Source organism: Rhinatrema bivittatum, chromosome 12 (genome assembly GCF_901001135.1).
Source record: "Rhinatrema bivittatum chromosome 12, aRhiBiv1.1, whole genome shotgun sequence".
Lineage (NCBI taxonomy): Eukaryota > Metazoa > Chordata > Amphibia > Gymnophiona > Rhinatrematidae > Rhinatrema > Rhinatrema bivittatum.
In genome coordinates this window covers 17,814,483-17,958,661 of record NC_042626.1, presented here as the reverse complement: position 1 = coordinate 17,958,661, position 144,179 = coordinate 17,814,483, and the positions used below count along the sequence as shown (strand labels likewise).

Below are 144,179 nucleotides of genomic sequence, written 5' to 3'. Positions count from 1 at the left end.
CTATAGCTCTCATAACTAAGCTTCTTCCCATAAATTCCTGTAGAGATCTGACACACTGTAACACTATAGCTCTCATAACTAAGCTTCTTCCCATAAATTCCTGTAGAGATCTGACACACTGTAACACTATAGCTCTCATAACTAAGCTTCTTCCCATAAATTCCTGTAGAGATCTGACACACTGTAACACTATAGCTCTCATAACTAAGCTTCTTCCCATAAATTCCTGTAGAGATCTGACACACTGTAACACTATAGCTCTCATAACTAAGCTTCTTCCCATAAATTCCTGTAGAGATCTGACACACTGTAACACTATAGCTCTCATAACTAAGCTTCTTCCCATAAATTCCTGTAGAGATCTGACACACTGTAACACTATAGCTCTCATAACTAAGCTTCTTCCCATAAATTCCTGTAGAGATCTGACACACTGTAACACTATAGCTCTCATAACTAAGCTTCTTCCCATAAATTCCTGTAGAGATCTGACACACTGTAACACTATAGCTCTCATAACTAAGCTTCTTCCCATAAATTCCTGTAGAGATCTGACACACTGTAACACTATAGCTCTCATAACTAAGCTTCTTCCCATAAATTCCTGTAGAGATCTGACACACTGTAACACTATAGCTCTCATAACTAAGCTTCTTCCCATAAATTCCTGTAGAGATCTGACACACTGTAACACTATAGCTCTCATAACTAAGCTTCTTCCCATAAATTCCTGTAGAGATCTGACACACTGTAACACTATAGCTCTCATAACTAAGCTTCTTCCCATAAATTCCTGTAGAGATCTGACACACTGTAACACTATAGCTCTCATAACTAAGCTTCTTCCCATAAATTCCTGTAGAGATCTGACACACTGTAACACTATAGCTCTCATAACTAAGCTTCTTCCCATAAATTCCTGTAGAGATCTGACACACTGTAACACTATAGCTCTCATAACTAAGCTTCTTCCCATAAATTCCTGTAGAGATCTGACACACTGTAACACTATAGCTCTCATAACTAAGCTTCTTCCCATAAATTCCTGTAGAGATCTGACACACTGTAACACTATAGCTCTCATAACTAAGCTTCTTCCCATAAATTCCTGTAGAGATCTGACACACTGTAACACTATAGCTCTCATAACTAAGCTTCTTCCCATAAATTCCTGTAGAGATCTGACACACTGTAACACTATAGCTCTCATAACTAAGCTTCTTCCCATAAATTCCTGTAGAGATCTGACACACTGTAACACTATAGCTCTCATAACTAAGCTTCTTCCCATAAATTCCTGTAGAGATCTGACACACTGTAACACTATAGCTCTCATAACTAAGCTTCTTCCCATAAATTCCTGTAGAGATCTGACACACTGTAACACTATAGCTCTCATAACTAAGCTTCTTCCCATAAATTCCTGTAGAGATCTGACACACTGTAACACTATAGCTCTCATAACTAAGCTTCTTCCCATAAATTCCTGTAGAGATCTGACACACTGTAACACTATAGCTCTCATAACTAAGCTTCTTCCCATAAATTCCTGTAGAGATCTGACACACTGTAACACTATAGCTCTCATAACTAAGCTTCTTCCCATAAATTCCTGTAGAGATCTGACACACTGTAACACTATAGCTCTCATAACTAAGCTTCTTCCCATAAATTCCTGTAGAGATCTGACACACTGTAACACTATAGCTCTCATAACTAAGCTTCTTCCCATAAATTCCTGTAGAGATCTGACACACTGTAACACTATAGCTCTCATAACTAAGCTTCTTCCCATAAATTCCTGTAGAGATCTGACACACTGTAACACTATAGCTCTCATAACTAAGCTTCTTCCCATAAATTCCTGTAGAGATCTGACACACTGTAACACTATAGCTCTCATAACTAAGCTTCTTCCCATAAATTCCTGTAGAGATCTGACACACTGTAACACTATAGCTCTCATAACTAAGCTTCTTCCCATAAATTCCTGTAGAGATCTGACACACTGTAACACTATAGCTCTCATAACTAAGCTTCTTCCCATAAATTCCTGTAGAGATCTGACACACTGTAACACTATAGCTCTCATAACTAAGCTTCTTCCCATTAAATTCCTGTAGAGATCTGACACACTGTAACACTATAGCTCTCATAACTAAGCTTCTTCCCATAAATTCCTGTAGAGATCTGACACACTGTAACACTATAGCTCTCATAACTAAGCTTCTTCCCATAAATTCCTGTAGAGATCTGACACACTGTAACACTATAGCTCTCATAACTAAGCTTCTTCCCATAAATTCCTGTAGAGATCTGACACACTGTAACACTATAGCTCTCATAACTAAGCTTCTTCCCATAAATTCCTGTAGAGATCTGACACACTGTAACACTATAGCTCTCATAACTAAGCTTCTTCCCATAAATTCCTGTAGAGATCTGACACACTGTAACACTATAGCTCTCATAACTAAGCTTCTTCCCATAAATTCCTGTAGAGATCTGACACACTGTAACACTATAGCTCTCATAACTAAGCTTCTTCCCATAAATTCCTGTAGAGATCTGACACACTGTAACACTATAGCTCTCATAACTAAGCTTCTTCCCATAAATTCCTGTAGAGATCTGACACACTGTAACACTATAGCTCTCATAACTAAGCTTCTTCCCATAAATTCCTGTAGAGATCTGACACACTGTAACACTATAGCTCTCATAACTAAGCTTCTTCCCATAAATTCCTGTAGAGATCTGACACACTGTAACACTATAGCTCTCATAACTAAGCTTCTTCCCATAAATTCCTGTAGAGATCTGACACACTGTAACACTATAGCTCTCATAACTAAGCTTCTTCCCATAAATTCCTGTAGAGATCTGACACACTGTAACACTATAGCTCTCATAACTAAGCTTCTTCCCATAAATTCCTGTAGAGATCTGACACACTGTAACACTATAGCTCTCATAACTAAGCTTCTTCCCATAAATTCCTGTAGAGATCTGACACACTGTAACACTATAGCTCTCATAACTAAGCTTCTTCCCATAAATTCCTGTAGAGATCTGACACACTGTAACACTATAGCTCTCATAACTAAGCTTCTTCCCATAAATTCCTGTAGAGATCTGACACACTGTAACACTATAGCTCTCATAACTAAGCTTCTTCCCATAAATTCCTGTAGAGATCTGACACACTGTAACACTATAGCTCTCATAACTAAGCTTCTTCCCATAAATTCCTGTAGAGATCTGACACACTGTAACGATATAGCTCTCATAACTAAGCTTCTTCCCATAAATTCCTGTAGAGATCTGACACACTGTAACACTATAGCTCTCATAACTAAGCTTCTTCCCATAAATTCCTGTAGAGATCTGACACACTGTAACACTATAGCTCTCATAACTAAGCTTCTTCGCATAGGATACTGAGGGCCGGTGGAACCACTAGGCAAACTAGGCCTGGGCCGGGCCTAGTGCGCTGACCACTGGGGGGCGTGAGCCTAATGGGGGTGGTGGCGTGACCGGGTGGGGGAGGTACACTTCTCTTTGCTGCTGCGGTGCTGCCACAGTGGTCACTCATGGGGGGGGGTGGCCCTAATGGGGGGTGGCGGCACGACCGGGGTGGCGGCATGATGAGGGGGGAGGGGGAGGCGGGCACAAGGCAGAAGGTGCCTAGGGTGCCTAATCCCCTTGCACCAGCCCTGAGGATACCATAGAGATCTGATACAATGTAACAATAGAGCCCTGACAGCTAAGGATACTATGGAGTCTATAGTATCTACTGGGATAATATAGATTCTATAGTTGTTGTGGTTCAAGAAACAGTGCCAGCAGCTGAGGAGAAAAATGCTTTTTAATTAAATGCTACAAATAATAAAAGAATAGAGTGCCACACAAGACACTGTACAGAGCTCTCCCTCCGATGACTTTACTGATAATAAGGCATTATAAAGGGTTTATACCTTCTCACACTTCATAAACTATTTAAGACTCATTTATTCCAGCGGGCCTACAAATGGCTATCAATATAGTACTGAGCTCATTGTAATGGATTCAATGGTTCAATTCATGTGCCTTTGCATAATATATATGTGAACATAAGCACATAAGAACATGCCATACTGGGTCAGACCAAGGGTCCATCAAGCCCAGTATCCAGTTTCCAACAGTGGCCAATCCAAGTCACAAGAACCTGGCAAGTACCCAAACAGATCACAAACTACTATTGCTTATTAATTACCATCATAGCAGTTTATGGATTTATCCTCTAGGAACTTATCCAATCCTTTTTTAAACCCAGTTACACTAACTGCTCTAACCACATCCTATGGCAATGAATTCCAGAGCTTACCTATGCGCTGAGTGAAAAAGAATTTTCTTCAATTTGTTTTAAATGAGCTACTTGCTAACTTCATGGACTGCTCCCTGGTCCTTCTGTTATCTGAGAGAGTAAATAACCAATTTACATTAACTTGTTAAAGTCCTTTCGTGATTTTGTAGACCTCTATCATATCCCCCCTCAGTCGTCTCTTCTCCAAACTGAACAGCCCTAACTTCTTTAGCCTTTCCTCATAGGGCAGCCGTTCCATTCCCCTTATAATTTTGGTTGCCCTTCTCTGCACTTTCTCCAATGCAGCGATATCCTTTTTGAGATGTGGCGATCAGAACTGCACACAGTATTCAAGGTGCGGTCTCACCATGGAGCGATACAGAGGCATTATGACATCCTCCATTTTATTTTCCATTTCCTTCTTAATAATTCCTAACATTCTGTTTGTTTTTTTGACTGCCGCAGCACACTGAACCGACGATTTCAATGTGTTATCCACTATGATGCCTAGATCTCTTTTTCCTGGGTGGTAACTCCTAAGATAGAACCTAACATTGTATAACTACAGCAAGGGTTATTTTTCCCTATGTGCATCACCTTGCACTTGTCCACATTAAATTTCATCTGCCATTTGGATGCCCAATCTTCCAGCCTCACAAAGTCCTCCTGCAATTTATCTCAATCTGCTTAAGATTTAACCACTCTGAATAATTTTGTATCGTCCGCAGATTTGATCACCTCACTCATTGTACCCCTTTCCAGATCATTTATATATATATATATATATATATAAACACCGGTCCCAGTACAGAACCCTGAGGCACTCCACTGTTTACCTTTTTCCACTGTGAAAACTGACCATTTAATCCTACTCTCTGTTTCCCCATCTTTTAACCAACTTGCAATCCACAAAAGGACATCACCTCCAATCCATGACTTTTTAGTTTTCTTAGAAGCCTCTCAAGTGGGACTTTGTCAAACGCCTTCTGAAAATCCAAATACATTGTCCACATGTTTATTCATCCCTTCAAAAAAATGTAGATTTGTGAGTCAAAACTTCCCTTGGGTAAATTTGTGCTGGCTTTGTCCCATCAAACCACATCTATCTAAATGTTTAGTGATTTTATTCTTTATAACAGTTTCCATAATTTTTCCCAGCACTGAAGTCAGGCTCACTGGTCTATAGTTTCCTGGATCACCCCTGGATCCCTTTTTAAATATTGGGGTTACATTGGCCATCTTCCAATCTTCAGGTACATCAGATGATTTCAATGATAGGTTACAAATTTTTACTAATAGATCTGAAATTCCATTTTTTTTAGTTCTTTCAGAACCCTGGGGGATATACCATCCAGTCCAGGTGATTTACTACTCTTCAGTTTGTCAATCAGGCCTAACACATCTTCCAGGTTCACTGTGGTTTGGTTCAGTTGATCTGAATCATCACCCAAGAAAACCTTCTTTGGAGCGGGTATCTCTCCAATATTCTCTTCATAAACATTGAAGCAAAGAAATCATTTAATCTTTCCATGATGGCCTTATCTTCTCTAAGTGCCCCTTTAGCCCCTTGATCATCCAATGGTCCAACCGATTCCCTTGCAGGCTATCTGCTTCAGACATTTAAAAAAAAATTTTATTGTGAGTTTTTGCCTCTATGGCCAAATTCTTTTCAAATTCTCTCTTAGCCTGTCTTATCAATGTCTTACATTTAACTTGCCAATGCTTATACTTTATCCTATTTTCTTCTGTTGGATCCTTCTTCCAATTTTCGAATGAAGATCTTTTGGCTAAAATAGCTTCTTTCACCTCACCTTTTAACCATGCCGGTAATTGTTTTGCCTTCCTTCCACCTTTCTTAATGTGTGGAATACATGTGGTCTGTGCTTCTAGAATGGTATTTTTTAACAATGTCCACACCTGTTGCACCCTTTTTACCTTTGTAACTGCTCCTTTCAGTTTTTTTCTAACAGTTTTTCTCATTTTATCAAAGTTTCCCTTTTGAAAGTTTAGTGTTAGAGCTGCAGATTTACTTATTGTCCCCCTTCCAGTCATTAATTCAAATTTGAACATATTATGTTCACTGTGCCAAGCAGCCCCACCACCGTTACCTTTCTCACCAAATCCTGTGCTCCACTGAGAATTAGATCTAAAATTGCTCCCTCTCTCGTCAGTTCCTGAACCAATTACTCCATAAAACTGTCTTTTATTCCATCCAGCAACTTTATCTCTCTAGCATGACCTGATGTTTCACTTACCTAGTTAATATTGGGGTGCTGGCTAATTTAGGTTGTTTGGTCTCTGAATAGTGGGCATAATAGATTTTGATAAATAGTTTGATATTATATAGCAGGATGATTAAAGGCTTTTAATTATGGTAGGTGAAGGACATATGGTTATGTCAATGTGCTTCAATTTTTTGTGCATTTTATGCTCTGTTTTTAGATTTTTGTGTCATGTTTTTTAATTTATCATTGTGATTTTATGTTTATGTATTTAAGTTCATGTTTTATTATATGTTGTTTCCGTTGTTATTTTTGCTTCATTTTATGTATTTGTTTTAACTATTATGGATGTATTTTTGTTACCCATGTAGTATTGTGGATAGGCAGGCTATAAAAGGTCCATATTAAGAAGCATTTAGCCAGATAACTCAGAAACTATCCAATTAAATGAATATTTGGGCAGTTAACCAGCTACATTCTAGTCTGATAATTTATTTTGTGGCTAAAATTTGGCCAGATAAGTTAGAAGCATTTTGGGGGTAGAACTGGGAGGAGCAGAGTTAGCTCCTCTCAGTTATCTCACAAACTTGTCCTAAAGTTAGCCAGACTTAAGTTTAGGATAGCCAGATACATTTGGTGGTGCTCCCACGCAGCTGCGGGTACAAGCTAAGGCCTAGATTTTTCAGCTGTGACCCAAAAAGGAATGGGGGGGCGATAGTGTGCAGCCAGCATCATGGCAGTGCGTTTTTGCCCACCACGGTTGTGACAGCACCGCACATTGTTGCCCCCATACTGCCACTGCAAAAGGTGGTGTGCTACCAGGCCCGAAATTTGGTTAACCCCGCCCAAATCCCACCCAAACTCCTCCCCTTTCCCTTGTTTAAATTTTACCGCCGCGATGCTGTCGTTATCGCGTGCGTTGGGGCATTATCGCACTTGATAAGGCCCTAATGCACTTGATAACGGCTCATCGTGTTTTGAAAAATGATCCTGTAAGTTAGCCAAATAGTTCTATCCGGCTAACTAGCCAAGCCACAGAGCGGCTGAATATGAACCCCATTATAAATAAATAAGCAATGCCGAGGAGAAGGAAAAGGCTGATGGGGGAGCACAGGAACAATGTTTATTTGTATTTATTTAGATTTATATTTTGTTTTTCGGCACTTCAAAGCAGATTATATTCGGGTGCTGCGGGTATTTCCCTGTCCTCAGGGGGCTTATAATCTACGTTTGTATCTGAGGCAACGTGGATTTCTCTGCTCGCTATGCGCCCTTCTGGAATATTGTGCACCAAAGGCCCAGCTCCCTTTATTGCACGGGTTTGCTGTTGGAATAAAGAAACAAGTTACAGATATTTATTATCTTTAGTAAAAAGCACTTGCTCATTTTTTCAGCCACCAGTGAACATGGCTTATTACTAAAAGATGGGAGAACATGCCGGTACTGGCTCCCATCGGAATATATTTTCAGCACACTGGGGCCCAGAAGCTAAGGGCTGGGCCCAGTCAGTGCCAGGTACCCTGAACCCCTGCCTCAGTGACTTCACTTAGCTTTGTCATAGGGGCCCTTTCTGGTGCGGGCATCCTGGGCAATTGCTCTGTTTGCCCCCTGCCCAGTCTGAAGTCAGCCCTGAATATATATGTAGCAGGACTTCTTCTCACCATTATTAGTTCCTGTTCTCCACGTGTAACTAACTGTGGTTCGTGCTAGTTTAGGTTACTTGTTGGTAATTAGTCAGAATTACATAGCTCCATTTCTGCAGAGCAGGAATTACAATAAATTAATAAAGGCAACCTTTCAGCAGACTTTGGAAAGCGTGCGTGGCTGTTGGGAAGCGCATTGCTCCTGCGGTCCCAGCTTCATTCATTCAGTGGGAGGGAGTGCAGGAAGCAGGTCAGAGCATTGGCTGGATGGGAAGGGCTTGCAGGAGGTGCTGTAGGCAATGGGGCAGCAGCATTGGCTGTAGGGGCAGCTCACAGCTCCTGTCCTTTCCTCCTCTCCCAGGAGGGAATGGTGCAGCAGCACTGGCCAGAGAGGGGAGGTGATTCTAGCAATCTCAGCCTTCCCCAATAGGGAATGGTGCAGGGGTCCTGGCCGTGGAGGAGCTCATGGCTCCTGCGGTCCCTGCAGGAGACCCTGTAGGGAATGGTGCAGGACTGTTGCCTGTGAGGGGAGGTCACAGTTCCTAAAGTCTCAGCCACCCCCAGCAGGAGATGCTGTAGGAATAAGGAGCCTGTAGCTCCTGCAGTCCCAGTGTCTCCCAGCAGGAGATGCTGCAGTGAATAGGGCGAGGCCACTGCTGTGAGGGGGAGTTCATAGTCCTTGCAGTCTCTTCCAGCAGGAGGCGCTGTAGGAAATGATGCAGAAAGTGCTGGCTTGGCAAGGGAGCTCTCAGCTCCGTCCCAGCCTCTTCCAGCAGAAAACGCTGCAAAGGCTCGTTCATGCGCCGGACGTGCAGGTGTGCTGCGATTGTGAAAAGCTAAGATATGGAGGCGAACCAAGCAGATGGAAAATAAACAGTCCTTTCTGTGTGGCTCAGGAAGAGGTTGCCAGCATTTTCTGTTTATTTACCTCCAAGTTTTTCTTTCAGATTACTTTTCTTGTCTTGCTGACGCATGAGAGAGAGAGAGAGAGGAAGGGTGAGACAGAGCATGGTACAAGAGAACTGCCACCCTGCCCTTCTCTTTCCAGATTCACTGCAAATCCATAAATCTTCCTCATAAGCGCTTTGCATAAACTAACAGTCAACCATTTTTCTGCAACCACAGTGGAAAACAATCTATTTGCATGCAAGTTAAAAAAAAATAACAGTCCTTAACCACAGTGAAAGAGTGCAAATGATTTTGTGCTTGTTGTAAAATCAGGCAGGGCTTTATCTGGTCAGGTCGCATAGTTCTGCAAGGGGAAGGGAAATCTCCAGGTTCCTTCTCATCTGCAGGGAAAGCATTGCAGGACCTGAGCGAATCCAATCGGAGCCGCGGAGGAGCAGGTGAGTCTGCCTCACTATTGGAAGCATAGTGAGATTGTAAGAGTTTCTCCCTTGATGCTACAATCCAAAACCATGGCAGGTGAGGTCATCTCCATATTAGTGACTCAGCTCCCACCCCCTGCTCTTCTGTAAACATTTTTCAGGTGCACCAGCTCAGCTTCATTCCCCACGAAGGTCAAACTGGCCACCCTGATTGACAGATTCAGTCTTTAACCAGCATACAAAGCTGAGGCAGCATGTCCAGCACAAACAGTTTGAGTCAGCTCCAGAATTACAAAAACCCAACTCCAGCCTCTGTCTTACTGTCCCAGAGCTATCTCTGAGACCCTCAACCCCAGCCCCTTACTGCAGATCCTTTAGCCATCTCAGAGACCCCCAGCTCCAGCCCCTGTCCTGCTGATCCCAGATCTATCTCTGAGAACCACAGAGACCCACAATCCTCGCTCCTGTACTATGGATCCCTTATCTATCTCAAAGATTGCCAAACCTAAACCCTGTCCTGCTGCTTCCTGAGCTATCAGAGACCCCCAACCCCAGGCTCTATACTATTGTTCCCAGCACTATCTATGAGACTCCCAATTCTAGCCTCTGTCTTGCTGGTCCATGAGCTATCTCAGTATCCCAAACCCAGCCCCCTGAGCTAACTCTAAAATCCCCAGTCCTGCTGCTACCTGAGCTGTCTCAGACTTCTCGCCCAAACCTGGCATTTATACTGCCGGTTCCAGAGCTATTTCTGAAACCCCCAATCCCAAGTAATGGCCTGCTGGTGTCTGGCCTTTCAAAAAGTGCAAAGCAGACCCAAATGAGGAAAACAGGGAAGCGCATAAGCACTGGCAAGTTAGATGTAAAACAGTAATAAGGCAGGCCAAGAAAAAATTCAAAAAGAGGCTTGCCGCAGAGGTAAAAACGTAATAATAAAACCTTTTCAAGTACATTAGCAGGATATCAGTTGGACCTCTGGAGGACAAGGAGTAAAAGAGGTGCTCAGTAAGGACAAAGAAATAGCAGAAAAACAAAAATTAATTCTTTGCCTTAGTCTTTACTTAGGAGGATGTTCGGGACGTACCTACACCAAAAACATTCTTTGATGGCGATGATTCTGAGCAACAAAGCAAATCACTCTGAAACTGAAAGATGTAATAGATCAAGCTGACAAACTAAAGAGTAACAAATAACCAGGACCGGATGGTAATCGCCCTGCCCCTCAAACATGAAATTGCAAACCTGTTATTAGTAATCTGCAATATATCGCTTAAAATAGCCACAGTACCTGAAGACTGGAGGTGGCCAGAGTAACATTGATATTTAAAAAGGGCTCCAGGGGTGATTTGAGAAACTACAGACCAGTGAGCCTGATGACAGTGCTGGGCAAAATGATAGATGCTATTCTTGAAAACAAAATGACTAACCTTATAGAGAAACATAGTATATAATAAGGAAGACTCAACATTGTTTTAGTAGAGGAAAGTCTTGCCTTACTACCCTATTAGAATGTTTTGAAGGTGTAAATAAACATGTAGATAAAAGGCGAGTCAGTTGATACAGGGTATTTGGATTTTTCAGAAGGCATTTGAGAAAGTTCCCCATGAGAGGCTCCACTGAAAATTAAAAAGTCATGGGATAGGAGGCAGTGCCCTATGGTGGATTATTAAGTAGTTAAAAGACTGGAAAAATAAAATAGGACCAAATGGCCAGTTTTCCAAAAGGAGTTTCTCGGTCAGTAGGACAGTACCGAAGGACTCTACTGGGACTGGTGCTGTTTAACATATTCATTAATGACCTGGAAAAGAGAGAAATGAGTGAGGTGATCAATTTTGCAGATGACACAAAATTATTCAGTTGTTAAGACAATAGTGGATTATGAGGAGTTGAGAAGGACCTTGCAAGACTAGGAAGACTGAGCATCTAAATGGCAGATGAAATTGAATGTGGACAAGCGCAAAATTATGCACATAGGGAAAAATAATCCCAACTACAGGTACACAATGTTGAGTTCCATATTAGAAATCACCAGCCAGAAATTCCCAGCACAGTGTGCAGCAGCAGTCAAAAAAGCAAATAGAATGTTAAGAATTATTTGGAGAGGAATGGACAATAAAATGGAGAATATTATAATGCCTCTGTATTGATCCATGGTGTGACCACACCTTGAGTACTGCATGCAGTTCTGATTTTCCCATCTCATAAAAGACATAGTGAGACTAGGGCTGGATTTATTAGGCAAGGGGGGGGGGGAGGGGGAAGGAGGAGAGGGGGAGGAGCATTGATACCAATCTTCCATCTCAGCAAAGTCAGGGGATGTGAAGGACAAGGGGGCAAGGGATCCATTTTTCCCCTATTTCCTCTCCTCTCTGGTCCTCCCCCTTACCTCTGAAGCGCTGCAGCCCTCCACCCCAGCTTCGGCAGTAGCAGCAAGACTTTAAAACGGAAATGCGGCCTTCCGTCGCGCTCTTGAGGCTCTGCGATGCCCACACGGGCTTTCTGTTACCACAGACACCATCGAAGGGGCGGGGCACCGCAGAACCTGGAGAGCGAAGGCCGGGACCGCAGTTCAGTTTTAAAGCGTTGCAGCTGCTGCCGGAGCTGGAGTGGAGGGCGTGGTTGGAGGCCTACGTCGTCTATGCCTAAATCCGGGCCTGAGCAGAACCGGAAAAAGTACAGAGGAAGGAAACAAAAATGATAAAGGGGATGGAGAAGCTCCATTATGAAGAAAGGCTAAAAAGGTTAGGGCTCTTTAGCCTGGAGAAGAGGTGGCTGAAAGAGGATATGATAGAAGTTTATAAAAACATGAGTGAATGGGGAAATAATACTAAAACAAGGCAACGCTCCATGAAACCAACAACCAGCAAATTTAAAAGAAATTGTAGAAAGCAATTTTTCACTTTGTGCACAATCAAGCTGTGGAATCTGTTGCCAGAGGACGTGGTCAAAGCAACGAGCATAGTGAGGTTTAAAAAATGTTTTACACAAATTCCTGGGGGGGAAGGTCCAAAAAACAATTATTAGCCAGGTAGGCTTAGGAAAGCCATCATCATTAGGGGTGAGCAGCAAGAAAGTAATCGACTTTTTGGGATTTGCTGTGTATTTGTGACCCAAAATGGCCACTTTCGGAGACAGGATGCTGGGCTTAATAGACCTGGTCTGCCTCAGCGGGGCACTTCTTATGTTCTAATGTCTGTATGGTACAAGCATGTCATCCGTGAGGGAATAAAGCTGGGCATGAGTAGGATAAGAGAGATGTAGGCACCGCATATGGGCTAATGTAGGGATTAGGATAGACCAAAATATTTTTATTTTAAGTGGGAGCCACAATCCTTGGAGCAGAAGCAGCACTGGCCCTTTAAAAGTGTTTTCTGCATGGCAAACTTTAGTCAGGGTTTAAAAAGGTTGACCAATAAGTTGGAGGAGGGAGAGGGGAGGATGTTATTAGTAGAGTACAAAAAAAAAAAAGAGGGTTTGTTCTAGCTAGTTTCCTATTTTCTGCAAAAGTATAAAACATTAAACTTGTCAAAATTGCTTCTGTAGAGAGTTGGATATAACATCTTCCAGTAGGAGTAAATGCACTGAAGACTGATGGCAACCAGAAGTGAATAAAAGGTGCGTTAGATACTTGGCTGCATGAGTGTTTGTGAGCAGAGTAGAGGTCCTCCTCCCTCCTGCACATTATTTCTCAGGCGGAGGTTGAGATTCAGCATCACTTAGCCACTGTTGAGCAGGTCTAAAGTCAGCCGGCTAAACTTCTCCGGCTACATTCAGTGGTGCGGCTGCAAGGCCCCCTGCCTGGGCTGGTGTGCAAGTACTCAGCCTCCTAAGCAACATGCGAGCTGCATTGCAGAGCGGATCACGGGAAGTCTTCTCAGGCATTGCCGCTCCTCGCTTCTTATTCTGTTGCAATGAAGCTCCCAGGATTGTTTATTCTCCTCGGTGCTAAGAATGCATCTTCTCTGCGTCTAGGCCAAACCAAAGGCAGCTCAGGGGGAAAGAGCTCCCAAGGAGAAAGAGTTGCCAAGGGGAAGCAGTTTTTAAGAGGGAGATTTTTAGCGCACATGTACGTGTATGCACGCAACTCCCACGTTTATTCCAGAAAAATATATACACACCCCTGGAGCAACGGCATGGTACCCTGGGTCCTAAATAATTTGGTGCTCAGGGCAGTTACATGTGTAGCCTATTCCTAAATCCAGGCCTCGCCACAGCCAAGACATTATTCTCATCTGAAATAGACCTACGTGGTCTTGATAGCTCAATATTTTTGGATAATACTTACATTGATTGAATAAAAGCCATCACAGTCTGCGAGAAACCAGTTTGCTCCATGAACCATACACCTGCTAGATCATTGCATTACATATTCCAATCAATAAACTGAAAATTAAAAGCTTTTTTTACCTTTATTGTCTGGGCAGGGTTGTTTTCTAATTACGCTGATCTCGGTCTCTTTTTCTGTGTTTTCCTTTCGTCGGTGAGATTTGTATTTCTAGATCACCTTTCCAATTTTTCAGCTCCAGGTAGTTTTACAACATTTTTCAGGTACAATAAGTCTCTTCCCCAAAGAACTTAAAATCTAAGTGGATAAACAGGTCTTCTCTTAACACCTTTTCCAGGTTCTCCTTTCCATTTTTTTCTCTCTCTTCTGTCTTCATCACTTGGTATTGTAATTAATGGAGCACACGTCTGGTTGGCTGAGTTATAACTATGTTTAAATATAAAGTAAATAAACTGATACTGATCTTTTCCTTTGATCTGATTTTCCTTCATGTATTTATATTCTGCCTCTGAATCTCTCACTTTCATCACCATCACTGCACATTCTCTATCCTCTCACACTTGGCTCTCCTCCTTCCTCCTCTTTCTTCTTTCCTGTCCTGAACTTTGCCTCCACACCTCTCCCCTTTATTGCTCTGGTCAGCCCTCCATCTCAGCCTAATTGGATTACTCCCCCTATCAGTTTCCTATCTGGCCCTCTTCTCGTTTCACTGGCCATTACCCATCAACCCCACCCTGACTCTCTCACCCACTCTTAACCCTTTCCTTTCTCTTAGCTCCTCTTACATTTTCCCACCCCTTCTAGCCTGACTCCCTTACCGGGTCTCTGCCTCAAGAATTCTCCTTCTTCACGCCCCCCCCCCCCCCCCCCTTAGCTTGTACCTCCTCTCCTATAATTGACTTATTCTCTGACTTGTGCTCTCCCCCACTCTCTCCTCAGCCAAGTCCCAATCTTGGGATGCCAGAGACCTGCTCCAACCCCTCTCCCCCCCCCCCCCTTCTATCTCCCCCACTTCACAAGAGGACAGAAGGTAAGGCTGGAGCGGGATACAGCAGAGCGGAAAACAAGGGCTCTGCTCCCTTCTCTAGCCCCTCCCCTTCTATTCTCTGCAGGCTGCCTGGAGGCAGGGGGAGGGATTTATCCTGCCCCAGCTGACCCACCGAAGCAGGAGTCTCCCTCCCATGGTGAGGTGCAAGCTTCCCTCATGCAGAGGCCCCACAGAACAGGTACCGAGCCAGGAGCACTCTCTCTGCAGTTCCCACACTATACCCTGCCACATTCCCCTGCAAGCAAGGCAGGGCACCAGGGTGAATGGATGCAGAGCACAAATCTTCCCCGGCCGAGGCACACACAGGAACACTTTGTCCCGATTCAAATCTTTTCATCCACATCAAAAATCCAGAAAAGTGAGAAGAAAAAAACAAAAGGAAAGCCTGGGTAAATGTGGCTACCCTTTAAAAGTGTCATTTAACGAGTCCAGGGAAGTTATTAGACTGCTAATTCTCTTCAGCTCCGAACACCTTGGCTCCCCGTAATCTTAATTGCTCAACCTGCTATGTTTGCTAACACCACAGGACCGTTTCCGCCTACTCTCTGGGACCCAAAACAGATGCAATTAGCAGCCCTGCAATCATATCTCGGTGTAGCATAAACTCAAACATCCTGGCTGATGGGGCATGGGGAAAGAGGCCAGCCCAGAACCTCAAGGAGGCCTCAGGCTTCTGCCAGTGCAGTGCAGTGCAATGCACTGGCCATGTGCACGAGCTCCTCAGGAGGTGCGGAGAGACCCAGGCTGGGCAACTTGGCTGGCAGCCTTGTGCAGTGGCTTGCCAGTACATTACAGAGCGCTGTCACCGGGTGAGGGCTTCCTGAGAGAGATGCCCCGTCTCACGGCAGGCGGGCAGCACAGTGCCTAGGCAGTGTGATGCGGCAGGCTGTCAGCATACTGGCAGCATGGTGCAGTGGGTTGGCAAAACAGTGCGGTCCTTGCACGGCATGGAGAACAGTGCAGGTCTGTGCAGTGGGCTGGCGTTATAGTGCAGAAGGATGGCAGCATGGTGCAGGGTACTGTAGTGTGTGGGCAGTGTGTCTCAGCAGCCTGGCAGCGCACTGGAAGCATGGCAGTATATTGCTGGATATTTAGAGTGGTTACAGCAGAGCTGACAATCTGAAAACTCTGGGCCCATTCCCCTAGCCAAAGCTGTTTTTGGGGCAGAGCTGTTACTTTTTTCCTTCTGCCTCCCTCCTCAATCTTACCTTCCGCCATGTTTGTGATACGGCCCTCGTGTCCATGCCTTTTATCTTGAGAAGAGCTCTGTAGTGTACACCACATACCCAATCTACATTACTGTTATAAGAGCTCAGCAGCCTTGGAAGGAGCAGAGACTCTTTGAGCTCAGCTGCACATACTTTGGCTGACTCCGGCACTGGTACAATTTCTTTATGAGGCAAACAGTTTTGAAAAGGCCATCTTGCTAACGGAGCACGGGGAGGGGGCATGACACACACACCCCCTTCCCAGATGTGATCACAGTAAGGAGTTTATAAGGCCGCATGTGGCATTTCAGGATATCCAAATTTTAGAAGAGGGACAACGAAGGACCATTAATCTAATAAATGGGACAAAGGGGCTTACATACACTAAAGATTGTCCAAACTGGGATTGCTTACATTAGGAAAGAAATTTAAGAGGAGTTCTGATTACAGTGTACGACTTGGAGATCTTGGTGCTGGGGTAACAATGGGCATCAGAGTGACTGAGAACTTTCCGGCAGGGGAAGAGGAGGAGTAGGACCACCTGGAAGGCCAGAATTTGCCTCCGCACCCAAGAGCCAACATGGCGATATGGCGCTACTCTAGCAGACCTGAGGTGGTGCCAAGAAGCAGACCGTGCAACACATTCTAGTGTGTGCCCAATGCTTGGGGATGGCCCCTACATGGCGCAGGATCTTGCTGAGGCTATGCTGCCAGGAAGGAGGTCTGACTTTGGATGACACGAGACAACAAAGAAGAAGACTATACAAATATATCAAAGATCCCTACAGGCATCTCTCAGGGGATTGCATCAAATGCTGCAATCAGAGCCAAGAAAATGTGCAGCTACAGGAGTAGCCCCACTTGTACTGGGTGCTGCTGATCTGATTCAAAAGGACTTCCAAGTGCATCTAGATGCGTCGCCTGTGCATATCACACCTTAGGAATGCCAGAAAGAAGCTTTCTTTGGCACAATGCAAGTATTAAGAAAGGCATTAGCAGCGAATTTGAGAAACTGAGATCAGACTCAACATGCTGGAGACATTATCCCAGGACCTTTGTCCCACGGAAGCAGCAAGCAAACAAGGGGGTATTCTGTGTGTTTAAGGAGAAAGCGATTTCACTCTCTTCAGGAGGAAGGGATTCGCATTGAATGGGGAAATTAAGGAACTATCAACCACCGTTCATTTGATTAGAAAACGATAACAGTGCAAACCATTTATGGTTTGAATGATACACAACAGCACACCTACAAAGACTGGGAACTTCATCAGAGGGAATCTGTTCAATAATTTTTACACTCTGATGGAGTGTGGTCATAATAAACAGGAATGCCATTATTTATTTATTCATTTCCTCTCTAAAGGGAACCACTACACCACAAGATAGGATAACATTACAAACCCCTACAAGCAAGAATGAGAGAGCCAAACTGTGCCTGCTCACTCATGGGGTGAAAAGATCCTTCCGATGGAAGTCCCATGGAGCGAAACACAGTCTTGCAGGGATGTTGGTGGTTTAATTTGACTAAGGAATATGTCATTAAAGCCATAATGTGTTTGCACTATTATTTTCATATAATCAAATGAATGGTGGTTGATAGGTATTGATGTATTACTTTCATGAAATGATGTAAGTGTGCTTGAGGGTTATTTGATGTGTTATTTTGACTCTTTGGTATATGTTTTTTATTTTTTTTTTGGTATATGCATATTTTTATCTACTGTGGGGTTGGTGTGGCATAAATAGATCAGTTGTTTTTAATTGTAGATATTGTTTGGTCTAATGTATTGTATTTGAGATTTTGTATGAGTTGATTATGCTAGAATAAACTGTTTTATGGGGGTCAATGAAATAATTTTGTAACTGTTAGTTGGTTAGGTGTGTTTTAGTGCAAGGTCCGCATTCTTACTGCTGTTTATGGTACCTACATAAAATCCTCTATTTCGTTTTTGCTGTTAGCCATATGAATATTCATTATATATATATTTGCATGCATTTTGGCTACCAGTTTGGTTCATCTGCATATTTTCCTTATGTTGAAAACCAGACCTATTTTTGCCATTCCCCAGGCCAGGTGGATCATTTGACATCAGAAATGAGAGCGTAAGGCCAGGTTTTTCAAAGTTTTGCATCAAGAAATGATCAGAATTATGTGAAACAGATGGAAGTGGGATCTCGCCTTTCGCTTGAGCCGGCTGCTCACCCTACCAGAGCTCCACCAGCTCACTGTGGTCCTTGTCCCATACAGAGAAGGGGATGGGGGAACGTCTAGATTATAGGTCGAGGGGCAGGAGCAAGGAGAGATGTTGGGCATGGTGACCCTGCTGACAGAAGGATGGGCAGGGGCATCGGGGACAGACTGCGTGATAGTCTCTGATAAGAGACGAGCAGGAGCTAGGAGGGAAGTTGTGTTTGATGACTCCCTGATGACAGCCAGTAGAAGATAAGTAACGGAGAGACTGTGCATGATGGCTTCCTGATGAGAGCCAGATGAGGAGTATAGCAAGAGGTCAGGCAGTAAGTACCCTGTTCAGCGGCATCATGAACCAGCCATCTCTACTTTCCCCCTAAACTGTATGTTCTCACTCTCTGTTGCCACAGTGATCTGGCATGTTTCTCCATAAAGTATTCTTAGTGCGCCTTAATCTAGGCTGCCTGTCTGGGTCTGAGAGCAGCAAGGCTGCGGTTGACGTGCTACCCATGTGACGCCCTAGGCATTAGTCACCGCATGTAGCAGCACCATCTGTGATCCCCCGCCTCTCCCACAGAGAGGATTACTACCTGTGTGTAACAGTGCCCAGGTCAGGCGTGGGCCCGGGCCTGCTCCCTCCTTCGGTACGCAGTACATGGCAAAGAGAGCTGCTTGCTAGGGGCGGAGACTAGAACAGTTTAAAATGCTATTAAGTCTGTAAGGAGCATTGGAAGTGATTCAGCCTTATATCAAGAAAAGGATTAACAGGATAAAATAACTTTCATAAGTCCTGTAAGTCCCCTCCTTTCTCCATGCTCATCATTGTCCAGCCTCTTCCCTCTTACTGTCTTTTGTCCTCCCAGGCTTCTCCAGACTTATTGGGTCCCTGGACCAACTCTCTACACCCCTCGCCCTCCCCCACCACACACACACACTCACCAGTGCACAAGCCAAGCCTCTTTTGGAAACCAGAGCAAGTGGCACAGAACAGAGTTTACAGACCCAGGGGAGATCTGAAGGGGCGCAAAGGGGGGGGGGTAGTGCCTGGAGAGGTTTCTCCTGACAAGACGTACCTGCAGGAAGGTGTAGACCAACCCATGCAGCTTCTCCACAGAGTGAAAGCTGTGACAACAGTGTGGTCCCTGGCTACAGGCTTCTTTCAGAGAGTCAATTCTCCTCATTTCTCACCTCCTTCTTAGAAGCCCTGCTGCCCTGCAACCCCCATACATCAAGTTTGTCAGTACTAATCATAATATCAGACAAACAGAGGGGCCGATGCAATGCACTGCGCTCAGCCAAGCGCACTGTTTAACCCGCTGACGGACGCGGGTTTAATAGGTGCTAATCCACCCCCTAATGTAATAGGGGGATCAGCGCCTATTTAATGTGCGTCTGATGCGGAGCGAATGAGCGCTCATCACATGCAAATGCAGGTGAACGAGCTTATTACTCATTCACTCCAAATGCAAAAAAATAAATGTGCGTCTCAGACGCACGTTTATCACTCAGCTATTAACGCCTGCCTGGAGCAGGCGTTAATAGCTGAGCGCACTGAAAAAAGTACAGAAAAGCAGAAAAAAACCTGCTTTTCTGTACTTTTTTTAAAAGTAAAAAAAAAAAAAATCTCTGCCGGCCGCTTTGAAGACCAACGCCGATATGCTCAGCGTCGGTGTTCATAACCGGCAGACCGCCGGTAACCGCGACCCCCTAATTTGTGCAACCCCCCTAATTTGCTTATTGCATGGCGCCCCCCTTGCGGGCACCATGCGTGCGTTAAGAAAGCGGGTGCTGAAAAGTCATCATCTGCTTTCCACGAATAATATTGTATCAGCCCCAGAGGGATTTCTCTGCGAGAGCCCATTTCCCAATGACCCTGGATATTTCAGCTGCTTTCATATGGGCTTCATTTCTCCCAGTCCTGCTATTGTGAGGTATTCTGGCACAGTATCCTTGCAGCAACACTCTGGATTTTACACCCATTAGTATGCTATGCCCATGGTAATGCTCTGGATATGGCACACAATATTGCCTGGTATTCCCATGGAAATGCGCTAGATTTGGCACAGCATAGTGCTGCATTCTCATGGTAATGTGCTGGATTTGGCACAGCATAGTGCTGCATTCCCATGGAAAGGCATTGGATTTGGCACAGCATAGTGCTGCATCCTCATGGTAATGTGCTGGATTTGGCACAGCATAGTGCTGCATTCCCATGGAAAGGCATTGGATTTGGCACAGCATAGTGCTGCATCCTCATGGTAATGCTGGATTTGGCACAGCATAGTGCTACATTCCCATGGAAAGGCATTGGATTTGGCACAGCATAGTGCTGCATCCTCATGGTAATGTGCTGGATTTGGCACAGCATAGTGCTGCATTCCCATGGAAATGTGCTGGATTTGGCACAGCATAGTGCTGCATCCTCATGGTAATGTGCTGGATTTGGCACAGCATAGTGCTGCATTCCCATGGAAATGTGCTGGATTTGGCACAGCATAGTGCTGCATCCTCATGGTAATGTGCTGGATTTGGCACAGTATAGTGCTGCGTTCCCATGGAAAGGCATTGGATTTGGCACAACATAGTGCTGCATCCTCATGATAATGTGCTGGATTTGGCACAGTATAGTGCTGCATTCCCATGGAAAGGCATTGGATTTGGCACAGCACAGTGCTGCATCCTCATGGTAATGCGCTGGATTTGACTTAGTAAGTATAAATCAGTAACATGTCCCACCTGCCCCTTACAGTCTCTGATAGAAGCAAGGACACACGCACAAGTGAGGTAGGAGACTCTCCCTTTTATTGCCTTCCTCTTGGCTTTACTGCCATTTATATGTTTGCAATGTTCTACCATTCTTGCTGCTGTTTTTCTATCTCCCAGATGTTGCTATAAACCTATTTGTGAAAGTTTATAGATCCAAAGAATAATGCAGAATGGAAGCCTCCTGGCAGCTGGGCACTGGTCACCTTCCGCAGAAGGTGCCTCTCAGCTATTTGATCATCCAAATTGCTTTTACCTCAGCTGCTGCTTGAATGGGGACGGCACACGGAATAGCTCTCTTCTTCCTCGCAGGCTCTGCATTTTGCCACTTTCAGGCCTGCCTGTTCTCTGTTACCTACTCCAGGGCTGCTAAAACTAGTCTTGAGGCCCCCCCCACGAACCCAGCCAGTCGGTTTTTTTTTAGGATATCCCTAATTAATATGCATGATAAATATTTGCATACATAGGTAGTGCATGCAAATAAATTTCATGCATATTCATTAGAGATATGGACCAGTTTGAGCACCCCTTCTATTCAGTGGGGAGGAGAGAGGTTTACTGATCAGGTCCCCATTATCCGAGGCATCCCAGGTGTTGCAGTTAGCTAAAAACAAGGTGTCATTGTCCCTTCACTGCGTGTACAGTCTGCTGCACCAACCACTTCTTTGCTTCTTTCCTCAGCAAGAGACAGAAGCTGAAATAACTGAGTTTGTGTTTGTGAATGAAAGAATGAATAAATAAATAAAGTACATTGTAAATATTTATTTATTTTGACATTTTATATACCGTCGTTCCATGTAAAGATCACAACGGTTTACAATAACAACATTCACAGGTATAAATCAGCAGAGAATGATGGATTACATAGGAAGTATTCATAAACAGACCTTAACATCTGTCTATTGAATTCTCAAATATATATTAATTAAAGGTTTCAGGCAAAGGTAAGTCAGAAAGGTGCATGAAGCTGACAAGATAAAACTATCTCTGGCATTTTTCCCCCTTATTGACACTGCAAGAAACGAAAAGGGATACTGCCTTGCGGGATATGTTTTGCAATTTTTTTTTCTCATTCTATTTTTGCCTGGAACATAAATCTGGTCCCCCTAGCACTCTGGGCATTTGCATCTTCTCAGAGGATATTGGTGTATCCTCTCCAAAACACCACCTGCAGCTGGCACTTTTGTGCCTAGGCTTACCTTTAAGTATTGGTCTAAAGCCCCATGTCACTTTCATGCCCAAGGCATTTTGCTGGCATACATTTTTTCTGTGAATTTATTTTACCCTAAGAAAAGAGATGACCAAAGAACAAATCAATTAAAAGGAAAAAAAGATAGTAGAGACGGAACATGTACAATGTTTGTGTGATTAAATCCCTTTAGTACTATTATAATCATAGTCCCATCCAACTAACTATTATACAGGCCAATACAGAAAAACCCGCGGGAGAGCGGGCGAGTGCCCGCTCTCCTGGGCGCGCAATTCAGAAAAACAAAAAATACAAATGAGGGCCCGCGGTAAAAGGAGGCACTAGGGACACTAGTGCGTCCCTAGCGCCTACTTTTTGACAGAAGCGGCGGCTGTCAGCGGGTTTGACAGCCGACGCTCAATTTTACCGGAGTCGGTTCTCGAACCCGCTGACAGCCACAGGTTCGGAAAACGGACACCGGCTAAATTGAGCGTCCGTCTTCCAACCCACGGGCCGTGGGCAGATTTTAATTTATTTTTTTTTAATTTTTGATTTTTTTTAAAATTTTTGGGGCCTCCAACTTAATATCGCTATGATAGTAAGTCGGAGGGTGTACATAAAAGCAATTTTTTCTGCTTTTCTGTACACTTCCCCAGTGCCGGCCGAGAGAGTAAAATGTGCGGCTTGGCTGCACATTTTACTTTCTGAATTGCGTGGGAATAACTAATAGGCCTATCAACATGCATTTGCATGTTGCAGGCGCTATTAGTTTTGGGGGGTTGGCCGTGCATTTTCAACGCGCTTTTACCCCTTACTGATTAAGGGGTAAAAATAGCGCATCGAAAACGCGCGGCCAAAGACGAGACAACAGTGCGCTCCACCGGAGCGCACTTTACTGTATCAGCCCCATAAAGAGGAAAGTTGAGCTCTGCCGCCTTCCCTGTACCCTCCAGCTCCACCTCCTCTCTCTGTATGGGAACTGAGCTCCGCCCCTCTATCCTGTACTCTTCAGCTCCATCCCTCTCTCTGTATTGTATCAAGCCACGTTCTACTACCACATATGGAAATTGAACTCCACCCATCTCTCTCCCTGTATTCTCAAGCTCCGCCCTTCTCTCTCTGTATTGTCCAATCCACTTTCACTATCACATATGGAAACTGAGATCCGCCCACTCTTTACTACTACACATCTCAATTACACATTCCAACACTTCACAGTATTTCCCCATCCTTGTTCTAGTAAAAAAAAAAAAAGTGAAATTTAAAGTGGAACAAGTGCACAGTATAAGTGGACAATTTTCAAAGGCTCCCAGCATTTGGGAGTTGTCCCCTAAATTGACACTTTTGCTAATCTACTGGAACTGAGAACCTAAATTTAGCAGCTAGAAAGTGTGCAGCTACAGGAGCAGAGTTAGGGCAGGAAAACAAAGTGAGGAGCTTAGCACCAGGCACTTAATTTAGGAGCCTCAATCTAGACAAATCAACAGTGGGGCTACATTTACATTAATTTTCAGCCAAAACTTTAGACTTCTGAAAATAGATACTTAATTTGGGTGCCTAAATCAAGGTGCTCAGCTTGTTTTGAAAATCAGCCTCTTAATGGTTTTCCTTAAAACTTGAGAAAAGTGCACTAAAGTTTACTTCCCTTAATTCTTGTGTAGGAGAAAATGCTGTTAAATACCCAGAAGCTTTCACCAAACATTCACCAAATGACGCAGTCCGTGTTTTTGTTGTCCTCGTCTGCATCAGGGTAACGTGACTAAAGAGCTGACGGAAAAGCTTTGAATTGAGAAACCACCTCCGTTTGAGGACTTAGGAATGGACTCAAGCTGGGAAAAGTCCTCCGTGATGGAAGCTGGCATTTTTTTTTCCCACCCCTCCTGGCATATATCACCCTGCTGCACATTTTCGTATAATCTCCACAACAAGCATATTGTTCCTTGAGTCCCTCTGCAAGTTTCCATTTCGGTGTCAACCTGCCTTGTGTTTAATGTTATTTTCCTGTACTAATCCCTACTTTAATTTCTCCCTTTAATTATTTCCTGCGGCACTGGTGGGGCACACCTCTGTTTAAACAGTGTGGGCAGTGCCCCATACACTGGGTTATCTCCGTAGGCATCGGGTACAGGTCAGAGACACATGGAAATGTCAGACAGCGGAAAAAAACGTTTTCTTTTACACAGGATCTTAGAACTAATCTAAGCCAAGGGACGTGAAAAAGGAGGTAAACCAGTTTTTGAGTGTTTCCGCTGCACATCTTTGGCACATCGGCACCTATATTGTTGCAACGTGCCTCTGATCCTCAGGCCTTAACTCCTCTGCCCTCAAAGTTCATCTCAGTGCCATTGTGGCACGTCACTCACATAGCGGAAGGGACTACAATCCCTCTCCACTCAAAATTCATGAAAGGGCTGTGGTCAGTAATCCTCCAGTACCATGGGACCTCAGTGTAGCCCTAGCTCCGTTCCTGAAACCTCCTTTTGAACCTCTGGAGCCGGTGGACTTGACGTTTCTCACCTGGAACTACAGGCTCTGGTTTCATATTCGCCATCCCTTCATCTCTTTAATAGGGTGTTTCTTCAAACTCACCCCGAGTTCCTTCCAAGTTCCTGGTATCTGCGCTTCACATTTATCAAGTCAATGGGCTATCCTCATTCTTTGCAAGACCACATGTGCCCAAGGGAAAATGAGCTCTTCACGTCTTGGACAGTAGGAGAGCCCTGGTGCATTACCTAAAGAGGACTCAGCCTCGCCATCAGGTTTCTCCACCGTTCATGTCCATGGGAAGGGCCGTTGCCCAACAAACTCTGGTCGAATTGGCTAGCGGACGGTATAATGCACTGTTAAGTGCAATCCAGAGTCCACGAAAGCGCATTAAGTGAGAGCCATGGCGACTTCAGTGGCTCATCTCCGGGCCACTTTTATTGAAGACATTTTCAAAGCTGCTACTGGGTCATCTGTTCACACCTTCACATCCCAGTACTGCCTGGGCAGCATGTGCCGAGGCGATGGCAACTTTGCGCAAGCAGTTCTGCGCAGCCTGTACACCCAGCACCCCACTGTCCACCTGCTGGGGCCAGGTTGACTTAAGGGTTTGTTCTGCAGTGCAACCCTCAGCTTGGGACTTTCCAAGTTTTGTGGCTAAATTCATGCCTGCCTTTTGACTGAGAAAGCAAGTTTGCTTACCTGTAAACAGGGGGTTCTCTGTAGACAGCACAATGAATTAGCCATGTTGAATACCCATCTGCTTCCCTAGATAGTCGACTCCCTCACTAGTGTTTAAGCTCTGCAAGAGACTGAAGGGCTCATAAGTTAGTGAGCACACCCAGGAACTCCCGTGTGTGCTCAGTAAAGCCTCAACTGAGCTTTGAGAGTTGGCTCTGAGTCAGCGCCAATGCATTATGGTTTTTAAAAAGTCTGGCGGTTATTTCTGTCCTAGAAGTCCATGGAAATGAAAGGTACAATCTGCTACAGTGGGGCCCTATTATCAGTAAATTGCTCAGAAACCATGGAGCAGGCACAGACTTCCAACCTAGAAACATAATTTCTACTCAGCTTTTCTCGCCAACCTGATATAACAAATATTCTGTCAGAATTTCTTTTTGGTTTCACTAAGAATTTGGGGCACAGAGGGGATGACCTGGAGTGGGGGTGAATGGGCAACATGACAGCAGAGTTGGCCTGGTCAATGACAGCAAGGTCACTATGTCATGCCAAAGTGCCATCGCCAGACGTCAACTGCAAGATGCTTTAGTACCAAACCTTGTTCTGATTTCCTTTCCTGGCTGGAAGAGGTCTCAAGAGAGATGACGGATTACACCTGATACAGGTGATACCCCCACCCCCGACACCAGCGCAGATTGGGGGGTAAAGAGCCTGGCTCCATGGGGCGATCTCATGATCAACACAGAAATCATGTGATCGGCGTGGAAGTTTCACGACGGAAAGAGAAACCTTGCAACTAACAGGAAAAAAAAAATCACGCGCTTAATGTGGAAACCACCTGATAAAAAACACAGAAAACTTGTGACCCACATGAGAACCATCCGGTCACACAGGAAAAAAAACCTGTTTGAGTGGGGCAGCTGGGGGGAGGGTTCAGGGAGACTAGCGTCACTTGGTTCTGGCAGATATCTCTCATTCTGGATGTCTCAATTCCTTGTAAGACTCCAGGCCAGGGATGTCTGACTCCGGTCCTCGAGGGCCCTGAACGGGTCTGCCTTTCATGATATCCACACTTATTATTCATGAGGTACATCTGCAAACATTTGGTCTGAAACAAAAAAACAAAACAAGCTGATTTGCATACTTTTGGTTATTCCGAAAACAATACCTGTTTGTGGCCCTCGGGGGACCAGACTTGGCCAGCCCCCACGCCAGACACTTGAAGCTTGAACAACTGAGAGATGCAGCCCTGAAATGAAAGGTCAAGGCCGACCAGCGCTTGGTTTCTTCCTGCTTGCTCACAGTCGGTTAGGCAGGGTTTGAGTGGCTCTGCCATCGGGTGATTGCCTCTGTCCTGCCCCTGGATTTTTATAGCTCTGGCTTCAAAACCATTTTCCGAGTTTGCCAGCATTAAAAGCTATGTACTGTCAGCTGATGAAGCCAGGCAAGTCAAAGGTCAAAACAGCAAAATGGAGCCGCCCGGGATGCTGGAAGTACACACAGGAAAAGGGAGAAGCCATTTTGAGATGGGACAGACAAGCAAAGCAGCCAGGGCGAGTAGGACTTTCTCCATGCAACTTCTCAAGGATGCAGCATTTCCATCTTAAAGAAAGCAGCTTTGCTTTGATCTGGCCCGAGTTTTTACCTGGCACGAGAACTTCTCAAATGCTGCACGGATCACAGGGAGGAAGAGGGGGGGGGGGGGGGGGGGGGGAGAGATAGTTGATTTTGAACAATCTGAATCCTGAACATTTCCATGTCGCAGAATCAGGTCCCTTTGTTCTCCGCAGTTGCCATGCGAAAAGCCTGAGGATTACTCCATGCAAATGACTGTGTATCATCATAGAGTTGCCCAAGGCAGCAGAGCAGGGCAGGGCTGACTCCCTCCATGTTATCAGCAATTAGAAGTGCAGCAATCTGGACTCTCCTGCAGCACCTCAGGGACCAGAGCACTCTGGGATGGGAGTAAGAAAACCAGGACTGGTTGCACGAGATTAGGTCTGTAATGCAAGGCTTCAAGGAAAGATTCTGTGGCTCAGCAGGGGGCTGGTGCCATTTTTTCCTAGGATGGCACTGAGCCTAGAGCCTAGGGAGTGTTCCAGGTCCCACTAGGCCACCAGGGTTTTCAATGTATAACTTGATGTGGAGTGGGGGGGCAGGAAAATGGGGGTGTCATGGGGAGAGCTAGGATGGGGAGGTTTCTGAGGCGGGGGGGGGGTGGGGGGCGGGGGCGGGTGTAGGAATTTTGTCAAAGGAACAAAAATAATACATTTAGGTGCCCATACACAAATGTCTGAAGTCTAAAATATAAGATCAGAGAGTTAGACTGCATGGCATTAAATGACCAAACAGAAATAATAGTCATTTCAGAGACCTAGTGGAAAGAGGAATACCAATAGATGCAAAATATATCAAAATGACAGAACAGATCGAACTGGTGTTGGGGTAGTCCCTATGTTAAGGAAGCATGGACACAAGAGGGATAAAGTTCTTCCGGAAACAGCCTACATTCTGGAATCTCTATGGATAGAAATTCCATGCTTGACAGGGAAGAGTATAGCAGTGGAGGTGTATTTCTGTCCACCTGACTCGGATATTGAAACAGACAGTGAAACACTAGTAAAACTGGAAACACAGTAATAAAGAGAGATTTCAGTGATCCCAGTATTGAGTGGGTGAATGTCTTCTCAGGGCATGCTAGGGAGCTAAAATGTCCAAGTGCCATAAATGACTGCTCCTTGGACCAATGAGAAGGAGCTACTTTAGATCCAGCTCTCAGTGGAACACAGGGCCTGGCAATAGTGATCCTAACACAATCACTACTGATGTAATGGCTGAAGAGATTATTGATTAATGAACTGTAAAAGGGAGCAATGAGTGAGGTGCTAACATTAGTAAAAGTAGTTAAAACACAAGAACACTGTGAGGAATTACAGGGAAACCTAGTGATAATGGAGAACTGGGTGTCTAAATGGCAGATGAAATTGAATGTGGACAATTGCAAAGTGATGCACATGGTAGGAAAAATAATCCCAACTATATGTACACAGTGCTGGGTACCATTTCAGGGGTTACAATGCAGGAAAAGGATCTTAGAATCATTGTGGACAATACATTGAAATCCTCAGATCAGTGTTCAGCAGTGCCCAGAAAAGAAAAGAGAATGTTAGGAATTATTTGGAAACAGAGAATATTATAATGCCTCTGTATAAATCTATGGTGCAACCACACTTTGTGAATGGTGTGCCCTTGTGGACACCCTATCTCCAAACAAAAGAAATATGGCAGAACAAGAAGGTGCCGACAAAGGCAGCAAAAAAGATAACAGGGATGGATCAGCAACCTTATGAAGAAAGGCATGGAGAAGAGACGACTAAGAGGAGACATGATAGAGGTTTTTCAAAATTATGGGTGATGTAGAACAAGTTAATAGGGAACAGTTATTTGCTAAGGAAATGCATTCGTTTCCTCCGATTCGTTGGGTACGCATGAATCTCGCCGACTTCCTAGTGGGGAAACGGAGAGTATGCGTGTATCTCATTATTAAAACTGCACACATAGCCTTTGTTTTCCTGCATGTACTAAGAAGTCAGCGAGGTACATGTGTGCCTGCCGAATCGGAGGAAGCGAATGCACATCTCTATTATTTAACCTTTTCAGGTAGTCTTAGAACTAGAGTAGACTCTCCATGAATATAATGGGCATGAGGGCGTGGTTGGTTCAGGTTGAATTTTGTGGCATTTACCCATGTTGAGTGAGATGGAAGTGGAAGGGGGTTAGTAGTCGGACTTCCTGAGATAATCTGTGCAACCAGCTCTGACTTTTTAAACCTGGAGCCAGCCCAGTGGCTTTGTGGCAGTGCTGTGCCTCTGTGAAGGAGACCTGGGTGTTGATTGCTGGCTCAGGTCTTCCATTCCCCAGGCCAGCCAGGGCTGAGCATATTCAAAGCCCCCAGGGGGGAAGGGGTGGAGGGAGTGTCCCTGCTGAGTGGCTAAGAATGCATTTGTACCAGGCTCTGGAAGGAAGCGCAGTCCTCCTAGCCAAAGGATGGCCACCGTCATGGCTGGGCTAGATGCAAATAGGTTTAAAATAAGGGGAGAAACTCTAGGTAGTGGCTAATATAAGAATCATGAAGGCAACCAGTGGAGGTGGTGGAGGCTGGTACTCGAGACATTCTGGACACCCTTGGAGAGAGATTGTTAAGGATGGCACAGGAGGGTGTGGAGCTGGTGTTGGGTTGAGTGTGGCAATTTCTATGCTCCTCTACCCAAACTGGAAGAATCTCAGGTGGGCAGACTGGATGGGCCAACATGACACCGTAAGTCCAATAAAGTCCAGCTCTAAGAAGGAGGAAGCCACCGGGACGGAAAAAGAGAACTCTCTGCTGACATTTTTGTTATCATGGCTCAGGGAGCAGTGACCCCAGTGAAGGAAAGCTTAACAGTAACTCCCAGAAGCTTGCTAGACACGGATTAGTTAAGTTCATTTAAATGTCAAAAACCGGGTTTACAGGGCATATGCTCAGAGGTGGTGTACGACTCTACTGCTAGCACAGAGGATAACCCTAAAATACAGAAAAGAATTCTATTAGAGCAGCTTAGAGACATGTGTAAGCTGATTTTTATTCTAAAAATGCATTGGGAGAATGGTAAGAAAGCTGAAGAAAGTTCAGAGGGTTTGCACAGATGCTTTGAATGTCAAGCGCCTGTTGAGACTTTGGACATTACATGAGCATCAGCACTGGGTATGAGCTGTGGGGGAGTTAATATTGAATTTGTGAATAGCAGAATGGGGGAGGGGGGAGGTGGTAGAGCTCAGGTGTAGGATGCTGCTGTTTTCCAGATACTGGTAATTGCCCTGTTTGAATATTCATGGGGCATCTTGTACCGATTATGTCATTCTTTATACTTTACGGTTAAAAGAAATTTGTACACGTTCCTCAATCAAAAAAATTATCGATTCATAAAAACCTATTTACTGACCTTTATTTTTACTTATATACTAACACAGAGACACATCGTGTCAGGGCTTCCCATATCTGTTCTGGTGACCTCATAACCAGTCAGTTTTTCAGCTTATCTGCCATGAATATGCATGAGATAAATTAGCATGTCTTAGAGCCTCCGTATATATCTCATGCATATGCATTGCGGCTATCCTGAAAACCCGACCGGCTGTGGGGTCACCCAGGGCAGATTTGGGAAGCTGACGTCATTATAAAATGGATATGCGAAAATTCACACCTAAGCCCCCTTTCTCTCTTATGATGTCTGAGCACATGGGGAAATCCTTGCCATGCATTTTGGAAACTAGTCAACCCGAGGTGAAACCCTGCACCTTGCAGTTATTAGAGGCTGGGCGATGTGTGGTGCCGGGAGAAGGCTGGATGTTTCAGGCTGCATTCAGAGAATTCAAGAAGCACCGGGCGGCTTTTCGCACCGGACATGGGGCACCAGCTTATGAGGATGGCGCTGCCAGGAAATTTCAATCCCCTCTTTCTTTTCAAGCTCCCCCGTCAACTTGAGATGGAAACCCAGGCTGAGTTTCACATCTCCAGGTGTCAGGGCGGAAACCCTTTGAAGAGGGAATTGGGGGAGAAAAGGGGCCAGAGGCCGAGATCCTTGTTCTGTAAAGGCTGCTCACCATGGCTGGGGAGAGAGCGGTGGGGCAAGCAGCGGGAAGGAGCTGTCTCCAGCCTCGTCACTGAAACAGGAACCTGTGACTATCCATTCCACCTGGGCTCCCATTTGTCCCCCAATCACTCTCTCTCTCTCTCCACTTGCTGTCTTTCCTGATCACTTGTTTATTAAGAGAGCGATTTTTTAACTTTATTCCGTGCTTGCAAGTGAACTTTCAAAGGGAAACTCCCTTTCCTTTGAAAATTCAGCCTCCTCCCAGAGTTTCCCATTGAAATTTTGGTCTCCTCTAGGAGTTTCCCTTTGAAAATTCGGGGTCTGACAATGTTGCAGGTATTTCAGTAACTGAAATCTTTTCACCAGTTTTACAGATGTGGAGAGCTATTTTCAGCCCCTGATGGTACTTGGTTGATTTCTTAGTTAAAATTGTTTGAAAATTGCCCTCTGTAGACTTTTTTTTTTTTTCTGTTTCTTCCAACTTTCACCTGAAATTTTTAATTCTTGCCATTTTCTTCTGGTCTTTGTTTGTGATCTGGGAGTTTCTTCCTGCTCCTTTGGGCTTCCTGATCAATCGGAGCCAAACCCCAGTGGGGCCAAGGCGCAGAACTGCCTCCCTGCCTCCATGTCCTCGTGAGACATCAGTCCAGTCCTGACTTTAGAACTCTCATTCCAACGCCTTCTGCAGAAGAATCAGGACTGGATCTCGAATAACCAGGACCGGGCTCCCTGGTTTTTTTTTTATTAACTCCGTGTCTTATGGGATGTAAATACAGTCCCAGTTTTCTGTTTGCCCTTTCTCCTCTTTCCACTGCCTTCTCCCTCTCCACTCATTACATTTTCCCGCTCCCTTTCTCCTCCTTACTCTGTGCTCTCTCCAGGGCAGACACTGGACAAAAGAGTACCCCGGGCAAGGTTGCGTTCGGCCCCTCCTTCTTCAAGCTTGCATGCTTGCAACGTCACAGACTGACTCAAAAGGGCAACGTGGCACCCCCTTGGCTTGGTGCCCTGGGCAGTTGCCCTGCTTGCACACCCCTTGCTACAGCTCTGGCTCTCTCCTTCTATCCTTGTTACTCTGCACTCTCTCTCCCTCCCCCTCATTACTCTGAACTCTCAGAGTGTACTCATCTCCTACGGTTTTCAGCTGACTTCACTGTTGATTTATTCTCTATTTTAATGACAAAATTAACATTTTCCCACCAATAGAAATGACTTGAAGTCATTCAGTAGGTCTTTCTCAGGCAGTCCTGGCCTCCAGCCATAGCAGAGCAGGTGCACAAACTATACCCTCCCTGAACCTTGCCAAGCACCCAGCACAGAGCTTAATAGTGAGATTCCAAACCAGGGATGCCAATCCCAGTATTAAGCCAACTTCTTCTCTGTGTCCAGGGAAAGGTAATTTGTGTTGAGTTTAGCAACCCCCAATTTTATTTAAAAGTTGTCTCCTGTGCTCCAGGACACAACCACAACCCAGCAGAGAGTGTAATATATAGAAAAAGAGAATACGAGAGCAGACTAACGGGCCGATACAGTAAAAACCGCAGGAGAGCCGGCGGTCCGAGGTGAGTGCCCGCTCTCTCGACGTGCGCCCAAGCCACTCTCATGGACGCGCGATCGAGTATTTAAATGAGGGCCCGCTGTAAAAGGAGGCGCTAGGGACACTAGCGTGTCCCTAGCCCCTCATTTTTGACAGAAGCGTGGCTGTTAGCGGGTTTGACAGCCGACGCTCAATTTTACCGGCGTCAGTTCTCGAACCCGCTAACAGCCACAGGTTCAGAAATCGGATGCCAGCTAAATTGAGCATCCGTCTTCCAGGCCGCGGGCAGATTTTTAATTTTAAATTTTTTAAAATTTTGGGGCCTCCCTGTGCCGGCCGAAATTAACTTCTGCATTTAGGCAGGCATTAATTTCTGAAAGAAAAATGTGCGGCTTGGCTGCACATTTTACTTTCTGTATCGCGTGGGAATAACTAATAGGCCCATCAACGTGTATTTGCATGTTGCGGGTGCTGTTAGTTTCGGGGGGGTTGGCCATGCGTTTTCGACTCGCTATTACCCCTTACTGTATAAGGGGTAAAAATAGCACTTCGAAAACGCGCGGCCAAACCGGGGCTAAAGGTGCACTCGGCCGAGTGCACCATACTGAATCGGCCCGTAAGAACATTAATCTAGTCTGTCAATGCCACAGACCCCTATTGATCTCTGGCTTTCCACTCACACTTTTCACTTGCTTCTGGTTATAGCCTCCTCCTTCCCTTTCCATCAAAATGTGCCAAACAGGAAACAATATAATAAATTTATAAATCAATACAAATATATAGAATTGTAGTCAATTAATAAAACACATAACATATAAAACAAACTCATAAAAATGATCAATTAAAACATTTCACACAACATAAAATAAAACCTTAATACCATAATAAAACACCATTACATTCAATGAGATCATCTGCACTAAAATAAAACAGAATGCCCTTTATAAAACTGGCCAGTTATGGCAAAATAATAAAATAGAAGTACAGAAACATCAACCAGGAAGGATCCTTGACACTTATCCCAATCTTTCTTGAATTCTATGACTGCTTTTGTCTCCACCATCTCGCCTGGGAAGATGTTTCATGCCTCCACCATCTTTTCAGTGAAGAAATATTTCCTGAGTTTCCTACAAAGCTGAAACCTCTGAAAAAGATTTGCTTCTCGTGCCCGACTTATACCTTTGAGGTATTTGAAGTTTCCAGGGCCAGTTATAAGGGCTATTAGGCACCCTAGGCGAACCTTCATTCGTGCACCCTCGTCCTCTCCACTTCCCATTCACTTTCATGTCCATAGGCCACAGCCTGGGATTTTGGTATTTAGACTCAGCAGTCACGAAGCTCGATGTGATAAGGTGCGCAGGGATGCACTCACAGTTTTTGTGCGCAGATTTTACTCCAGGTGCAGCAAGGAGTTTTCCGTGCAGAAAATGAGTGTGCATACCAGGGTAACACTGTGCACACAAATTAGCACGCCACCTCCATTTAAATCCCATGTCAACGAAGGCATTCTCTATTACTCTCCAGTGCAGAGAGGTACGCAGGCTTAACTCATGATTTCATAATGCTTTAAATGTAACCGCTGATCAGAACTGAAGTCCAGTTATTCAGGCTCATGGAAGGAAAGGCCCTGAATGTTTCTCTCACGTCTCATCTCTCTTCCAGGGTGCACATGTTCAGATGCTAAAATCTCATCTCATATGGCTTTTGCTGTAGATCCTGAACCATTCTGGTAGTCTCTCTCTAGAACGGGTCACAATATTCTAGGTGAAGTCTGAAGAGGAATGATTATGTCTTTTGCTGCTAGTTATGCCTCTCCCTATGCACTGAACACTGCCTCCGCACCCTGTGTTGCTACCATAAGAACACCGGTCATGACCCCCCCCCCCACCCTGAGATCGTCTCTTCCAGTTGGTGAGCATCAATTTCTCACTCTCCAGCATGCACTGCTCCCTTGAATGTCTACACCAGCATTTTAATTTTTTTTTTTGCATTAGATCTGTACTGCCAAACACTCAGCCTCGCCCCGAGCTTTGTTAGATCATTTCTACTTCCTCAAGATTGATCCCTCCGTTGCCTATCATAGAGTCTTCTACAAAAAGGCAAAACGTTTCCTTCTAATGCCTCTGCAACGTCACTCACGAACATATTGACCAGATCTGGCCCCGAGAGCAATCCCTGGAGTGCTCCGCTAGTCCCGTTTCTTTCCTCAGAGTGAATTCCATTTACCACCACTCTCTGTGGTCTGCCACTCAACCAGTTGCTAATCCAGTCCACTATTTTATGGCCCCTTCCCGAGCTGCTCAGTTTATTTATGAGCCGCCAGTGCAGACAATATCAAAAGCTTTGCTGAAATCCATATAAACCACATCCAGCGTATGCCCCAGTCTAATTTTCTGGTCACCCAGTGAAAGAAATTGATCAGATCAGTTTGACACTATCTACCTCGGATAAAACCATGCTGCTTTAAAGCCTGCAGATCACTGGCACTAGATATTTTGGTCTCTTTTGCTTCATCATTTTTCCCCACCACGGAGATAAGACTAGCCAGCCTGCGTTTTCTGTTAATACTTTTATGAAGAGAACATAAGAAGTCCCATGCTGGATCAGAGCAGCGCCCAGCATCCTGTCTCTGGTGGTGGCCAGTCTGGGTCACAAGTACCTGGTAGATCCCCAATAGTTTATTTATTTATTTAACAGCTTTTCTATACCGACATTAAAGTACACATCATATCGGTTTACATTTCAACTAGAAAGGAGGAAAGTTACAATAAACAGGGGGGGGGGGGGGGGAATTGGACAACTGGCAGAAGAAGGTTTGAGGCTCTAAAAGTAGAGAGCATCGCACAGAATTGCAACCAAAAAGGCGAGAAGGACAGCGATAACGGAAACAACTTTACAAGAGTTCAAAATTTAAACTTATTTACAGAGTACATGACATGACAAAAAATTTACAGATTACATGTAAATTGTGATAAGGGCCGGCTTTCCCAAGTCTCCCTATCTGTTTATGGGCTTTTCCTCCAGGATATTATTCGCTGTTCTCCAGTCCCACGGGATCACGCCCATCTCCAAAGTGGCCCTGTAGAGAAAAAGAAAGTGGAGCGAGAAGAGCAGCTCTTTATATTAGGAAAAGGATGGAAGTCACTGAAATGACAGGAGAACAGGGAGAAGGCGAATTACTGTGGCTTGCCCAGAAGTAAAAAGCAAAGTATTATGCAGGTCTGTACAATGCTCCTGTGATGATGTCAACAAAGGCGGCAGAACCCTCAGAGACACTGGATGACCGGCGTCAGAGAGATTAAGAGTAGGTTGTACTCCCTGGCGCTGCACAGTGTCAGACAGTGTGATTTCACAAAATCCAAGAGCCACTCTCACTCTTCCGCCCTAAATGTGCGTGCATACTTTTACAATCTGTGTACTTTTAGTCACTTTAAGAAAAGGTGCTCTGGGCTGTACCAGAGGTGTGGTTGAAAACTGCTTGTGTCCATTTAAGTTAATAAAATGTACATATGCTCTACGCCTTCATAAGAAATAAAGTACGCACATTCTTTATGTCTGCATAACAATGCAGTCTTCAAACACAAACTGGACATGTTCTTTGTGTTTGATTGTCAGGTTGGTTTGTGTGAGCTGTGGGAAATATGCATGTAGTTTGTTGTTAGGCAGCTTACTGAAAATGTATCCTTATATTTGTGAACTGCAGTTTGTTTTGTGTTTAAAAATAGGGAGGTTGATTATTCAGATGCCAGATAGCCAGATACCTGGAACGTATCCAGCTATCTAGCGGCCACTGAATATCTGGTTATATTCAGTGGCTGATAGAGAACCAGGTAAGTCACTTACAGGCCGATCCAATAGATCTGCAAGAAAAACGGGCACTCTCCTGGGCATGCGATTGAATATTTAAATGAGGAGTCGCGCTAAAAAGGAGATGCTAGGGACAAATGTGCACCCCTGGTGCCTCCTCGGCAGCAGGCACCCAGGAGAGGTGGCTGTCAGCGGGATAAGAAAATGGACGCTCAATTTTACAAGCATCCCTTTTCCTAAACTGACTGTGGCACACTTCTTTTAAAAAATAAATTTTTTAAACATTCTCATCCTTTTTGTTCCTCCGACTTAATATCGCCACAATATTAAGTCAAAGGAAGTACAGAAAAGCAGCATTTTCTGCTTTTCTGTACATTTTTTGGGCTGCTCAGAAATTAGCGCCTCCTCTCGGCATCCAAAACCCGCGTCCAACCACAGGTTAAACAGGTATTGCATCGGCCTGTTATCTGGCTATCTGGTTAGCTGGCTAAGTTGTGGGCGAGTAGTGGGCAGATCAGGGCACCACTACTTAGCTGGATAACTTATCCAGCTCAATTGCAGGTCCAAATTTAGACATATAAGACTTATCCAACTAAGTAGCTCTTACTACAGAGATATTCAGCAGTATGTTTCTGTTTCTGTTTATTATTTCTTGATTAATCACAATTTATTACAAATGTAAAACAAAGCGATGTACAATTAAAATAAGCATGACTAATAATAATAACTAATAAAATGTAACATAAAACTTATCAAAACAAATAAAATAAATAATAAAATGAAATAATCTAAACAAATGAAATAGAACATACAAGTATAACCAAAATACAAGTCATTTCAATTAAGAAATATAAAAGAAGCATGTAAAAGCTAATTTATCAATTAAATGTGGAAAAGCTTGTACAAACAGATGAGATTTAAATGCTTTTCTAATTTTTAAGAACTGTTTCTCGAGACAAATATTAAGAGGTAGAGAATTCCGAAGATGAAGAGATAAATAAGAGAAGCAGATTGCTCTTGAACTTTTCAGTATAGCTGTACTACTGAATATCCCATCTAAGGCCTATATTTTCTAAAACACTGCGGCGGCGTTAATCGTACGGTGCAGGGGGGGGCGGGCCTGCGAAAGCCGGCTTTCGCACCCAATAGCGCCATCATAAAAGGTGGTGCTATTGGGCGCGAAATGGGCAATAAAAAGGCTCCTTACCTTTTCGCCATCCACGCTGTCTTCGCGGCGTCCGCCCCGACTCCTCCTCTTCCGGGGCAGACTCCGCCCCTTTTTAGCTATTGCACGTCCCTTTTCGCGTGCGCTAGCTTTAAAAAATGACCCCCTAAGTTAGCTGGATAAGTCTATCCAGCTAACTTAGATAACCGGCTAGGTTCTGAATATTGACCCCATATTGCAATGTCATGAGTCCTGCTTGCCCGCGTGTCACTGCAATACATCAGTACTGTGTGTGGAGTCAATTTTTAAATTCCCTACTTGCAAAGTCTGCCAAGTGAATTTTCAACTGGAAATTCCCATATGTAGTTGGACATTCGTTGAAAATTTGGGGGCTGGCCCGCAAATACTTCTGTAACCACAGACTGCTTTATAGCAAAGTTGCCGCTGTGAAATATGTGCAGGGATTTCAGAATGAAATCACCTCCATCCACTCCTCTACCTCCCCCAGGCCTGCCTTGTTTCAGTGTAGGGGGAAGGGGATCTCTAAGGGAGTGATGACGGGATTTACAGAGCTAAATGAATTGGGCGGATGGGCCATATGGTCTTTTTTCTCCTGTCATGTCTCTGCTTAGGACAATCTTCAGCCTTCGATCTTACCCAGGGTACCATCTACTTAATTCCCCAAGTTACATGTCTTTGAAGATTGCCCTCCCTCATGCCTTGTCTTGTGGATTCACAGTCCCAAGGAAAAGTGTTGTATGTTGGAGTAGCTGAGAGGAGGGCAAGGGTAAAATGAATAAATAAAATGTGCTGAATGTGTGTGTGAGAGAGGGAGAGTGTGAAAAGTTGTGACAGAAAGAAAAAGAGACTTAGAACAGGATAAGATACATACTATGATTGTTACAGAGGCTAATGTAGGCACTGTGGTAAGGTATTTAAAAGCCTGGGCTGCCATCTGTGGCAGAAAAAGTAACGCAGGTCCTTTAAAAGCAACTTTTGGAGGGGAAAACGTTAGCCAGTGTTTAAAAATAGGGTGAGGTTACTAAAATGTTCCGTTGCGGTGTAATATGAGAGAGTGCTTGAAGCTCTCTTTCCCATTTTCTGCAAGCGTAAACGAGATTTAAAGATGTCAAACTCACTGCCGTAGGAAGTAAGAAGAGCCGAGCAGCTGGATTCTAAGAGTAGCCGAGTAATTAGAGAAGTGGGCTATGAACCAGCAAAGCTCTGGGTTCAAATCCCACAGCTGCTCCTTGGGATGTTGGATAAGTCAATTCACTCTTCTTAATCCACTGGCACTTTGGTCTAGGGATATGATTCTCGCTTAGAGTGTGAGAGGTCCTGGGTTCAACTCCCAGAGGAGCCCTTGCCTTTGTATGTGTGGAACTCCAGAAGAAGGCTGATACTGGTCAAGCTTTTTTTGCCAAGAGTAACAGATAAGTATGAGAAAAAAAAGTGCAGAACTTGCTGGGCAGACTGGATGGGCCGTTTGGTCTTCTTCTGCTGTCATTTCTATGTTTTTATGCTAGCCGGAAGCAGGAGTAAATAAATATATTTGTATCTGGGAGCTCCGGCAGGCAAATGAAAGTCGAGTGAATAGGTGATTGCAGGCTCGTCTGTGGGCAGGTCTGTGGAGGGCATTAATGGTGTCTCCTCCTCCTGCGTTCCCCAAATATCTTTATCCAGAAATTTATTTTTCTTTGGTTGCTAATTATCTGCTTTATAACATTGCCAATTGGGTGTTTTCTAATATCCCTCTCTGTCCAATGTTCCCTCCAGTTCCTCTGTTCCGAGACCAAATATAATTTGAATGAATCAAGCCTTATACCATTGGCTACATAAACAGGCCGATGCAATACGGCGCGATCGGCCGAGCGCCCTCTTTAACCCGCGGTTGGACGAGGGTTTTGGACGCGCACCCACAACCCGTTATTCTATAAGGAGATTAGCGCGTCCAAAAACGCGCGTCCAACCCCTCCGTAAAACTAATAGTGCTCATCGCATGCAAATTCATGTTGATGAGGCTGTTAGCTATTCTCCCCAGATCCAAAAAACAACCTGCGCCCAACCTGCACGTTTTTATGCTCAGACATTAAAGCCTGCCCAGAGCAGGCGCTAATTTCTGAGCAACCCAAAATAAATGTACAGAAAAGCAGAAAATACTGCTTTTCTGTACTTCCTCCGACTTAATATCGTGGCGATATTAAATCGGAGGAACAAAAAGGGCAGAATTAAAAAAAAAATAATTTTTTTTTAAAGTGTGCAGGCGGTCAGGTTAGGAAAAGGGACCTTCAATTATAACGCGCGTCCGTTTTCCTAGCCCGCTGGCAGCCACCTCTCCCGGGCGCCCGCTGCCGAGGAGGCGCCAGGGGCCCTCGTTTGTCCCTAGCGCCTCCTTTTTAGCGCGACCCCTCATTTAAATATTCGATTGCGCGCCCAGGGGAGGTGGCTGGGCGCGCGTTAGGAGAGCGGGAGCTCCTCGCTGAGCCCCTGTTTTCAGCGCTGCCTCATTGCATGGGCCTGAAAGGATATTTTATTTTATTTATTTATTTAATATATTTCTATACCGGACTTCATGAATGGGATTCACATCAGGCCGGTTTACATGGAACTTGGGGGATTAACAAGTGTAACCAAACAAGAAGGCCGAAACAAGCAAAGTTACATATAACAGGGGGATTGAACTTGGGGGCTAAGATAGCCAGGAAGTAGACAGAGAGGAATTAACTACATATAAATAATATATGACGGGTTCAGAGATTAGTAAATATCCCATTCCTTGGGCTGAGTCTGACGTGATATTTTGATATTTTTTGACGTGATATTTTGGCTGAGTCTGACGTGACGTGATATAAAAGCAGTAAAGCGCTTATTGCTATGATTAAGAGAGAAGCTCTTTATAAATTTGACAGTGTAAAATTTTGAGGGGAATCTGAGCTGTTTTCTCACCGAAATCTTTTTTTTTTTTTGACTGGTTTGAAAGAGCTGGCGGCAGGACTCGGCGTGTGTCTGCTCTCTCATTCCTGTAGCAAAAGAGTAAGAAGTCCTGCTCAGAGTTAGGTTTCCGAGGCAGGGGGAGAATTAGGACTTCAAGCAGGGCTGGTGCAAGAGTATTTGGGGCCCCAAGCAAACATTCGATCATGCACCCCCCCCCCCCCCCCCCCGGAACGCTCCGCGTGTCGCCTCCTTTTATCTGGATAAATGTTGGGCGCACAAAATTATTCACGGGGAGGGTTTTAAAATCGTGCTTTTTGTCCGGCTAACTCCAATAGTTGGCCACACGGAGCCTTTGAATGCTGACCTCTTAGAATCTTTAGCTGGGCGGAGGGCAAACAATGTGCAGTTTGTCTAAGGGCCTGGTGTGGAGGAATAAACAATTGTGGTTTACAAAAATTGATTGCAGAAAACGCAGAATTCCGTAGGCCAAGGGAGCGGCAGGAAGCCGCGGTGGCAAAAGGGTTAACTGAATGTGCTGTATTTGCACAAGCAAAGCAAAACACAGTATGTACAGAGCTGCGGCTTCGGAGCATTTATGACTTAATAAATAAGACTAGGAATGCGCATTTTGCTGCAGGCACCAGAGACGGGAGGGAGGGTGCAGGGGAAGAGCTTTTATAAAATGAGTTGCTATGAAGGCCAGACGGGAAACCATCATCTTTTGCTTTAACTTTCAACAGGAAGGGATTAATGCTGGGTTTTATCGTGGCTCTCTCGCTGTCTGTGCTAACGACTGTTTTTCCTGAACGTTACCAGGCTCCAGACATTACTGGGTGTCCATTCGTTTTTAAATAAAATGAAAAAGTGACAAGACGCTCGCATTTTGTTAAACGCGTTCTCATCTTTTCGATCCTTTAACGCGCCGGGATGGTCCTCTTTGTGTCTCATTACGGAGTAGGCAGCCCTGCTGAGGTTCCTGCCCTCCTGGATTGCTTCCCACAGGATTGTTCCACTCTCCTGACATTTATTTCACGGTTCTCTCACCTTCACTTCCTCAGGATTTATAACTTTTACCATTCCATGATCGCTGTCAGCCAGGCTGGTTGTGTCCACCTTCAGGGTCTCCTCCAGTCCCCCACCCAGCCGCTCTCCTACTGAAACTGAGGCTCCTTGTGACCTTGGGCAAGTCACTTCACCATTGCCTCAGGGTCTGATTTACTAAGGCTTGTCTCCCATGCGGTGCCTACGGGGAAAATGTTCATTATTAAATAAGACCTAAACCCTCTGGGGCAGGGTGGACTTTGAAACTCACCTTGAGCTTGCACTCGATCTAAAATCTAAACCCAAGTGAGCACCGAGTAAGCATTTTCTTCCTAGTTGGATTCTCCATCTTTTCTACAAAAAGTTCCCATACGCATTCTGAGTACTTGTTGCTGTGTATCTTGTCATGAACATGACTTGCATCAGCAAAAAAGAGATGTGTGACCAATAATAAATGATACTGTCCAAAGGGTGATTTGTCTTAAATCATATGGAAGTCTTTAATGGTGAAACATGAGGCTCACCCCAGAGTGGAGTATTCGGTCCCCTGACACGGGATCCGCGTTTCCCAAGTGCTGCGTTGGGGAGGACCTGCATCTATCAAGCAATGTATAAAAGAAACTGAAAATGGTCCTAGCCAGGATAACAGCAAAAGGCAGCTTACCCTCCATCAGTCACAATGAACCCATCAAGATCTCTCAAAAGGTCTGCAACCTTGGATTAGTTTAGACCCCTTACTCTCTCTGAACCCACACATCTCTTCTGTCACCCAGAGTTCCTTCACAAAGTTAACATTTTCTCCATCATCTAAAACCTTTTCTTGACATCACAGATTTCAGGACAGTACGTCCATCATTTATCTTCTTTTCCCTTGAATATTGCAATTCCATATACACAAGTTTGCCACAAAGTAGCATCAGAGCCCTTCGGATTACTCAAACTCTGCTGCCCACTGCTAACTGGCACAAGGACCCACCAACATATAACCCCAATACTACTCAAACTACATTGGCTGCCAATCCAGTGAGGCCTCCAGTGTGTCAGCTTCAATCATTTGCAACTTGTTGCATCATCACACTTTCCCCATGGATAATTGCTACTTCAGAGTTTTTCACACCTTCCTGGGAAATCCCTCTCCCAGACTCCACAAGGGAAAGATCATTTTCCATTGCAGGTCCCACCCTATGCAACTCCCTACCCTTACATTTGTGCAGCATCGAGGACGCAAAGGAATTCAGAACATAAGAACATAAGAAGTTGCCATACTGGGTCAGACCAAGGGTCCATCAAGCCCAGCATCCTGTTTCCAACAGTGGCCAATCCAGGCCATAAGAACCTGGCAAGTAACCTTTTTCTTCAACATTGCCTTGAAAGAATTACCACAAAGGATGTGGAAAATATGCAAAACACACAAAATCTACAGGGAAAATTAATATCGAAGTTCTCTTGCATTTTTACTTAATTGCTTTTGATATATTTGTTGATATATTTTTTGTAGACATTTTCTTACACCCTACCTAGAAATTACTTCAGTGTGGTATGTGTATCAAACAATTTCTCCTTTTGCTGTAGCCTCTTTTCGGTCTGTTTATTTTAATACGTTTACAAAAGCCTTTTGCTATTAATTTTCTCTGTAGATTTGCTCCTCCCGATGAAGCTTCGGTGAAACACGGTCCCGTGTCCAGGGACAGAGGAGAATTAAAATACATTACTGATTTTGTTTTACCTACAATTCTTACCAATTAAATCTTTGACACCATAACTACATGTTTTTGGTCACTATGGGCTGGATTTTCCAACGGCGCAAGCCTCTCTGAATTCAGCGGTAACGGGGGGAGGGCCTGCGAAAGCCGGCAGCGATCGCACCACCGCGGTGTTATCGCTGCCGGCTTTCGCACCCAGTAGCGCCATCGTAAAAGGTGGCGCTATTGGGCGCGCTACTGGCAGCGATAAGGATTCTTACCTTTTCTCAGCCAGCGATGTTTCCGCCATGTCAGCCCCGGTACCGTCCCGACTCCTCCTCTTCCGGTGACGACGACGCTCCGACTCCGCCCCGATTTAGCTATCACACGCGAAAAGTCCTTTTTTGCGTGTGATAGGGTTAGAAAATAACCCCCTATATGAATTATCAGACCCTAAAACTATCTGCAACACACTCATTATTCTTGAAAGAATTGCTGCATGACCATCCTTTTCCACACACCACATCATCATGGCCTCTATCAGTCCAGTTTGTGTATCTCTTTAATTTTTTTTAATGTATATTTGAATGTACCCAACCCAAACTCTGGAGGGAGCAAGCTAGAAATAATTCTAAATAACTTAAAGGTGATACCTATTAATTGGAGTAACTTACTGCCTTTATGACTAGTTTTCAAGAGCTACACTCTCCTTCTCAGATCTGAGTGGAATGAATGGGTTAATGCAAAGAATGATCCTGGTGCCAGCTTTAGTCTCTTAGGAAACAAACCGGTAGCCGATCCAAGATGGCTGATAGCAATAAACAATCTTGCAAGATTTAATAAAGTCCTATTTTACCGATCCTACTCCTTGTGTTTATTGCTATCAGCATTAGTCTCTTTGCATGAACCTGCTAATTTTGCTTTATCCTGATGAATGGATAGTGGGCCCAAATGGATTACGTTAGCTCAGTAAGGTCTGACCTACAACCATTTTGTTGACCTTTGAGTTCTGCATATCGCAGCACTGAAAGTGTAGACAGGAGGCCTTTAAAGTTGTGGAGATACATAAACTAATTATCAGCATGCGATACGCGTTTACATGTATGTGGAAAATATGGAGTGAAAGTATAAGTGTATGAAGTGTGAACAAATGAGCATGTGTGTGAGAGAAAGAAGGAGTAAAAATGTGAATGTAAGAAAAAATAGCTTTAGATTATGATGCAAGGTCGGTGCAGGAGTTTTTGGCACCTTAGGCAATTCCTTGGTCATGCACCCCCCCTAGCCCCGTCTTAGCAGGGGTTCCAGCAGAGCACTCTCTTCTTTGGCAGTATTGGCTCTCTACCTCTTAGCCTCGTGCTGCTGGGATTTTGCTGCCCCCTAAAATTTTGGCATTTTAGGTGACTGCCTAGTTTCCTAATAGAAACGCTGTCTCTGCATGCATATTGTAGGTAAGGGCTTAGCTGTTAGAGAATAGCAGAAATTTAAAAAATGAGCATTGTGACCCATGATGAGAGACGCAACACTGGTCCTTTAAAAGTGACTTTTGCAAGGGAAAATTGAGTTTGTGAATAAAAATAGTTGGAGATTGCTAAGGATTTTTTTTATGAAGAATCATGTGCTAGAGTAAATTCAGAGGGTTTCTCTGTATTTTATCCCAAGCATCAAAATAATTTTAGAATGGCTCCGATAGAAACCAAAGGGAGTCTGGATTTATAGCAGCCTCTGTAAGAATTATTTTTGTGTCTGGTGGCTCCAGGAGGTGCATAAAAGATGGCCATGTATTTGGGTGAGTGGGTGCGTCTCCGGGCAGAGTGATTAAGGAAGCCTCGGTGGTGGTGCCTCTGTTTGGATAGACTGAATACATTTTTTTTCAAACCACAATTAATTTTGGGGCTGGTAATTTTTAGGACGGCCCACATAGGGCTTTGTACTCACACATTTTAGCCTGAATTTTCAAAGTGGGGTTTACATGCACGCAAGTCCACTTTGAAAATTCGCAGACTGTCCTTGCACACGCATGCACATACGTGCTCCCGAGCAGGCGTGTAAACCTCTGAAAATCGAAAGTATGCATGGAAATACTTTCCATGCCCCGAGTCTGCCTCCCAGGACTCTGAGCGGGTAAAAGTACGGATGAAATGGGGTTTCACGTGCAGAGCCCCTTAACGGATGTTAAAAGCGTCACTTACGTGCATAAAACTGATTTTTATGAACAAACGTCATTTTTAAAATCAAGCTCTTGTATTAAATACCTGCTTTTATAAAACAGATATTATTTGGCAAAACAAAAGAAAACAAACAAAAATTATTTCTTTTTTCATTTCGTGTTCCTCAGCGAGCAGCTACCAGTACTGGCTCAAGCCCCCCGCATTCCTTTCCCACCGCAAAAATTAAATAATTCAAGACCCCTTGGATGCCTCTTTCTCCATCGTTGGTCTTTAAAGTCCAAAAGAGGCAGGAATGATCCCCAGCCATTCTTGTCCCAGCCAACCTTCAGCCTGGTGCCTTTTTAATGTTCAGACATGCAACATAAATTCTGAATGACAAAATGGCACCAGCCTCGGGGCTGTCTGCAGGCTCGGCGCAACAGGGTGTGAATACTGTGCATTTGCATGGGGCGGCACACCCAGGGCAGGCAGCAAGCCAGCGGCAGCAGGAGAGGCTACGGGGCCATTGGCAGCCAAAGAAGAAGAGAGGCTGGAAGCTGCTGGCACTCAAGCCACCGGCGGCCGTCGAAGAGGCTTGTCTTCTGTTTGTGTGTGTGTGCACACACACAGCTTCCGCTCTCCCCCACCCCCCCAACTCAGGAAGTGGTGGAGCTCATCCCACCACATCAGGAGACCCATTGGGCCATGGTGGAGGTCATCCCACCATGGCCTGAAGACAACAGGAGGAATGTGTGTGTGTCTGAGAGCCTGTGTGTTTGTGCATGTGTGTGTCTGTTTGAGAGCTTGTGTGTGTGTGTGTGTGTGCGCGCGCCTGTGAGAACCTATATGTGACACTTCTCTCACAGGTACACAAACATACACACAGGCTCTCAGACACACACACATTCCTCCTGTTGTCTTCAAGCCATGGTGGGATGAGCTCCACCATGGCCCAATGGTGGAGCAGGGGTGATATGATACAATGGTGGAGCAGGGGTGATATGATACAGACTTTCAGATACTTGAAAGGTTTTAATGATCCAAAGACAACGACAAACCTTTTCCGTTGCAAAAAAAATCAGCAGAACCAGGGGTCATGATTTAAAACTCCAGGGAGGAAGACTCAGAACCAATGTGGGGAAGTATTTCTTCACGGAGAGGGTGGTGGATGCCTGGAACTCCCTTCCGGAGGAAGCGGTGAAGACCAAAACTGTGAAGGATTTCAAAGGGGCGCGGGATAAACACTGTGGATCCATAAAGTCTAGAGGATGTGAATGAAGAGTGGGTGGCTCGCGGGAATGACGGCTACTGCCTGGAGATAATACCCTTATTCAATAAACATACACATGGTTAATGCGACTCCAACATTGCTCTATGCTTCAACAGCAAGAGGAAATGTGGAAAAAAGGATTTGCATCCACATAAAAGCAGGGGAGTAGCTTGCTTGTTACGTCGGTTACTACCCCAAACCAAAAATGCCTGATACTTCACTTTCAATGCATATCCAGCATAGCTCTATGCTTCAACAGCAGGGGGAATGAAGAAAAGATGTTTTATATTCAGACATCTACCAACAAGGATTGAATTACATAGTCTGGGTAAACAAATAAGCATGGGTGTAGCTTGCTTGTTACGGCGGTTACTACCCCAAATCAAGCCTGATACTTCACTTAAAATACATATCCAGCGCAGCTCACTGCTTCAACGGCAGGGGGAATGAAGAAAAGAGGATGTATATTCAGACAACCAACAAGGACTGACTTGCACAGGCTGGGTAAACAAGCGTGGGAGTAGCTTGCTTATTACGGCGGTTACTACCCCAAACCAATTAACTGGATACTTCACTTAGATGCAGCTCCAGCACTGCTACCCTGTTTCCCCGAAAATAAGACCTCCCCCGAAAGTAAGACCTAGCAAAGTTTTTATTTGGGAGCATGCCCGTCGCACAGAACACCAGAGCATGCAGCTGTGATTTTTTTACCCTGCAGGATTCACAGTTAGTTGTCATCACAAACCAGCATAACCAGACAACTATTCAGAATATGATAAATGTTCATTTTTTTGTTCAACAATATATGTGAATTCTTCTTCATGGAAAAATAAGACATCCCCTGAAAATAAGGCCTAGTGCATCTTTGGTAGCAAAAATTAATATAAGACACTGTCTTATTTTCGGGGAAACACTGTATCTACGATGGCGGGGGTGGAAGGGAAATATAACCAAAAAAAAATTATTTATAGGGACAAGAGTAACAGAAAAGTATGAAAGAAAAAACAAAGTGTGAAAGCTTGCTGGGCAGATAGGATGGACCATTTGGTCTTCTTCTGCCATCATTTCTATGAATATGATTTTACTATTATGATTGTTTTATATTTCTTGATTTTATTTAATGTTTTATGAAGAATGGTAATGTTTCTGTTTTTCCATTGTTGCTCTACATACAGAGGCTGGATTGTTGTGGGTTCCAGTTCAATTCTTCTCAGCACGTTTCTGTTGATGCTTTCTGATCTCTTTATTCTGTATTTGGCGAGGGTCTGTCTGTGGTCTGCATATGTGACCGAGGTGAGGTATTTTGCTGGCATGTAATTTCTGTGAAGGGATCTCTAGCAGCCTGGTTTCCTAATAAGAGTTTTATTGGTGTTCTAGAGCCTGGTGTAATGTGTGCAGTGTCGCCTTTTCATAGATAAGGTTGTTAGGGTTGTTTTAGTATGGGAGGTTTACTATATTGTAATGGTAATTCTGTTTGTTCACGGCTTTCTGACGGCCAAGCCCACACCCAGCACGCATTACAAAAAGTCTAATTCCATAAGAGCTCCGAGTGTCTTTTTTGCAGAGTTTTCTGGTAGGCACCACAGCAGTGCATGTAGATATAATATGCATGTTGTGTTATTTTTGCCTCAGCAGACTGTACTCTTGAATGTTCTTTTTCATGTACAATTTATTATAAATGCATAATTTAATTGTGTGTGTCTGTAAAGGATGTGGGGGTGTGTGGGGTAGCATTTGTGCAAGGCTGTGAGGTTTGCCTAGGGTACCTCATATGCTTCCCTATCCATGAGTCCTGGGGAGGGGGGGGCTGTCAGGTTTTTTACAATATAGATTGCAGAACGGAGCTGGGCCTGGGACAGGCACTGAATGAATCGGGGGGGGGGGGGGGGCAGCACAGAAATTGCAAAAGCTAGCAGCGGCCCTGGCTCTCTGATGCCCTTTTGAAATACCAACCTAAGGGGCAGGAGAAACTGGGGATCGCTTCTATCCCCTGGACTTTAACAATCAACAGGGTAAGAAGCATCGAGGGAAGGGGGTGAGAGTTGGGGTGGATGCAAGAGGCCTTGAATATTTTAGTTTTTTGAGACACTGAGGGTTTTTTTTGGCAGGGGAAGAGGTCTCATTCCAATTTGTTTTTTGTTTTGTTTTCATTCATCCGTATTGTTGTTGAGTTCATGTCAGGTAAATAAAATGAAACAGAATAAACCACAAATGAAATGAAAAAAAAACAAACCAAACACCCAATAGAAGAGGAAAACAAAATGGAAAGACAAAATGTAAGTGAGCATCCCTAAGATATTCCTAATGCGAGAATCACCCATAACTAGGACCGTCCTAGCCCTGCCCTCTCGGGCACACAGGGCCCAGTTATGAGATTGCTCCTTTCCGTCGCGAGGTGGTGCTCTCCTTCCCGGTGACCTTGCAGCTCCAAGGCTGCACATCTTTGCAGGCGTAGCTTCCATTTCTCTAAGAAAAGCGGGACCACAAGGCCACAGATTCAATGAGGCAAAGCCAGAACTGGCTCAGTCTGCCAGGCTTGCATGGGTTCCAAAGGGACAACCCTTGGCCTATCACTGCCTTCTACAGATCTTTAGACCTTTTGCCTGCAGCCTTCCTAACACTTATTTTATCTATTTTACTTTCAACTTCTTGTCCCCCTCCTGAGCTAACAACCTGAACAAAAAATCACATTTTTTTTTAAATCTTATACACAAGATTATTTGAATCTTAGTTCACCTCCAGGTGTGTCACAAAGATAATTAAATCAGACAGGTGCTGAGTGATAGCCAAACAGGTTGCAGATCCACCTCCACGCGCGACCTCATTGGTTCATTCAGCTCTGGGTTTTCAACCTGCAGTGCTGTCAGCCCGTCACGATTCTTAAGGCGCTGTGAAGCCGACGCTGGGTGCACAGCAAGTTAATACCTGGGAAATAAAATTCTTTAATACGGGTTAAATTGGGATAGCATAGACTGGGAGGGTGAATAGAAAGGAAAGAGGGCACTGGGATGTAAACCAGAAAAACAGCTTCAGGAAGCATATTAACATAGAGGCAGTAAAAGAACAAAGATGACTTGGAAAAGATTACGGTATATACACACGTAACTATGGCAGTTCTGTCCCCAACCCCTGGAGAAATCTATATATACTATTAAATATATGAACGTCGATACATGCCGTGCTGTGCCTCAGCCGTTCAGCTCCCCTCCCCTCTGATAGAGCACGCTGCATTTCTACTTATCTGATGATAAACGATTAAGTGCGATGACAGATAACAAACTGGACTGGCTACCTATCTATCTGTCTGTACCGCTCTATATGATTGCTTCTCCTTAAGGCTGCAAATCATTTCTAGCTCTCAGGGAAACGAAAATAAGAAAATTGACCTGGCACATCAGTCTCATGCATATTCAATGAGCGAGGCCTGGAAACCTCAAGGACCCTGAGACCCAGAGACAAATCACTGACCATGTGGTTGAAAAATGAATGTAAAGATTTTGCTTCAGCCCTGCTCAGAGAGCTAACATGAATTACTGAAAAAAAAACAACAACAACAACAACAAACAAACCATAAATACTGCTTGGACTAAAAGGTTATAATGGAAAAGCCATTGCTTGAAAGCAGGCTTCCCCTACCATGGTCCCAGAAGATCATCTAGCCCTGTTTTAAAAGGCGGCGCCGTGACTGATTGGAGCTGATATACATTATAACGCCCAGAGCCAAAGGCTGAGGGTATATGTGTGTGACATGAACCAGTGATAAAGACCAGATAACATCATGGAACCTTAAATTTAAAGCAAGGCCCGCAGACAGGTTTCCAGGAAAGTCACAATGAATGTTCATGAGATAAATTTGCAAATACTGAGTCCCCAATGTATGCAGATTTATCTCATGCATATTCATTATGGATGTCTTGAAAACCCAACTGCCTGTGGGGGGGCACCAGGACAGGTTTGGGAAGCCCTGATTTAAAGGCTAAAGTCCCGGGTTAACGCAGCAGCTGTGGAGAGCCCTGGGGATTGAATCCCAGGCCAGGAGTCTGCTGGCGATTCTACAGAGGCAGTGTTCATCGGCCCGGGGGAGAGGGAGTCTCAGCCATTGCTGAGCAGCGGCACCTGCTGGCCATATTTAGAGTGCGCAGTAGCTGGGTTCCAGGCCAGAAGTGTCGGCAGAGCACCCCCGGGGTTTGCAGAGTTTTTCCACACCGTGTGCTGAATTGGAAAGGGGATATATAAATGGGTGAAAATGTCCTCGGGTGGCTGCAAATAACGGTTCATGGCCCCAGTTCCAATGAAGCTGAAGCTCAAATGGAGCAGGAGGAATTTGTCGGATGGAAATAAATAAATAAAGACGTGTACCAGCCCTAGTGTTGAGTCAGGGGCAAGGACTGTGCTGCCTCATAGCTAGATTCCCACTGAAGCCGGTGGGTAGGAACACCTGCCCCTTATCTGCTGGATAGTTTATCTTTTGCCGGCTGCAGAGACCTCTGGAGCACTGGCTCACCCCCTAACCAAGGAGTTGTGGACCCTTCTAGGAAGGATCAGCAGAGACCACAGCTCAATAGCAAAGCTTCCCTTTCCAAAAGGAGCCTCAGATCTTTTATTGGGAGCTGTGGGAGAGGACGAGGGCCCGGTAGGCTCCTCCTGCCTCGATGAGTTTCCAGCTGGATTGGAACCAGCCTGTACTGGGCGATGGGGCGGCCTAGTGGTTACAGCAAAGGGCTGCAAATCAGGGTTCAAATCCCACGTCTGCTACTGACATGGGGTAAGTCGCGTTATCTGCTGTTGCGCGCCGAGCAGATTTTAAAACGAGCATGCAGACTGGTTAAATACAGCCCTACGTGTACACATCCCTAACAGAAACCTAAGGTCAGCAAACAAAGCACTCCTAACCATTCCATCAGTCAAAACTGCAAGACTAACACAGGTGTGAGAGAGAGCACTATCACTAGCAGGACCCATACTATGGAACTCCATGCCCCTAGATTTAAGACTACAAAGAGACAGCAAAACCTTTAGAAAAGGTTTAAAAACCTGGCTCTTTAAACAAGCTTTTCAGAAAGAGAAGGGAGAATAGAAACCAGGGACAGGCAAAGCACGATCAATATAACATCCACATACACTGCTGTATTCACTAAGTGTGTAGTCTTTAAAGGACAAGTCACAATTTTAAAGTTAATTCTGTAATAAAAACCGAGATAGACTGGATCCAAGATGGCGTCGGAGCAGTAGGTGGTGCGAGAACGAGCTCCCGATATTTTTTTGAATTTCCTGAAGAATGCCGCACACAAAGAGGAAGGGCAGGGTCAGGGTAGAGACCCCGACAGCCCCGGCCCTTGCACCCTCACAACCATTGATCGGGAATTTCTTCTCGCCGACTAATGTGAGTTCCCCGGGAGAAGTGCCCGATGTCGGCGTCAGTGCAGAGCAAAATCTGACGCTGCAGGGCCTTAACATCTCCCTAAGCCCCGGGGCTCCCTTGAAGCCCTTACCTCCTTCATTCGCTCATACTCCGGTTTCGGATCTTGGAGCGCGACCAAAGATGTCGGCGCCTCGCGACCCCATCGGGGGGAATCCGAGAGAAATGGAAGCGGATAAGAAGTTCGGGGAAGGGGAAACCCCCCAGACTTCTACACCGGAGGAGTCTAAGGACCGGGCCGCGGCCTCGAGTGAGAGGCAGGAACGTCGCCTGAAGGAAACAGTGAGTCAAAATATTTCAAGCGATATGCACAGGCCTGTAACACTGGAGAATATTTGGGCTGTCCTATTGGAAGTTAAAGGATCAGTTGAGAACTTAAACACCACAATATTAGAGACACAGAATCGAATTTCCCAAATTGACCCTGTTGTTACTGAGCAGAAAGAAAAATTGCAATGTTTGGAAAATCGGGTAACACAAATAGAAAAAGTTCAAGTTAGCTTGATACACGGAGAAACAGCAAATGCACGAAGAATCGAAGTACTGGAAAATCAAGCTAGATATAATAATTTGAGAGTTCTTAACTTCCCAAGTGTGAAGTTAATATCATCATATGAACTATATAAAAAATATTTGATGGAAGTGTTGATGCTAACCCTTGAGGAGATACCAGCAATTGCAAAGATTTTCCTTGTTGTTCAAGGGAAATCAGAAAGTGAAGTTCAAAACAAAAGTAGTGCACAGCAACAACAGGAATTAAATGATATTACAGCTTTTTTAGAACAAAGCATGACTGAACAAATTGAACATCATGGGACTCTGTGTGTAAAGTTTGTAAATGCTACAGACAGGGACAAGATTTTGAAATTGTCCCTCAGAAATAGGAGTAAGCTATTTCTCGGTCAAAAAATATGGACATATCCCGACATAACGAAGTATACACAATCACGTAGGAAGAAATTTCTTCAACTGAGCCAAGAGGCAAAAAACCTCGGGGCACAGATTATGCTATATTATCCATGTAAATGTGTAATCAAGTATCAAAATGATAGGTTTGTGTTTTTAGAACCGCTTGAATTACGAAAATTTATTGATGCAAAATTACCTATCACTGAAACCTTATCTAGGGATTTAGAAAGCACTATGTAACCTACTGAGTTTTCTTGCTTAATGTTTTCTACCAAATTTGCTCATTTTATTTCTGTCTTGGATCCCCAATTTCCTTATAACGGGGGTTTTGCCTCTTTAATTTGGTTGTATAAGGACAATATGATACGGAATGTATAATGTATAATATTTTCCTCTTATTTTTTTCTTTCTTGCAAGAATTATTGCCGTATTACACGAATTATACAACTATGTTATTACCTGTAATATTTTCACTAATACCTAATCTATGACAAGCGGACATTGCTGTTTAAGTTTGTTTAAAAGCATTAATAAATATAAATTTAAAAAAAAAAACCGAGATAGAGGCATGGACATGATTAATTATATTTAACATTATTGATCACTAACTATGTTACCGAACCTTATGGCACTCTTGTAAATGTGCAAATTACAGTATCATTAATTTTATGTGCCTCAATGTAAACCATTGTGACGGTATCCTCCAAACGACGGTATAGAAAAGATTTAAAATAAATAAAAGCCACCAAGATAAGGCGCCTATCTCCCGGAGCACGCACATCTTGGAAGTTTTCAAAAAGGGGCGGGGCCTGGGCATTTTTGGGGCGTGAGCCTGAGATGCGCGCGTAAATACTTACGTGATCTGATGCTCACCAAGACCCCCTGATCCGTAACTTTACGTCTGCTATGGATGATGTGAAAGTTAAAAAGTAAAGAAAACCAGGTAGATCTGCAGGGTATGAAGGGTTGGTGATACCTGGGGGGGGATGAGGTTTGGAGGGCCTATCTTTTAACTGAGAAAGCTGGGGACAAACTGGTAAAATTGGGACTAGCGTCAATGCACGCTCCTTTTAAAATCCCCCAATTTAAGTGGCAGAAGTGGGATTTCATGCACATGCATGCGCCCACTTAAAATTTGCTGCAGATGTTTGTACGGCTTGGCTATTTTATAACATAGCTGCCTCACGGGCCAATGCTCGTGCACATATGTGCACCCGTGCACTGCTCTGAAAGTTACGGGGGCACATTTGCGGGCGCTGGTCGGCCAGCGCCCAGGGATGCGGTCATTTTATAACACCCGCCTGTATATGCGCACGTGATATAAAATAGCCTGACCGCAGGCACACGTGCGCACAATTTTAAGTGGACGCATGCCGCGTAAGTGGGGGATTTTAAAACACACACGTGCCCGATGCCATTAACCAGTTTTCCCAGTTCATTCCCAGTTTACCCAGATAAGGAAGAGGACTTCCTAAACCCCCTAGCCTCCCTTCCCCCTTGTTAGCCCCGATCTGTTTATCTTTATTTTATAACTTACACGTCATCCATAGAAGAAGTAAAGTTACGGGACGGGGGACCCTGGTGCGCGTGTGCCGTGAGTATTTGCAGGCTAATTTCAAGTTAAAATCCAGGAACGCCCATTCCTCGCCCCTTTTTTTAAACTTCTCATTTGGGCGTGCGATGGCAAGTACGCGATGTATCCGGCGGCTTTTGAAATGTGCTCGGTGCGCGCCGGCCCAACTTGTGCACCTACCTCCCGGTTTTGGCATGAGCTGGGCTTTTAAAATTCACCTTTAAGCTTTTTGGGGGAAGGGACTTGTCATATTTGAAATAAATGTAAAAGAACTTGAGCTAAAACTGGAAATACCAAACATTATTATTATGGTACTGTAAGCCTTCATTTTGCAATTACCCAGTTGTGAGTTCTATTTTAACCCTATTTTATTTCCCCTCCCAACACACTTTGTCCAGTCACTGCAGCAACAATCCTTGGCCGGGGGCCACAGAACATGACCAGCTCAGGGAACGGGAAGACCTGACCTAGGAATCACACCCAGGTCCTGTTCATGGTAGTGCCCGGCGCTGCTACTGAGCCACAAGGCTGGTCTGAGCAGGGCCGGTGCGACCCAACAGGCGAACTGGGCGGTCGCCTAGGGCACCAGTCATTAGGGGGCGGCAAAGAGCAGCCATGTGGGGCCGCGAGTGGAGCCTTCTTGGTGGGAAACGAGTGGCGCCTCTGTGCGTGAGTGAGAGGGATTGTGCGTGTACAAGTGAACAATGGTGCTGGTGAGAGAGAGGGAGGGAGCCTGTGAGAATGAGATGAGGAACCTAAGTGATTGTGTGTGTGTGAGAGGGAGCCTGTCTGAGTGAATGAAGTCGGGGCTGGAGCCGGGGCCTGGACAGGGTCGGGCGCAAGGCAGAAAGTTCACCTAGGGCACCTAATGTCCTTGCACCGGCCCTGGATCTGAGGTCTTCCTGCTAAAGGATCCCAAGATCAGGACATTCCCTGCCCGACAAGACCAGGTCACTGACACGGCTCAAGATAACAATTTTCTTCTTTAGTGAGTTAAATTTTCCAGCAGTAAGACTGTCGCCAGGGGAGAAACTCTTATGCTAGAGGTCTGCGAGATCAGCTGGAGAAAAGCAGCTGGCGCCCTCTGAAGGCGACTCAGCCATATTGACGATCAGACCAATACAATCAACCCAAACGGAGAATGTGACTGCGGATAAGGTCCGTGAGGCCCATCTGGTCTGCCCAGTTTCATAGACCCCAGTGGATCTCTAGCCTTCCGCTCACTTCTTAGCTATTAAGGCTCCTTTGTGCTTATCCCATGTTTTCTTGAATCTCTTATAGCGTTTGGCTCCAGAACCTCCACTGGGAGGCCAAGCCATGCATCTATCACCCTCCCTTTGAAGGAACATTTTCTGATGTTGCACCTGAGAATACTCCCTTAGGGAGTAATTTTCGAAGGAGTTACTATCGCAGCAATTTTCAAAAGCTATTTACTCGAGTAGAGTGCACTTACATGAGTAAATCCCATGGACAATTCAATGGCATATATTGTAGCAATTTTCAAAAGCCCACTTACTGGAGTAAATGCTTATTAAAATCAGGCCCTTAGAGCCTCATACTGTGACCCCTGTAAAAGGTTTGCTCCTTGGGCTTTAATATCTTTGAGGTCCATCGAGTTCAGCATCCAGTCTCCGACAGTGGCCAGTCTCTAAAAGTAGATCCAGTTTCCTGCTGCTCACTCTCTGTTAGGGATGTGCTTTCGTTTCCTCCGATTTGGCGGTACCCGTGTACCTCGCCGACTTTCCAGTTCCCGCGGGAAACGGAGCGCATGCGTGTATTTCTAGTAACGAGATGCAAGCATACGATCCGTTTTCCCACGTGTACTGGAAAGATGACGAGGTACGCGCGTACCCGCTGAAACATTTGTAACGAATGCACATCCCTACTCTCTATCGCAAGGGTGGATCTCCCTGAGTTACCTGGTTAATAACTATTTATGGACTTTTCTTCCAGGAACTTGTCCAAATCCCTTTTTAAACCCAGTTGTTGTGACTACATCCTCCGGCAACGAATTCCACAGCTTGATCGTGCGTTGAATAAAAAAATCCTTTCTCCAGTTTGTTTTTTAGTCTGCTACCTCTTGGCTAAAAGGCGTGTCCCCTAGTCCTGGTGTTATTTGAAAGGGTAAATAGCTGTTCCCTAGGAACCTGTTCCACTACACTCATGATTTTGTAGGCCTCAATCACATCCCACCTGCCGAGACCTCCTCCTGGTCAGTGCACATCATTCTTCAATTTCGGCATCCCAAATGCATGGTTCTGCACTTTTATTTGCAGTGTTTAGTATTTTATTATTATTTTTTTTCCACAAGAAGGTTTCAGTAGTTACCTCACAATGTAAAAATGGGCTGAAAATCAGAAAATGCCTTCAAAATGTTCTGATTACATTTAGGTATGATATGGGCCTCCCTTGCATATTAGTAAATGAAACTTTACTTAGAAATTCTCTCTCTCTCTCGTACGCACGCACGTGCAATCCACAGGCCGCCACTCACCCAGCCTTGCCATTTTTATCTTGTTCAACACTGCGGCCATTGCCCACCTACGCCCTAAATCAGATGCCATTTTGGTAGGCTGAGTGCATGAACAGGACCAAAGATGTATACCTGACACACAGCCCTCCCCCCAGGGCCCACAACTGAAGCGCCGTACCTGACGCACAGACACAGGGACCGGAAACAAGGTGTTACACCTGACAAAAAAGAGGTCCTAGAAACAAGGTGCGATAACCGACACCAACCCAGGGACCTGAAACAAGGCACTGCACCTAACCCAGGGGCCCAGAGACCTTAAATGAGTTTCTACACCAGATACCCAGGGTCCAGAGATGAACACCCCACCACCGAATCCTAAAGCTGGGGTCACTAAGCAAGGCCCGGGCAAGAGCTCTGTGTGGCAGAGTTCCTTGCTCGTCTGAGGCTCCTGTGTAAATGTCATTCCTCGCTGATGGCCATGCAAAGCCCTGTTTATTTGGAACGGTCAAACAAGAGCGGCTGAGAAAAGGCGGGGGAGCAGAAAAGAGATCAGAGTTGTTATGGGAGCTGTTGTGAGGTGGTTCCTAGCAATCCCTCATCAAGTTGTGCCTAGGACCCTGCCCCAGCTCACCAGACCTTACCCAGCCACATTCATAAGCTGTTAAAGTTGCTGGCGGCACAGGACCTGACAGAGTCTGCCTGCTGCCGGTGGAGCAGGGCAAGAGGTGACGGTCACAGCCCTTGAAGGGGAAGGAAGGATTAGATAGTTGCCCTAATTGTGACACCTGCTGGCCGCCTCAGGAGTTGCACTGGAGACAGCTGTGGAGGGAGACGTTTCCCTTCCCATCACGGAACTTAACGGGCGCAGCAAGTGCTGCCTCTTATGGTAACAGAGAGGTCACCATGTGCTGGATGAGAGGGTAGGCACGAGGAGAAGCACACGGTGACATCTCTGATCCAAGAGCTCTGTGTGCATTGGTGCTTTATAAAGTTATTTATTTTCAATTAGAAAACTCTAAATGCACATTCCTAGACTCTCACGTAGAGAAATTATTAGACTGCTGTTTCTGGATAACAAGAAAGGAAGGGGGGGCGAGAGATCAAGGGCGCGGGTTGCCTCCTGGCTCCACGTCACGAGGAAAAAGCCAGTCCAGTCCTGACTTTACCCCAGAGCATGGATTGGAAGCTCTGATTTGCCTAGGGCTGCTGTCCACATCACTAAGACTCATCGATGCAGCTGGAACTCAGAGCCTAGGGGGGTGACCACAAATTAAAAAGGGCCCAGCAATGAACAATCCTCACTCACAGGGCCTTTCCAGTGCAAGCAGGTGGCACAGTGGTGAAATTTTGTCCTGCTTCTGCCCTATGCTGCATCCGTCCTGTCTGTGGTGGGACAGAGTTTGTGTGTGTGTGTGTGTGTGGGGGGGGGGGGGGGGGGGGGAGCGGCTTGGAGGGAAGGGAAGACGAGGAGGGGAAACTTGCACTGCTCTGCCCATGGCTGTACCTGTTTTGGGAATAACTGGTGCTTTTATGTAATTCCAATACTATTGCCAAGTGCTAGAGTCACTAACAGTCTAGCGACTGAAAACAGCTACACCTACTGCAACCAGCAGAACGCAACAAACTGTATAATTTTTATATTTCAGTTGAAAGATAGGAGCCATCAAACATAATTTGCAGACAGCAGTGTGGAGACCTGGCTGTGCATTATTAGGCCACTGTTTGTTCTGGTGTTATTAGTTGGCTCTAAAGATAATTATGTTCTTACTTTCCGAGGATCTTTATTCTCCGTAGTAGTTTGTTGACAGAAATCAAGAAGCACTGGATTTAATTAAAGAAGTGCTGGAGCCTGTTACTGCTCCAGTAAAGGTTTATGTACACAGATTTTTGCCTTGTGTGGGTGAAACTTAATTGAAGATGTCTCTCGAGTTATGGGAACGTGTCGGGAACCAGCAGAAGAGAGGGAAGTGCCAGAGACCAGGCGGGGTACAGAAAGGCCCGACTATGCTTTCCTGGAACTTCGGGGAATGGCTCCTGCTTCCAGTTTACAATGATTACTCGTTGTTCCGGTGTAGAAAGGACAGGTTCTTCCTTCTCTGAACACCCTGCCTGCCCAGAAAATCAAAGGCAAACGCATCACAAAATGTTTAGTCTTGGGGCAAAAAGTGATGTTGCTCTCTCTTAAGGCCTTTGTGTGGCCTTGATCTCCCAGAGCCTTTGATTATCCAACTATGCCGGGCAGTATTAACAACGTTCTTTATTTCCTCAACCCTTCAAAGTTTTATGTAAAAGCATACGGCCAGGTTATTCACCCCAGAAGTGACTGCACTTACTTACATCTCTGAAATATTAATTATAAACCAGGCCTCCCCAGGCCTACCCTGGCGACCCAACAGCTAAGTCACGTTTTCAGGATATCTACAATAAACTTGCATGAAATTAAATTTGCATATACTGGGCCTCCAATGTATGCAAATTATCTCATTCATACTTACTGTGGTTAGCCAGAAAAAAAACAAACGATTAGCTCTGGGGTTACCAGGACAAGTTTGGGAAGCCTTGTTGTAAAGTGCACTGGGAGCCACTCTAGGCAAATGAAACAAATTCTTTAAAAAAAAAAAAATCAACTTACTGGCATCCAAGTAATGAGGTTTGTTAGCTCCTGCTGACCTCTCCTGGTGCACTTCCTCCCTTACAGCACTTATCCTCTTTCTTGTGCAATGATTTCAGACAAGATTTAACATCCCTTGGATGTTTATTTTTTGGATTAATAAAACCGTCTGGCACGGGAGACATTCTGCAGGAGAGAGAGAGAGAACTTGATTGTGAAATTCTCTCATTAAGAGCTGAGCCTCTTGGAATAGAATTCTGGCAACTCCCATGCACTCACAAGCAGGGGTGCCCTGTTGTTTTGTGGGGGAAAGAAATCTGAGGAGGTTCCGGCATACATTTATTTATTTATTTATTTATTTATTTGGGAGGGGGGGGGGGGAGCGCCTGGCAGCTTCCTCGTGCTCCTTGGGGTTTCAGGCTCAATCAGAATCAGCACTGCAATCAGGCACCATGAGCCTTCACTGGTACCATAAAAGGGTGCTGAATGTATGGCACAGTGGAGACAATAACAGTATCAGAATTCAGGAAAGCACAGGACAAGTACAGAGGTGTGGAGGAGTCGCCTAGTAGTTAGGGCAGTGGGGCTGAGCACCAGAGAAGCCAGGGTTCAAATCCTGATTTTCCCACGCATGCTCCTTATGACCTTAGGAAAGTCACTTAACTCTCCATTGCTTTAAATACAGACATAAATTCTAAGCCCTACTTGAGCTCATATTGAGAAAGGTAAGTAATTACATCTCTAATCCCGGAGGATCTCTCCGTGAGAACGGGCCGTATGATATTTTTCCACCACCATATTAAATACAGACATATATTCTAAGCCCTACTTGAGCTCATATTGAGAAAGGTAAGTAATTACATCTATAAATCCCAACCCACGGAGGATCTCTCCATGAGAACAGGCCTTATGATATTTATCCACCACCATATTAAATACAGACATATATTCTAAGCCCTACTTGAGCTCATAGTGAGAAAGGTAAGTAATTACATCTCTAATCCCAACCCACAGAGGATCGCTCGGTGGGAACGGGCCATATGATATTTATCCACCACCATATTCTGTTTCTATATTTAACAGAGGCGCATGCTCTGTGATACAGGCAAAGCCAAGGCTGATTCTTTATAAAGAGGTGGGGCCATGGCAGCAGGTCTTAGCGATTTTGTTATGCTCTGCATGTTCTTGTCCCTTGATCTTACTCACTAGTCTTCTCCGTGGAAAAGCATCAGAGGCTCTGCTTGAAACCGGGGCAGACCACATCTACTACCCCCCTCTGATTTATTGCTCTAGTCAAGTTTGTTTGGCAAAATCTCCCCCTGATGAATTCATGGCACTTGAGATCTTCTTTTCTTCTATCTGTTACCCCCCCAACCCCCACTTATCCTCACCACCATGCTGTGCCTGAACCACCACACAAGTTTCAATTGTGTCGACCTAATCTGTCACAGAATTTGACCAAGCCTGGGACAGAGCGCTAACATAGCTTCCCCGACCCCCAAGCACCCCATGATCTCCGGCTAAAGTACAGACAGAACATAAGAACATAAGAACATGCCATACTGGGTCAGACCAAGGGTCCATCAAGCCCAGCATCCTGTTTCCAACAGTGGCCAATCCAGGCCATAAGAACCTGGCAATTACCCAAAAACTAAGTCTATTCCATGTAACCATTGCTAAGGGCAGTGGCTATTCTCTAAGTGAACTTAAGACTAAGATATCCAGTGACGTATCTGGGTTTCCAAGTGTTGGCTAGCAAAGTTAGGGATAAAAGAACAGAGCATTTTGTGGTCATGCTTAGAGTGTGAGAGTGTGAGTGTGAGTGTGTGTGTGTGTGAGTGTGTGTGTGTGTGTGAGTGTGAGTGAGTGTGAGTGTGTGTGAGTGTGTATGTGTGTGTGTCTGTCTGTGTGTGTGAGTGTGTGTGAGAGTGAGTGAGTGTGAGTGTGTATGTATGTGTGTGTGTGTGTGTATGTGTCTGTGTCTGTGTGTGTGAGTGAGTGTGAGTGTGAGTGTGTATGTGTGTGTGTGTGTGTGTGTGTGTGAGTGTGTGTGAGAGTGAGTGAGTGAGTGTGAGTGTGTATGTATGTATGTGTGTGTGTGTGTGTGTATGTGTCTGTGTCTGTGTGTGTGTGTGTGTGTATGTGTGTGTGTGTGTGTGTCTGTGTGTCTGTGTGTATGTAGCTACTGCAGCAAGAATCCTTGGCCAGGAGCCAGAGACCACAGCATCATAGACCCTGGAAGCTAACCCCAGGCTGTTCCCAATGTGCAAGGGCAGATACCCCCACCTCCCTCCAAGGCCTGTGTGTGCTGCCACCACAGTATCCCAAGCCTGCCCAGGGAGCAGCAATCCAGCCTGGAAACACAACCCAGGACACAGCACTTCCCAGGCAAGTGGCCCCTTTTAAAGTGCCCAAGACCCTTGAAATCCCTGTCACAGCACTGAGATGAGTGGACAAATGAAGGGAGGGTGAAGGGGGAGGAGATCCCCCAGGCAGGCCTCCTCCCTGCATTGCTGTCGTAAAGAGGTGACAGCCCGGTCCCAGGCCTCTCGCTCTGCTTATAGCATGACACAGCCTTAAAGACAAACAGCTTTTTCTTGGTAAACAAAAAAGTTACCTGCAAAAAGATAAGGAGGGGGGAAAAAAAAAAAGACACAGCAGAATTAATACAGGAGCCAAAGCTCTCGCACAGTACAGACTCCTGCGGTGGCAGAGGGCGGGGAAGGAGCAAGAAGGCTGCAAGAGCGACCACCCCAGAGGGCGGAATAAACAGCCCTCGGCCCTTACAGCCGGATGTGCTTTGCACCGGGAGCTCTGCGGTGCGCCCTGAGCGATGGGAAGCTGTCACGTTCAGCCCTTATTCAAATGTGAGCCAAGCCGCAAAACTGGCTGGCAGGGATGAGCTGTCACCTGGGGCCCTCCCCTCCTTGCGTTCACAGAAGGGGCAGCCCTGCCTTGCAGGGAGGGAGCTGCTGCTGCTGGTGCAGCTGGGGAGGGGAACAGGGGATGGACGGGGGGGGGGGGGGGGGGGGGGGTAGGGAATGAATCTGAGCAGTTATGTACCACGCAGAGCCCAGGCGCATCCAGCCCACTTCCTCCGGATTTGGTCTGGGCTGAAGATACTACACAATAGTTTATATTTGTCTCATGAATATTCATTGTGGAGATCCTGAGAACCTGACTGGCTGTGGGGTCCCCCAGGACAGGTTTGGGAAGCCCTGCTCTACAGTCCCAGCAGCTTCTTTTTCCCTAGGAAAGACAGGCCTACAAGTCTATCATAATAAGGCAGGGGTGGCCAACTTTGGTTCTCCAGAGCCACAAACAGTCCAGGTTTTCAGGATATCCACAATGAATATGCATGAGATAGAGTTGCATATGCTTCTCCACTGCATATTCACTGTGAATATCCTGAAAACCTGGCCTGTTTGTGGCTCTCAAGGACTGGTGCTTGGCCAGCCCCTGTAATAAGATAAAACCAGGATCATCTCTGCCTATTTCCCAAAACCAGGATAGGCAACTCTGGTCCCTGGAGTGTAACAAACAGGCCAGGTTTTCAGGCTACCTGCAGTGAATATGCATGAGATATATTTGCCTACAATGGAGGCAGTGCATGCAAATATACTTTATTCATATTCATTGTGGATATCCTGAAAGCCAGACCAGTTTGTGGTATTCCAGAACCAGAGTTGCCTATGCCTGCCTTAAGATACGGAGCTTGTTGGCAACCCTAAAATGACTAGGGTTCCCCATAAGTGCGGCAGGAAAACACTTCTTGTTCAGCTCTCCAGTCTGGAGGTAGGGAAGTGGATTGCAGAATGCCTTTAACAGAGCTAAGATAGGAAAGGGAGAGAAAGATGCAGTCTGAGAAGGATGAATAGAAAAGTAACAAAGTAGGGAAGGAAGCCAGGATTGAGCAGGGCGTACAGAGCAGCTACCACCAGAGCACTTTATAACAATTTAAGGGCACCGAGCGTCTGCAAAAGTAAAGGGGAACCCCCCTAAGTCATGGCATGCTGCGCCTTTATCCACTCCCAGGCTCCATCACATCCTCCCAGCCCAGACACCATCTCCTACTCCTGATAGCAGTGGTGGGCACAGCCAGTGAGAGCAGGGAGCGAGGAAGTGATGGGGGCCCCACTGGGAAAAAGAGCAACACCCCCAGCATTTCCTCTTGGTTCAACAAACAAGGGTCCAGGGGGCGAGGCAGGGAAGAGGTCCAGAATGAGGAGAAGTCAGGTTGGTGGGGTTTTGTTTTTTTTTTTTTAATTCAAATGGGTGCACAAGCGTGTGTGTTGCGGGGGAGGGAAGGATCCGACTGTGCTTCTTTTAAGGATGTGTGGTTGGGAGGGGGAGGAGGGAAATGGATGCCACCCGAGTCACAGCACCTCTGCGACACCACCACCGATGTTGGAGCTAGGGGGCGCTGCAGCAAGGCCTAAGGGTGCAAAAAGAGAATTGCAAGATCCCCCACTACCAAATCTGTTCTGACTCCGCTCCACTTCTGCTTATAGGCCGGCGCCACTGTGAGCAGGCCGAGCTGTTCAAGTAGCATTTACAAAGGGAGAGCCAATGGCATGGAGTGCTACAGGTGACTTTTTCATTTAAAAAACAACCGTGAGCAATGTGGGGCCTACAGAAAACCGAGGGTAGCAGGGGAAGCTGGAGAGGGATGAAGACAGAAACTAAAGGCAGCAGGGGGTGGAGGGAATTGGGAAAGGGGTGCGGACATGGTGAGGGACTAAGGAAAGAAGGGTTAGGGAAGAGGGGTGCAGACTTTGGAAGTGAGTAGAGACAGAGTGAGAAAGAGACAAAGTATGGCAGAAACAGAAAATGCATGAGAAGGAGATGCCAGGGCGAGGGCGAAAACGGGCTGGTTAAAAAAAAAATCCAACACGAAACCACACCCACGAAGAAGAAGAAGAAAAATGCAGAGAGAGAAAAAGTAAACTAAAGTTAGTGATTACTGTGAAAGGCTGAAAAGAAAATCCTAAAATACTCCGAGGGAAAGAAAAACCTAACTGGAAGTAAAGAAATGGAAATTCTAAGGCAAGAGCTCTGGAGAGACAAAGCATAACAGTAACTACGGTATAAAGCCCAAAAGCCTGATGTCGCTTGATTGCAGAGGACAAAGAGGAACTGAGCCCTGCCGCCTGGCTTTGGGAGCACAGGAACCAAGAAAAGTCTTCAAGAATTTCCTGGAAACCTTTCTATCAGCGACGTGTGGGTGACGATAGCGAGCTGCTGGTCTTCAGAGGGACTTTTGAACAGATGAACAAAGATAACCATGCAGCAATCAGCTTTTGAGGACATGCAGGAACCTGGGTGGTCTCAAAAACTCATGCATTTACCATCAGCTTTTTTTGGTGGCCCTTTAAAAAAGGTCGCATGACCTAGGAAGACGCCGGCTTTCTTCAGAAGGAATTGGGTCACTGAAACGTGATGCTGCAAATGGAAAGGAGAGAAGGAAAGAGAAATGGATGGACAGAAAGAGGGAAAAGACAAGAGAAGAGGAAAGGAGAAAGGCAAGATGGGGAACATAGCTCTACAAACCATGTATACACCTGAAGCTTATCATCAGAAACATGATGGCAGATAAAGATCAAATGGTTCATCCAGTCTGCTCAGCAATTTGCTTATGGTAGTAACTGTTGCACTGTGCAGATTAACCCATTCTGTAAAGGATAACGGCCGTTCCATGCAGGTTACCCCATGCATTCTGTTAAGGGTAGTAACTGCCGCTTCATGTAATTACCCCCCCATGCTTTCTGTTAAGGATACTAACTGCTGCTCCGCATAGGTTACCCCATTCTGTAAAGGGTAACTGCCACTCCCTGCAGGTTACTCCACGCATTCTGTAAAGGATAACTGCGCCACTCCATGCAGGTTACTCCATGCATTCTGTAAAGGATAACTGCGCCACTCCATGCAGGTTATTCCATGCATTCTGTTAAGGGTAGTAAACTGCCGCTCTGTGCAGGTTACTCCATGCCTTGTTTAGGGTAGTAACTGCCACTCCATGCAGGTTAACCCCATTCTGTAAAGGGTAGTAACTGCCGCTCCATGCAGGTTATCCCCATTCTGTAAAGGGTAGTAACTGCCGCTCCATGCAGGTTACCCCATTCTGTAAAGGGTAGTAACTGCCGCTCCATGCAGGTTATCCCCATTCTGTAAAGGGTAGTATCTGCCGCTCCATGCAGGTTATCCCCATTCTGTAAAGGGTAGTAACTGCCGCTCCATGCAGGTTAACCCCATTCTGTAAAGGGTAGTAACTGCCGCTCCATGCAGGTTACCCCATTCTGTAAAGGGTAGTAACTGCCGCTCCATGCAGGTTAACCCCATTCTGTAAAGGGTAGTAACTGCCGCTCCATGCAGGTTAACCCCATTCTGTAAAGGGTAGTAACTGCCGCTCCATGCAGGTTAACCCCATTCTGTAAAGGGTAGTAACTGCCGCTCCATGCAGATTAACTTCATTCTGTAAAGGGTAGTAACTGCCATTCCATGCAGGTTACCCCATGCATTCTGTTAAGGGTAGTAACTGCTGCTTCATGCAGGTTACTCCATGCATTCTGTTAAGGGTAGTAACTGCCGCTCTGTGCAGGTTACTCCATGCATTCTGTTAAGTGTAGTAACTGCCGCTCTATGCAGGTTACTCCATGCATTCTGTTAAGTGTAGTAACTGCCGCTCTATGCAGGTTACTCCCATGCCTTCTGTTAAGGGTAGTAACTGCAGCTCTGTTTGGGTTACCACCATGCCTTCTGTTAAGGGTAGTAACTGCCGCTCTGTGCAGTGTGCTCCCATGCCTTCTGTTAAGGGTAGTAACTGCTGCTCTGTTCGGGTTACCACCATGCCTTCTGTTAAGGGTAGTAACTGTCACTCTGTGCAGTGTGCTCCCATGCCTTCTGATAAGGGTAGTAACTGCTGCTTCGTTCAGGTTACCCCCATGCCTTCTGTTAACGGTAGTAACTGCCGCTCCGTTCAGGTCACCCCCATGCATTCTGTTAAGGGTAGTAACTGCCGCTCTGTGCAGGTTATCCCCATACGTTCTGTGAAGGGTAGTAATTGCCATTCTGTGGTTACCCCAAAGCGTTCCATTAAGGGTAGTAACTCTCACTCTGTGGTTACCCCTATTGTTAAGGGTAGTAATAGCCACTTCATGCATTACCCTCATGGGTAGTAATTGCTGATCCGTACAGGCTACCCTCATGTATAAATGTTATACCATCCCTTTCTTTAAGCTTTTAGGGATCTGCAGTGTTTGCCCCATGCCCTTTTGAATTCATTGCCTGTTTGCGTCTTTACCACCTCTGCTGGGAGGGCATTTCAGGAATCCACCACCCTCCTCATATCACACATCTACACCAACTGCTCAGCTCTGCAATTCCTTCTGGTTCTTCAGAAATCTCCTGTGTTTAGGCCATGCTCACTTGAATTCAGATACTGACCTTATGGGTCATGTAAGGTCCATCTTTCCTGATGTGGTAAAGGAGACACAGCCTAGGAGAGTACTTCTTTTGAAGGAGCCAAGGATAATGGCATTAGCTGCCTCTTTTATATTAAAATTTCCATGTAAGTGTCTAATTAATCTGGAGCCAAATATGTGTTTACAGATCCTGTACAATTAGAGGCTTTCTTTCAAAATAGGTTGGTTTCAGCTAATGGTGCTACTGCTATGCCCCCAAGTTAGCTATGTCCTCTTTAAAGAATAGTGACATTTTCATTAATTTTTCCTTAGCTATTCTCTCCCTCTGCTGTAGTTTTAGGAATACATTGTTTCATGTTCTGTGTTTTCTTTTCATTGTTTTCTCATTAGATTCAATATAATTTTTTCTCACTGCAAGTTATCTTATACGATGTAATTCATTTTGAAACTTTAAAAATTAAAACAAAAAATAAATTCAGATACTGTCTTTGTTTCCACCTCCTTCACACTGAGGCTGTTCATTAATTCACCGCTCCCTGTAAATATTTTCTTAGATTACACCTGAGTTTACCCCTCGTTCCAGAGCCTCCTTTCAGTTGAGAGACCTGTTGGGGAAATTACTTACATGATAATTTCGTTTTCCTCAGGACCAATGGGTTAGGTGTCCCCCTGCCAGCAGATGGAGATGAAGGAAGCTGACATCACCGTATATATATTCTGCAAAACGCCGCAGTCAGGACCATCACAAACATTAAAAAATGCAATCACATCACACCCACACTAAAAGAACTTCACTGGCTACCCCTCAGTCAGAGAATCCAATACAAAACCCTCTCCCTCATCCATAAAAAAATTAACAACAACAAAATGAACTGGCTAAACACTGCAATACGCCCATACACCACACAGAGAAACCTCAGGTCCTCCAACACTGGCCCCTCACGGTCCCTAACTCCAAAACAGAACACCTTACCTCCACCCGCAAACGAGCCATATCAGTAGCGGGCCCAACACTATGGAACTCACTTCCATCATACCTCAGGAACGAACCCTCCACCCAAAACTTCAAAAAACAACTTAAAACTTGGTTATTCAAAAAAGCCTTCCCGCCAGACTTTCAACCCCCTCCTTGAGTTTTAACTCCCCACCTCCACTTCCTCCCCCCTCTTACTCTTTCCATCCTCCCTCTATATAATTCCCGCCCCCACCTGAGTTCCTCCCCTCCAAACCCAACACAAGCCACTCCCTGCCATCTAACCTGTTACAAATTAATCAAACAACTTATCATGATGCCACCCCAACACCATGTAAATAGTTATTAACCCTCATTGCATTGTTATCTGTTTTTTTGCTTTTTACTCTCCCTAACTTCCTAATCCCTATGTAAACCCGCACTTATATTATGACCTATAGATGTTACTCTTTTTTGCTTCTATCCCATATTTTAATTTGTTAATATTTATTCCCATCTCCTTCGTTACCAGACAAGTTACCATGTTATTTATTACAATGTTAGCCTTGAAAGTTTCCATGTTAAATGTTACAATGTAAAATAAGGCAGTCCCTGCCCTATTCACCGAGTTATATGTAAACCGATGTGATATCTCGATCGAATGTCGGTATATAAAAGCAAATAAATAAATAAATAAATAAATAAATTAATTAATTCTCCTGAAGTAACCCCAACCTGCCAGTAATCTCTTCAAAAGTCACTGTGGACAAACTAGTAAAAACTTGATTTAAAAATATGATTAAAAACGGTCAACCATAATTGTACTCAACCAACAACAAACACTGAACTCAAGTAAAACATAGGTGCCCCAATCTAGGGACTGGATGAACACTTACCAGAAAATCCATTTGGATTTTAAGCCCCACGGGAGGCTCTGAGACACAATCATTAGGCAGCCAAGGGCGAGAAGCTGAGTCCATCTGTCTACACTAAGGAAACAAAATTATCAGGTAAGTAATTTCTCCATTTCTTAGCGTGTAGACAGATGGACTCAGGCCTAATGGGATGTACAAAATCTTCTCCTGAACAGGGAGGGAGGCTGCCCACGGTCCAGTCATCACCACACATGCAAGGGCTGCGTCCTCCTGGGCCTGTATGTCTAGGTGATAACACCTGGAAAGGTGTGTAGGAGGACCACGTTGCTGCTCGGCAGATCTCGACCAGAGACAACAAGCTAACCTCCGCCCATCACATTGCCCGAGCTCCAGTGGAATGAGCCCTAACCTGAGAAGGCAATGGCTTTTCAACATCCACATATGCACCCATGTCTACCTCCTTAATCCAGCGAGCTACGGTAGCCCGCGAAGCTGGTTCACTCTGTTTCCTTCCCCCTTGAAGGACAAACAGGTCTTTCAGACCAGTTCTGAAACTTCCAGATACCTTGCTACAAATCTCTTGCCATCCAAGGAACACAGGAGACAATACTCTTCCATGTCCTTGAGTTTATCTAGGGACAGTAACAAAATTGGAGAAATTATTTACCTGATAATTTCGTTTTCCTTAGTGTAGACAGATGGACTCAGGACAAATGGGTATAGTGTACTCCTGATAGCAGTTGGAGATGGATCAGATTTCAATCTGACGTCAGCCCTAGTACATATACCCCTGCAGGAAGTGCAGCTCTTCAGTATTCTCCTCGAAAAGCATTGTGGATATATGTGTGACTGACTAATTTGACTAACTTTATAACTTATTTAAAACTTTATAACTTGATTAGGTTGAATTTGGCTAGAGCTGGAGACTGCCAGTGTCTTCAACCAGGAAACGTCAACACCCGGTAGGATGGGTGACCTAGATGAAGGAAAGCATGGCTTACCCTTGAGTCACTCGAGCATTTCATGAGTAACGGCAGCCGTGGGTGGGATGCTGAGTCCATCTGTCTACACTAAGGAAAACAAAATTATCAGGTAAGTAATTTCTCCATTTCCTAGCGTGTAGCAGATGGATTCAGGACCAATAGGATGTATAAAAGCTACTCCCGAACTGGGTGGTAGGCTGTCCGTGACCCACTTAGTACTGCTCTTGCAACTGTTGTGTCTTCCCGAGCCTGAACCTGGAGAAGGTATGGATTGAGGACCATGTCGCCGCCCTGCAAATCTCGGCAGGTGACATCTTGGTTTCTGCCCAGGACACTGCCTGGGCTCTAGTAGAATGGGCCTTGACTTGTAGCGGCGGCGGTTTGCCTGCCTCTACGTAGGCCGCCTTGATGACTTCTTTGATCCAGCAAGGCTATGGGTGCTCGTGAGGCCTCTTTCCCTTGCTTCTTCCCGCTGTGGAGGACGAATAGGTGGTCTGTTTTCCGTACGGGATCCGACATTTCCAAGTATCTGGATAGGAGTCTGCCGATGTTGAGGTGGCGTAGACTCCGAGCTTCTTCCAAATCCTTATGCTCATCTGGCGATGGTAGCGAGATGGTTTGGTTGATATGGAAGTGGGACACCACTTTGGGTAGGAACGACAGAACTGTGCATAACTGGATGGTTCCCGGGGTGAGTTTGAGGAACGGCTCCCGGCAGGACAGTGCTTGTAGCTTGGATATACGATGGGCTGAGCAAACTGCCAGCAGGAAGGCTGTCTTCAATGTAAGTAGTCGAAAAGATAGGCCGCGAAGAGGTCTGAAAGAGGTTCCTGCTAAGAAATCCAGGACCAGGTTAAGGTTCCAAAGAGGTATCGGCTACTTTAGAGGGGGTTGGATGTGTTTGTCTCCTTTTAGGAAGCATGAAACATCTGGGTGAGAGGCTATGGTGTTGCCCTCGTGCTTGGATCCGTAGCATGACAATGAGGCCACCTGTACCTTGATGGAGTTGAGGGACAATCCCTTCTGTAGAGGCCATTCTGTAGGAATTCCAATATTGCAGGAATTTTGACATGTGGTATGATATTGTGGTCCTCGCACCAGGCTGCAAAGATTCTCCAAATCCTTATGTATGTTAGAGATGTAGAGAACTTGCGAGCTCGGAGTAGTGTGTCAATTACAGCCCCCGAGTATCCGCTCTCTCTCAAGCGAGCCCTCTCAATGGCCAGACTGTAAGAGAGAACAGAGCTGGATCCCCGTGTAGGATCGGTCCTTGTTGTAGCAGGTCTCTGTGTGGAGGCAGTGGCAGGGGTGTCCCTGTCAGTAGTCTTCGCATGTCTGCGTACCACGGTCTTCTTGGCCAGTCCGGGGCCACAAGAAGTACAGGTCCCCTGTGTAGTCCAATCTTGTGAATGATTCCACCTAATAGGGGCCACGGCGGAAAGGCGTACAACAGAGTCTCCTGTGGCCAGATCTGCACCAGGGTGTCGATCCCCTGGGACTGAGGTTCCCGCCTGCGACTGAAGTAACTGGATACTTGGGCGTTGGACCAGTTTGCCAGGAGGTCCATGGTTGGTGTTCCCCATTGGTTCACTATCAGCTGGAATGCTGCGGCGATAGCTTCCATTCTCCTGGGTCTAGACTTTCTCTGCTGAGGTAGTCTGCTATGATGTTGTCTTTCCCGGCGATGTGGACAGCAGAGATCTCCTGGAGGTTCCCTTCCGCCCACGACATTAGTGGGTCTATTTCCAGGGACACCTGTTGGCTTCTGGTTCCTCCCTGGTGGTTGATGTAGGCCACCGTTGTGACGTTGTCAGACATGACTCTGACCGCTTTGTTTCGGAGTCTGTGACCGAGCCGTAGGCAGGCTAGTCTGACTGCCTGGGCTTCTAGGCTATTGATGTTCCATCCCGACTCTTCTGCGTTCCACTGCCCTTGGGCGGTTAGCTCTTCACAGTGTGCACCTCATCCTCGTAGGCTGGCATCCGTGGTGAGCAGGGTCCAGGTCGGTGAGGATAGTCTTGTTCCCTGGCTCAGGTGTTCGTCCTGTAGCCACCATCATAGTTGGGTCCGAACTCTGCCCGGGAGCTGTAGACGTACGGTGTAGTTCTGAGACAGTGGATTCGATCGCGATAGGAGGGAGCGTTGTAGGGGTCTCATGTGAGCTCGTGCCCATGGTACTACCTCCAGAGTGGATGCCATGAGCCTGAGGACTTGCAGGTAATCCCACGCTGTGGGGCGAGGTTCGCTCAGCATGGTTTGCAACTGGTTTCTCAGTTTTGACCTTCTTGTCGGTGTTAGGATGACCTTGTCTTCTTTGGTGTCGCAGCAGACTCCTAAGTATTCTAGCGACTGTGGGGGCTGCAGACAGTTCTTGTTTGTGTTGACCACCCACCCGAGGCTCTCCAGTAGAGTTTTGACTCTGTTGGTTGCCTGGTGGCTTTCCTCTGAGGATTTTGCCCTGATCAGCCAATCGTCTAAGTAAGGGTGTATGAGGATCCCTTCCTTCCTCAGTGTTGCCGCCACCACCACTACGATTTTGGTGAATGTTCGAGGTGCTGTGGCTAGCCCAAAGGGTAGTGCCTGGAACTGGTAGTGACGGTCCAGGATTTTGAAGTGTAGGAATCGTTGATGATCTTGATGGATTGGGATGTGTAGGTATGCTTCCAACAGATCCAAGGATGTGAGAAACTCTCCCGGTTGTATAGCTCTTATTACGGAGCATAGGGTTTCCATGTTGAAGCAGGGAATCCGCAGGTGGTGGTTGACAGACTTGAGGTCCAGGATGGGCCTGAACATACCCTCTTTCTTGGGGACGATAAAATAAATGGAATAATGTCCAGTATTTATTTGTGGAGGCACTGGGGTTATGGCCTCTAGGGTCAGTAATCTGCTCAGCATAGCCTCCACTGCCACCCTCTTGAAGGGGTCGTGGCAGAGGGATTCCACAAATTTGTCCGGAGGAAATCCAGGTAGTACCCCTCTCGAATGATGGTTAGGACCCACTTTTCCGAAGTTATCTCGACCCATCTTCGGTAGAATAGGGCGAGTCTGCCCCCTATGGCTTCTTCCTTTGGACAGTCGGCTGATTCTCATTGTGAGGGCAAGACAGAAAGAGACCTAACGTTTGGAAGAGACCTAAAGAGGCCTCAGGGCTAAGCCAGAGGTCCAAACATGGCACAAACGAGGAAGGGCCCGAAGGCCCAGAGGCCACAAGGAAAAGACAAAGAAGGCTGAGGATAGTAGACCCAGAGGTCACAAGACCAGGCAAAACAGAAATCAGAAGGCCTGGAGACCACGAGGTGAAGCAAGGAAAAGCCCGGTAAGGCCACAAGCCAGACGTGGCTAGAGCAAGGAGCTGAAAGGAACTCGACGCCGAAGCATTGAGGCAGAGGCTAAACAGGGTTAAATAGGACTGTGGTTTGGGCATAGTGTAGACAGGCAAGAAAAGCTTGGCCAGCCAAGGGAGTGAGTTCATGGAGATCCCATAGTGGGGCAGAAGCTGTAGGACTGACTGAGGCAAGAAATCAGGGACATGCTGGAGAGTACAGTTCAGAGCCGGGCTCACTGGAATTCTCTGAAGGAGGGGAGGCCGCACAGCAGACAGAAGCATAACAAGGCCCATTGATAGTTGGAGATATTTAAATGTCTATCATATCTCCTCTATCTTGCCTTTCCTCTAGGATATGTGTTTACATTTTTAAGTCTGTCCCTATAATCTTTACAATGAAGACCATTGACCATGACTTGGATTTTTGCAGCGCAAATACATTACCCTACATTTTTTAGCATTAAATGTTCTGTCAGTCTCCAGACCATTCCTCAAGTGCCATTAGATCTCACCTTGTGTTTTCCATACCTTCTTGGGTGTCTTCACTGTTGCAGGTTTTGGTGGTTTCTGCCAAAACACAAACCTTTCCCGATAGTCCTTCCAAAATATTGCTTACGAAACTATGTTGAATGGACAGATCACTGTAGCACACTTTTATTAAACACCTCTCTTCTTGGAGTGAACTCTATTTACCATTACCCTTTCAATTTCCTCTCAACCAGTTTCTAACCCAGTCACTTACTCTGAGGTCCTTACCAAGAGCACTCAGTTTAGTTATAAGTTGCCTTTGAGGAACAGTATCAAAGGCTTTGCTGAACTCAAAATACATTACATCCAGTGCTCTCTCCTGATCAACTCTCTGGTTACACAATTTAAAAAATTGATCAGATTCGTCTGACAGGACCTACCTCTGGTAGAACCATGTGGCTATTCCAGAAACTGAACTATTCTGTTTTAGCAATGATTCAATTAATTTACTCACCACAGATGTCAGATTAACTGGCCTGTAGCATAGGTTCAGAGTGGGAGAGCGTGATGCTTGAATCGATTCAGGGAAGTCTTAGAAAATTCTATAAGCCAGCTGGTGGGGCACCTGCTATTATGGATGTTGGTATGCCAAGAGAATACTCCTAGGGTGCTCCTGTACTCAAACATTTTCTCAATTTTGATTGCTGGGTTAAATATTAACTTTAATAAATCAAGAGGCCTTGGCCTTATATCTAGACCTTCCAAGATCCTGGAATGATACCAGCCTATTTACATGGGTTGAGGGTAAACTGAAGTATTTAAGGGTTTGGCTTCCATGCAACCTTACCTCTCTTACCGTAACTGAGATTGTTTCTTCCATAAAAAAAACAGTTGCATACATGGCAGGATCTCCCTTTGCCTTTATAGGGTGTTGTGCACTCCTGACAATGGTGATTCCCAAAATTCTCTATAAACTACAGATGCTCCCTGTTGGCTTTTATGAAGTGACGTGTCTTTGCTTAGGTCCCTGTTTCTCAACTTTTTTTGGTATGGCAAACGAGGTAGGATTAGTTGTGACAAATTGATCAGTAATGTAAAGAGTTTGGCAGCCTTGATTTTTCTGATCTTAAGCTCTAACACACCACTTATCAGCTGTGCTTTGTTGGTGAGTAGTTTACAGATATCTATGGTTACTGTGAAAGATGATTAGTGGACAGTATGGTCTATCCTTGGTCTCCACTATATTTAATACATGCAAATGATGTCAAGTTAAATAAGATTGTAAAAAGAATGTTCCCTTACAAACCCGCATGTTAGCTTGGTGCTTGTTTTGAAGGTGATGGGGTCTAACCACTAATGTGTCCTTGATGTTGCCACAGATGGATAATAAAGATGTTTTTACAGGCTTGGAATATAATCCTATTTTTCTCAGCTGGTGGGATTTTGACTTGCGACATGCTATAGATTTCTAGGAAGACGGTACATTTATCTATGAAGACAGTATACTTTTTTCCCCTCCTTGCAAACTATGTAATCACTTTTTTTTTTTTTTTTGCATTTTTACAACCTTGGCATTATTTGAATTCCCTAAAATGAACCAAGGAAGCTTTTAACAAAGAACAGTTCTTTGTAAAAGAAGTACAAGCTGTGGTAAAGAAGAAAATATCACAATGGCTTGGGCATAAACAAATTCTAAAACATGATTTAGATTCTTTAAACAAGTATTGGAGTAGGGTATTGGCAAACTGTCTCTGGCTGACATGAAAAAAATATTTTAAAGCAGTACACAAAGTTAATATTGACATGAACATGAGAGAAATGAGGTTTAAGCTACCTCACCATTCCTTTATTGATGATGTTAAAAGATATATAAAGGTTAATTCTCCCACTTGTCCTAAATGTAAGCTTGAACAGGATACTTTGGTTCATAGAAGATAATCCATTTCAGGGAAGTACTACTGGTTGTTGCTTCCTTGCCAGGGCATGGTCTTGCTTAAAGATTGTCAGCTCTAGAGAGAACACAGCTTGAGCTTCACAAGTGAGTTTTTCTCTGCAGTATCAAGTGTGGAAAAAAAAACAAAAACTAGACTGTGGGGGATCAATGTCATAGAGCAGGAAAGTGGCCAGTTTGAAAGCCCCCATTGTATACTAAAAGCTGGGGTCCATACTAGCACTGGCAAACTATGGATTTAAATTATTCAAATTAAAAAGGGGTGTAGAACATGGTTGTGTCTCCATTTTGTTGCCTTGTATTCCTAGGACCTGCAAGTTTGTAATATATATGTATATGCCAAAATAAATTGCAAGTTTAAAAAAAAAATAGGCAGAGATTTTTTTTTTCAGTGTTAATTTAATCGTACAAATATTCATTTATACATTAAGGAACAGCTTCCTTTTGCTGTTTTTTTTTTTGTGTTTTTGTTTTTTTTTTAATATTTCCCCAAATGTGCTATCATAGAACTTCTCTCAGACCCAACACAGCACTCTGCTCACTGCACATGCACTCCTCCCACCATAATAATGACAGGCAGCAGCACCAACCACACACACACACACAGGAAAGGAGAAAAAAAAACAAACACATCCCGACAAACTGAAAGCAAGGCGCAGGGACAGCGTGCAATTTCCAGCATCAGCGAATCACATCTGAAAGCTTCCCTTTACGGACCAAGGCCATTGTTCCTAAGCAGCTCTACGGCCCGGTGGAAGCCTGCTGTCAACAGTGCCCTGCTCTGGCATGCATACCTAACTTCACCTTTCCCCACCATGACACAGCTGCTAGCCCAGAGGATTCATGCTTCATCCTCTTACATCCGACTCCCTCAGGCTCCTGAGTAGGACCTGCCATTTACTGCATCATCCAATCGTTCCTGCACTGTAGAAACAGAATAGAGAGTGGGTTCATTCTAGAGATGCGGCATTTCCAGAAATGTTCACCAAATGTTCCGTACTAGTCTCGAGAGGGCTGGGGAGGTTCACTGCCTTCCACAAGTTAGTTTTTCCCTCCCACGGACCTTCAGCATTTATATTCATTTAATCTTCTCTGAGCAATCCCTCAGCTCTAGAAAGAACACAGCTTGAGCTTCACAAGTGAGTTTTTCTCTGCAGTATCAAGTGTGAAAAAAAACAAGACTGTGGGGATCAATGTCATAGAGCAGGAAAGTGGCCAGTTTCAAAGCCCCCATTGTTTACAGTTATTAGCAACTAATTAACACATGAACCACCATAACCCCCCCCCCCCTTTAAAAAAAAAAAATAAGAGCATGAGCTGGCATTCAGTGCAAAGGGAAGAGTCACAAGGGGTAGAGGGAGCGTTGTGGGTCCATGCATAGCAGTGTCTGCTACAATATATTGCATGACCAATGATAACATGAAAAACTGATGCTCAGAACTCGCCCTATGATGGGTTTGGCTCTTGGCATCTCCAGTGTTTTGTTTTTTTTCACCCAGAAATTTCTTCCTGCTCCTATGGACCTCCAGCTACAGCAGAAACAGGACTGAAATCCTAGCACCATGAACTTTCATTTGCCACTGCCCAGGGATTACCTCTCCCCACCCCCCTTCCTGAACCTGTAATCATAGGCCCTGAACCTGGTCACTAGGGATTACCACTGAGCGATAGCCACGACTCCCTTCTCTCCCCCCCCCCGCAGCATCCCCCGGAGACAGGAAGTCCCAACTTAAGGATCGAACCCGAGGCCTCCCGCACACACCGGGCCATCTCCGGTATTTGACCGTGACAAGCTGGTCGTGGTAATAGTGTAAAGCACACATCTTTCTCACAGTCAGGCCAGAAACAGAAGTGGGAGGTGCAGTGCCCTCTCGGATGGCTCAGAGGCGGAGGGGAGTACACACACAGGCTGAGAATGTTCCAGCCATCAAAGGCAGCCCACTTTCCCCAGACAGCAAGTATAGGCTTATCCTGTTTGAGTGGGAGCAAAGCATAGGGGCAAAGGTCACTGTAGAAACCTGCTGCAAAGCCCTGGCTTCAAGGAGTGAGTCTCACCCTCCTCCCTCTCTCAGTCACTGGAAACCACCCGTAGGAGAGTTTGTGAGTGGCTCAGTTAGGACCACATCCCTTTTACTAGGTTAGGTCAGGATATAATCAGTGTTTACTGGGCACCAGCACAGTAGGCCGATACTAAACTGGCTCCTACAGCCACGAGCTGTCAGTGCAAAACAATGGGAGCTTAAGGGCTGTCTCAGGTTTCTTTTCTCGCAAGCAAGGCAAAGTGAAGCAAAACCAACCTGACATCAAACAAAAGCAAGTCTGGTAAGAGGTTAAGCACTACTGCCAGTGATGGGGTAATATAGGGAAGCTTTCAGCTGCCTGTGCTCAGCAGATTGAGGTCAAAAACTTCCAGACTGAGGGTCTCCTGCTCATGGAGAAGTTGCTAGGCCTAGCTTAAGTTCCTTGCTTTCCCAGACTGGATTTGACTGGCGTTTCCACCATGCTCTCCCCCTCTGTATTGTTCCCAGACAGAATGTTTTTCTCTCTTCTAAACTTAAACTGATTGAAACTGAACTAATGAACAAAGAAAGGGGACACGATCCATGCAAAATACCACTTCTTAACAAGAGAAATAGCAGAGTGACCAAAGAAAAGCATGCCCCCCCGCCTCCAAGCCAGCAGTCACAGTACTGGCAGACAGCTGCACAGAGACCAGCGATGTCCACAATATATGAGATATAGAAAAAGAATGCTTTTGCACCACACACAACATGAACACGTGTCTAATCTTTATGTGGCCAGGACTAGCTTCAGCTACTCCACTGAACCCTAAAAGAGGACAGAGCCAGAGCTAGAGGGCACAGTCACACAAGTGCTCATGGCTGACACACTGCTATTACACAACAGGGAGAGGAGACATGCAATAAAGGTGTGCACTATCCTATCTTTGGCAGTCACTCTAGTCCGAGACGGGCAAGGAGCAAGAGATCTCCACACACACCTATCTTTGGCAGACAGCATTTCCCCTCTCTCTCTCCCCCCCCTTCCTCCTACCTCAAACAATTCACAGGCTAAGAGAAGACATTTCCCCACCAGACAGACATTGACAGGCAAGTCCTACAGTTTCAAAAGGTCTGCACCATGACATCCATCAATTCCTTTCACCCTCAGACATTCTGCCTGGTCTCTGCAGCCTCAGACATGTAGCTGGGAAGTTCCTTCTATGGCTCATCCATGGCTGCACAATATTTCATTTTAAAATAAAGTTGTTCCATCTGTGGACTAAAAAATATTTTTGAAAGCGAACACAACAGGTGCTAACACATGTCCTCTATCCGTTACAAATGTCACAGTCCTTACGTCTGAGCTTCTTCAGGCTGTGCCACAAAAGCTGCATCAGGCGGAATGAGATCAGATTGGTTCACAAAGCATGAGATCGTAGCCAGCACACAGAGATTGGATCTAGCAAGTCCAAGGTCACTGCTGACCTTCTTGCAAACATAGCTAAACAATTTCAAGAATCGAAAAATAATAAATGGCTTCAAATGAGAGCAGGTGAATATCAGGCCTTGACCTACCTCTGAAATCTTGTGGTGGACACAGTGAACTCATCTATATTGGCACATCAGGTTATTAAAATGAGAGGTGGTTAAAGGCAAATGCACGTACACATATACGGCTTTCTCCAAATAAAGGGGTATTATTTTTCTCTTAACATTTTGCCTGGTTTTGCTCTCAAGATGCTTTTGTATTTGGTATTTGTGTGCATCACCAGCTCTCTACCCGTTCCTGATGGCAATGAGAAAAATGCCTCATCTTTGCAAATAAAATGTCACTTAAGGAGTGCTCAAGCATCAGTAGAAGCAAAGGACGGCAAAAATAGTTTCCCGTCAGTAAAACAAGCAATTTTTCTATTGGTGGGTAGGGTTGTGCATTCGTTACATCTGTTTCAGCAGGTACCCGCGTACCTCGCCGACCTTCTAGTACCTGCGGGAAACGGAGAGCATTTTTAATAATGAGATGTACGCACACTCTCCGTGTTCCCGCGGGTACCAGAAAGTCAGCGAGGTACACAGGTACTGCCGAAACAGATGTAACAAATGCAGTGTCCTACTGGTGCGGGGAATGAAAGGGGGTTAAACAGGAGCTCACTACATATGGTCCTTTAGAGGCATCTGTGCCAGTTCTATTCTAGGTGACCCATGCTTTGTTTACCAATTCAACTACGATCTTCTGCAGCTGTAGAAAGGAAACGCCTTGAGAAGCTCCTGATGCATTTCCCCTGCTTGGAACATCTCCAGACAGTGACCCGGTTGCCTGATGATGCTTTAGCCACATACAGGGCCTTTCACTGCAGTAAGGGACTGTTAAAAAAAAAAAAATATATAGATATATATTTCACTAAAAAAATAGGCATGGAAGCTGCAGAACAAGCCACACACAAATATCTCATTGTCACAAACTGATGTGTTTCAATATAAATTCTTTAAAAGGCGCTCACTTCTATAAACCCTACTGGGGCTGATCTTGAGATGGGACATCACACCCAGATGCAACTGAACATAGGAGGGGAAATGGAGGGAGGGGCACTTTTGATTCCACAGACAGTAATCTGTAGGAAACAGAGATGCTTCAAACCTGTAGGCCAGAGGGGGTGGGTGTGTGTGGGGGGGGAATTGTGCAAATCAGAAATGAAAACCCTACGTGAATCTTACGAGCATGACATTAAGGGAGAAAACTGAACAAGTTAATTTCTTTATTACAAAGGTGGGCAAATAAAAGCTAGAGAACAGTGATGTCTTCAACCCCTCCTCCCCCTCCCCCCGACCCCCTGCAGGGGTGCCAACCCCACCACCCCCATCCAAAAAAAGTCTAAAACCTCAGCGAGCGCTACAACCAATCGATGTGATTAAAATTCTGCCAGTCAGAGCATCGAGAGAACCCATTCCCCTCCCACCCCAGCGAAAAACCCGCTCATCGCGCCTCCCGAAGGAACCGGAGGCGTCGTGAATGCGGCTCTCTCCCCCTACAAGCACCAAACCAGCCTCCAATAAGAAAAATAAAAAACTACATGCTGTCCCTTTCAAATAGTAAGAATACCAATCAATCAACAAAAAAAACAAACAATGACCATGACCTCAAACTACAATCGCTCTGTAAGGAAAAAAAAAGAAGAAAGGTGGGTTTTGTTTCTTTTAAAGATGGCTTTTTTTTTTTTTTCTTTCTCTCTGGTTTGTTTTAATTCTTCAACTACCTTAATTATCTGTGACTTAAAAAAAAAAAATAGTGTGTGTTTGTGTTATGCTCTTCCTGATAACAATTCAATGGCACACGCCAGTAACGCAACATTCACGCATGCAGGCTTTGTTTTTCCCCCGATACAACCAGTTTCCAATCGTTCAGGCTTTTTTTTGTTTTTTTGTTTTGTGGTTTTTTTTTTTTGTTTTTTTTGCACGGTTTCATTTTCATTTCTCCTCTTCTTTTTCTTCCTCCTCCTCCTCCTCCTCTTTCCCCAGAATGTGGAGGCTGAAAGGGATCTGTGCCGCATTATCAAAGATATCACAGGAACCAACCCTCCCCCCAGAACTCCTCGGCAGAGGCCCCCTCCCCCTCCTCCTTCCCCCCTCCCCCCCCCGGCCCAGATTCTCAGTCTCGGTTATAATGCTCTTCTTGCCAATACCCATTTTAAGACTGTCCAAAGGGATAAGCGCCATGGAAACTCTGCAAGAAATGGAAAGGAAAAAGGAGAAAAATAAATTAGACCTTGAGAATCCAGCGGACGGCATGTTTAATGGGCCTGGATCTGCTTTAAGGATTTACAGTACGAGGTCTAGATTCCAGGCAACTCATTCCAATTGCTTGCAATGCTTTTGAAAGGGGAAGTACCATCAAGTTTAGGTATAATGTTGGCTTAACTGGGATCTACCTTTCTACAATTCTGCATACTTTATGCATATCTGATTTGCCAAAAAAAGTGTTTTTCCTGTTCCTGGTGAGCCGACATCTTTGTTTCTTGTTCCTTACTTCCCACAGCAATGGTTGCTAGATAAAAATGCTGTCAGTCAGTGCTCTGGAAAGTTCATGGACATATGTGTATTTTGGCTCCATTGGGGAAGTCTCCTACAGGAAACTGGGAGTAGAAACATAGAAATGACGGCAGAAAAAGACCAATTGGCCCATCCAGTCCAGCTGCCCAGCAAGCTCCCACACTCATTTTCCCATACTTATCTGTTTCATCGACCACCAAGTTCAGGGCCCTTGTTGGCAACTGTTTGATTTGAATTTCCTGCCACCCCCTGCCGTTGATGCAGAGAGTAATGTTGAAGTATGCATGAGGCAGGCAGCAGGGCCAGTCTCAGGGGAAAGATTTAGCAGTAGCAATAGCTAAGAAGGCTGTGAATGGTAGGTCCCTTTTCTACAGTGGCAGAAGGCTGGGAGAGGACTAGAGGAGCAGCAGCACTGGCACATTGGGTGTGTGGAGCCCCCAATGACAGGCATCAGTAGTGACTGCATGCAGGGGAAAGGCCTTGAGGAGCAGTGGCTAGAGGAGGGAAGGCCCAAGGAACAGCACCTTGAAATGGTGAAGAGGAGGGGGAGAGAAGCAGTGATACTGGCATCATGGAGAGATGCCAGTAGTGGCTGAAGGATGATATACCAAGGAGCAGTGGTAGTGGTGGTTGAAAGAGAGCCTTGAGAAGCAGTGGCTAGGGTGGGGTGAAGGTGGGGGAGAGAGGAGCAAGAGACAACGAGAACTGACAGTCTTGGTTGGGGGTGGGGAAAGGAGCTATGGAGCAGTAGCAAGAGATGTGTGGGTTGTAGCATGACATGCAGTAGGAGCACTAAAACACTGCAGCTCTCAGGCTGCAGAAGAAAAAGCACACTGATGTTACAGAGGTGCATTGTGGGATACATCCTAGTACTAGCAGAGAGAAGGTGCTGCCTATGTTGTGTAGCACTATAGAAATGTTTAGTAGTAGCAGTAGAAGAAAGCAAGGAAAATATCCTATTTGTATCTAATGAGGTAAGTAACACAATGGGGAAAATCTATACTGATGGTAATTCCACTTTAGTTTTGACTTCCAGTTCAAATAGACATCTCCTGCACCATGCTTAAATATATTGATCCCCATGTATTAGATTACAACTCTGAGAAAAGTATTAAGAAGAACCTGTTAGCCTCCTGTGAGGGTAAACAACAAGTTTGCTTACCACAAATGGTGTATTCTGTAGATAGCAGGATGAACTAACTATTACATGTGGGTGACATCACCGAACAGATTAATCTCTCCTAGCTAGTAGAGCTTTGAGCTCTACTGGGCATGTACGAGAGTTCCCACGTGGGTGTTGCATCACAAGCCTCCTCAGTCAGTATCAGATTCAAGCTATGTAGTCAGCTCTCCAGGGAGGTGGGTGGGTATTCATGACTAAATTCATCCTGCTAGCTAAGGAAAACACCATTTACAGTAGGTAAACTTGTTTTTTCCCGTCAATAGTCAAGCCTAATTAGCCATTACATGTGAGGAATCCTAAGCTAAGGGCTGCAGCAGTAAGATATAGCCTGCAGTTTGGAAACTCTGCACGCAGAACACCGTCCTCAAATTAAGTAACCTCAAGGAGAGGCTATGCAGTGGTCAAAAGGTGGGACCCGCCAGAAAACTAAAAACCAGATTAAGACTCTACAAGAGCACCGGCAACTGCAAGAGGGAATGAAGATGCTTCACCCTTTTCAAGAACCGGGTCAGATCCAGATGAGTCAACAATGGTTCACCATTCACCTGACCTTGGAAACAGGCAAAAGCCAAGCCCTTAATCAACATGTCTAGAAAAAAAATCCAAAATAAGAAGGATCTTAACCTAACGAGGATGTACTCCTCGTTCCTCACACCAAGCCTCAAACACTCGCCAAACCCAAACATAGGCTAAAGGAAGAGGAGAACTTTTGTGTTCGAAGCAAGGTAGATTCACAGCAGTGGAATATTCATGTTTCAGCGACTGAGCCCTCTCAAGGACCATACCCGTAAGACAAAATAGAGTCAGATCAAGAAGAATAGGCACCTGCCATAGCAGATCCCTGTGGACTGGTAATCAGAGAGAAGAGTCCACCAGGAGCCTCCGCAGATCTGCGTACCACGGGCTCCTGGGCCAATCTGGTGCCACAAGAAGCAACAACTCTGTGTATCTCTTGGTCCTCTGAATCATTCCGCTCAACATGGGCCATAGGGAAAAGGCATATAAAAGCTTGCCTTCCGGCCACTCCTGCATGAGTGGCCAAAAACTTCAGATCTCTCCTGCGACTGAAGAAGCGAGGAACCTTTGCACTGTCTGATGTCATCAGCAAGTCTAGAAATGAGAGGCCCCAGCAGCCTACTATGAGATGGAATGCTTCGTTTTGACAATTCCCATTCTCCTGGATCCATACACTGTCTGCTGAGAAAGTCAGCTCATACATTGTCATTTCCTGCAATGTGTGAAGTTGAGATCTCCTGAAGATGTACTTTCGCCCATTCCATGAGTTGGGCTATTTCCTGTGATACTTGCTGGCTCTTGGTTCCTCCCTGACGATTGATGTAAGCCACAGTTGTCGTGTGTCTGACATCATTCGGACCGCTCAACCCTGCAAGTGTTCGACAAATTGAAAGTATGCCAACTGAATGGCACAGGCTGACAGCTGACATGCTCCAGAGAGACTCCTCAATACTCCAGCGCCTCTGCACTAATGCTCCCGACAGTGAGCCCCCCAACCTGGAGGCTCGCATCCATCATGAGTACTAGCCAGTTCATTGTTCGTAGAGGAACGCCCTTCCTTAGATGATCCGCTTGCAACTACCACTGCAGTTGGATGCTGATCTGAACCAGTAACTGAAGCCGTATCAAATAGTCCTGAGACTGTGGACTTTAAAGTGCAAGCAGTGTGCGATGACAAAGAGGCATATGCACCCTTGCCCATGGAACCACATCTAGCGTGGCTGCCATCAACTCGAACACCTGTAGATAAATCCACACCATCTGGTGTATTGTTTCTGTCAATAGTCACACCTGTGCCATCAGTTTCTGAATGCAGATCTCTAGCAGGAACACCCTGCCTTGCTTCATGTCGAAATGAACACCAAGATACTCCAGTGTCTGGGATGGCTTCAGATTGCTCGTCCAAGTTCACCACCCAACTTGGTTCGTGTAGCAAGGAGATAATCTTGCGCGAGACCTGAAGACTCTCTTTTAAGCTCTTGGTCAGAATTAGCAGTCGTCTAAGTACGGATGGCCAGAATGCCATCCTCTCTCAACACTGCTGCTACCACCACCATGATCTTGGAGAAAGTTCTGGGCACGGTGGCCAAACTGAAGGGTAGTGCTCAAAACTGATAATGTCGCTCCAAAACAGCGAAATGCAGAAAACCATTGATGCTCTAGATGGATGGGAAAATACAGATATGCCTCTGACAAACCCAGAGATGTAAGAAACTCCCCCGACTGTACTGCCATTATCAGCGAGCGTAAGGTTTCCACGTAGAAATGAGTCATTCGCAAATGACAGTTAACTCCCTTGAGATCTAGAATGGGGCAAAAGAAGCGAAATAAGTGGAATATCCGCCAATATTTTCTTGTGACATGGACAGTAGGCTCAAAGCCCGCAGGCTGAGTGAGGAGCCTTGTCAATGTACACTCCACTGCCTGTCTCTTTTACAGAGAAATGCAGGGAGACACCATGAAAATTTCCCGAGGGATGCTGAGAAAGTCCAGAACATAGCTGTCTCTTATCACCTCCAGAACCCACTGATCTGATGTGATCTCGACCCACCTCAGATAAAAAAAGAGAGGCAAGTGACCTCTATTTTCTGTTCCCCAGGGTGGGTCAGCAAACTCTCATTGAGGGGATTGGGGAGGCACCACCACTTGATACTGTACCCCGTCTGGGCTGCCTGAGACGAAGGACTGAGACCTACCCAAGGTCGAGCCCTCTGATAAGCCGCTCCTCTGTAGGGTTGAAACTGTTTGAAATCCCTAGCACGACCTCTCATGCCAAACGAGTTCAGCGCCTGCTTTTTATCCTCTGCTGAGAAACCTGGGACTCGCCCCACTTATTGGCCATTTTTTTCCAACTCACCCCCCAAAATAAGAATGATCCTTTAAACGTCAATTTCCTAAGATTAGACTTTGAAATTGTATCGGCTGGCCAATTCCTCAGCCAATGCTACCCCTCTGGCAGAAGTGCAGACCAGGTCGCTGCCCACAACCACCAAAAGGCAGCTATCAGTGCCATCACTGCCTTGGAATTTAAACCAGACTCATCAATTTCCTGTGAGAGAAGCAAGCAAGAGCGAGCCACCAGGGAGCAGAAAGAGGCTATCTGCAAATTTATTGCCACAGCCTCAAAGGCCTGCTTAAGGATAGCCTTAATTCTCCTATCCTGCGCATCCTTCAATGCCGCTCCCTCCTTCAAAAGGGATAGTCGTCTGGTTGGTGACAGCACATACCAGCGCATCTACTTTTGGAAGCGCACTAGGGAGTTGCACGTCCACCATCTGCTGAAGACTGAGAATACTGGCGGTATATATACCGTGACATCAGCTTTGCTACATCTCCATATGCTGATAGATGTGCATAACTCGCTGGTCGTGAATTAACCTGTCTGAATGCTAAGAAAGAAAAAAATTATCTGGAGAGACAGAGTACATGTTTGTGCTTGTGCTCGCACAAAAAATATCAGAGGCGGCTCATGAGGCAACACACATATGGGAACTCCCACACATGCTCAATAAAGGTCAAAGCTCTACTAGTTAGTAAAGATGAGTCCATTTCGTGCTGCCGGATGATGTCACCCACAAGTAATGGCTAAGTCAACCCGATTATCAATGGAAAAGCAACAGAATATGACAGATGATTCATTGAAAACATAGCCAACAAACTTAAAATTTCTTTAGAGTAACATGAACAGTTTGACATTTTTTCTAGGCTGCATCTTTTCATTGTTCTCTCACTATGCTGAAATCTTTCAGAAAATCTGAGTCATGTGCTCCTGCTCTCTTTTGATCAGTACTGCCAGTCCAGTACCATGGAGCCAGGCCCCAACTTATAAGAAAGGGTTAACAAGTCTTGGACCTCACATTCATGCACTACTGGAACAGGCTGCTCGTTGGGATGGGCAAAGGAACAATACCATGAACGACAAGCCCAGAGACTTTCCAGCTCAAAGGCACACACCTGATTTATGAGCCTGTGCAGCAGGTCAGCATATACCTGTCCAAGTGCCTCTTAGGGCTCACAATTCTTCACCTGCCCAGGAACATGGCACACACACCTGCTGAGACTTCTGGAAGTTCACTGTCACCTGTTTTTTCCAGTTACCTCTTTCTGCTCATATATACAGAACAGTCCTAGAAAAATACTTGTGCAGGTTCATAACTGTAGCTTCACAGATAAAGTGCATACACCTGTCCCAAGGGCACAACTTAACTAATTAAGTGGCTCTGAGGGTTTATAATTCCTTCTCTAACAAGCATATCATCTCTTACCGAAAACAGGTTTTATAATCCTCTACCAGATTTTTACAGTTACACAGTCGGTTCAGTAAAACCCAGAGATCCGTCAAGTTCAACCTGCCTGCCCATGCTCTCTCCATCTGCACACGGTTCTGCAGCGTCTGAGGATTCCCTATCCCCTAGCAGTCCCAGTACATCTCATGCAGGTCATTGGGTACATCGGGAGTCCATTTAGCCCACGATGCACAAAGACTCCAGAGATAGATGCTGTGCAGGGATAAATTGCTATCACGTTTTGAGATACTCTATTTTTGGGATTCCTTCAGTATAGCTTCATGTCTATTACATGCCATCTTTAGATTTTTTAAACAAATACAGCATCAAAGCAAGTCCTGGCACAAGCAGCCAAAGGAGTTCACATCTGGGATACTATTAGACTCCTTTTCTCTACCATTCTGTGTTCTGAGCATAAGCAATCATACGCCGGCAGCGCATGCTCTTCACCAGTAAAGCAATCATACGCCGGCAGCGCATGCTCTTCACCAGTAAAGCAATCATACGCCGGCAGCGCATGCTCTTCACCAGTAAAGCAATCATACGCCGGCAGCGCATGCTCTTCACCAGTAAAGCAATCATACGCCGGCAGCGCATGCTCTTCACCAGTAAAGCAATCATACGCCGACAGCGCATGCTCTTCACCAGTAAAGCAATCATACGCCGACAGCGCATGCTCTTCACCAGTAAAGCAATCATACGCCGACAGCGCATGCTCTTCACCAGTAAAGCAATCATACGCCGACAGCGCATGCTCTTCACCAGTAAAGCAATCATACACCGACAGCGCATGCTATTCACCAGTAAAGCAATCATACGCCGGCAGCGCATGCTATTCACCAGTAAAGCAATCATACGCCGACAGCGCATGCTCTTCACCAGTAAAGCAATCATACACCGACAGCGCATGCTATTCACCAGTAAAGTAATCATACGCCGGCAGCGCATGCTATTCACCAGTAAAGTAATCATACGCCGACAGCGCATGCTATTCACCAGTAAAGCAATCATACACCGACAGCGCATGCTCTTCACCAGTAAAGCAATCATACGCCGACAGCGCATGCTATTCACCAGTAAAGCAATCATACACCGACAGCGCATGCTATTCACCAGTAAAGTAATCATACGCTGGCAGCGCATGCTATTCATCAGTAAAGCAAGGTGCAGGAAAGCACTGCTATTGTCTTTTCGGTATAGTTGATTCTAATAATTTAAATTTAGAGCAGCAGGCTGCAAAACCAGGGGAACCAGGGTTCAAACCCCACTGCCGATCCTTCTGACTTCACCTCCCTCATTGCCTCAGGTACAAACATAGGGGCCGATGCAAAACTGTGCGCTAGCAGCTGCGCTCAGCTTGACGCATGTCCATAACCCCCAATCACCGTCCAAATCACCGTGTAGCTAATAGTGCTCATCACATGCAAATTCATGCAGATGAGGCTATGAGATAATCCCCGTCATCCAATACATTTTCCACACGGCCAATGCGCCCTTGCAATGCAGCAAATTTTACGCCAGCCTCGGTATGCCACGCTCAGGGGCGCCATTTTAAAAAAAGAAAATTCCTGCTTTCTGTGATTCCTCCTAATAGTATCATCAGGATACTAAGTAGGAGGAAGCAAATAAAGCAGTATTTAGTTTTTTTTTAAAAAAAAAAGTTTTTGGAAAAAAAAAATTTCTAGTCGCCCAATACACACACAAGATACATGGTCCTGGCTGTTTTGTCTTGTGCGTGCCCATGCCAGCAGCAGCAGAAAATGGATGCCGGCAGATCGAGCATCTGTTTTCCCAACCCGCTCGACAGCCGCCTCTCCTGTGGGCCGATGCGGAGGAGGTGCTAGGGACGCACATTTTTCCATAGGGCCTCCTTTTCAGCACGACCCCTCGTTTAAACATCGCATCGCGCTCCCAGGAGAGGTGGCTGGGGGCGCGTTAGGAAAACGGCCCGTTTTCTGAGCCCTCTGGGGGATAGGGAAATACTGACAGTACCTGAACACAAAAAAAAAAAACCCAAATGCAGAGAAGGGCACACCTTGCTGTGCCCTCCCTATTTGATCAGCAGCACGTGGAACCAGGTCAAACAGCAGCCCGCCAATTAGCTGGTGCCCTCGTTAACGGCTACATGGCAGCAGCCACCACTTGCACCTGAAAATTCATCCCCACCCGCCTCCTGCAGCAACTCGGGGGGGCCGACCCTGCCGCAAGGGTTAGAAAACGGTGCTGCAACTCCGCAGCCCCTCTACACAAATATTCATGTACTCGCAGAAACGTTTGCTCTTATTGCAAGTCCACATTTGCAAACGTATTCCTTTATTCTTCACCCCATTCTGTGTACTTTTACAATCCAATTTTCTCACTTTTGCTGTTTGGCTTGTTTTTTTTTTACCTCCCCTCTGCCTCTCTCCTTTACACAACTGTACCTACTCCCCCCATTCGCTCCTTTTCATACTGTTTTCATCCCATGCCTCCATCTTTCTCCTCCAATAATCACTCCTCTTTCATCCCATTCGTTTTTCTTCCTCCCATTCAAGTCGTTCAAATCCTTCCCCACTCATCTCTCCATTTTATTCCCATCCCCACTCAATGCTTTTGGACTCTCCTACTCTCATCCCTCTCCATCCCGCTCATATGATTCCAGCCTGACAAGCCTTTCCCCAGCACTGCCAGCCCCCCAAACCCACCAGGCTCAGGATCCTTTGAGCCAAGGGCTACACAGCAGAAGCAGCTACTGTCAGCACCATGTGGCAGATTGAGAGAAACAAGAAATACAGGGAGAGTTCAGCTTCAGGAGGAAGTAAGGAAAAAAAGAAAAAGCAAGTGCTGGTTTGGCTGGGATAAGGAAAGAAGACAAGACACAGGGGCCTGGCTGGAGGGGGAAAATGGAGTTCAGAATAATAGCAGTAAGCCACTAAAACAAAACGCTGACTGGGCAGGAATGAATATGGCAGTGTGACCTGGCTTGGGATGGATGGCGGGTTTAGTTTAAGGAGGGGAAAAAAGGTTGCAGCCCCCAGCTCACGCAACATCGCGATTCTGCAGGGAAGGCCAAATTATGCAGCAATTGCCGTGACACTGCAAGAAGTCAGGGGGCCTGGACGTGCCCTCTCCCTGATATGAAATATCTCAGAAGTATACAAGGCAGCTGGTATTTATTACAATTCTTACTCCCAATTTGGTGCTTTTGAAATCCCTGAACCTCTTGGCGCGGCCGTGTTGACAGGGGTCACTGTGACTTTGCCCACACTGGATCTTCCAGAACAGAGCTGCTCCCAGCGTCATCAGCGGAGCAGCACAATATTTAACTGACAGGAAGTGGCTGCGATTATTTGCTGTGTGTAATTCTGAAATACCACTCGGTACTCAACAGGTAGAGCTGTCTTTTGAAGCCAACATTAAACCTGACAGCATGTCAAACAGAAACACCGCATTTCATTATAACTCACGTCAGGCCTGATATAATAAGGTATGCAGTTTTACCTGCAGTTGTGTGCAAACTGTACTCCTCATGCAGCAAGATTTGGGCCCAAAAAATATGCGCATACAACTGTGTGTATTGCTTAGCGTCCATGCAATGGAAATCCAATGCTAATGAAGTCCTCAGCTATTACTGCCCAGTGCAGATAGGTGCACTGGCTTAACTCAGGTCTTCTTTTTTATGAGTACGACCCGGGCTGTATGGACACATCTACAGCCGGGGGGTATATGAAAACAGTACACAGTTGCTCATTTTAACTCAGGTCTTCTTAGCACTTCAAAATTTATTCCTGGTCAGAGATGGGGCAAGCTTTCCAGCGCTAGTGTGAGTCTACAGGCAGAAGCTGGAGTTCTGGTACCAGGACCTGTAGTCAGGATTTTGTGTGTATGAAACATGCTTTGTCCACATAAAACATGATTTGCTGTATGCCAAGCCTTTTTTTGCACACATTTTCCAGTTTGTGCACATTTATTAACTACTGATGCATTAGCATACCATTAGCTTACTGCATTGGGAGTTAAAAAAAAAATAAAAAATTAGCCTGTGTGTTAAAACGGTGCTGAAAGTCAGCTCACAGTTTAACACCAAGCTTATTACATTGACCCCATTATGAGTTAATGCTTTTAAAAGGTATGCTCCCGATTATTTCAGACATCTCGTAGTTGGTGCACACTTTTCAGAAAACAAAAGTTGGCAGCTTTATTTAGTAGTATCTTTGCTGATAGGTGATACCCAACATTTTAAAACAGATTGGAAACTGCTCATTTTGAAAAAGTTGGCTAAGCAACTTATGAACATAAGAACATGCCATACTGGGTCAGACCAAGGGTCCATCAAGCCCAGCATCCTGTTTCCAACAGTGGCCAATCCAGGCCATAAGAACCTGGCAAGTACCCAAAAACTAAGGCCGGGATTTTCCACTCTCACAGAGAATGGCAGTAACGGGGGGCTGCCAATCGCAGCTTCTTCCATTTCTCCAGTACGAAGGATGCACTGAGCTCCCTCGTCCTGCTGCAGACACCCAGCACTTGTACTCTTCCTGCAATGCTGCTGGGAGTACCGCCAGAACAGAGCACGTGGCAGGAGCTGCATGAGGAAGCAGCACGGACAAGGAAGAAGAGTCAAACGAGAGAGAAACAAATGGGAAAGAGATGCAAGAGAGAGATGGGAGGAGAAGCAGAGTACAGCCAGTAGCACACTAACGAAAAGAAACTGGGTACTGGTAATATGAGTGTCCGGCACAGCAGCAACTAGGCCTGACTGCGCAAAGTACAGGATTACAAATATTTGAAACAGGTGCAGGAAGGAACTAAGATGGCTGCCACCTGCATGTCATGTGTCCTAAGTTTTAAAGGGGCTTTTAGTTTTGCTATTTTACTTCAATATCTTGCCTCTAGGGAAGAAAAGAAATGGGAAGACTAGGAATTTCCTCAGTCTTATACTCCCCTAGAGCAGACTTCCATCGCCAACTTTATGACTCAACGCACTCCAGTGAATGTGTTGGATGGGTCATTCGATGGTTCCAAGATGGAAACTGTCATCTAGCCTGACTGCACTCAGTCCTGATGTCAGCAAGGTTTCCCTGCCTCCAAAGAGGGAACTCTGGAGTGTATATGGGTCAGGCCCTGGATGTTTGTGGAAGCCATCCAGGGAGCCGTGCATTGGTGGGTATCTCTGGCCTCTCTTCCCTGCCGACGGCAGAGACTGCCATGTGGGGGAGTCTGGTGCATTGAATGGCATTGACCAATAGAGGGTACTACTGAGATCTAGCACACTGAAAGGAGAGGGGCAGGGATTACCTTGGGAGCTTGAGGTTATGGTGCATCCTAGGAGTTAGTGCAGGAATCCTCTCATGAAACCTGTGGTCATCATTCTAGACTATTCTTGTCAGCTATTGCTACACTGGAGAAGTCAATGTACAACTTGTCTCATGATTTCAATTCTGTTGAGCTACTGGAAGATTCAAGAAAAGCAAGGTGAAATTTGGCCAACATTCACAGCAATTATCTGAAGCAGAAGAGAATATTAAAGCACTGCAGCAAGGACACTGTGCTGATCAAAACTCTTGGATTTTACAGAGGAAATTAAAAGCCACTGAAAATCGAGCTCATGGTCTCCAGATCATTTTTTCCAGAGCTTCCACCATATCCGCTGGGGACATGTTTAAATGATGTCTGGATATTTCTGCACAAGGAATTCTCCCAGTTAATAGGGTTTACTACTTCCTCCAGGGTAAGAGGAGATCCCCAGACACAGCCGAGAAGGGTTGCAGTATATCCAAAGTCTGCCGGATGCCTTGGATTTAACTGGTTTTTTTTGGAACTGCTGTTTTGCGGAAAAGGTGAAAACAGTTACTCTTCTGGTAACTTTGGTTTTCGTACAAGATAACAATAGTGTGTTTTTTTTCATGATAAACTTTTTTAGGGGTTTAAAAACTGTTACTCACAATGTACCAGAGAACACACAGTTGTGCTGTAAAGAATTTACTGTCTTGCGATCCTTGGTTACCTCTTTAGGTGCTCAAGATGTTTTTAAGATACCAGATAAATGTTTGATTACTTATCTCGGGACAAGATAGGGTTTTCTATGATCTTAGGCAGCTGAAAGATTTGTTCAGAGTCTAAACACTGAGAACAATAGGGACCTCTTGTAACACGTAGGGTCTCGGGAGCACTTTGACAAGTCGGGTAATTTGCTATGCTTGTTCCACCCCCCACCCCTCCTATAGAAGGCTAATGTGATTATAGACTTTTTTTGTTCTTTTCTCTCTTTAATTTTTTTTTTTTTTTACTTCCTTTACAATTATCTGTGCGTTTCATGTCTTTCCTTGCAAGCTCGTCTTGCATGTAGTTACTTCTGCCTTCCTCACACTTGCTCCAAAACGGTCATCCGCTCCTACGGTGGGTTCCCATGCAGCAGTTACTGCTTCCCAAAAGCCCTGGCCCAAGTGCATGTAGCTATGATTGCATCAGCACGCGATGCTACTACAACATGGCAGCCTGTAACTGCAGTGGGAGCTGAGAGACAGGGTTCAGCGCCCAGCACCGAGGGCCTCCTCATGAGCTTTTGACTAAGGAGATCCATACTTTTCTACCACAGCCTCACACAACATGCAACTCTTCTCCGCTGCTTTCCTACTACCCCTCGCCCATCTACGTTCTACTGGGTCCTCTCCACTCCCCCAGTTCCTGCACACTCCACCCCTCCTTCTCCCCTCCCCTCCGGTCACTCACCTTACTGTATGTCACTACTGATAAGTTGTTTGAGTGACTGGTGGGTGAGAGATTTACAGAGTTTTGAGTCAGTCCATTCTGATCTTGTTCAGTTTGGTCAGGAGCAGACGCCCATGTGTTTTTGCCAATGGTGCCCAGCTCGGCCCCCCCAGGGTCCTTTAAAGGGCTGTCTTCCAGCTGCCTGTTCTTCTGCGGAGAGGCGAAAGGGTTAAAGTCTCCTTCCACTTTGCGGTGCGGCTGTGTGTTGAACTCCGTCTCGAAGGATGACAGCTGCTGCGTTACTCCTAAAAGTCCTCCAACCTCAACGCTGAGGATCACCCAGATAACATCTGCAAGAGAGGAAGACACGAGAGATGAAATCACGTCAGAAAACATTCAAGCAAGACAGTGCTCCACATATCAAGGTACACTGAGGAAATTTGACCACAACACTCCAATAATGAGAAAATTACATTGGTTGCCATTACATTTGAATTCAATTTAAACTGATACTTACGATCCATAAGCAACATGTTAGCGCCCCAAAAGGAAAAACTGATCAATTAAAAACCATTTTCATTTAATTGGTCCTACATTATGGAACAGATTACCGCAACAGATATGCTGTGAGTCTGATGTGAGAATATTTCCAAAACAGCTTAAAACTTTTCTTTTCAACATGGCTTTAAATTAAAGTGCTGTAGGTTTTAAATGGTTTTATTGAATTATGTTTTATGTTATTTTAAGTAAACTGACTGCATTTTATGAATGTTTTTCTGTATTCCCCCCCACCACACCCCCGAACATTTATGGAGGAGGTGGAAGATAAAACCATGTAAATAAATAAGTAATCAGGGCCGGTGCAAGGGAATTAGGTACCCTAGGCACCTTATGCCTTGCACCGCTAACACCCCCCCCCGGCTCCGCCCCTCCTTCCTCCAAGGGCGGGGACCACATGCCACTGCTCCCCCACACCCCCCCCCCAAATTTAAATAAAATAACCCCCCTCCACAAAAACCCCTGGTGGTCGGCTGCCACTAGCTAAAATGGAGCCATGGCCTTTAGCCCTTACCATGTGACAAGGGCTACTGGATCCATTGGGCAGCCTCTGTCACATGGCAGGGCAATGGATGACCGGCGCCATTTTAGTTTTGATAGTGGTGGGGGGAGGAGGAGTGGAAAAGGAATTGGATTCAGATGACAACCAACACGGCCCCTGACATTTACAGTCTGGGGTACTGATACAGAGACATAAGGGAAAAAAGCACAGGACGGCTTCTAAGGCCAAGTCCATAAGCAAAGCAGGTCAGCACTGTCTGAATTTTCAGGAAGGCTCCTCACCCAGTAAAAATGTTGCTAACAGCGAATTTTTTTATGGGTTATCATAAGGCTTGGGCCTGACTGCACGGAGCGGAAGTTGCTATCCTTAAGAGAAACATGGGGGTGACCAGCACGGCGCGGCTGTTACTACCAGAAGAAGCTCGCTGGGCAGAATGGATGGACCAGTTGGTCCTTTCCTGCCATTATTACTATGTTACTATGTATGTCCTCAGTACAGAGGTGGGCTTAGGCATGAGATGTCAGGATGTAGAAGACGTTAATACGTTGTAATGCATTGCTGGTGTCATGCGATGGAAAGAAATACAGGGACAGGTCCAATGTAGGCAGGCAAAAAGATGAACAGGTTTTCATGTTTGCATTCCAGTTTGTTCTGCTCTTCTTTTTCCTTTACTGTATTTCTCCGACTTCCTTCTAGATTTATTTTTTAAAATTGTTTTCAATTTACCGCCTTTCACTCTTCCTCCCCCATTTCCTTCTCTCTTTTCCTCCCTCCCTAACAGAACTCCCTATGCACTACACAGTGAGCATAACGGCAGCCGAGAGACTCCCTGGCAAACTGGGGAGGCCAGAATTCTGCACCCTCCACCCACCCCTCTAGCCTGGAGCCAGAACAGCAGGGCTGCTTGCACCACCCCGACATTCTCTGGCCAAGCAGAATCGGGCATCATTCAGAAGAAAGGCCAAGGCAGAGGTACAAGTGCCCAGCCCAAGGGCATGCAGTCTGAGGTAACGGGAGATAAATGTGACCTGGGGTAGGTCACAAGCTGCCTCGGGGGAGAAGAAGTGGAATTTCACTGCTGGCCCCTTTGGTTCCCCATTTTACACCAACAACTAGGTCTCCTCTCCTTATTACTGGGGAAAATTGTTTTGATACACTGTTTTCAACCGGCATTTACCTATAAAAAAAAATGGCAACTGAACATTTTTCCCTTGCCCCCAACTCCTCTCTATGCTGGAAATAGAGTGCACCTTCTAAAATACTTGCAGGAATTTTATTTTGAACATTCCTTGTGTGTTTTACTTCTGCAAGACAATGAGTCATATTATTCTATTTTGGGTTTAAATTATGCAATCCACTAGGAGCATTGCTTTCTTTGGATTAATGAGTAATAAATACACTAAAAATAACATTTAAAAAAAAAATAAAATATATATATATATATATATATATACACACACAAGGTCCCATCCAAAGAATTTGCAAGAATGGTAATGAAACTTTTGAAAGAGACTGAGCTGAATTAAAAACAAGCAAGACTGAAGCAGACACATTATCTCCCTTTACCTTTAAAAGGAAGAATTAATGCCTTTCTGTTCAATGACTGTGCCCTGGAAAGTCACATGGAGCCAGCCCAGCAAAGATATACAAACTGTTGCGATTCGTTAATTAAAGGCAGCCTGCAATAATGGCCACTTAGGGGAAAGACTTTATGTTCTTGGCGCTACCGTTATTTTGGAAGAAGCCAAGTCTGCTGAAGACGGACCCTAGATTCTTTTCGCTAGGCTTCTGTGCCAGGACACAGATTGCTTTGGAAATTCTGTTGATGTGGGCAAAGAGCTTTTACAGCCAGAATCGAAGAGCTCCCCTAAGAGGAAGCTTGATGATACTTGTTCAACTTTGACACCGTCTCACTGAAACAATGGAGAGGGGCTGAGGGACTCTTAGAACTACAATAAGAAAACTGCATTGACAAAATTACTAATCTGGATACACTTTGACAGAACGATAAAGTGGGAAAACATCACTGCAATTAAACTTAAAACTGATAAAAAAACACATACCTAACTTTACAAATATTACAAGAGACTAGGAGAAGGAAGAAAAGACTTATGAAGCAGCAGAGAGTAACTGAGGTATTTCAAACCTATAGTCATGTAACCAGGTGGCAAAAAGGTAATCCTGAAATACTGCAGCGCTTAGGAGACGGTCCCTCAGGGCCACTTGCAACAGTCACATGACCCAAATGTGAATGCTCAGGATGCTTCTCTTAGGGAAATCCCAGTACATATATTAATAAAGGGGGCAATTTCAGATTCTCTGTTTATGACCAGATCTGCAATGTGACCACAGTTACCTGTGAACTCCGATGTTTGTTTTCGGTCAACACATGAGTGTTTCCTCAAACCCTCTGCCTGTAATTTCATGACTTTTCTTTCCTTGTGGAACGTGGCTCACGCTGAGCCTTGGCTGGGTTCCGCAATCAATCTGAGGCCCGATACAGGATTTGCAATTTTCTGATGGTAAAGTTTGCATTACATTTACGTCCTACTTTTTTGAACAACAGCCTGGAGTACAGCCCTGGCACACAGAGAGATGGTAAAAACAGCTGACCCTACATTGTGTTCTTCTGAAAAATGGGGTCCTGGACACTGGGAAATCTGAGAACCAGTGTCTGAAGTGTGCATAAAGACCTGAGGAACCTACCTGAAGCTAACTGAATGGAGGAATGGTGCCATCTCTTGAACAACTGTGTGTAATGCATTTTATCATAATAGGAGGCAATACTCGCCTTTCAAACCAGAAACGTTTTCAGACAGAATCTCAGGCCACATCACCAAAGCAGCTTTTTTTACCCCCAGTTTTAAAGCTTTAAATACAGCCAAACAAAACTCCTGAAGTCTCTAACAACAAATCAGCTATATGCAACCAAGATAATTGCCCTTATCACGGCACATTTTGAGGTCAGAGCACTGTTAGAACAGGTCTCAGCTGCCTCTGGATAGGCAGACTACCTAATTTAGGGATCTAAATTGCAACCACCACATTACTAAGGAAAGTAGCTATTAGCAGGGATGGAAAAACATAGTGAGAGCAAATTTCAAAGATGGGGGAGTCTGCAGCTACTATGCGTACAAGCTCCCCCGAACTCCTCAACTGGAGTAACCTGTGCACGCGGATTTACACGCACGCTACCTCCACCCCCCCGTACATGCAAAATTGAGATAGGTGCCTCCATTTTGCACATATTGCTTGGCAAATTTTCCAATGAGCCATTTATGCACAAAAGCCCAGACTTTATACACGTTAATTGCTTTCAAAATTTGACCTTAGAAAACTTGGGTACCAGGTAAAAGATTAAGGAGCCACGGCAAAACATTTTCTCTCACCTCTCTCTATTTTGCCTTTTTTACTTTTTAAAAAATAATTTTTATATTTTGGATTTCTTGAATTTTTGCTCTTTATTGACTTTCATTTTTTTCAGTTTTACCCTTTGTTTTGCTTTCTTGTCATTAGATTATTCTATTTTGTACAACTCTCTCCCCCCCCCATCCCCCCCCCCCCCCATCCCCACCCTGTGGCCTCTCTTCTGTGGGGGCAGGGCGCAGTCCCAGTTAGCAGCACTGGCACTACCCGTTAAAGGCCATTTATTGCACCCTCCTTACTGGGATCCCCTAAATTCCCTGCTATCTTTGTATCCTTCAGAAAACCATCATTCTGAGCCATGCGCTGCTGAGCGACTATCTGCTTTCCCCCGTCTAGTTTAGAAGCTGCAAAATCTCAGCCTGGTTCCACTCTGGTTAAGGCAGAGCCCATCCTTTTGGGAAAGGCCACCCTTTCCCCAAAATGATACCCAGTTCCTAACAAACCTAAAACCCTCTTCCTTGCACCATTGTCTCATCCACGCATTGAGATTCTGGAGCTCTGCCTGCCTCTGGGGTCCTGCATGTGGAACAGGGAGCATTTCAGAGAATGCTACCCTGGAGGTTCTGGATTTCATCTTTCTACCTAAAACCTAAATCTGCTTTCCAGAACCTCCCTCCTGCACTTTCTTATGTTGTTGGTACTCACATGCAGCAAGGCACCAAGCACCTCCCCCAGCACTATCTAAGGAGAAATTACTATTTACCTGATAATTTCCTTTTCTTTAATGAAGACAGGTTAATCCAACCAGTGAGTTATGCACCTCTACCAGCAGTTGGAGATGGAGCAAAGCGGTAATGCCTGGAAAAGGTGTACAAGGAGGACCACGTCGCAGCTTGGAAAATCTCGATGGGCGACAACAATCTAACCTCTGCCCATGACACTGCCTGAGCTCTAGTGGAATGAGCCCTCACCTGCTCAGCATCCACATACACAGTCGTGATAACCTCCTTAAATCCAGTGGGCTATTGTAGACCATGACACCGGCTCACCCTGTTTCCTCCCACCGTGGAGTATAAACAGCCGGTCTGTCTTTCTGAGAGATTTAGAAACCTCCAAATACCTCATGAATGCCGCTCGACATCCAAGGTCCGTAAAAGGCGATATTTATCCACATCTCTCACCCTGTCCAGAGTCAGCAAGGAAATTGATCGATTCAAGTGAAAATCCAACACTAGCTTCGGCAAAAAGGATGGAGCAGTTTACAGCTGCACCTCCCCCAGGGTCACTTGCAGAAATGGTTCCCGGCAAGACAAGGCTTGAGGTTCAGAAAAACTCTAAGCACAGAACAAATTGTCTTCAAAGTAAGTAACCTGAAGGGGTCGAAAGGTGGGACCCGCCAGAAAATCCAGAACCAGATTAAGACTCCACAATGGCACCGGGAACCGCAAGGGAGGACGAGGAGGCTTCACCCCTTTTAAGAACCAGATCTCATTTGGATGGGCCGACAAGGATTCACCATTTACCTGATCTTGGAAACAGGCAAGAGCCGCCACCGGTACCTTCAAGGAACTAAGGGCCAAACCTTGAATCAACCCATCCTGCAAAAAATCCAAAATAAGTGGGATCTTAACTGAACGAAGATGAACCCCTCATGCCAAGCCTCAAACATTCGCCAAACTCGAACAAAGGCTAAGGAAGTGGAGAACTTTCGTGGTCGATGCAAGGTGGAAATCACCATCACAGAATATCCACGCTTCAGCAACCAAGCCATCATTTTTCATTAGCTAAGTGTTATTTTTGTGTGTTCTTAATGTACCCAGCTCTGAATGTAAGAAGAGGGGAGTGCAATAAATGATCTTAAATAAATTAATTAATTAATCTCAAAGGCCATACCATAAGACAAAATCAAGTTGGATCTTTGTGAAGAATAGGCCCCTGCTGCAGCATATCCCAGTGGAAATGTAATTGGAGAGGAGAGTCCACCAGGAGCCTCTACAGATCTGCATACCATGGCCTCCTGGGCCAATCTGGCACTACTAGAAGCACCATCCCCGTGTATCCCTTGATCCTCCGAATCACTCTGCATATCATAGGCCATGGGGGATAGGCATATAAAACCTTGCCTTCCGGCCACTCCTGTACGAGGGCATTGATACTCAAAGACTTCAGATCTCTCCTGCAACTGAAGAACGAGAAAACTTTGAGTTGTGAGATGTTGCCAGCAAGTCTAGAAACGGGTGGCCCCAGTGGCCCACTATTAGCTCGAACACTTTGTTTGACAATTCCCATTCTCTTGGATCCAGACTATCTGCTGAGAAAGTTGGTTTATACATTGTCTTTTCTTGCAATGTGTGAGGCTGAGATATCCTATAGATGTACTTCTGCCCATTCCATGAGTTTGGCTGCTTCCTGTGATACTTGCTGGCTCTTGGTTCCTCCCTGATAACTGATGTAAGCCACTGTTGTCGCATTGCCTGATTATTTGGATCGCTCGACCCTGCAAGCGGTCGATGAATCGCGTGCATGCCAATCGAACAGCACCGGCTTCCAGCCGATTGATGCTCCAAAGAGACTCTTTTGTGCTCCAGTGCCCTGCGCTGTTAACTGACCAGTGAGACCCCCCCAAATCTGGAGGCTCGCATCTGTAGTGAGTAGTAGCCAGTTCAGTGTTCAAAGGGGAACATCCTTCTTTAGATGATCCACTTGCAACCACCACTGCAGTTGGATGCTGATCTCAACTGGTAAGTGAAGGTGTATCGAGTAGTCCTGTGGACTCCAACGTTCTAGCACCATGCATTGAAGAGGACACATATGCCCCCTTTCCCTCAGAACTACCTCTAGAGTGGCTGCCATCAACCTGAGCACCTGCAGGTAAGACTATATCATTGGGCATAATGTTTCTGTCAATAGCCGCACCTGCGATTCAGCACACCTTCATTGAGGGGGATGGAGACCTATCCAAAAAGTCAAGCCCTCTGAGAAGCCACTCCTCTGTAGGGTCAAAAGTGTTTGACAGCCCTAGCACAACCTCTCGTGCTAAAAAAGAGCATGGCACCTGCTTTTTATCCTCTGTAACCAAGGAACCTGGGACTCACCCCACTTACCGGCCATTTTTTCCAACTCAATATCAAACAAGAGTAATCCTTTAAACGGGCAATTTTGTAAGATTAGACTTTGAAATTGTATCGGCTGTTCAGCTTGGAGAAGAGACGGCTGAGGGGGGATATGATAGAGGTCTTTAAGATCATGAGAGGTCTTGAATGAGTAGATGTGAATCGGTTATTTACACTTTCGAATAATAGAAGGACTCGGGGGCATTCCATGAAGTTAGCAAGTAGCTCATTTAAGACTAATCGGAAAAAATTATTTTTCACTCAACGCACAATAAAGCTCTGGAATTTATTGCCAGAGGATGTGGTTAGTGCAGTTAGTGTAGCTGGGTTCAAAAAAGGTTTGGATAAGTTCTTGGAGGAGAAGTCCATTAATGGCTATTAATCAGGTTTACTCAGGGAATAGCCACTGCTATTAATTGCATCAGTTGCATGGGATCTTCTTAGTGTTTGGATACTTGCCAGGTTCTTGTGGCCTGGTTTGGCCTCTGTTGGAAACAGAATGTGGGCTTGATGGACCCTTGGTCTGACCCAGCATGGCAATTTATTATGTTCTTAATTCCTTAGCCAAGGCTGACATCTGGCTGCTATCGCCAAAGCCACCCCCCTCTGGTTGAAGTGTGGACCAGATCGCAGCCCGCATCTGCTAAAAAGGTGGCTGCCAGTTCCATTATTGCCCTGGAATTCAAACCAGATTTATCAACTTCCTGAGAGAGAAGCAGGCAAGTGCAAGCCACCAGGGAACAGCAAGAAGCTATCTGCAAATTCACTGCCATCACCTCAAAGGCCTGCTTAAGGATAGCCTCATTTTCCCTTATCCTGTGCATCTTTCAATGCTGCTTCCCTTTCTACAGGGATAGTCGACCTCTTGGTGATGGCACACACCAGCACATTCACTTTCGGAAAGCGCAACCGTTCTCTCACTGCTGGATCCAGGGGCTACAGTGCTTCCAAGGCTTATCCCCTTTAAAATTAGCTTCTGGGGTGACCCATTCAAGATCAATCAGTTCTTGAACAGCATCCATAATGCGAAGAAATATGCTGCTTTATGCAAAGAATTTAAAATGGGATTTTTCTTTGGTTCAGATATGGAATCAGCACCCGGTACCCTCAACATCTTCAGTGTCTGGGAGATCAGAGCCGGCAACTCATCTCTATGAAAGAAACGCAACATTGTTCTACACGGTTCCAACACCGGAGGAATTTCCCCATCCTCCAGGGAGCAAGGAGCGCCTTTATCATTTGTGCCCCTATCAGGTTGACCCGCAGCATGTCTAGACATACTCGGACGCTTACCTGCGACACCAGGTATGCGGGGATCCGTAGCCTGCAATCTTGAACTTATAGGTTTGGCTGGGGCTATCAATTGCGCCGGAAGAAAGGACTGTAAGGCACAAGGATCCATAACCAAAACCAGGGGGTGTCTGTCCTGCGCTCACTGAGTTGTCTTCCCCTGCTGACGAACCAGTTAGGGGAGCCCCAAAACCAGCAAAACCTCTGGTAGTGTCCCCTCCGGTTCCATTCCCACATCATGCTGGGAAGAGCCGGGCTCAGCAAAATCAGTCGGAGACAACTCTCCCTGAGCCTTCAAGCAGCACTGACACAAGGTAGAGGAGACGTCAGGCTGTGATGCCCGAATATGGCAAGGAGCACAAAGGGTAAGGCACTTAGGCTTTTTTGCTACCAGCGCCATGGGTTAACTCTCGCTTGCAACATGCTCCCAAAAGCGTTTGACAATTGTGCGCCCAGCTGCGCACCTGGACAAAGCACTCTGTCCAATAAGCGCACTCTGTGAATGCCCAAAATGTAGGCACCCACCTAAGCACCCATAAGAAACATAAGAACATAAAATTGCTATACTGGGTCAGACCAAGGGTCTATCAAGCCCAGCGTCTCGTTTCCAACAGTGGCCAATCCAGGCCATAAGAACCTGGCAAATACCCGAACACCAAGTAGATCCCATTCCACTGATGCCAGCAAGAGCAGTGGCCACTCTCCAAGCCAACCTGATCAATAGCAGTCAATGGACTTCTCCTCCAAGAAGTTATCCAAACCTTTTTTAAACCCAGCTACACCCAGACATGCAATCTCAAACAGACATCAGACACTATTTCTCAGCAGTCTTGAACATAGAAAAACACATGAACACCGCTGCGGTCTGCCACATGGCATCTAAGCGAAGCTTGAGAACAGGGCCTGGCCAACAAGGCTGCTCAATCCGCCAAGCTGCCACAACTCCCCAAGCTGCCCCGGAGACGGGAATGGACGTCAGATCAGCACACCGAATTCGAAGACCAGAAGGGGAATGGAATCCCTAAAATGAATTCCCCTTCTTTTTCTTATATGTACTCTTTATTTGAGCTCAGCCCATCCCGGCTGAGTACAGAGTCGATCTCCGGTTGTGGGGGAAGAGGGCAAAGGCCTTCACTGCCGCGCTCAGCTTCCTGCACCCGCTAGCCCCTCAGCTGTTAGTCTCTCTACAGCTAAGTCCATGCCAGAAAACCAGCTACTGGAGCAATGCACTCAACTGAAGGATCTGCAGATATCACCTCAGGAAAACTCAACTGAGGGAGGGACCATAAGGTATCACTACAGGAGAGCGGAGCGAAATAATTTCCTCCTTCTCCTCCTAATTTTTTTTTTTTAAGCAATCCCCAGAAGAGAGATGCATGTCCACCATCTGCTGGAGATGGAGAATACTGGTAGCTGATGATTCAGTTATTAGGAAGGTAAACAGAAATTCCATGTGTGATGGGGAAAAGTACAGTGATAGGGGTATACTACTATCTGCCTGGAAAGAATGGACAGACAGACAATGAAATGCTATCATAAATCAGGAAAGCTAACAATTACCCTAATACTGACTGGGTAAATGTCACATCTCGGCATGCTAGGGAGGAAATGCTTCTAGAAGAAATACCGCTTCATGTATCAGGCAGTCCAGGAACCAACAAAAGGGGAAGCTATTTTATACCTAATTCTTAGTGACATGCAGGATTTGGTGTGAGAGGTAACAGTAGTGAGACCACTTGGCAACAGTGATGCTAGTGCAATCAAATCTGTCTTAATAACTGGAAAAAAAAAGCATTAAGGAAAATTACTGCTCTAGCATTTAACTTCTAAAAGGGAGACCTTGATAAAATGAGGAAAATATTTAGAAAAAAAACTAAAGATGTGGCTGCAAAGGTTAAGTGTTTACATCAGGTATGGACATAGGGCCGGTGGTAGCATTTTTGCTGCCCTGTGCAAACAATTACTGTGCCGCCCCCCACATCATTCAGTCTCTGACCTGTGCCCAACAAAAAAAAAAAAAAAAAGCACATACACTCCATCTCTTATATACATGCCTATGCTCTCACACAGACTTGCTCTCTTTCCCTCACACATTGTGTGTGTGTGAGTGCATGCCAATGGGAACCTGTGTGTGACACAGGCTCTCACAAGTGCACACACATCCAATGCATACAGGCTCTCACAGACACACACAAAGATTAACAAATCACTTGGGCCAGATGGTATTATATACCACAGAGTTCTGAAACACAAAAATGAAATTGCAAACCTATTGCTAGTAATTTATAATGTATTAAAATCATCTATTGTTCCTGAAGACTGGAGGGTAGCTAATGTAATGCCAAGCTTTAAAAAGAGTTCCAGGGGTAATCTAGGAAACTATAGGCCAGTGTGCCTGACGTCAGTGCAGTGAAAAATCATAGAAACTATTCTGAAGAACCAAATTACAGAACATACAGACAGACATGATTTATAATGGGACATAGCCAACATGGATTTACCCAACGGAAATCTTACCTTACCAATCTGCTAAATCTTTTTGAAGGGGTTGATAAATATGTGGATAATGAGGCAGCAGTGGATATAGTGCATTTGGATTTTCAGAAAGTGTTTGACAAAAGTCTCATGAGATAGCCCTGAGAGCAACAACAAATTATGGAACAGGAAAAATATCCTAATGTGGATTGTGAATTGGTTAAACAATAGGAAACAGAGAGTAGGACTAAATGGGTCAGTTTTCTCAACAGAGTAAGGTAAACAGTGGAGTGCCTCAGGGATCTGTATTGGGATCTGTGTGTTTAATATATTTATAAATTATCTGGAAAAGTGAATGAGTGAGGTGATCTCATTTGCAGAAGAGACAACATTATTCCGAGTTGTTAAATTGCAAGCAGGTAGTGAGAAATTTCAGGAGGACCTTAAGAGACTGGGCATTCAAATGGCAGATGAAATGTAACATGGACAAGTGCAAAGAGATGCACATAAGGAAAAGTCATCCAAAATGTAGCTACACAATGTTAAGACTCCATATTAGGAATCAACTCCCAGGAAAAGGATCTTGGCATCATTGCAGACAATATGTTGACATCCTCTGTTCAGTATGCAACAGCAGACAAAACAGCAAACAAAATGTTAAGAATTATTAGAAAAGGAATGGAGAATGTCATTAATACCTCTGTATCACTCCATGGTGCGACTGCACCTAGAGTACTGTGTGCAATTCTAAATACTGCATCTCAAAAAAGATATAGCGGAACTAGAAAAGGCACAGAGAAGGACGACCAAAATGATAAATGGAATGGCTCACCTATGAGGAAAGGCTAAAGGAGGTTAGACAGCCGAGGGAAGATATGATAGAGGTCTATCAAACCATGAATAAGCAGAACGGGTAAATGCAAATGAGTTGTTTACTCTTTCAAGAATTAAAAAGACTAGGGGACACTTAAAAACAAATCAGAGAAAATATGTTTTCATTCAATGTACATTCTCCAGAGCTTAATTATGGTAAAGGCAATTATTGTATCTGGGTTTAAAAAAAAAGGTTGAACAAATTCCTGGAGGAAAAAATCCATAAACTTATTAACCGGGTAGACTTGGGGAAAGACATTGCCTTAACGTTAATAGCATGGGATCTATCTTCTGTTTGGGATCCTGCCAGGTTCTTGCGGCCTGGATTGACCACCGTTACAAACATGATACTGGGCTTGATGGACCCTCAGGTCTGCCCCAATTCTTATAAAATCTCAAAGCCGATTATGTGAGTAGGACAGGAAGGGCAATCTTCAAAGGCTTAAGTGAAGCCCTTTTTCTCACCAAGTGTACTCTTCAACTTGATTTGGCCAAAGGTGCTTGATTGGTCAAGATGCAGAAGCCACTGTCTATGCTAAGGCCCTCACAGTCTGTTGAGTTTATGAGACATAAATATACAAGTGCTTTATGAAGCATGAGGATGTGCTACTACCACGTAAAACAAAGCCAAAAGAAAAATTTGTATCTTTCCTCCTAAACCCTCTCTCTCTGTGAATAGCAGTCATCACCCCGGTCCCCTCAGTCTGCTTCGATTCTCTCCTCTGCACACATGGAAAACATTGCTAGAAAAGGCTGTTTCTTTGCCTGTATCATCACCAAAATCTGTCCCTTTCTTTCTGAACTCACTGCCAAAACACTTCTACCCTCTCTCGTCACCTCCCACTTAAGACTACTGCAGCCGGAGGCTTTCTTGTGAAATATCTCTTGGGTTTATCCTGAATGCTTTGAATATCTCAACAGCTTCTTTCTGCTCCCTCTGGGAAACCGAGGTGGTCCAACATCACCGATGTCTGAGCTCTTGGTGTCTGACAGAAAAAAGAAATAACTGCTTAGCCAATGTCCTGGGCTTTGCAAAAAGCAAGACATGGGCTCAATGCTCAGAGCATGAAGAGCAATGAGACAATACATGAGGACCCCATATTTTGTAATGCAATCTGGAATATAACCTGCTCGAATGAGATAGTGATTAACAATTAAGAATGTTATATGGGACAACAGTATATAAAAGGGCTAAATAATATAGTGTGTCTAAAAATCTGAACTCAGAAACAGAATATGACAGGAGACAAGGACCATAAGACCCATTCAATCTGCCCTATTTAATTCCAGATACAATGCCACTGACCCCGCCCCCCCCCCCCCCAGTGGATGTCTGGCTTTACCCTCATTTTATTTAGGACTGCTAGCCCCTGCACAAAGATTCAGTTTGCAAGGTCTTTGTGTAAAATCGCTCAGGTGTCACACTATGGGGCTATACAACTGTATGGCTGCACAAGTGACGTTGACCAAACACAAGCATTGAACAACATGGCTACTTTTTATGAGGCTTCAATCAAGGGGAAGAAAGGTCAGGCCAGAGCATAAAGCCTCTTTCAAGTACAACATTCGGTATGAAGAATGTCAGCATTGGTTAGAAGCCAGGAATTGGGCACCATCACGTCACCAAACTTCATCCTCATCTCTGTAGTGTGGCACAGTGGACACAGGAGATGGCACTTGAAAGTTCAAGCAAGTTATTACCTCTAAACATGTGCCCAAAGTTCAAGCAAAATCTCAAAACAGTAACAGTAGTTTTCGGCTGATGAAGTTCTTCTGGCCCACCAAATCTGCCCAGTCATCCCAAGCTGTTTCACCACCACAGAGCCTGCTCGATCACCAAACTTCTCCCTGCATCTGTTTCAAGCCTGATTAAATGGAATTGGTTTTCCCCCATTGCTTAGTGGGCCCCTTTTAACCAGGGGTTATTGGGTATTAGACCACAATTCAGCAGAAGCTCACCATCACAAGTGAGCTCCGGGATGTGCATTCGTTTCATACGTTTCCCATTATATGCCAATTAGATGTGCATTCGTTTCATACATTTCATATTACATGCCTGAACAGGAAACGTATGAAACGAATGCACATCCCTAGCAGGCTATGAGACTGGATCTTGGCTTTGCCCTCTATTTCTGTCTGGTCTTGGTCAGGGCTTTTACTACCACATTCCTCAGTTTAACCAAATTTAATTATATAATAACTAGCCATTAAGCCCGTTAAAACGGGCGAGATTCCATTGGTCAGACTGGCACGGTTGGAGCAGCTCTGTTCTCCACAACTTCCCTTTTGCTTCCATCCTCTCTCACCTCATCTACAACCCCTTCCCTCTCCCAGCCCTCCTCCACTCTTTTTTCTCTTCTCCAAAACTTCTTACCCTTCCCACTTGTTCAGTCATATCCTTTTCCCTTCCCCTCTCACCTTCCCTTTCCTTCCCCCCTCTCCCTCAGCTCTCCTCCACTCCCTTTTTCTCTATTCCACTTTACCCTTCCCATTTACATCCTCTTCCTTCCATCCCTTCTCATCTTCCCTTTCCTTCCCCTCCCACCTCCTCAACCCCTTCCCTCTCCCTCAGCCCTCCTCCACTCCCTTTTTCTGTATTCCACAACTTTACCCTCCCCACTTACATCCTCTTCCTTCCCCTCCCACCTCCTCCACAACCCCGTCCCTCTCCCTCAGCCCTCCTCCACTCCCTCTTCTTCTCTCTGGCCCGCCTGACACTTAGATACCGCCGCCACTGCTCCATGGGAGGTCTCCGGGGGTCTCTCTCTCGTGTGCGCGCCTCTCCACCGGGCTCGTTGCTGGCCCGCCCGATGTTCAGTGATGAGGCGCGCGAGAGAGAGAGAGACTCCCGGCGACCTCCCATTTCTGTGTCTGTGCCGCCGCTTCTCCCTGCGCGCGAGGGAGACCCCCCGGAGACCTCCTGTGCTGCCGCCGCTGCTCCTCCTCGCTGTTTCCAAGACAGCCGTCCGCTGGGCTCCCCTCTGACCGACGTGCTCTCGTGCATGCGCAGTAGAGCTGCTCTCTACAGCGCATTTGCGGCACATCGGTGCAAGCCCATTTATATGGTAGATAATCTGAATACATGGAGATGCCAAAGCTGATAATAAAGTGAGTTTGAATTCTGTTGGGAGGAGAAGGGTTGGATGAGTGCAAGGTACCTTTTGCATAGCAGTTAACATGCACACGTTTTTTGCACTATGTAAAAGGCACCAGGTAGTGACCAGCAAACTGAAGCAAGCTTCTTTATCACAGCCCAGGTACCTTGCAGAAAACTCCTAGACTCCATTTTTTAAATACATTTCTCTACTAATTCTCAAAACTCTGCCCTAAGTTTTAACACAATAAAACTGCATCCCAGTTCCAAAATCAAAGAATCAAACTAGTGCAGACCATGTACAAAAAACTGATGTCACGGAGCATGGGACAGTCTATGCCATACTGAGTGCTCTTACCTCCAAAGTAGAGTCCTGTGGCAGTGCACATGCGCCACTGTCCCTGATACATTCCAGCTGAGCTTGGGCTACACATCTGGACACTGACATCTGTCATCTCCTGGGGCTCTAGCGACCGAACCAGTACCATGTTGACGTGGCCAAACTGGTCTCCACCAACGTATTTCAGACAAACTCCTGGGGGCCACGCCTCTGCCCCTAGGATCCAGCGGAAGGAAGAAAAGGTATAGATGTGAGCAATAATACAAATCAACATCCTAAAACAACTTGTGCCTGTTCACTGCCAGCTGTGTGATCCCCCTCCCCCGGCATTTGATTCTATGCTTTTTGCCATTTATTTAGCAAATCTATGACTCCCTGGCACTCAAAGAACCATTTTCCAGGATATACCTCAGCCTGTCACTGCTAGCTAGATGGGGAACAACTTGGATATACAGAGACATGGGAACCACGCAAGGCAGCTCCTTTCTCTAGTAGAGAGGCAGTTCTCTTAGCCATAGTGATCACAGGGCAAATCAGATTTTTTTTAATGAAAACCACTTCAGACTAGATTCCCTTCTATTCCGCTTTTATTTGCAAATTCGGAAAGCACGTTTTCAATTACATGATAAACACATAAGTTAGAACGGATCATGGTACGTGTGCATACACTATACTTACCACTGCATGATCTGACCTGTTTTTCTGGTTTCCAACACAGAGCAGAGGGGAAACTGCTTTCTATCTGGATTTAGCATATCCCAGGACATACAAAGCAACTAGAGTGGTAAAATGGAGTCACTGGTAGGAGCTTTCATGTCATTTCCAAATTCCTACCCAGCTCGAGTATATGAAAAGCTGCAGAGATTCCCAGAGACCAGCACCACACACATATCCAGGGTAAGCTACACACTGAGTGCCCTAGGATTACTGGATCACCCAGCTTGCTGCAGCAGACGCAACCTCAAATAAATATTCTGTCCATCAAGTTCAGCAGCATCATGATTCACTTGGGATAAAAACTCTATACCATGGGGTTGATTTCACTGGCTTAAGACGACACTGAAGATTGCACCCTCTAGAGAAAGTTTCATGTTCTGTGCTCAGTCAACAGGAGATCTTGATGTGCCTGTTGTAAGCACCGGGGAAAATGGTGATGAGGAGAAAAAAAAAAAAAAAAGAGAGAGGGAACTGGAATCCTAGGGAATGCACTGAACACATCATCACAGCATCTTTACTGAGCAGGGTGCCCCCCAAGACATCACAGCACTCCGAGTAAAGAATCGCAGCCATGCATCTTCTGCCTGTGAAACAGGGAGCCTAGCACGGGGTCTACAGAATGCCACATCGGCAGATCTTAAAAGGCTCTGTCTCCAAGTGCAAAGGGATCTTAAGCAAGAGCGCACCTTTTACACAAACCGTCACAATAAGCTGGGTGTGTTTTCAGCAGCTGGAGGACAAAAGCCTGGGAATATTTTACCTACTTCCTTTCAATGGATTAATATTTCCAGCAGAGATCTCCTACATTCTTAGCATCCTGGGCTTTGAATACATGCGAGACTCTACCAGAATTGTGCTCACGGTGTTGACAGTGCTATATAACACAGGCAGCTCAGAACCAGGTATCATTCATCCCCTCTCTGAGCAGGGGGAAGGGTGCTATGCATAGTTCCAGTGGTTTTTAAACTGAACAAAAGATTTGCGTTCACCATCTGTTGGCAGTGGATGTGATGGCTTCATGTCATTCCCCTCTATCATTTCATATTCGCCGTTCAGCAGGCTGACAGCTACACGGGAACATCTCTAAACCTGAGCTTCAGGACAGGTGGACTCCAAGACAGAGGAAAGGCTCTCAGCCACGCTGGTACTCTGGTGCTAATTGGCTATTTTTGAGAATTTGGGTAGAGCATCAGTACAGGCAGGCTGTGTCGTGGGAGAGCCACGCCTTACCCACACCTGGCTAGAGCAGCACTGGGACTGCTGCAACGCCCTAGCAGGGAGGAATGAGGAGTGTACTCCACATCAGAAAGCTGCTCCCTTGTGACCTTTTGACGAGTGGTAGGCTTGCTCACATTCAGCCTCCAAGGGCCAGGAGTACAGCAGCAGTCTGATCGCAGTTCACAACTGCTTCCATTTCTTTAATGTTTTCAAAGTCCAAAGATAAACTTATCCAAAAGAAGTTCATTTTGGACAGGCCAAGCCCTGCCAAGAAATGAAAAAGATTGTTTGGAAATTGGATTACATGTCACCTAGGACCGTCTCCAAGCACAGCAATGGGACTCGTTTGGAACGGCAGGCCGATCTCTTTAAAACCGGTATTCAGCGCCAAGCTAAAGACACAATGCAAGAACTTCATGGGCTTGCTTGCCTCCAGCTATAGCTGGAGATGCACTGTGAAGAGATCTAATGGAAATCTGAGCTGGGATAGCCAATAATGAATTGCCAGCATGTTTTATTGCGTCCAGTTGTACCTGGACTTACACAAGAGTAACAGAATAACTGAATGGTGAAATCCTTGTGAGCAAACGTACACCAAGAATGGCCTGGTCAGGTGGCAAGGAGAAAACCTGCATTTTATTACAAGGTGTTCCTAGCATACCCTCCAGGCACATACTGTGCTGGGGATTTTTTTTCCCTCCAAAGCTTTTTACTGGTGAAAGAAGAATACATTATACCAAAACATAAAAGTGGGACTCTTTCAAGCTTCCACCTTCACCATGGCTGCATTAAAACATCCTTGGCGCACTCTGAACAGAAAAAATACAAAAGGCAGTCAACTAGAGGAGACCCAAGCAATCAACAGCTCGTGTAGCACCAGCAGGGAGAATACGAAACTGATGCCAGTAATAGCAGGGGCTATTCTCTAAGTCAACTCGATTAATAGCAGGTAATGGACTTCTCCTCCAAGAACTTATCCAATCCTTTTTTAAACTCAGCTACAGCTGGATAGGAGTGCGAGACTACAGACAAAACTGACACCCATCCTCTCCTCTCCGAAGAGAGCCACATATTCAGATGGGCCATTCCTGAAAGGCCGGTTTCTGATCCCTTAAAATGTTTGCTAAATTATTTTTTCCCTCCCCCCAAGTCGATTGTTGAAAGCTTTCTCTGCTTGCTGTGCATCATTAGATCAGAATGTCAGTTTTATCCATCTCTGCAGCCTCTAACATAAAAGGCAGCCATCGCTCTGTACATGGAGCAGAGAGAGGTTGTGCTGCTGTGCCATGACTCACACTTCAATATGGCTTTCCAAGTGAGTTATATCACTCATGTCTCCCAACACAGAAAGCCAAGTGAACACTGGGTATTTATGAGATTAATTACAGACAGCTACAAGGAATAAATAATAGTCTCACAAATAATATATTAGGGTTCCTGAAATACATCTTAAACATACTGAAGATAGCAACATCCTCGTCTTCATAACTGCGGGACTAAGATCTCTGCAAAACCTTAAATTGTGCTTTCTTCGCATGTCCTAAAAAAGCAGTTCTGTCAGACCACTCAAAGCTCTTCTGCCATTGTTTGAGAGGGACTTTATTGTAAGTTATCTCAGCTACTACCCTTCAATGAGCTTATTCTTTAAAAGGTGCACCCCAGCCCTGTTTTGTTAAAGAAAGAGAAGAGAGAGAGTGTGTCTGTGTGTCATTTGCTTTCTTAAAGGGTAGTGCACGCCTCCGCACATTTCCTCTTACCTGTGTTTTGTATCCTCCACGTTTTGGTAAACTGGGTGTCGGGGGGGATGGATTCCCCTTCTCCTATGGTGATGTCTTCCACAAAAGACATGGAGGGCACATTGATGTTTGGGCTCTCAAAGTCATAATAAGCTCCTATGGCTGCTTGCAGGTTCCTGGAAAAACAGAGGGTGAGAAGTGGGTGAGAGGTGGGCACACGGCGATGCCATTCCTGGGACAGTGCTCACATATCCTGGAATGAGGAACAAGGCAAGATCAACAGTTCCAGCCAAATTAAAAGTGCCCAGGAATCTCAACCCTCACCATTTCTTTTCACCATTCTCTTAAACATTTAAAATGTAAAAGTTATCTGTTAATTCATACAGCACCTACAACAATCGTTTGGATCTTATTTTCCGACAGAGTTTACGTATGTTTTATTTAAAGTTCCTCCTATTCAGCCACTCATACGAAGCAAGGTGAAAACTGGGCGCTGTGGTGATGATTGCCATCAGAATCCTACACAGCTACAATCAGAGAAAAGCAAATTCATACCTGAGAGAAACCTCAGTTTCATACTTTTTTTTTTTTTTTAAACTCTCTTCCTCCCCAAGCCCGGATAGCGTGCCAAAGTGAGTCAAGCATGCTTGCCGACCAGGAGAGAAATCCCTGAGGGGTGCGCTCCTGTGGCTGGCACCGCTGGCCTCCTCCCCCGCCCCATCTCAGAGGTTTGCACACAGAGCTCTATGGCACTTCAGAGTCCGGCAGGACCCGGCTGACAAGACACTCCAAACGGGCCCTTAGGGGTCAGCCCAGTTCCATTCTTCATCTGCCAAAAGAGATCTTTCTCCCTCTAAAACTAAGGAATTTGGAGACCAAACATGCAATTTAATGGGGGAAGCATAGCTAGGACACATATAGGGACGTTTTAGGTCAGGAAAAATATTATCTATAAAAACGTTTGACATGGTGATAAAGAAGTGTCTGCGAGCTTCCTGGTTACAGCCAACTCTCCAGCATGTAAGCTTGGGCTAGCTATATGTGAAGTGGAGAGAATGAAGCAGAATTTTAGATTATAACCAAAGCCTTGGGCAATAGAAGAAAAAAAAGTGGGGCAGGACTTAAGTACCTGAAAAGACAGTAGACTAATAAGGTGGAACGAAAGCCACTATTAACACAGCCTTCTATGAAATATTAATAGTTTTACAAATCAAAAAGGAAAAGCCGTGAGTTCTCTTTCGAACATGCTGCGCTAGTTCTGTACAGGGCTCTGAACAGCTGTCAGCTCCGGACCAGGCCAGGCTTGGAATTCAACATTTGCAAAATACTTCCCACTGATTTCCCCTAAGAACATGAGAACAACAACTCCACGTGTGCAAAGGGGAAAATCTAGGCCTACAACCCGAAGGAGCAAGCGTACAGAAGGTGTGTGCAGTGTCGTGCTGCACCCATCCACACCTCCCACCTGCTGCCTTCCCGGAGAGGCCGTTACTCCAGGAATTGAGCAAAGCGCAAGGCGGGTTCTCTGCAAACCAGGCAGCAGCCTAGGATGACCAAGCACATTTCAGAGCTGTTCCCACCCACTGCTCAACAGCATTACACCAGGTTCAAAAACCAGTCCAAGTGCAAAACATCTCTTTGCCGCTGCATACAACATTACCTAACAACTCTTTCAGTTTATTGAACACATTATTTTATTTATTTATTTATTTGTGTTTTTCTATACCGGCATTCACGGAAGTTCGTATCATGTCGGTTTACATAAAACAAGGGGTGAGCAATACATTATAATGTGCATAACTAAAACATAAGAGTATACATTACAAAATATAACAAGTGCATAGAAGAATAAGTTACAATAAAACAGGGGTTTTTCTAACTGGGCGTAGAGTAAGAGGAAAGATAAAAGATTAACAAGAAGTAAAACGTTGTAGTGATTGGTTGGTAGTGTATGGTTCAGTTATCAACACAGCAAATTTGTTTTTTGATTTTGTTAATCTTTTTAAGAAGTAGGTTTTTTTTTATTAGTTTTAATGTTTTTGGATGTGTTGTTTTATTTGATATATTATGCCTGTTTTAATTTTTGCGTATTTTATTATGTATGTTTATTTTTGTAAACCGCTTAGCCAGACAGATCCTGTTTAATTTGCGGTTTACAAATTCTTTTAAATAAATAAATTAAAAGCAGAATAAGCCTCCTACTTAAAAAATTGCTACTCCATGGCATTAAACATGGCCTGGGAGTAAAAATGGTTACAAAGAAATGATACTGCAGAGAAGACTTTTACTGTGAGAGCGAGCCTGGGGTCCAGAGCTCAGACTCCTGACAGGTGGGGGAGGGGGTCTGCGGTACACCAGCTCAATTACAGAGGCAACAAAATTATTTGGCACCCAACAGTACACCTGTGCCCCCTGTATCTAAGCACTGCAGCAGGCGGTTTCTCCACAGCTGGGTGGGGAGCGGCTGAACGCCAGAACCGGCGCCATCGCATAATAATCACAGCAGTGGCAGAAAGTATTGGATACACCAGTCTTCCTGGTCACTGGTAAGCACTGGTAAGAAAACAAAATGCAGAAACTGTGCCACTGCTGTGTACTGCATTATAACTGAACCCAGGTGACCTTTAGCTTGCACCTGCAGTCGGGCTCCTCTTAGATCTACATCGCTCCAGATGTGTGGCCAAATGCATCTGGAGAAGAATATTTCAGACTCCTTATGAACATACAATCACCAGAGGGCTGAGGCCTGACACAGGGCTGAACGGAACAGGTACAGCCACAACAGGGAATCTGGGCCGGGCCGGAAGGTGAGGGCTGTGACGGCTGCTGCCGGCAGGGCTCGGCCATCGATGACTGCAGGGGAAGGTGGTGTGGGTAAAGGGAGAAGGCTTGGAAGCAAGGGATGGAGGGAGATGGGGGAGGAGAGTACCTGGAGAGCAAAGGAATGCAAAAATAAAGACAAAGAAAACAAGAAAAAGAAAATGCTAAAAAACAGACAAAAAATAAAGAACAAAAATAGCCATAAAAAAAAAAACCAACCCAAAAAAGCAAAAACTAGAAATGTTGCTGGCTTCTAAAATGTTTGGCTGGCACCTCAATTTACTAAATATTTTCCCACCCCTAGCTGGCACCAGAATTATTTCAAGCTGAACCAAGAAACTTTCCATGCTGTTGAAACAGCCTCACATCACCAAGTCCACATTGCTACAAACTCTTTGACTGCTCACTTTAAAGCTGCCGGAAATAGGCTTAGCTCTTTTAAAGCACCGTCCGATACTTCTCTTATCAAGGGTGCCTGACCTTCTGTCTCCCCTCAGGGTCACACGCCGTGTCAGCTTTCTCCAGAACATTAGTTACTGGGTGCACCGCTGGCACTGGGGCTCTGCTCAAAGCTGGTAGCTCCCCAAGAGGTCACGTTTCTAAAACTGGAATCCATTAAGACGACCCCGCTTTTTTTCATTGAAAACCTTCAGATGCTACAGGTGGACGTGGCCCCAGTGATGAGGGGCGTGGCTGTCCTTGGAGGGGGGGGGGCGGGGCGATTGCCCCAGGCCACACATTTTCCAGCATCCTGCACGGCCGAGCTGAGAGAGCCCGTGGGATGCAGCCGATGCGGTAGGAGCTGCGCATCAAGCTCCCGCCCAGAGCAGTGGCCAGGCAATTAGACGTCTACGGCCAAGTGAAAAACCTACGCCCTCTCCCTTTACACAACACACGACACCACGAGTTGGGAGACTCTGTTAAATGTTTGTACAGCGATGCCCTTGGCTGGTGCAAGGGTATTAGAGGCCCTAGGAAAACTTTATAGCCTTACACCCCACCACACACAATTAAAAATTATGCATTTCCGTTGATTGTTAAAGCTTATTATTTACCTCCTAAGAAAAAAAGTGAGGTTGGCCAGGAGGAAGAGCAGCCCTCGGCACAGATGAATATATCAGACTTGTTAGAATTATCCACAGAGGACACTGTTACAAATAGAGGTGTATTATTTGTGACCTTCACTTTTGCTTCAGAAAAAAATAATGTGATGAAAATGTTCTTTCGGAAACGACAGGAAAAATACTATGGCCAGAAAATCTGGATCTTTCCCGACATTACCCGGCCGACCCAGGAGAGGAGAAAAAAGTTCATTGAATTAAGAAATGAAGCTTTAACTATCTGCTCTAAAATTGTTATACGTTACCCGTGTAAATGCGTAGTTAATTTTCAAAACTTGGTTTACGTATTTTTTGAACCTTCTCAATTAAGATTTTTCATAGACTCACACAAGGCAGCTGAATCAGCAATGCAGAAGGAACAAGTAGGCGTCCTCATATTCGCCATTAAATTCTTGTTTCATTTTTCCTAAGATTCTCTCGCTCAGAGAATGTATATGTATCTGCCCCCCTACAATTTCTTATTAGCAGGATGATATAAACAGTTTATTTTGTTTACCTTTCTGGGGGGTTTTCTAAAGTTGTTGTATAATTGTTATGTATCATTCTAAATTTTCATTTCACAATGATATGTTGTGTAAATAACTTAAAATGCAATTAAAAAAAAATAAAAAAAAAAATTATGCATTTAATAGATATTTTGCATGAAAAAGAACATTCAAAGCACAGTACTCTGAAGTAAAAATATCACTTCCAATATGTATATTATATTTACATACACTGCTGAGGTGCCAACCAGAAAACCCTGCAAAAAAGCAAGAGACGCTGGGAATCTATATGGTATTAGGCCTACTGTAAGGGGTCTTGGGCATAACCCTCAGAGAGCCACAAGAAAAAAGAATTTCTATACAAAACTAGCACTAACTGCCAGCACTCAAACAGCAACAACCCTACCAATGAAAATTACTACTACAAATATTACTCCAGGCCTAAACACTAATACACCCCCTATTAGGAAAACAAAACAAGCCAAGCTGCTATAGATCCCTACATAGAAACTACACACTAATGGAATAACTCACTTCAGTCACACATGCAAAACACAGCCAGATCCCATGCCTTCTGTTAAGGGTAGTAACTGCTGCTCCGTGCAGGTTACCGCCATGCTTATCCGGGAGGGCGGATCTATAATGAGGCTGAGTGAGGCGGCCTCTGAGAGGGGCAAAAAAATGCCCCACTCAGAGGCCCTCTGAGAGGGCCTCTGAGTGAGGCGGCGTTCTGAGAGGGGCAAAAAAATGCCCCTCTCGGAACGCTGCTGTGACACCCACCTCACCCTGCCTGCCCTTGGCGTGGCTGCCTCAGTTCAGGCCGGTGGTGGCCAAAGAATGCAGAGAGGCTCGGGGCTGCTGAGCTCGGATGGCTGAAGAACGGAGAGAGAGGCTCAGCTAGGGGCCACCCCTGGAGCTCAGGCCGGCAGCGGCCAAAGACTGGAGAGAGGCAGCTTGCTTGCGTGTGTGTGAGAGATTGCGAGTTTGGGGCGTGAGAGAGCGCATGCGTGAGGGGGCTTGTGTGAGAGAGCGCGCATGCGTGAGAGGGCTTGTGTGAGAGAGAGCGCATGCATGAGAGGGCTTGTGTGAGAGAGAGCGCATGCGTGAGGGGGCTTGTGTGAGAGAGCGCGCATGCGTGAGGGGGCTTGTGTGAGAGAGCGCGCATGCGTGAGGGGGCTTGTGTGAGAGAGAGCATGTGTGGTGCCAGAGAGAGGGAGCCTATGGGGGAGTAGAGAGAGGGCGGGGTGGCAGGGCACCATGTCATCCCTGGCCTCAGGCAGCAGATTGCCTTGAGCCAACTCTGTGCATCTCAGTTCCCCAGACCGTAAAAGTAAAATAACTAAATGGCCCTGAAGCTACAGAGCAAGAAAACTACCACTCACAATCTCCCACTGAAGAGGACTCCCGTGGAGCTAGGGGGAGAGGTGATATCCTCTGGCTTTGCCAGGAAGAAATGAAACTAACTGGTTGAAGAGTATTAAAAAAAAAAAAGTAAAACATTTCACACCTTGAAGCTTACCACCACATTTACAAGGGAGGTTAATCCTAAATAGACCTTCCAATTGCAGAACCCCAGCTCTCAATAAAACACATCAGGAAAAATAGGATTTAGTAATAGGTGGTAATAAAGGCCGAGGAATTTTCAGCACTTCCAAAAAGTATTTCCTTAGCATTGGCAAAGGAGGTACCACATTTTTTCAGGGAAAATTAATCAGCCTGAGATTCTACCATCTTTCAGCGTTTTCGAACATTTCAACTTTATTTTGTAAAATCAAACGGCCTTTTGATAAAGTCCCAACATTATTCTGGAACGCAACAATTTCTGGCTCCAAATCCTCAGTCTTGGTATTAATCCGAGTTACGTCCCTTTGGCAGCTTTGGGTTAAATTCAATTGGCTTTGTTGCTGCAGCATCAACTGGGCCAACTGAGAAGACCGTGTGCTTGTTGAACCCAGAAGCAGCCTCTTTGATCCCGGGAAACCAGGATCCAAATCCCCGTTGCCGCTCCTTGGGACCTTGGACAAGTCATTTTACCCTCCACTGCCTCAGGAACAGATTGTGCGAGCCCTCTGGGGACCAGGGAAACACCTATAGTACCTGAACGTAAGCGGAATATAAACCAATAATAAATAAAAATGAGTTAACTTCACTGAAGTGAACTGAGAAAGAGCTCCAGGCTCAAACGGTTCCTGTACACACCACAATGCATGGAGTTGGCTGAATCCGCTCTCAGCTCCACTATCAAGAAGACCTGCTCTTCCTCCGCCACCTGTGATGCCATCCTGCTGTGTCTTCTATCACTTCATCGGGGCTCTGCTCTATATTATGTGTGGTGTGCCCCCGCCCCAGCACCACCTAATAATCTGTACTCAGCAAGGCTGGAAAAATGCAACGTGCCTACAAATATTCACCCGCCCAAGGAGACAGCAACACTATGGTGAAGAGACACTGCTGCAGCCATCAGCCAGGCCTGGGGTTGCCCCCGTCTACTAGAAGAGGCCGGAGGGAGAGGGAGAACGAGTTCACCTGGTTATGAGATGAGGAGTGCCTGGAGAGAGTATGCGTACCTGCTGCATACATCTAGTAGTGTGACGGAAATGTCAAGTAGAGCAAAGAAAAAGTAAAAATAAAGAGAAAATAAAGCAAAGAGAAAATAAAAGCTACAAAAATAAACATTTACAAGCAAAAGATATATATATCTCCATTATTCCTAAAACTTTTTGGCCGGCATATGAGCTTTCCAACTGTTTTTTCCACCCCTTGCATTCAGTGCGTCTTCAGTGTGAGAATTTTCAAATGAAAGAGAAATGGGGAAACGGACGTCTGGTCAACGTATCAAGAGGAGATGAAGCAAAAACAGGCGAGAAGCAAGTTTCAAACTCACTCACGAAACCCTGCAAGATGCCACAGGCTGTGCCAGAATGCATCACAGGGCCCTATCAAACAGAGTCCTCCGATAGCGGTAAATTCAGTTCTCTCCCCTCTGGGCAAATATTTGTTCATTTATATTCCACTTTTCAGGCGCTTTCAAAGCGGATTACATTCGGGTGCTGTGGGTATTTCCCCATCCCCAGAGGGCTCACGAGCTACATAGAGGGAGAAGTGACTTGCTCAAGGTCACAAGGATTTGAACCTGGCTCGCAGCCCCCTAACTACTGAGGTCCAGTTCCATAGCAGTCGGCGTTGAAAACTGGGGATCTCAATTATAGGCACAACGCTATTAAGCCCAGAAGCAACATCAACCAATCCCCTCCACTCATACACACCCCCCCTTTTTACTCTGCAGCTTTAAAAACAACTCCCACCCTCCGCAGTTATAATGCAACCTGCATATTTAGGAAACCTCAGGCTCCTTCTGCAGGGAAGGCAACAGAACTCTAAAACATAAATAAATAAATATACTAAGTGAGTAGTAAAAAGGTATCACACACCTTGTTTGCCTAAACATACAAAACATGTAATGAATTATTTTACGCTATTATTTGGAAGGAATATTAAGGTGCCCCTAAAGGCATGAGGACAGACTGTCACTTGTGCATAAATGGCTTAAAGCAAATGCTTGGCCAGCAGGAAGCCTGCTTTGGGCTGTTTGGGTTAATTGCCATCTCTATCATTCAGGGTCGCTGGACTGCCAGGCCACTTCAGGTCACTACAAGCCCAGAGGGGGGCCCACACAGAGCCAAGTTAGCGGTCACGGTAAAGAGTATTTAGCGGTAAATAGGAACAGAGGAAGCCCACAGGACCCTTATTCTGTACGCCAGATCCCAACAACCTGCAGGACTCGACAGGTGCAGTCTCAGGACCACAAACACAAGGGCAGCCCAATATGGGGTCTTGTGACGTTACATTAACCAACCTCAAAACCAGCAGCTACATTTTGTCGCTAGCCTCCACAGACTCGAGTCATTATAAAATTGACTGCCCTGGTAGATATCATGCTCCTCAGCCTGAAGCAGCAGTCACACAAGAGACTGTCCATTCACCCCCCCCCCCCCCCCTGCTCTCAGGAGACTGCAGTCATGACATTATAAGCGTCTGTCCGCCTGTCCTGAGACTGCGGTCGTGCTGTAAACATTTAACTGAGCCTCCTCCTCCACGAGACTGACACTTTTACTGACGGATAAAATAAAGCTGACCTCGTGCGAATAAAACACCGTTTTGTGTGTGGAGAGGTCAGGCCATAAACCTGCCCGCCTGAGATGGGGAAAGGTGTGTGGTGCGTAAGCCATGTCCGCATGGCGATTTGCCCACATTCGGGAGAAGCACTCCCTGGGGAGGGGGGGGGGGTCTGGGCAAGTTTTTTTTCATGTACGCACGTGCTTTGATTTTAAAAAATATAGCGTAACTTCCCTTGTCCAAACTGCCTGCACAGATTAGCAGGCACAGGCTAATTTAAAAAAAAAAAAAGGGTAATTTTCAAAAACAATTCACAGGTGTAAGTTCTCTTTGAAAATTGGTGTAATTTCAGCAGGCTGTTGCCAAATTATTTCTTAGCAGCTGGCGCATGCCGATTGCTATTCCATACACAGGTTCCAGAAATATTTAAAAGTATAACACAGTAAAATCCTGTTCTTACAAATTACTCACAAGTACGCGTCCCATGGTGGCACAGCCATATATTCATATGGCTAAGAAACCTGCAGTCCTTCCGGCCAGGGACGCAGGCACAAAATTATCCTGACCCCGGTTTCATTAGGTTCCACAGCAAAAAGCAAAACACTTTTTCTGGTGCCCAGGTTCTGGTCATTGGATTGGTGCTGGATTCTCTAGGTTTTAGACTGAGAGAGGAATAATTTAAAGATGATGTACACAAACATTTGAGACCACAAACTGAAGAGTCTCCCTCCCTCCCAAGCAAGTTCACTGAGAAAATATAGAGATTGGATAGCCTAGGTTAATAAACTCAGATGCAGGAGAAAAGGATTATACAGCAGCAGAAAAACACATCCCTTCTAAGAGGAAAAGATATTAAAAACTATGCAGGAGAAAAGGAACAAAAGCTAGAGAGGAAGATATATACATATATTGAAACAAATCACTTAGCAGATGGCAGAGCTGTGTGCTCTTGAATCAGGCTGCACACTGGAAGTGTGCAAAATACAGCATGGCATACCTGCTACTGAGCTTCTGCAACGCCCATTTAACATTTGTAAATGCAGATCGGAAGAGAAATCCCGGAACATCATGATACAATTATCCTGAAATTCTGATTCCTGTAGCTCTCTGGCCATTCCAAATCAGACACTTGTCTCAAAAATTATGAAGTTTGAGGATCACAGCACATGGGTACCCTCCCAGTGCGGGAGGATCGATTTTGATTACGGTAGTCTAAGTTTAAGGGGACGGGCAGCCAATCTGACAAAGATTTTATCACATGGCTACCTTCAGCTTTCTCCGGGACTCCAAGTATCCGGATGCTGTACAGACAAGATCTGTTCTCAGGATTGTTGACTTTCTCCAACTGATCTGGCTGCAGCAGACGTAGCAGTCCTCTCTAGATCCGCTGTCTTCACGTCCTGCTCATTCAAGAACGTCATGTTGCTTTGGACTGATTCTACCACCCGAGCCATTTTTTCTATCATCGCACTTAGATGAGAGTTTGTTTCCTTGAAATAGTGTTTGCAAACTTTTCGATCAGAGCACGAATGGAAGTAGCGTATTCCCCCATGGGCGCTTGTTGTTCCGGGCAGAGGTTTTTTTTACTAACTTCTTTTTAGCCTTATATGCTTTGCTGGCCCACAGTGAGGCACAGGCACTTATGCTCCTACACCCATCCTCCCACATATCCCACCTGTGCTCCCCCCACCCCCCACACACACACACTACTACTACCACCACAATCACCAATCCCAACCCCCCCAACATGCACAGGAGAGGAGAAGAGGGGTAGGAAAAGGAGACTGACAGGGAAGTGTGCGCCCACACAACCCAGCCCCAGCATAGTTAATATTGCCTGCCCCCCCACATCAAATGCAAAGTGATGCACTTAGGGAAGAGTAAACCAAATTATAGTACAAAATGCAAGGTTCCACATTAGGAGTCACCACTCAGGAAAGGGATATAGGTTGAAAATATGTTGAAATCTTTTGCTCAGTGTGCAGCAGCAGCAGCCAAGAAAGCAAACAGAATATTAGGTGCGACTTCACCTTGAGTAGTGAATGTAGTTCTGGGCACCACATCACAAAAAAGATACAGCAGAATTATAAAAATTCAGAGAAGGGCGACCAAGATGATAAAGGGGATGAAACAATTCCCCTATGAAGAAAGGGGAAAGAGGTTAGGACTCTTCAGCTTGGAGAAGAGACGGCTGAGGGGGAGCTACCATAGAGGTCTATAAAATAATGAGTGGAATGGAACAAGTAAACGTTAATCAGTTGTTTACTCTTTCAAAGTGTACAAAGACCAGGGCACACACAATGAAGTTACTGGGTAATACATTTAAAATTAATAAGAGAAAATATTTTTTTACTCAAAACATAATTAAACTCTGGAATTCATTGCCAGAGGATGTGGTGAAAGCTGTTAGTGTAGCTGCATTTAAATAAGGTTTGGACAAGTTCCTGGAGAAAAAGTCCATTAACCATTATTAAGGTAGAATTGCAGAAATCCACTGCTTATCCCTGGGATAAGCAGCTTGGAATCTATCTACCCCTTGGGATCCTGCCAGGTACTTGTGACCTGGATTGGCCACTGGGCTTGATGGACCTTTGGTCTGACCCAGTATGGCTTTATGTTCTTATCACCCTCTACACACACAGGGAGGGTAAGGGAAAAGTGGACCGTGCAAGGGAGAATGAGTGCATACTCATTCCCCTAACCATGTCCACTACCACCCGCACACCCAAAATCACCCCTCTATGTCCAACATACATGCCCCCACCACCCTGCCACTCCCTTACGCCACTACCACCTCACATACATCTCATCTACACTACCACCACTCCCACACACATGGGGGGAGGAGAGGGGAGCAGGACAAGTGTACAGTACAGTACACCCCACTCCCCCCTGGTAATCCTACTGAGCCACACTCTACCCTACCTTCGCCAATGAGCCCCAAACACACACACATCTACCCCCACTCCCACAGAGCAAATACAAGGCACCCACACACTTGGAGCTTCAGACAGACACATGCAGATCCTGGAGTTGTAAAACACGCTCTTTGAAGTTGACATGCAAGCAATTCTAAACTCTTTTTTGGAGGTTTCTCTTAACATACAGGCATGCTCGATCTAAGGAAAAAATTGGAGGGGCAGAGTCAGGAATTCTCTAGCTCTCTCCCCAATCGGTCGTGCCACCCAGCCATTCCTTGCATTTTACGCACAGGCAGGAATAGAGAGTCCAGAGCGAAGAAGCAAGCAACATCAATATACTGGCAGAATATATGTAACTTTGTATTGTACCATTTGATTTTTGCATTGACATTTTGTAATCTGCTTTTCGGAAAGTTTTATATTTGCTGTGTCTGAAAATAAGGAGATAAAGAAAAAAAAGAAAGCAAACCACTTCAGAAAGAGAGGCCCCAGGCAGGTAGAGATGATCCCTTTATTAGGGAATAGGGTTTTAAGACTTAGGTTTCCAGGTCTGTTAAGGTTCTTTTTCCCTGAGGCAATCCTTAGCAGACTAACAGGACACGGGTTTACGAGGGATTGTTTACAAGATGAAAGGGTAGATAAGAGTCAGAAGGCTCTGCTTTGCACTCTTTAAAGATAAATGTATTTCCAATCATGGGGGGAGGAAGTATTTTTTGGTTGTTTGTTTTACAGTACAGATGGAAAGATTTTGGACCACTCCACTTAACCGAGGCAATTCTGATAAAGGTATTTCAAAGTAAAATAGGTGAATTCGTGACTGCTAATATCAATCAGTCCAGGGCTGCAGGAAGAGCAGAATAAAGACAAGGCATCCAGGATGCTAAGGAGGCAACTCAGCAACAGCAAAATTGTTCTACGTCAACAACTGATGGTGGTAAAAAAAAAAACCAAAAAACAGCTCTGGCCCTTGAGGGCCCCAAATGGGTCTGATTTGAAGGGAAGCCAAGCTATGCGTCTCAAACCAAGGATCTCTCCCGAAGAATCACTCTGGTTATCCTGATAGCCAGACCTGTTTGCCACTCTCTCTGACTGCTTTTGCACCCTTACCTCACAGCCTTCTGCCTTTCCCTAGATAGGACTATATGCGTGGGAGATATTGCTTGATCTGTTGATATTTTCTTTTCCAGCTAGTCATGTCTCTACAAGAATCAGGCAGGAGACGTAGTCATTAGCTTCCTTGTGGTCCCACATTAAAGAAGAATTTCCACAGCAAGTATTTTGTAAGCCACTGTGCAGTATTCATAGGAAACAAGGCAGGAAGGTTAAGGATTTTATTCTATATCTTTTGGAAGCACAAATCTCAGCAAAAGAGGAGCCTCCAACTGGCAGACAATCTACAAAACCCTATATTCCCAAGAAACAAGGAACAACAGACCTATCATGGTGCCACTGGACTCAGCTGACAGGCAATCACAGTTAAGGCTGGCCAGGTCTGAAACACTGAATGACAACATCTCACTCTGGGCCTGACAACACAGGGACAGGAGAGCAGAAAATTGCAATGGACCATAACTCTTTGAGTGGCAGCTGGCTGAGATGCCGTATGAAGTCATTTAAAAAACTAATTTTCAGCAGCATCGAACTGCACATTAATAACTTATAAAATGGAAATCTAAGGTTAAACTGGCTGAGAGGGGCCCTTCAATACAAAGTGACTTAGCCACAAAATAAAAGGGCATCATAGAATAAAGGTAATGTTCCAGCCACAGCAAATATGAAACACTGCAACAGATGTTCCTTCAAGAAGACAAAAGCAGAAAAACAAAATGCCACAACTAGGCAGCAGAATGCAAACTTTTTTTTTTCTTCTTTGTGGCCTCCGGAACCTTGGGTTTCCAGCTCTATGGGCACTGGCCTCTGTTGCACTACGTACAATAAGCCTTCGCTTGTAATTACCTAGGGATTCTGCCCCTATTTTATATCCTTTCCCAACTCGTTTAGCAAAGTCAGTGAAACAGCAGCCCCCAGCCAGGGGGTCACCACTGCATTATGACTGGGGCTCGCTCCCATCCAGGGGCTGTGACCACTGCCTTTGCAGTAGCCACAGGCCTGGCTCGTCCAGAGAACAGAAGGCCTACACCTGGAATCAAATCCAAATGCCCCTGCATGACTGTGTACAGCACAAACCCTATGGAGCCAACAGGTTGGCCAGAATGCAAGTCATTTTTAATACAGAGCAGCAAAGTTGTGAACAGTGCCATCATGTGATTTGGGTTTGAAGTCCTTTAATGTCATGGTGGATTTTGTGATGACGTTCCATACATGAGCCCAGCAAGCTTGGGGGGGAACTCCAAAAGTTTTATCAGAATGGACTTTATACTCTGTGACTCATCTTGTCATGGGGAGAACCTGCCTACAGTTCACACGTACACATACACACACACACTGCCCTAACCCAGGCCATCTGAGTCAAACATTTCCATACAATGGAAATACTAACAAGTTACTGAAAGCGAAATTTAGTGAGATCAGGAAAGAGTTTGCATCAGTGCAGATGACTCGGTGACACACAATAAAACATCATTGGAAAGCGCACCAATCATTTCCCCAGTCTGATTATCCACTCTGGAAAGCTCAGCTGGCCGCTGATGTGTAAAGTATGGTATATCACCCATAGCAGAACCCAACTTTAATGAGCTCTAATTATATACATGAACGATATGAGGCTAAGAATACTGGCTTCCCCCAACCCCAACTCAGCAATTAAAATACAGCTGCTAAAGAAAGAATCCCACACCTAGGAGAGAAAACAAGACTCCAAGGGGAAGAGTGGATAAGACCAGCACAGGACTGGGAGTCTCCTGGGACAAGAACTCCACTGATTCTCTCTCACCTTGGACATAGTGACAGAGAGACTGACGGCAGACAAAGACCAACTAACCCAATCCACTGTGCCCATTTATCGTCCTATTGCTATAGATAGATGAGCATAGAAATTCCTATACTTAAAAAAAACAAACAAAAAAAAACCACACACACCCCACCAGCTCTCTCAATGTCTTTTACCAACCTCTCCACTCTGCTCCTACCACTACCCTCTATATCTGTCCAAATCATGTTTATTATTGTCAAGGTTAGAACCGTGGTTGCTCCATGTAGGCTGCAACAGCTTCCTTGAAAGCCTAATTCCCAGCTTCCTATCACCACTGGCTTGTTTTCCTCCCTCAAGTTTCAGCAAATCCTTAAGCCCCCTCCTCTATTTCTACCCGATTATCCCCTCCTGCCCTTACCCCTGTACTCTGTCTCAAATATATGTAAATTATATTTATTCAGGCTTATATACTGCTTATCTCATCAAAAGATATGCTCCAAGCGGAGTACAATACTGAGAGCTGAGTACAGTAGCAATACAAAAAAATCAGATCTAACAAGAATAAATATTCACATCAATTTTAGTACAGTTTTGGTAGTCGGCACTTTCGCTGGTGGGCTATTCCAGGAATCCAACATCCTCTTTCTAAAGAAGTATTTTCTCAGGTTTCCTGGGACCATTCCCTCCCTGCAACTCTGTATTATGACCGTTTGACCTTGAATTTCTTTTCCCATACTTTATGGAAGACTGTCAGATATTCCTTCTTTGAGTGTCTTAAGTCTTTCTTTATAAGAATATCATTTTAGTAGCCTTTTCCTGAACCACTTCACAATGTCCTTACAAAGGAGCGGAACACAGTGCTTAAGGTGAGGTCTCACTAGTGACCTCCTTTTGCCTACAGATCTCTCTGCTTATGTAACCGAGCATACTGCTAGCTTTCCCAGTTACTTTATTTATTGACTAGATATCTTCAGGTCATCTGAGACTATCACTCCCAGATTTCTTCCTTGTTTGACAGTTTCCAGGCTTTGTCCTTCAAACTAATAAACGACAAAGCCACTTTATCCTCCTGCACCAGAGTTTACTCAGCTACAATCCATAATAGACACGATAGCCCGGGAGCTAGGAATGCACTCTGAAGTTACTCTAAAGCCAACAACAATTCTACGGTTACTACAAAAAATGGACATAAACAGGACTGGAAGTGAGATAAACCTCAAGCAATTTTCAGAAAACTTACGAGGAGCTAGCTAAAATAAAAGCAGATAAAGTGCAAGAGCTAGATGGGTTAGTAGGGAACTCGGAGAAGTTCTGGAAGCTTTGCTGGCTATCATTTTCATTGCTTCTTTAGAGCTGGGAGTAATTCCAGAGGACTGCAGACAGGTGGATGTGATTCCTCTTCACATAGTAGAAGCAAGGAGGAGACTGGGAACTACAGGCCAGTTAGTCTGGCCTCTGTTGTGAGTAAATTAATAGAATCGCTGCTAAAACAGAGGATGGTGCATTTTTTTTTAATTCAATGGATTATAAGATCTGATGCAGCATGGCGTTACTAGAGATAGGTCTTTCAGATGAATCTGATCAATGTCTTAGAGCTGGATCAGAGGAGAGCACAAGTTATAATATTTATGGAATTTAAGCAAGGCCTTTGACATGGTTCCACATAGGCAAGTTATAAATAAACTCTCCTGAGTCAACATCATACATTTCTGTCATTTTCTCCAATGACTCCCACCCAAGAAACTCGTGGATACCTCTCTTCCAAACCTATGTGTCTGATTCCCAGCACTGCCGGCCACCCATCCACCTATCCAATATGATCTGATCCGTAACACAAGGGCTTCTCAAACCTGTCGAGGTATCCTACAGCCAACCAGTTTCTCATAATATCCACAATTAATATGCAGGAGATCAATGTCCATGTACCAAGTTCTGAAGCATGCAAATTTATGTCTTTTTTTTTTTTTTAATTGTAGATATCCTGAAAACCCAACTGGATCTAAGGTTTGGGAAGTCCTGCCTAACACACAACCCCCTGCAACCTTCCCCTTACCATCAACCTGTAACTCACAGACCGTCCCTTGAGTGTGTTCACCAACACACATGCCCCTCCCACTCTCCATCAAACACAGCACCCTGCCCCAATCACTCCGACCTTACCCCCAGCTCCAACACAATTCCCTTGCTCCCAGGAACCTTCCCCTCTCTGAGGCACTCATGTGTATCCTCTCTTCCCTAGCATATCTGACCCCTGGCACAATCCTAGCCACCCTCTTTTCCCTGGCGGGTCGGACCCTTGATACTCTTGGTTGCTCTCCTTTCCCTGGCATTTCTAACCCCTGGCACATTTATACTGTCCCTGCCAGCTGAGTCAAACTTTAAGAATTCACATTTTGCTCAAGCATTGCCATATCCTAAAAGGATTGCTCACACTGCTGCCTTCCACTCTCTGGATGGGAAGGAGTGTGATCTGGACACACCATGGTGGCATGTTGTTGAATGGAGATATGATGCAACGTGAAAGATCCAGGCATACAATGGCAATTTCCAAAGGCATCTAAACCAGTCAACAGTCATTTCTGTTCAACTCACTGCGGGCAAAAGTACAGATGGGTTTTCACAACTGGTACACTTTCAGGCATGCCCTGGAGCGTTTTGGATGGGACTGGAACAAGGCAAATAGACTGTATTTTCAAATCTACAGACATCGGTTTCCAGCAAAAATCTGCGTGCAGATTCTGTAGGTGCAAAGGCCATGGCTAAATTTCTACCCATGAACTCCATAGGCAATTTTTACACAAGCTGTTTCCTTCTGCAAATTAACTACAAGGCCTAAAGGTAAAAAGTACCTGCGGACTTTGCAACTAGGCAGATTATTCAAAAATTCTCATAAAATCCTGCCATATCCTGGCAGTGCTCAGAGGATATTGCTCCCCGACTATGTGGCCTATAAACCTTCCTAACCCCTCTATGGCTCAAGAGCATTGCAATTCTAAAAACCACACCAGTGAATGGATCGTGTCACTTTGCCTTTTTGATAATGAAGGCTCTATTTCCAATATACTTAAAACACCCTCAGCAGATCTATTAACTCTTAGAGAGCCCCATCACCTTCACAAATATCTTACTCTATTCAGCATTCTCTTTCATCTCTCAGTCACAGGAGCTCAACATCCCCTCATTTACTCCCTGAAATCACTGGCAAAGGTTCATTGAGAAGAGAAACACCTATAAAGTTTACAGATTCCCTGAGAAAATATTTTTCTGATCATGACATGTACAATGTTTAATTTTTTACACAGAAGAAAAATTAAAGGATCGGCTTTCCCGTGAAAAATTACAATTCTACAGAATTTATCTGCAAAATTAAAATATCTATTACTTTCCCAAACTCCCCTGTTAAAAGATATTTTCAAACATCACATCTTCAGTTTGCTCCATACATGTTCAGATTTTACAAGTTGAAACATCTTCAGTTTTCACAAGATCTGTGATCGTCTCTTACCCTCTCTGGGCACCAGACCCACCCATATAGTCAATGTCCATGGCACCCCGTAGCTCCACACTACAGGATTTATACCTATTTAGCATTTCAAGGTCCTGCTCAGCATCATATTCCATGTAATTGCTACCCAGGTGCCAGGATCTCCATTATACCACTCTCAAACAACTTTCCACACCAGCTCTAATCCTTCTACACTCCACCACCAGCTCTGGTTTCTCCCATGCCAACTCTAGTTCTTCACTATCACCCCACCTCCCCTCCATAGCTCTCTGTGCCCTCTAGCACAGAGCCTTAGTTCTGTTTTTCCTCCTCCCACACTTGCCTATTTCCCCCTGGGCTCTCTTCCACCTCTACTTCCTCTAGTCTCTCCCTCTCGCAACTAGCCCATTCTAGCCCTAATCTCAATTTCTATTTCCCCCTCTTCCAAAAATATCTTGTCCATCCTTCTCCTTGAAATTACCCCGATCCTTAGGGACTAGATATTGGCTTTCTTTCTAAAACTTACATAATCTCCAGTTCTAGCTTCTCCTTCCCTGGACTCATTTTCCCTACCTGTCACCTATATTCCCCCTAGCTCTAATACCCCCTCTTCCTCCCCGTTTCAAATCCCACCTCTCTCATTAATTCCCTTTCCCCCCCATTCTAGTCCCTCCCTCTCCAGCACTAATCCTGCCCACATCTCTCAATACCTCCCCCTCGCTCTTATTCCTCACACTCCCCTCTATCCCCTTTCCCAGCTCTGGTTCCTCTATGCTTTCTCTACCCAACCATCCCTTTACTCTCTCTCGACATCCCCCACTTTAAGCCCTGTATCCCGTCGTCCTCCTCTTCTCTCTCTCGTGTTTCCCCTTTATTTGCCGCCCATCATTTCCCAGCATTCTTTCTTCCCCTCTTTCTCTCACCTGGATCCACATGGCTCTCCCTTCCTCTACCTCCTTCCCCCCCCCCACGTCCGCTGCAGCCGGACCCGCGCCGCCCGGCACTTACCAGTTGGTCATGTCCAGGAAAAAGGCGCAGCCGGCCGGGTTGAGCTGGAAGCCGAGCAGGCGCTGGAACTCGGAGATGAGCACGTCCTTGTCCGTGGTGCCCATGCAGCTGAACTTCTGCATCAGCTCCGGGTCCAGATCCACGTCCATGCCCTCCATGCCGCCGCTTCCCCCCCACCCCGCCTCCCGCCGTCGCCACCACCACCTCCACTCCAAGCCCCGGTCTGCGCTCGGATGTAGGCCCGAGGCCTCCCCCTGCCTCACCGCATTATCGAGCGACTCAGCCGCGTCGCACCGGGCATGCCCAGCCCCGGCACGTCCCTCACGTCACCCGCCAGCTACGGCCAGACGGACGGACGGACGCACGCAAACGCGCCGTGCGCCCGCCCACCGTGACGTCAGGTCACAGCGGAGACGTCACAGTGTAGATGACGTCATAGCCATCTTTCCCTCCTCCCAACCACCCATCTCATCCCATCCTGCGGAAGAAGCTCAATAAAGATAGCCAGAGGTCAAAAGCTTCCAAGCCCAGAACCTAAAGAGGATTATGCTAAGGAATCTAGGGCTGTGTCAGTCCTGAATGGACCTGTGCCTGCAGGTTTTTATCATATGATGTAATGACTGCAAAGACTGAGTTTATTTTTATTACCGAGAGCAATTTACCTTCAGCAGGAGAGAATTACGTGTGTGTCAGAGTTTTACATGTACACACATTGTTTTGTTCCTTTTAATACACTTGAAGAATCATTAGTAATCCTTTGAAGCCTGGTACTTATGGATCAGTACAACTAACATGCATGTATTAGGCTAAACAACTTTAAATAAGTATTATTGTATTTAACTTACAAAAGCTGGGTCTTCCGTAATTGGCTTTTGTTCATTTCATCTTCTTAAATTTGTTTTTAATTATTTCTAGGTATTTACCAAGAAATTTCAAACAAAAAATTTGATGCAGAAAATATACAGTAAAATAGAGCAGGAATAGATTTTTTTTTAATATATTCCGCTTTTCGCACTTTTTTCAGCGCTTCAAAGTGGATTACATTCAGATACTGTAGGTATTTCCCTATCCCCAGAGGGCTTATAATCTAAGTTTGTACCTGAATAAATCTTTAAAAAAGTGTAGCATATCAATAACTAATTATTTCTCCTTAAACTTTAGCAGAGTTAAGGAACTAATGTCAAGCTAGTAGCAAGACAAATCTGATTCACCGTTCTTTTTTTCTTTATTTGAGAATATCCTGAATTTTCTGCTTGCTGAAATGTCCTGGAGGATGATCTTAAATTCTTGGAGATTCCAGAACAGTCATGGAGAATTGGAAACCTTTGATGAGTCAGTCTGTGTTTTGTTATGGGTTTTTTTTGTAGGATTAATCCTTCTGTTTGGCAATGGTTTTAACCTCATCATGTCCCCTTATTGTACAGGTTCTCAATTAGGCAAAAGGCCAGGAAGTTATCATCTTCAGCTCATAGCTCAGGCTCTTCAGTTGGATCTTGGCCAGGCATGGATGAGTCTGCTGGTGAAAGCAGATCTCCCAAGTGATCTCATTCCTGGAGAGAGCCCTTAGGCCAGTCCTGGCTCTTTGAAACACCCTTTTCCATATGCATTCTGGTACCTGCAGTGCTTCCTGCAGATAGAAGAAGCAAAGCTACAAATGCCAAATTGCATTGGGATAAAGGTTTAGGAAAATTCTTCCTCCTGCAACTGAGTTTAGAGTGGCATTATGCTAAACATTCCTCTTAAGATTTTTCCAAGGAATTCATTAGTTTTTCACTGATTTTTCTCCTATTTTTGTCCTTTATAATAAACATTGATAAATTATTGCTGAAAATAAAATAAAAACTGGAAACAAAGGTCCCTAGGTATAGGACAGTCTGCATAACTTTGAGGGCCCTTCACTGAATAGGTGATACAAGAGTTAGAGCAGGTCATAAATTAGCTGTAGGACTCCAGCCTCTGTGCTGCAGATATAGAGGACTCCTCTCTTCTCTCTTGTCCTTGACACTGTCTCAGCACTTCCTTCTTTCTCCTCACTTCTAGTCAAAAAGATCTGGGCATTTTGAACCATCTGAGGATGGCTGAGCCTCCTCTTTACCATCCTCCAGGAAGGAAGCTCTGGCAGTTCTGAGCCTTCACCACTGCACCCTGTTCTGCCATAGGGTGCCAGTGAGGAAAGCAGCTGGAGGAACCGTCCCTCTGTTCTAGCCTGTGCTACGCCCAGGACTCTGGAGAGAAGATAGGAAAGGGTAGAAAGGAGAGGGGAGTGTGAAGGTTACACACTTGCTATGCATTCTTCAATGCCATGGACTATTTTGCCATCTGAGGATCTCAGGATTTGAAACTGCAGCCTTCTGACTCTATACCAGGGATTCTACCACTGAGAAAGGAACAGCTCTTCTAGTCAGAAGAGAGCCTTATCTATTTCAGCCATATTGCCCATATCCATCCTCATTATTCTACCCTGTCACAGGGAGATGGAAATGAAGAGAAGAAGAAAGCAAGCAAAATAAAAGGTCAGATATATTAAAGGTTTTCTCCTTAGACAGAAAATGGGAGAAACCCATTTGTACATCTGACCCTAAGTTTGGAAAACATTTTTAGAAAGAAAATTGAGTTACTAAATATATATCATATACTTTGTGCCCCTGAATTTAAAATATATTCTACCACAGACTGCAAGTTTAATATTTTTGGGGGAGGAGAATGCATTTCACTGGAATCTTCCGTAGAATTTCACTCTAAGTTGTGGCAGATTGAGTAGGATTCTTGATAGAGATGAGATCAGGAAGGTGTGGTGTAAGTGTAGAGATATGTACCAGAGAGAGACAGTGAGACCTCAATGCTTCAGGGAGAGGAAAGGAGATGAATAGATACTATTACAGTAGGCAGACTGATGATATAAAGACATACAAAACTAGATAAAATACAGTCCTCTTTTAAAGGATTTCAAGTGGGTAGTTAAAGAGAACCAGTCAGAGAGATGGAGGTGAGAACCAGACCTGGACTTACTTGCAGAGGCAGCCCAAGGGTGAGGAATCTTTCCCGGCCCAGCTGGGGCCTCTTTCGCTTGATTTCCGGGATGCTGACCTCATCAGGGAGGGACTGGCTTGGGAGCTATAAGACCGGCCCTCCGCGGTGCGTCGCAGCCGCTGGCGCGTTGCCAAAGCCGTGCACGCCTAAGGGGCGCGCGGCTCTGTCTTGTTTTTACCTATCAAAATTTGAGATTTTCTTCTTCACCGCCACCTCTGGTAAGTTTAATAATTTAAAATTAAACTAAGATTACTTTTTTCTGTTTTCCTCCTCACCCCAACGCCTCCCTATTAAGGATCCAAGATACATAATTGCCTAAAATCTGCAGTATAGTGTGGCATCCTATTTTTCTTCTGAAACTTTGAATTAATATGCCTCAGTGTAAGAAAAAGAAGGGCAAAAGAGAGAGCCTGCCCTGGAGCTACTCCCAATCCTGAAAAATCTGGTCTAATGGATGCCCACGTTATTCGAGGAGGAGTGGAATCGGGAGTTCAGTCGTTGTGGCAGGGAGCCTTAGATGTATCTCAGGCTCCAGTGCCTGATTCTGACATCGCGCTTTCCCCGATATTGAGAGTGGCGCCTGCAAACCCTGCTACACGTAGAGGCCCGGATATGGAGCTGGCATCACCGCATGCCGAAGCAGTTTTGACCAAGCAGGGGCTCCTAATCCGGGAGAACAAAGTGAAGATGCTGGGAAAGTTTTCCCTAGTGAGTTTGCTAGCAGTCCAGCAAAGGGGGGATCAAGGATTAGCGGTTGGATATGAATCTTCTACTCCCTCTGTTTCAAGCTCCTTATTGAAAAAACCTACAGAAGTGACTTTAGAATCTCTATGGACTGCTATAGAGGGATTGGTGAATTTAATTGAAAATAAAATTCTTCCTATAAATAATGTATCTAAAGATCATGAAGTAAGATTACTAACTATAGAGAATACAATTAAGAGTATTACCTCGCAGAATCTTGAAATTAAAACCTCTAAGTTCTAATAAAGTTTCTCAAGAAACTATGATTAAGGATAATATAAAGGTATTAAATAAAATGGAAAATATAGAAAACTCATTAAAAGTAAGGAACTTAAAATTTATTAACTTCCCTAAGTTACCTCATATCTCTGAAAGAGATGTATAAAAAATATTTAATAGAGATATTAAAGGTATCTGAAGGAAATATCCCACCAGTGGTGAGGGTTTTTTACCTGCCACCAAGGAAAAAAATCCATAGAAGGAATATAAGAGCATAAGAAATTGCCATACTGGGTCAGACCAAGAATCCATCAAGCCCAGCATCCTGTTTCCAACAGAGGCTAAACCAGGCCACAAGAACCTGGCGAGTACCCAAAAACTAAGTCTATCCCATGTTGCTAGTAACAGCAGTGGCTATTTTCTAAGACAATAACAGGTAATGGACTTCTCCTCCAAGAACTTATCCAATCCTTTTTTAAACACAGCTATAGTAACTGAACTAACCGTGTCCTCTGGCAACAAATTCCAGAGTTTAATTGTGTGTTGAGGAACTTTAGAAGGAGAGATTAAAAGAGTAGGCCATGCCAGTGACGAAGGTAATCCTTTATTAAATGTGACAGATTTACAAGAGATGTCAGATTCCAGCTTAGCAGAACCCAGTACCCATGATGGTAACTTTTGCACTAGAAATAGAGAGTGGATATTTAGATTGTTTTTCAGATATCGATTATGTCACTTTTTGAACATGCAGGTGAGAATATTTCCTGATGTGTCAAGAATGACACAAAGAAAAAGGAAGCAATTCCTATGTTTAAGATCTCAGGTATTACAATTAAGAGCTACCTTCCTATTGAAATTCCCCTGCAGGTGTCAAATTAGATATAAAGGGTCGACTTATCTCTTTTACCTCTCCTCGCAGTTGATTCAGTTTCTTTCGGATAAGGATAAAATGCAAGAGGGCGTTGAGGGTCAAATTCAACCGCTATCATAATCCCCCCCAAGAAAAGGCTGTGACTTTCTCTCATTTGGAAATGTCCCCTCCTTCTGCAGTTTAAATGGCATTATTTCTTTATTTTATGTATATTTTGAAGACTAATGGAATGATGGGTCCTTAATAGTTAAGAATTGAGGATCTTAAACACTGAAGTATAGAGTAATGATATAGATGGAAATAGCATGTGTTATATTCTATAAACTGATATTGATGTTACTTCACTGTTCTTTGTCAAGAGTATTTTCTTGGTATTTAAATTTATAAAATTCTAATTAAAAAAAAAAAAAAGAGAACCAGTTATATAGTAAACTAGGAGATGATGGACCAATTATCTGACTCAGTCTGCCCAGTTGTTTTCAACTGTTTTCTACTACGCTGAGTAGATGAATATGAGTATAAATTCACAGACTTAAACTAACAGTAGCTCCCTCTCTCCCCTTCCTCATGTCTTACCTTACTCCATCTCTCAACTCTCTTCTGTCCCAAGCATGCTTCAGTTCTGTTCCAGTGCTGGCCTACACTAGTAGGGCCATTCCAGACATTCACCACCCCTAGCAAAAAAGTATTTCCTCATCTTTCCTCTCAGCCAAAGGTAGAGAAAGAAATAGTTGGCCCATCCAGTCTGCCTGACCATTTCCATCATGTGCTATGAAGGTGCACTCAGCAGAGGGATAGTTATATCTGAAATTTTGCTCACGTTTGTTACATGTAAACTACTGATGCAGCAAGGAGTTTTGTGCACAAAAATGTGTGCAGAAAACCGTATTGCTTAGCACTATCACATGGAAATCCCATGCTAATGAAGTCATTAGCTATTGCCTCCCAATGCAGAGGGGGCGTTGGCTTAACTCAGGTTTTCTTAACCATAGAAATTTTACTCCTGATCAGAGATGGAGTAAAGTTTCCGGCGTTGATGTTTTTGTGCACATCAAACAAACATAAATCATGTTTTGTACACATAAACCATGATTTTTGTGTGCATAAATCCTGTCTGAGAGGGCCACCCAAGTTAAAATGTACAATCAAGCTTGTGCTGAGCACTCATTTTGGGTTTGTGTACACATTTTTAACTCCCGATGCATTAGCATACTATTTGTTTATTGCTTCGGGAGTCAACATTTTTATAGTGACTGCATTAAGAAACTGTATGATGAATTTCAGCACAGTCAGTGCAAGGCTTAATACACTGGTACTATACAAGGGTTCTCGGAAAGAGAAGCACTAATAAAACAGAGAGGTAAGGAAATTGGTCGATGGCTATTTCCAGTGGAAAAAAAATAAAGAGGTTGAGGTACATATAAGAAGATAACTTAAGAACATAAGATATGTCATACTGGGTCAGACTGAGGGTCCATCAAGCCCAGTATCTTGTCTCCAACAGTGGCCAATCCAAGTCACAAGTACCCAGCAAGTACCCATCCATTAAATAGATCCCATGCCAGAAACAAGAGGTGGCTGTTCTCTACTGATTAGTAGCAGTGATGACTTTTTTCAGGAATGTTAGTGAGCAAAGAAAGGTCAGAGGTGGAGTTGTAAGACTGGAGAGGAGAAAAGGAGGGCAGGATGGTGAGTGATGAGAAAAAAAAGCAAAACTACTAAACAAATACTATTCAAATTCACTGAAGAAGAGTTTGAAGGACCACTGATTTTTGGTAGGGGTACATATGGTAGTGAGATAGATGCCAAACCATTAACAATAGAAAGGGTTTGTGCAGAACTAGTCAAACGTCAAGTCATTAAGTTATGGGGCTGGATGGAATACATCGAAAAATTTGCATAGATTAGTTCTCCAATGTATTTTCCAGCAAAACCACAGGCACCCAGGAGGCCAGATGTTTACATCAGGAATGAGCAAACGGGGGGGGGGGGGCATCCTGAAAAGGAGAACACTGGCTGCCCAATCAAGGAAGAAAAACCTGGCTCTGATGTTGAGTCTTTGTGTGCCGCGGTGGCGCTGCAAACTCAGGAGGCAGGGAGCTGCCAGATGGTTTCGCCAGGCATCTCCTTCAGTGGGGCCAGGGAGAGCAGCTGCTTCTGCTGTGGCAAGCCCAGGTGGGAGCTGCTTAGTTTGTGCACAACTGGGACATGGCAACAGCCGCTGAGATGTACACAACCCAGAGAGAGCTGCCACACTCTGGCCTCCGCCTGGGAGGAGTTCCTGCTGCTGCCGGGGCCCCTACCCAGAAAGCGGGATCACAGCTGTTGCCCACTGGGGGAAAAAGTAGTGAGGATGGGGAGGGGAATGGGTGATGAGGAAATGGAGGAGATAGGGAAGGGAGAATAAAGGCAAAGAATATAAAAAAGTTAAATAAAAATGATCAAACTAAGAAAAATGCAAAAAGAGAGGGAAAATAGGAAAAATTAGTGAGAAACAACAAAAAAAAAGTTGGGCAGGGTGAGATGGAGCTTTTCTCAGCTCATACAAAGTTTGGACCGGCACCTAAGTTTTTGTTTTTACAATCTCCAGCCCTTACCGTTGTGTGTGAGCTGTGTGTGGTGTGGAGTTTGTGTCTCTGTGTCTGTCTGGGTGTGTTATGTCTATGTCTCTCTCTCAGCCTAGCGCACAGCTTGTCTTGTGGTTGGACACTCTAGAATAACTCCTGATGCCATAATGGAATTGGCACTCCAAAACGCACGTCCAAACCAGACATGTAAATACTATGTAGATTAGGCTATTAGCTATTACCCCCGATGCAAAATATCACTGTGCGTCCGACGTCACGCTTTAACGCGCAAAACAACGCCAGCCCTGGAGCTGGCATTAAGTCTTCACGCGCTCCACAAAAACGCAAAACGTACTGCTTTTCTGTGATTCCTCCCACTTGATATCCTTGTGCTACTAAGTAGGAGGAACCACAGAAGGCAACATCAGGAAAAAAAAGTCTTGATGGCGGTCAGGTTAGGAAAATGGACGCTCTATGAGCGTCCGTTTTCCTAACCCACGCACAGCCACGTCTCCTGGGCGTAGGATCCAAGGATGCGCTAGGAATGCACTATTGATTCCTAGTGCATCCTTTTTAGCGCGGCAGCTCATTTACATATTAAATCGGGTGCCCAGGAGACGTGGCTGTGCATGTGTTAAAAAAATGGGTGCCCAATTTGGATGCCCGTTTTTACGCACGGTTATTGCATTGGCCCCCCTGACTCTCGGGGTTTCTGTCTTCTGTCTGCAGGTGATGTGTCTGTATTTTTCTATGTAGGTGTGGTATGTCTATCTCTGTGCTTGTCTGGGTGTTGGATTTCTGTCTTTCTGTGGGGTAATTGTGTCTCTCTGGGTATCTGTTTCGTTATGTCAGCCTAGGTATTTGATATTCATTTCTTTCTTTGTCTATGGGCTACCTGCCTGTGTGTGTGTGTTTATTCCTTTCAGCAAATTTAAGAGAAAAAAAATGGGGCATTGAGCCATTGGTTGGCAGTGTGGCTGTCTGGTGAATACCCTTTGTGTATGTATATTATTCATATAGAGATCTTGGAGTGGGGGCCTTGGCTCACCCCTGGTTTAGATTATATCCTTGCTGTTTGGATTATTGGTGGGGGGGCAGTTCTGGTATATTCATTTCCCCAGGATGCTATATACGAAAGGCAAAGAAAATAAAAACTGATTTGGATGAAGAGTGATCTTATCTGTAACGGGAAACCATGCTTCCACGGCTGGCAGCTGGGATATCCAGAGACAGAGAGCAGAAATAACTGGGCAGACAAGATGAGCCACCTTGTCTTCTGCCTTCATTTACTAGGTTACTATGTGGGAATCACTGTGGAGGTGATGATGGATGACAGAGCAATCACTTAAGCGTGGGCCATGAGAACTCAGAAGATGAGCAGTGCTGCCAGTCCATTCCCTCTTCCTTCCATTAGGAAAGAGAAACATGTCCGTAAATAATTCCTTGTTCATTGTAACTGTATTTTCTGCACCAGTTAGTTGTTCCAGTTCTATGTTTAATGCACAAACTGTTCAATGTAAACCGGTTTGATGTGACCCCTGGTCGTGAAAGCCGGTATAGAAAATAGCTAAATAAAATAAATAAATAAAAATAAAAGCATTGGTGGCAGTGGATGGTGCATTTCCCTTCTCCTCTCCCAGCCTGGAAGATAAACATTGGTGGCTGGGGATGGTGCATTTCCCTTCTCCTCTCCCAGCCTGGAAGATAAACATTGGTGGCTGGGGATGGCACAGTCTACCCTTCCCCCATCCCAACCAAATCCTCTCCTATCGTTTCAGGAGGAGTCTTGCAGCTCCTCCAGGTGCAAAGCAAGATGCTCGGGCCATGATAGGGGAGGAGGAGCTGCAAAGGTGTTCTCCTCCTCCTCCTCCTCCGAAATGACAGGAGCCAGTGAATGAGGGGATGCAGAGGGGGCAGGGAGGGAGTGAACCGGGGATCACTGGTGGTGGGTGGGGAGTAAATAAAAAGAACAGGGATCATGGAGGGGGAGTCAGCGAACTGGGGAAAGTGAGGGAGTGAAGGGACCAGATGAGTGGGGTGTAGAAGGGGGAACCAGGATGAAAGGTTTGAGAGATGAAATGTGGGGGGGAGGGAGAATCAGTGTGCGAGTGGTTTGTGTCTTGGATGGTGAAGGATCAAAAGGGCTTTGGAAGGTGGGCTTAAGGGAAAGAGGGGCCTGTGGCTTCCCTTCTGCAGCCAATCCCTAGTCCTCCCTCTTCCCTCCTTCTCTTCCACCAACCATTCCTTATCCTCCCTGAAAACCCCATCCCTCCGTCGTCCTCTGTCTGTTATTTTTCTACCCCTCCTGCCTAAGAACTTCTTCATTTCTTTTCTGCAATCTCTTCTCATCCCATTCCCAGATCCCCTCCCCCTCCTTCCTCCCAGCCCCAATCATTAAACCCTTTTCCTCTAATAAAGACCCAAATAAATTAATTGGACACAGGAATGACAGAAAATGACTTTATTTGTATAAAATAAAATATTTATTTCAATTGCAAATATATGCTAAATTAAGCAAATTTGCCATATAATTGCCTCAGAATTTGCCAACTCTTACTGCAGGAAACCGGGGGCTGAATATACCTTAACCCTTCAAAGACAGAATTGCTTTGGATTGGCAAGGCCGCAGAGACTGACTGATCTGTAGGTTAAATTGGAAGGGGGGGGGGGGATTGGACTTGTCACTACAATTAAAGCAGCATATTCCTGGGGTGGTCAAAAGGGCATAGTACAAGCTCAGCATGGGTCACTTGCTCAGGCCATATCTGATTAATCTACAACTAAAGACTGTTTTGCAAGCTCTAGTGTTGGCACAAATAGTTTTGTAACTTGCATTTTTTGTGAGTCTCCGCCACTGAGGAATTTGCGCACAACTCGCATTCAGAATACTGCTACCTCCAATCTGAGCTTTCCTGAAGGTCCACCCCCTCTTCTCACCTGACCCACCTCACAGACATGGGAACGTGCATTTTCAATCAAGGGGTCATTATTATGGAATATGCTACCTATTACTTTACAGACAACTAACAGATACTCAAAGATTTCAAGAAGGTTCTAAAGACGATGATAAATAACTACCTGGTTGTCGGCTGTCTCTTAGAGCTCACATATCCCTCTTCTATTTCACCTTCCTTGGTTATCTGTTGCCTAGCTTTTGGCATCAGTGCTGTACCAAGGAGGTGGGGAGAGGGGGCAATGCTTCTGGATGTCAGGCTGTAGGAGAGTGTTAACGGGCTTGGGTATCATCACCAATACCCAATGCCCCTGCTTCACAGAGTATGTGCACATACTGGCAAATCTGACCCTTCTTTCCTGTTCCCTGCAGGCTGCCTGGAATGGGCGAGGCTGGATTAGGGAGCAGAATACTTTTTCCTCTGTTCTATTCAGTCCACTCCAAACTTGCTGTTCCCTGCAGGATATGAAAGGTTGGGGAAGCAACAGGAAGAAAGAGATCAGAGAGGTTTTATATCTGCTTCAGCCTCACCACCTTTCCTTCTGCACACCACACCTTGGAGAGAGGCTGGAGAAAGATACGCTCGTTTTGTTGTGGTTTGCTTGGGTCGGCAACAATAATTTTAAATGCAATACAAGAGAGAAGATTCCAGGTCAAATTCCACAGGCTGAAGAAAGTTTATGCTAACTTTTGTGACAATTCATGCTAACTACTGAAGCTGGAATATTTTACGTCTTAAAATGTATTAATCACTTAATACGAATGACCTAATCAATGTACATCTAAACATTCATATCCAAAATGTTAAGCAAAACAGAATATATTACAAAATATAATTTATATAGTGCTTTCAGTTCAATCAATACTACTGAACTGCTGACACCAGTCAGAGTAATTAACAATATCTGAAATGCAGACTGTGTAAGATGTGCAGGCCTCAAAGGACTTGTTTAGACCATTGCTTATTATTCGCTGAACCAACAACTTGAGACATAGACCATTATGAAGACATATTGGTAGAACATCTCCAGCAACAAGGCCATGTGGAGAATCAACCCAGCATATGCCTTCTCTCAGCTATATGTCACCTGGAACCAGGAAAATATCTCAGAAAAGTATAGCATATGCCCCTCATCTATATATCACCTGTGACTGACAGGTATATATTACAGGTTCTTGTGGTTTCTCAGGTGTGAAAGGGCCTACTGACTGGACACAAGGCAGTTTAGGGGATATCTAAGTGAGCTGCAATCACACCATGCTCACCCTTCAAGGACAATAACCACAAATTGATCCCAGGCAGTTGATTTTATTATGTTTCAGTTTTGAAAATAATGCAATAAGAAAGGATCCATATATAGGTAATAATACAGTGTGGCACATTCTTACATAAAGTTGCCAAGCACAGGGGCACTGTCTGTTCTTCAGTCCACCTGGATGGCTTCTTAAGGCATGCTTGGGTCAGTCATTGTATCTAATGCTTTGCCACATAATATGGGCTTGTGTCAATGCTCTGTTAAACTATAACCTTAGGTGTACATGTCTTTCTGCCAGTTTGTGTCAGAGGTAGGTTACCTTACGACCTCTGGGTAGGGCCTTTCTGCTAGCAGAAAGCCATTGTGTGGGATATGTAAGCAGAAGGCAATTGTAATCGTTTAACATCGGAGATGTGTTTGGTTTCAGCTGTGCCAGTGATCGGGATAGGGACATGCCTCTACATGTCTCTGTATATCCTCAAATTGCTGTGAGGGTGTCTGTCTGAGTTCATCAAAGGGTAGTCAGATTCATGCTGAATAATCCCATAATAATAGTCAAATTGCAAATAATATAATGACCCCAGACCAGGAGACTACAGAGGAGCTACCTGAAGCAAGCATGGGTACAGACTGATCACCTGAC

The 144,179-nt window shown here is 45.1% G+C and overlaps 1 protein-coding gene across 2 annotated transcripts; it reads right to left on the bottom strand.

The window, feature by feature from the left end:
* Positions 1 to 75,984: 75,984 nt before the first annotated feature.
* ILRUN (inflammation and lipid regulator with UBA-like and NBR1-like domains) lies at positions 75,985 to 132,090 on the bottom strand. 2 transcript variants are annotated; one of them, XM_029572822.1, is made up of 5 exons: positions 131,897 to 132,090; positions 113,091 to 113,245; positions 109,417 to 109,614; positions 93,809 to 94,137; positions 75,985 to 79,930 (listed from the first exon to the last, which is right to left on the bottom strand). In XM_029572822.1, the coding sequence occupies exons 1-5, from the start codon at positions 132,052 to 132,054 to the stop codon at positions 79,895 to 79,897; spliced, it is 876 nt and encodes a 291-aa protein (XP_029428682.1). In that variant the 5' UTR covers positions 132,055 to 132,090; the 3' UTR covers positions 75,985 to 79,894. The 2 variants fall into 2 exon arrangements, with proteins under 2 accessions (XP_029428682.1, XP_029428681.1); XM_029572821.1 differs by lacking the exon at positions 75,985 to 79,930 and adding an exon at positions 81,226 to 81,287 and having other exon boundaries at positions 131,897 to 132,089.
* Positions 132,091 to 144,179: the final 12,089 nt, after the last annotated feature.

Bases quoted from the DNA above. Each gene is read 5' to 3' on its own strand.
- ILRUN (XM_029572822.1), bottom strand. From the start codon at position 132,054: ATGGAGGGCATGGACGTGGATCTGGACCCGGAGCTGATGCAGAAGTTC. The intron at 113,246-131,896 runs GTAAGTGCCGGG...CTGTTTTTCCAG, and splicing joins TTCCTGGACATGACCAACTG to GAACCTGCAAGCAGCCATAG. The intron at 109,615-113,090 runs GTAAGAGGAAAT...GCTGGATCCTAG, and splicing joins GTGGAGGATACAAAACACAG to GGGCAGAGGCGTGGCCCCCA.